This window comes from Notamacropus eugenii, chromosome 6, assembly GCF_028372415.1.
Source record: "Notamacropus eugenii isolate mMacEug1 chromosome 6, mMacEug1.pri_v2, whole genome shotgun sequence".
In the NCBI taxonomy this organism is placed as follows: Eukaryota; Metazoa; Chordata; class Mammalia; order Diprotodontia; family Macropodidae; genus Notamacropus; species Notamacropus eugenii.
Window position 1 is genome coordinate 213,017,628 of NC_092877.1, and position 144,179 is coordinate 213,161,806.

Genomic DNA, 144,179 nt, shown 5'->3' on the forward strand with positions numbered 1-144,179 from the left:
AGTCCCCTCAAAGATGAAATCGAAGGTCCAGACCAAAGAAGGGGAAAAAAACATCAAAACCCATACAACCACCCCAAAAATTAGAAGCAGGAATTCAAAATGAAGTTCAACCTAGGGATGAGGGGGGTTCACTAGCTGCAAGGTGGGTATATGCTTTCCTACGCTCTTGTGAGTGTGTGTACGTGTGGGATGGGGTCTAAGAAGGCAAGGAACGAACCGTTGCTGATACAGTTTCGCTAATGTTGTGTTCTTGCTGGTGCCCGCCCTACCCCTACACTATGGAAACTGTATTTTTCTCTGGCTGCTGTTCCTTCTCATTCTTTTTTCTCCTGTTACATCCAAAACAGATGAATTCAACTTCATGACAATCTGACAAGTTAATAGGTCCTGATGACATCCCGAAGAGAAAATTCGAAAACAGGGATGTTTGTGCGATCAAGTCCCCCTCTTCTCTCATCTTGCCCCCACCCCTTGCCACACACATCCGCCCTCCCCACTCCTCACCCCTACCTCCACCACCATCCCCAAGCATATGTAAAAAAGAAAGGTCTGAAGCCTGGTCTGGGAGAGAGATTTGTGGTTGATTAAAACCAGCCTACGCTGGGGGGGTTTCCATTGAACTTTGCTTTCATCCCAAGACTCATTACTCTTTCCTCTCCGTATTCGGCTTTCCCCCCCCAGTTTTTACGCGGCATACCTCACCCTAAGCAATGATTTTTAACACTCCCTTCCTCCCCTGCTTGTATCTCGGGGGCTGCCCTCTACTTAACAATGAGAATTCTTTTTATCCCCCCCCTCCCCTTCGTCCCCCTTCTTTCCCGTAAAGGGAATGAAGCAGCTATTGAGCTTCATCTCACCGTGTGACTAATTTGGATGTTCGTAAACAAGCGCCAGCCAGGCTCTCTCCAGGGCCACCCTTTACAGAGAAAGGGAAGAGAGAGACAGAATGTAAAAATAAAAGTAAAAATACTGAGAGTGCAACAAAAGTGAGGGCACCCCGACCCCAGAGACCTTCCACCCCTAGAGCCATAAACAAACACGAGCTGCGCCACACGTTCCCCTTTTCACCAAACGGCTAATCGGCAGCATAAACTTCTCAGAAATATTAAAGATCGGCTTGCTTTTCCGGAATTGGGGTCGGGGCCGGGGGAGAGTGCCGAGAAAGAAGTCCAAATTCGTCCACACCTCCTTTCTTCCCAAAGGAAAAGATTCCATGAAGCCAGAGCCGCTGCAAATTTGGAGTGGGGGCGGGGGGAGCGCGTGAGATGCATTGGGGCTTATTCAGGGGATGCTTCCCGCCCCCCTTTCCCAACCTATTAGCTAGCTGTGTCTGCGCTTTGATCTCCAAAGGGTCCCCCCACCGCCTCCCCATACACGCTTTACAGTATTTCCTTTACAGCGGAAGTGTGGGGATAATTTAATATATTCAATAGCAGGAGTGAAAGGTCCGTCTCGCCCCCCCCCCCACACTTCCTCCCCCAGCTCCCCTCTCCCCGCCCCTTCTCCTCTCTCCTTTTTCACGCCCTGGGTGGCATTTCCTTCGCGTGCATCAACAACAAGCCTCTGATTAATGAGGCACTAGAGCTGGCATTTCCCCCATACCCTACGCCCCCCTTCCCAAGTGTCTCCATCTCTTTACCGTGTGTGTGGGGAGGGGAGGGGAGCTCAGAGCGGGGGAGGGGATAGGCGGGAAAAGAAACAGAAGGAGAAAGGAGGAGAGAGAGGAGGAGGGAGGGAAGAGGGAAAGGAGGGGTGCTGAGGGCCCGCCTTCTCTCTCCTCCCTTCTCCCTCCTCCCTCCACCTCTTGCCCCCCCTCCCGCCTTCCTCCCCCCCACTTCCTCTGCGTGGTGCTCAATTGGTGCTCAGGGCCGTCAGTCCCTCGGCGCTGCACCCAATGCGGGGTGCGTGTGGGGGAGGAGTGCGGCTTTCTCGCCCCCTCTTTCCCCCCTCGCCCTGCGCTCGTGTGTGTGCCTGCGTAACGCAGAGTCACATGTTGTTTTGCTCTTTAGTTCAGTCACTCAGTGCGCGATGTGTTACTCACTGTTCAACTGGGACCGAGACAGGCAGGAGTCGCCGTTGGCGGCGGCGGTAGCACCAGCAGCAGGAGCAGAGGCAGCCACCCCGAGCCACGCCGAGGGATTCACGGCTCCCCGGAGTAGCCCGGAGCGCCGAGAGGCAGCGGCGGCCGCGGTGGCGGTGGTGGCAGGGGCTGCAGCCGCGGCGGTGGGGACAAGTGCAGCCGCCTAACCTGGAGCGGCGGCCAGCCTGATCGGTCTGGAGACGGGGTCTGCGGGGTGCCTTTTCGGGCAGCCGGAGACGCTGGAGAGCGAGGAGCCGCGGGAAGTTGGAGAAGGTGGGGGCGGGAGTGGACTGTGATCGATCGGCGCATCCTTCGGCCTGACCCCCGACATAAGCGAGCATCCGAGGGAAGCCGGCTCGGCCCATCTAACGATCGTGGCTTTATTTGATTCTATTTTATTTTTCAACCCTCGGGGAAAGAGACGCTTTCACTTGAGAGAGTGAAGGGAAGCCATCCCCAACCTCCCATCCCCAAATCACTCCCCCTCCCCAAATCACCCCTCCCTTTGCCTTCCCCTCCCCCTCCCCCTGTTGCCTTCGCGACTGGATCGGGGAGGTCCGGACTGCACCCTCCCGGGAGGATGGCCAGCCCGCCACTGCACGGGCTCCTGACCCCGGCGCATTCCTCCGGCGGCGGCGGCGGCGGCGGCGGCACCAACCTCAACAACAACAACAACAACCACCACGGCGTGCGCAAGTGCGGCTACCTGAGGAAGCAGAAGCACGGGCACAAACGTTTCTTCGTGCTGCGGGGCCCCGGCGGCGGCGGCGAGGAGCAGGGCGGCGGGGGCTCCGGGGGGCAGCCAGCCCTGCCCGCCAGGCTGGAGTACTACGAGAATGAGAAGAAGTGGAAGAACAAGTCGGGGGCCCCGAAGAGGGTGATCGCCCTCGACTCCTGCCTCAACATCAACAAGCGGGCGGACGCCAAGCACAAGTACCTGATCGCCCTCTACACCAAGGACGAGTACTTCGCCGTGGCGGCCGAGAACGAGCAGGAGCAGGAGGGCTGGTACCGGGCGCTCACCGACCTGCTCAGCGAGGGCAAAGCTGCCTACGACTCGAGCTCGCTCTACCCTCGCTGCCTCTCGGCCGGCGCCTCGTCGGCCGGCGCCTCGTCCTGCAGCGCCTCCCTGCCCGGCTCGGGCGGCAGCGGCTCCTTCGGGGCAGCGGCCGAGGACCTGCACTACGGGCTCATCACCCCGGCCACTGCCGCCTACCGGGAGGTCTGGCAGGTGAACCTGAAGCCCAAGGGGCTGGGGCAGAGCAAGAACCTGACCGGGGTGTACCGCCTCTGCCTGTCGGCGCGCACCATCGGCTTTGTGAAGCTCAACTGCGAGGTGCCGTCGGTCACTCTGCAGCTCATGAACATCCGCCGCTGCGGCCACTCGGACAGCTTCTTCTTTATCGAAGTAGGGCGCTCGGCGTCCACGGGCCCCGGCGAGCTCTGGATGCAAGCGGATGACTCTGTGGTGGCCCAGAACATCCACGAGACCATCTTGGAGGCCATGAAAGCCCTGAAGGAGCTGTTCGAATTCCGTCCCCGCAGCAAGAGCCAGTCCTCGGGCTCCTCTTCCACCCACCCCATCAGCGTCCCGGGCACCCGGCGCCACCACCACCATCATCTGGTCAACCTGCCCCCCAGCCAGACCGGGCTCCTTCGGCGATCGCGGACCGACAGCCTGGCCGCCACGCCTCCCGCCGCCGGTGCCCCCGTTGCCACCCAGGCCCCCGGAGCCGCGAAGTGCAGCTCTTGCCGGGTACGCACGGCCAGCGAGGGAGACGGTGGCAGCGGGGGTGGAGGAGGGGTGGGCTGCAGGCCGGTTTCAGTGGCCGGCAGCCCGATGAGTCCCGGCCCGGTGAGGACTCCGTTAAGCCGGTCCCATACTCTGAGCAGTAGCTGCAGCGCCTCCCTGCGACCTAACAAGATGATGTTAGCCCCCGCGGGGGGCCCCCTGCAACACAGCCGATCCATGTCTATGCCGGTGTCCCATTCGCCTCCGTCTGCCACCAGCCCTGGCAGCCTCTCCTCCAGCAGCGGGCATGGCTCGGCTTCTTACTCCTTGCCTCAAGGACAGCATCCACATCCACACCACCTTCACCACCACCAGGGTCAGCGGCCCTCTAGTGGCAGTGCTTCTGCTTCTGGCTCCCCCAGTGACCCAGGCTTCATGTCCTTGGACGAATACGGCTCTAGCCCTGGGGACCTTCGGGCCTTTTGCAGTAACCGAAGCAACACTCCCGAGTCTATAGCCGAGACCCCGCCCGCGAGAGATGGCAGTGGGACTGAACTGTATGGATACATGACCATGGAGAGACCCCTGAGCCTGTGTGGACGAACCTACCGAAGGGTGTCCGGAGAGGGGGCCCCAGACTCGGACAAAGGTCACAGAAAGAGGACTTACTCTCTGACCACACCTGCTCGCCAACGTGCAGTGCCCCAAGTGTCCTCCGCCTCCCTTGATGAGTACACTCTGATGCGGGCCAGCTTTGCAGGCAGCTCAAGCCGCCTTTACCCAGCCTCGTCTCCCAAAGTGACCTACAACCCATACCCAGAGGACTATGGGGACATTGAGATTGGCTCCCATCGGAGCTCCAGCAGTAACCTTGGAGCAGATGATGGCTACATGCCCATGACTCCTGGAGTGGCCCCACTGGCAGGGGGCAGCATTGGAAGCTGCAAGAGTGACGACTACATGCCCATGAGTCCCACCAGTGTCTCTGCTCCCAAACAAATACTACAGCCACGGATGGCAGCAGCCTCCCTTGCTGCAGGTGCAGCATCCCAGGCAGCCTCCTCAGCAACAAGTGGTAGAGGCTCTCCACTGAATGGCAGCAGCTACAAGACCAGTTCTCCAGCTGAAAGCTCTCCTGAGGACAGTGGGTACATGCGGATGTGGTGTGGTTCCAAGCTCTCGGTGGAAAGCTCTGAGGGCAAGCTACTTCCCAATGGGGATTACCTTAACATGTCCCCTACTGATGCTGGAGCTTCTCTCACCCCACCTGACTTCTTCTATGACTCGGTCCCATTGCCTGGTGGTGGAGAACCACCTAAGGGAGTCCCAGGCTGCTGTTACAGCTCACTGCCCCGGTCCTACAAAACTCCCTGTCCTCGAAATGGGGATAGTGACCAGTATGTATTCATGAATTCTCCAGTGGGGAGGAGGATTGTGGAAGAGGAGCAAGAGCAGCCAAGGCTGCAGCCACTGCCCACCACAACTACCCCCTGCACCCAGACCACCAGGCCCTTTGTATCTAATGGGGGCAGCCACTCCCAACCTCACCACCTAGTGCCTTCAGCAGTTAGGCAGAGTGGCAGCAGCAGTGGCAACAACAACAACCGACCAGAGAATTTCCTCATTCAGCGTTGCAGAGCAGTTCGGCCAACTCGTCTGTCCCTGGAGGGGCTTAGGACCCTGCCTAGCATGCATGAGTACCCATTGCCACCTGAGCCTAAAAGCCCAGGTGAGTATATCAACATTGACTTTAGTGAGTCTGGAGCCCACCTTTCCCCACCTCCACCTCCCCTGCTGACTTCAGCAGCCTCCTCATCATCACTACTCTCAGCTAGCAGCCCCGCCTCTTCAATGGGTTCAGGTACCCCTGGCACCAGTGGTGACAGTCGGAGGCGCTCTCCCCTCTCTGACTATATGAACCTTGGCTTTGGCTCACCCAAGTCACCCAAATCTGGCACTGAGGGTGGTGGCTCTGTGGGTTCCTTGGATGCCTTGATGTCCCCTGAGGCCTCCTCACCCTGCCCACCACTGCCAACACCACCTGCCTCCTCTACTTCCTCCTCACAGCAGCAACTCCCACCTCCACCACCACCAGGAGAGCTGTACCGCCTGCCTCCAAGTTCTTCTACCTGCCACCCAGCTCCTGTTTCTGCCTCTTCCCCCTCTCGTCCCCCTGAGACAGGGGATAGTGGTGACTACACCGAGATGGCCTTCGGCATAGCTGCCACTCCACCACAGCCCATCGCAGCACCTTCGAAGCCAGAAAGTGCCCGGGTGACCAGCCCTACATCTGGTGTGAAGCGGCTGAGTTTGATGGAGCAGGTGTCTGGTGTAGAAGCCTTCCTGCTGGCCAGCCCACCCCCAGACCCACACCGGGGTGCCAAGGTCATCCGTGCTGACCCCCAGGGTGGCCGCCGACGCCACAGCTCAGAAACCTTTTCCTCGACCACTACTGTGACCCCTGTGTCCCCATCCTTCGCACACAATCCTAAGCGCCACAACTCGGCCTCTGTGGAAAATGTCTCTCTCAGGAAAAGTGGCGAAGGGCCCAGTGGTAGTGGTGTAGAGAGTCTTGGAGGAGGTGAAGAAGAGACATCTACATCTCCTCACCTTCGGCAGCCATCACTCCCTCTGCCACCTCAGCCCCAGCAGCCGAGGTGGACACAGAACCAACCTGGAGCACTAGTTGGTTGCCCTGGGAGCAGTAGCTCTCCTATGTGTAGGGAGACATCGGCAGGCTTCCAGAATGGTCTCAACTACATTGCCATTGATGTTAGAGATGAAGCTGGCCTATTGTTGCAGCAGCAGCAGTCTGGAGACAAGAGTACCTGGGCCCGGACCCGTGGCCTCAGTGGGCTCATCAGTGGTGGAAATGGCAGCAACACAGGTGGCTGCGTGGGACCAGGCTCTGGACCCTTGCCCACAGCAAACACCTATGCTAGCATTGACTTTATGTCCCATCACCTGAAGGAGGCTACAGCTGTGAAAGGTGAGACCATCTTTGCTTTGTAATTGGGTGCAAAGTGGGAGGAGTACTATAAGGTAAGCATAAGGAGCCTATGCTGCCTGAATTCCACTATTCCTTATCTTTAATAACTTGACCTAAATGGCAAAAGCCCTTAATTAAGTTTGATTTGTTTTACTTTGGGCTCCTGTATATGGGCCTTTCTGCCAAAGTAAAGCCCTCCCAAGAACCAGTTGAAAAGGTGAAAGAGGCTTAAAAACAGGGATACTTTCATTTTTCCATCCAGGTCATTTCTTCCCTCCTCCCCCCACTCCTCCATACAGATTGAAAGACCCAATCTGTTAATGAACCTTTCTTTGAATCAAGCCAAAGAAAGGCAGCTTTAAACGGCACTGTTTATCTTTTTAGTTACTAAACCATTATCGGGAAGGTCTAAATAAGTCTTGCTTAGACTTCTTCCTGTTCCCACCTTCCCCCAGGATTGCAGTACTCTAGCCTGGATACCTGTTAATTTTTTTTTTAAGTGTTACTTAAAAGTTTTTTTTTTTCATTTTTTGGTTTTTTGTTTTTGAAAATAAAGTGCAGGGAAAATTCCTTTAGAAAGTTACCAACCATTCCCCTGGGTGACAGGGTGAATAATTAATTAGCCTATCAAATAATTATTAATTGAATGAAACTTTTATACAGAAACTAAATGATACTTTCCACTACTCAAATTATTTTTATCTGTTATGGAGGAATTTCAGTGAATCTGCAAGAAGCACAGAATGTGAAGCAAAAACATGGGTTTTGTCGGTAATAGTTGCATGAGTGTTCTTCATTGTTCTGGGAATTTTCTTCAAAGGCCTGTGAATGGTGATGTGTAACTGCAGCTGGCAGTTCATTCTAAATAGGAAGGCATGGTCATTGGCTTGTATGTTGGAGTAGAGCTGAAATACACAGAGCTGGAAGACAAAATGATTGATTCAAATGTTGGAGATCTGAGGGGTTTCTAATTCCGTAGCTGTTCCTTTGCTGAGGTGCTGGTCTTTTAGCGTTAGTTAGCCCACAGTGAAACTTGAGCAGGCCCAGCTGAATATTGTAATTGATGAGGTTTTTGTTTTGCTTTTTGAGTAAACAACAAGCAAGCGTTGCAGTTGGATAATCATTCAGTTGACTGGCATGGAGATGTATTTGGCTCTTTTTTTCTCTCCATAACGAGCACACATCTAAATCTAGTAGGCATTTTATAATACAGTAGTAGCATTTTAGGAGATTTAACTGTAAACATAAAATACCTCCCCTCCCCCCATGTTAGTTTTCCAGAGGACAAGCTATTTCCTCTTTTGGAAGTGAGACCAAAAGGTGAATGACACAATAATTGAAAAAGAAAAATATCTTTTAGAAACTAATAAAACTCAAATAAAATTGACGTGTTAAACTTTCTCCTCTGTTATCATCCATTCACCGAAGATCATTTTGTGGTACATTGTATCAACCACATATTCTAGGTAGGTCTGTAAACTTTCCTAGGGAGTGAAACAATCAGCTGAAAATGCATAGATTATATCAATAGACCAACAGAGGTAAAGTCTGGGAGTGTCACACAGCAAACTGTAAAAGCAATTTTTGCGCAGATCTGATTCTAGTAAAAAACAAAACAAAACAAAACACAAACATACAAGCTGAGGAACGGATAGCTTTTACTGTTTCCGGCTTGTCCCTGAAGGGGAGGAGCAGGGTTATAAAAACCTGGAATGGATTCAGGTGAGGCCCTGGCTGTTGGTTTCTGCCTTCTATTTACACAAGGTATTAGGGTTGGAGTCTGTTCGTTGAGTGAGCCCACTGAAGGGACAGGGCTTGAGAACTGTCTGGTGAAGCAAATTTAATTCTGAAACATGGTTCATGTATGATACAGTGCCCTCTTAGGGTTAATAAAAATGGTAAACAGCCAGATACTGTGTGTTTGGGGACCAAGCTTAGCCTATTTGGGATAAAGTTTTCCCACCAGAATCTCTCCCTCTCCCTCTCCCTCTCCCTCTCCCTCTCTCCCTCTCTCTTTCCCTCTCCCTCTCCCTCTCTCTCTCCCTATCTCTCTCCCTCCCTCCCTCTCTCCCTCCCTCCCTCTGCCCCCTCCTCCCGTTCCCCCCCCCCCCCCCATGAAGGACTTATTGTTTTCAAGTCCAAATGCTATGTATTTTGTATCCTTCATAACTGAACAGACATGGATAGTTATTTTGGCTGGCAGTTTTCTGAAGTGTGTGTATGTGTCTATTGCATATACCCTGTTTGGAAATAGGTTAGCTGATTTCAAAGTAAATAAAAAAGGAGGTTTTGTATCGAATGAATCTATAGTAAAGTAACTTGTAACACAGGGAATAGTAGATTAGAGATGTATGAGTGTATCATCTTTCATTATTAATCTGTAAGTAGTACTCTATTGAACCAGACAAATTTACATTTACAAATTCACAGAATAATCCTCTGCGTTGTTTAGAATTACATGTGAAAAGTGTTTCTGGTGCTTTTACATAAAAAGCCCATAGCAGCAAAAATGCCTTCTAGGAGTGGGATTTATAGAAATGCAGTTGTAGGATTAGAAAAATAAAAGAAATTGATCTTTTACAGTGAACTAAGAGGAAAGAGTACCCTTGGTTATTTCTGATTTTAGCCTTAATTCTTGGAAGTGTTTAATTTGTGCAGAACAACTGTGCTGGGTATGGGAAAACAATATCGATTGAAGAAAAATACTTTGGTGCTAGTTGTATCCTGTTTACTGTTTGCATAAGTAGTGGCAAAATGGGTGTGTATCAGTGTTTGCTTGTGTTTGTAATGGACTTTTACTAGATCACCAAAGTTCATTGAAAAAAGCTTTAGGTAGGCAGTTTTTTAAAAGTTATATAAATGAAAATAAAATAACTGTGAACATAAAGTAAATGTTTTAAACAAGAAATGAAATAAAAGTCATCCACTTTTTGCATGTGTATGTGTAGGAATACGTTTTCATTCTGTTATCCTTCTGGATTTTTACTGGATCAAAAATTTGTTACTGCTTTGAAAAAAACTGATTTATGTAAACTTGACAATCAAGTGTAGCAAGATTTGTACAGTGGCTTATACTGGCTATTAAGAAAAATTATTATTTTAGCTTTTTTTTCTATTCTTGGAGGGAGTCTCATTCTAAGATTTATTTGGTTATTCTAAAACAAATTTGATGAGAAATACTGCTTGAAACAATATCAGATGTCCCTTTATCAGGTGGATTTGTCTAAAATTTCTTTGATAAAGAGTATATCACATGATAATTTAAAAACTAATGGTTGAGTAACTTCGGTATGAAAGAAATGCTTGCAGGGACACAGTAAAGGCACTACTTTATTTACATTTAAGAGGAAGTTGTACTTACTGAAATATCAAAGCACTTGAACACTTTCAGAAGTATAATGAGCTTAGTTGACAAACCAAATAACCTTTCATTTTTTTTCCCTTGGTTTAGTTGGCTAGCTCTTGTCATAACAAGATAATACTGGTATAGAGTTCCTATCCCATTCCCAGGAGCAGACAAGTAAGGTGCTAATGAAAACACATGCACCCTTTCTTGAATGAAAGTCACATGACTGGTTCTGTTTCCCTTATTGAAAGGGAAGCCTTTACAAAAATAGTACTTCATAGTAGGCACATAATCTGTTTCATAGAACACTGAATTAGGTATCAGGAAGCCAGTTTTCTAGTTCCTGTTCTGTTACTGAATCACTGTGTGACCTTAGGGAAGCTATTTAATCCCTCTTTTTCTCAGTTTCTCCATCTGCAGAATAGGAATAATAACTTCCCTCCCCTTAACTATCTTACAGGCACAGTTGTGAGGGTAAAGCAGATAGAGGAAAGATATCAAGGCACTTTAGAGTTCTTTCAAAGAAAGGTGGGACATCAGTCCGAGAATTCTGTTGCTACTTATTTACACACACACACACACACACACACACACACACACACACACACACACCCATCAAGAATTCACCAATATATGAAGAACTGGTATATATTTTTTTTAATGACCCCAACAATTTCACAAATCTGAAAACTATTTTTAAACCTGTGAAATTAAGTTTGCTCTTTTAAAAAATGTACCAATTTTTGCATAATTATATATATGGGTATGTATATTGTATATATACATATATCTACATATGTGTATAGATAGATAGCTAATCTTTTCAGTTTTGTGTTTAGTTTTTCAGTGGAGAAGATAATTCATATGTGACAAAGCCATTCATTAAGAAATAGGTGTTCTATCTATTTTAAGGCACCAAACCTCCAGACATGAGTGTTTTTTTCATTGTTTTTATTTAACTTGAACGTTTATTTAAAGATACCATTAATGTTAATGCATTAGTGTTCTAAATTGTACTTCAAAATAGATCATTAAGAAAACTCTTTTCCTACTCTTGAAGCTACCTAAAGACTTAATTTTTATTTCAATTACCCTTTATAATTACTTGATATTTAAAGAGGGACTTTCCAGATGAGCATGTATGTTAAATCCTACCTTGTTTTAGTGACAGTTTGTGTTTACGAAAAATATACATTTGTTTTACTAGTGGCAGTCCAAGCTGTTATTATGAGATACATTAGAACAACAATAACCAATTCCTCAGACTTTCCATTGCCTCCATCATTCTTTGTTCACTTTGCTATTTCATTCTTTTGGGCTGATTAAATGAGACTGGTCCCTCTGTGCACCGTGTTTTGACTTGTAATGCTGTGCTCTTTGGTTTTGGAACAATGTAGGAATATATCTACATTTTTGTCATCGTCTTCTATCCACATTCTGTTTTAATTGAAAATTGAGTCTTTAAAAATATTTTATTAACATTAATCCAGACTTTTGTTGTTGTTTTTAAGAAAAACCTAAAACAGGGTCACAATTTTTGAGCTTTACCAAAGCATAATGGTTTTTCTGTTAAAATACCCACTAATGCATTTTCCACAGAAACATAGTTCCAAGAATTAGTTAACTTTTGGTATCAGATTTGGCAGCTAAAGGGAGTTTTTGCCTTTTTTTGTAGCACAGAATCAAGTGTTCCAGTTTCACCTTAAACTTAAGGGAAAATGTAACTTTACTCTTTTATCCACATTACCAAGTAGAGTTTGGAGAAAAAAAAATCATTCAGGGTAAAATAAGCTTTTGTGGGTCCACCCTCCTAGGCAAATTCTCCAGTTAGGTCCTAGTCAGTCCATAAACCAAATTCTCTGTAGAATTTTTGTAGTATAGATGAGACTAAAAAATAATGTGTGCTTCTAATTGAAATTAGTATAAAGTATTTGAAGTTAAAAGTACCATGAATTTTGTATATTGAACTCTTCAAAAGCAAAATTTAGCACAAAATATAAAAGAAGTACAGCATTTTACAGGGGGACAACCCTAAGCATTTTCCATTTTGAGCTTTAATTTACATGTCATTAAAAATTAAACTAATGCCATCTAAAATGCGAAGTGTGGGAGGGGGTGCTGAACATCATTGTTCCTTTTTTCTTTGTATTTTAAGTTGTATTTAGTTTGAATGTCCATTTGAAGACTGTCATGGTAACTCTGAACCACTTAAGATAAATTATTGTAGACAAAGTTGAAGGGTAGGTTTGTTCTAAAGTGAACCCAGCAGAGTCATTGCTCAAGGCAGAGGAAATGGTTAGGTTGATGGTTGCTTCGGATTACTTGATTTCTTTCAAGATAGCTACAGAGAGTAACATTGACTTGGCTCTAAGTGAAATACATATAGGAATGTGTGTTTAAACGGAGAAAAGATTTGGAGCATATTTCATATGCTAGGCTTTCCCTCCTACCATCTATAAGAGAAAATAATGTTCGATAGAGCTTGCCATACTTATTAACTTAGACAATTTCATTACATTAGAATGCTGCAGGAAAATTAGGCTGAAACTAGTGTGTTGTGTGCTTACCCACCTCATGTTCAATTTAGTCATTCTGATTTCTTTTGCATTAATTTGGGGAAATGTTATTTTGTATAATTCAGGTGCTTACTAGGGAAATTAGAATGAGCAATAATTTTTGACCAGTAAACAAATTTTTTTTATTTATTAAGTTTTAGAATACTATGACCAGTGTAACATGTATGCTTTCATGTTTATTTTAGATAATCCTAAACTTTTAAAAGTGAGATACATTTATTTTGCCATTTTGTCAGCTTTAGATAAGTTGGGCAAGGTATAATTCTTCAAAATTAATTTCTCAGACAAGCAATTACTTTTGCAGTCATTTGCAAATATAGAATGTTCTCAAAGTGACCTATATCAATAGAAAGGGATAGGGAAATGACCTATAATTTCTCTTGTATAGAGAACATCCAGGTGAGGAAACTACCACTTACATTACAGTTCGGCATCTACTTTTGAATTTGTAGTCTTAGGGATTGCCAAGAATAGACACATGTGAAATGACTTACCCAGGGTCACACAACAGTTGTGAATCAGAAGGTTGACTTGAACCCAGATCTTTCTGACTTTAAGGCCAGCTCTATTGATTGCATTCATTGCCCCTGAACCACTGCTTCATTTAAGAATTTAAAATTAACCAAATTCCTTATAAATAGTCTAGAAACTGTATTTTTTAGATTTATATTTACATATACCTAGCTTCATTTGAACACACTTGGCTTATATAAATTTAAAAAGAAATCCCACAGGAAGAGAAGTAGTTTTTGCTTTATTTTAAATAGAAATTCAAAGTGATATCTTGATCAAGGACATAAATAAAAATGCTCAAATTGGCATAGATTATTTTCTAAACTTGAGATTTTATTTTATGGCAAATGCATCTCTCATAATAACCTATTTCATTATCTAATTAAGTTATCCCAAAGCTTGTGCAATAATCAATTATATTCCAGAGTTTTATTGCAGAATCCTAAAGTTTATGTATGGGAAAGGATGTTTTCTCTTAATAGTGCATCTGCTGTTCATATCTATCTACAAATATGCCCCCAAATGACAGAGGTTTAAAAAATAATCCAACAACTTCTTGGAGAATCAGTCTTTTGTTTCCTAAGGAGTGGTATTTACCAATTTCTACCCGCAAAACAGCTTTTTCTTTCTTTCTTTTTTTTTTTTTTTTGCAAAAGAACTATTAATGATGTTTCTAAATTTTTTACATTAGTAAGTAACTATTCAGTAGCAGCGCCTTGACAATCGTTAAGGAATTTGGAGTTTTCATAGCCCATCCTACATATATTATCTTGTAGTAAACTCAATAACCTTGATTAGTAAGTATGACAGGTATATATTTTATATAACTAAGGCTCAGGGAGAATGACAAACTAGTAATGGAGATAGAAATGGAATCTCAGTCTTCAAACTTTTAGTCCACTTCTGTCTCTACAGTATCATGCTTCCTCATGAATTATATCCTTTGTGGTCATCTTAGAAGATTTATATTGTATTATAATATCCACATCACAGTTTTCCTGAAGTATGAGTGTGTGTGTGTGTGTGTGTGTGTGTGTGTGTGTGTAACATTGGCCATTTATGCTTGTGTGTGAAGACATAAAAATTCAGGGGAGAAACAGAAGAAAGTTTCTAAAACATTTGGAAGACTGATGTTTCCAAGATTCATCAAGTCATCAAGGAAGGACAAGAGTTTGGACAAGGCATGGAAAGAAAGACATGTCATATAGTGAGTGCAGTTGTACAGAGTAGAAAACTGAGACCCAGAGTTTATGTGTCTTGCCCAATTTAGTAGCAGAAAAATTTGTACATATTAAAGAGAGTTCATTGCACTCTCTTATAATAACTAAAAGTTTCTTGATTTCTTTCAGGACCTTGGAACAAGTCAAGCATTTGTAGAAGCTTCTTTAAGACCCCTCAGTCTACTAGAATAAATTGCTTCTTGGGAGGGATAGAATGCCCCTTCTTTAAGGGACCAGAATTCTTTATTTAATCCAGAGGAGGTCAAGTAATGGGACAAAGTTTTGCTCAGAAAGTATCTGGCTAATTTTGATAGTGTTCACATAATACAAAAATGATTTGTCAAGCATCTAAGTAATTTACTCAATGTAGGCAGTCAATTATTAGGGATAATTCAGTTCTGAGAACCTACCTAGAATAGGACCAGGTAGACATAGCTTAGGTGATAAATGCAATAGCTAACAAACTGTTTAGTATTCAGTTGGATTTCTTGTTTGGAGTTTTTCATGTTCTTCAAGGCTAATTTATTATTTAAAATAAAATACTTTATACCCCCATTATGTCTAACTCCTCTAACAGTTTCCTAAGACATGAGTCATTAACCAGTTCAGTGATGGGTTTTGAAAACTGAGCAATTTAGAATTTGCCTGAGGATGGATAAATAACTTATCAATTTTAATACTATTTTTTCTACTTGTTAGGTGATAATTCTAGCAATCCTTTCATTGTTCTTAAGAAAATAAGAGAAGTTGTTAGTCAAGTTGAATAAATGAATTTCACATGAAAACCAATCTCTAATGTCCATGATAATAAGAACATTCCTTTTAGAAACACATGTTTTTGCCAAAACACCCAAATGAATGAATAAAAGTTTGTGTTGTATCTATAGAGGAAAGTACCTAGAAGTTTCCTATATGGATCCTGGTTATTATAGATGACTCAATGTTTTGTTTACATTAGCTGTCAGTCTCTTCAGCATCCTAGAAGAGAATACTTCCTTCCTAGCAGATGGCAGCCCCAGGGCCATGCACCTGCCATTACAAGCAATACACACTAGTAATCTACCCCAGCATCGCTGTTGACAACAGGCTAATGATTGGAGACTGTCTGTCTCATAGGGTAAACAAAATAGGGGGATTTTTTTTCCTCTTCAGTAAAAGTGATTAAGGTAGTGATAAAACTTTCCCTTTCCTGGAAAAAAAAGGAAATGTCTCCTAGTAGTGGATTTGTTATTTACTTTTGAAGTTGAATATAAGCAAATTAAAGGAAATTAAGATGTACTGTAAATACACGTGCGCCCAGGTCTCTTACCACAGGATGCTTATTTTATTGATGTTCTATCTTGCTATCTCCTGAGTGAGGGATAGGGTTTGTGGAGTTATGTACGATACCCAGTGTTGTCATATAGGGTCATTCTAAAAGAGGGACTGAAATCTATTTCATCATCACAAATCCCCAGCTCTGTTGTTGAAGAATCCTTCAGTAAACCTAGTTCTGAGTTACACTACCATCTGTTACTGCCATGCCAAGGGACCAGCTTATATTAATGTGAGACTCCCGGCTTTTATTTCTTTCAAGTTTTCAAAAGGCACTGATAGATTATATTGGGGGTTAGGGGGATGCATAGCGGTGGGAGAAAAGGTCTTTGAAATAGGCCAGGATGTTCTTGCTAAATTTAAAAACTATCCAAATATTACCCGGAGTTTTTGGAGTATTAAGCAGGATTAGATGACGTGTGGATTAAATGTTGTGTTGAGCAGCTTGTTTTTGTTTAAAGGAGTTAGAAATGGAGACACTAGGGCTCTAGTCTGTTGCCCCAATCACAAAGTTGCTGATACCAGATTTAGCAGAAATTCCCTAGAAAAGCAAACTCCAATAGTCAATTTCCTATACCACAGGCCCCTAGGCATTTTTGATAATAGTATCAGCATTACTAATAAAGTATCATCTGGTAAATGCTCATTGTAGTATTTCTATCTTGTTTTTGTCTTTTTAAGAATTCATCTAGATGTGACCTAAGGTAAATGCAGTACATCAGGAAGCTATTCTAGTGGTTTTCTTACAAATTGGGTTAATCAAAAATTTCTGTACTTATATTAGTTCTTGTGTTGGCCTTCTAGAGAGATTTAAAATAAATACATCATTTCATGTAACACTTATTTAGGTAGTTAATAGAAAAGTAATTTTGCTAAAATGGAAAACAGTTTTCCCCCTTATTTTTTGGGAGTTGAAAGTTGGGGATAGGTAGTCCACAAAAGTACATTTGTACAAGTCTTTATATTCTATGAAAGTCATTTTGCTATTTGCAGCCTCAAAAATCCAGTGATGGCCTTTTTTAAATCAAAAGCTTCAGTTTTTTCTTAATTTCTACAAATTTGTAAAAAGCAGACTTTTTTTTTGAATAAAGCTTGTGTGACTTTCAGAGCTAAGGCCATTTAAAAGTTCTAATCATGTCAAAGGATTATAACATTGATGTTTAAAAAGCCCTATAATGCTTAGATTCACTTTCAGCCTTACTTGTGAAGCACTTAATTTCAAGGAGCTGTCTGTCAAAATTCATTAGAATATTTTTTCATCTTCCTGTCCTTTATTTTTAAATTAATTTATTTTTAACATTCTTTTTTAAAATTTGTTTTTAAATTTTGAGTTCTAAATTCTCTTCCTCCTTTGCGCTCCTGCCCACTCAGAAGGCAAGCAGTATGATAGAGATTATACATGTGAAGTCATACAGTACATATTTCCATATTAGCCATGTTACAAAAAAAAAACCAATATAAAACAAGAATGTAAAGAAAGGGGGAAAAGTGTGCTTCAACTGCATTCACAGTTCATAAGTTTCTCTCTCTTGACGTGGATATCACTTTTCATCTTGGATACTTTGAAATTGTCTTAGATCAATGTCTTGATAAGAGTAACTGCATTTGTCACAGTTGATCATCATTACAATATTACTGTTATTGTGTGCAGTGTTATTCTGGTTCTGCTCACTTCAATTTGCATCAGTTCATATATATCTTCCAAATATTTTCCAGAAACCATCCTGCTTGTGAAAAAAAATGGTATTTCATTACAATCAACAACTTGTTTAGCCATTCTCTAATCGAAAGGCATCCCTTCAGGTTTCAATTCTTTGCCACCATAAGAGCTGTTATAAATATTTTTGTATTTATAGGTCCTTTTCTTTGATCTTTTTGGGATAAAGACCTAATAATGGTATTGCAGAGTCAAAGGGTACTCAGTTTTATAATCCTTTGGACATAGTTCCAAATTGTTCTCCAGAATCATTAGACCAGTTAGCAATTCTACCAGTAGTGCATTAATGTACCCATTTTTCCACATCCCCTCCAGCATTTATTTTTTTCTTTTTATGTCATGTTAGCCAATATGATAGATGTGAGGTAGTACTTTAAAGCAGTATTTCTCCAATCAATAGTGAGTTAGAGCATTTTTTTCTTATGACTATTGATCACTTGGGTTTCTTCTTCTGAAAACTGCCTCTTCATATCTTTTGACCAATTGTCAATTGGGGAATGGCTCGTATTTTTATTTAAGAAATAAGGTATTTATCAGAGAAACTTCTTATAAATTTTTTTCTAGTTTCTTTCTAATTGCGGGTGCATTGGTTTTGTTTGTTCAAAAGCCCTTTAATCTTATGTAATCAAAAGTATCTGTTTTACTTCTCATGATCTTCTCTGTCTCTTGTTTGGTCATCAACTTTTCCATTATTCACAAATCTGATGGGCACATTTTTCCTTTTTCCCTTTATTTATGTTATCACCCTTTATAAAACATTATTTCTTAAAGATAGCATAGTGCAGTGGAAGGAACCCAGAGTAAAAGCTGAGATCTAGGCTTGAGTTCTGACTTTAACATTTACTAAACATTGTAGCTGTGGTCCACCATTTAGCTTCTCTGAGCCTCACTTTCCTGATCTGTAAAATAGAAAAGAATATTTGTATCACCTACCTTACAGGACTGTGGTGGAGAAAATGCTATGTGTGAATTATTATTAACAATGTTATTAGTAGTAGTCGTAATAGAAAACCAGTATCAAATATATAACTTCCCTAGGCCAAAATATGTTAATTCTTGTCATGTTTCTTATTTTATCCAACTCATAAAACACCTATAAAAGTTTGAGGCCCCAAATAGTGGAGGTTTCACCCTAATGAATCCATTTATATTTAATGTAAAGATTATATTTGCAGATGTTGGAAACCATAGACCTTCAGTACAGGTGGGACCTTGCTCATATTAACCTGTTATTTAGTCACTCTGATATTTCATACAGCCATTTATTTTTCAATATTAATAAGGAAATCCTGCAAAATAGTGTAAATGTATATGCATGTAAAATTCTGATCCTTCAGTGATAATAATTACTATGCATAAGTATAGATGGAAAAAGTAACCTTTTACTATATAAATAACAATGTAAAACCAGTTATGTTGTTCAGTCATTTTTCAGTCATGTGACCCCTTTTTGTGTTTTCTTAGCAAAGATACTAGAGGGGTCTGCCCTTTCTTTCTCCAGCTCATTTTGTAAATGAGGAAACTTGAGGCAAACAGGGTTAAGTGGCTTGCCCAGGGCCATACAGCTAGAAAGTGTCAGAATTGAACTCAATAAGATGGGTCCAAGCCCCGTGCTCTACTCACTGTACCTCCTCGCTGCCCAAAACTAGATATAAAGGATGCCTATAGGACAGAACACTTGTTTTTTTCTCTTGTCATCTATTTTTCAGAATCCGTTATCCTATTGTGGAAGGGCATCCCCTCAATTTCCCATTCGTAGCTACCACAAGAGCTACTATAAATATTTTTGTATATGTAGGTCCTTTTCCCCTTTCTTTGATCTCCTTGTGGCCTTTTTGAAATCACAGTTAAATTCATAAAATCACAACTCTGAATTAATACTTTGATCTTAATTAGTAATCGCTCTCCTGTGATACATAAAAGATTTATTTTTCTATTATCTGGTGGTGCTGAGGTATGAATTTGTTCTGTTCTTTTAGCAGACATATGTGTTTATATGTCTGTATCTACACATACATGTATAGAGAAAATACATATACACACACAAAATCCCTCTTTTCATTCTGAGTTCCATGTGACTGTGCATCTATGTAGTCATATATTTTCCTAGACAAATAAAGCAAGAAGGAACTTCAGAGATCAAATTAAGACTCTGTTTTTTAATATAGGGAAACTGAGGTTAAAAGAAGGTACATGATTTTTGCTAGCCAATGAATGAATGACTCCACCTTGTTTGCCCTCTTGCTATTTTCACTTTAGCACTGTGAGATCTTCTCTCAGCTTCATACCTCTTTTCCCTTATTCTTGCTTATCCTCTAACACGTGTGTGTGTGTGTGTGTGCGTGCGTTTTAACAAACATTGGAAATTTTTACCTTTACATTGTTTCATTTTTATTTTTTAAAATATTAATTATTTTTGGTTTTGACTTTCACTTCCATAAGATTTTGAGTTCCAAATTTTTCCTCCTTCCCCTCCCTCTCCCTAAGATGGCCTGTAATCTGATATAGACTGTACATATATATTCATATTAAACATGTTTTCACATTAGTCATGTTGTAAGGAAGAATTAGAACCAATGGGAGGAACCATGAGAAAGAAGAAAAAAACAACAACAAATAGTAGGCTTCGATCTGCATTCAGGACCTGCAGTTCTTTTTCTGGATGTGGATGGCATTTTACATCATGAGTCTTTTGGAGTTATCATAGATCCTTGCGTTGCTACATTGTTTCATTTTTAGCAGTCATGAAAAGGTTTTTTCTTTCATTAGAAGATATATTACCTAGGTAATAAAGGGACCTTGCCCTGGCTACTTCAATGAATGGGCTTTACCTCACCTTAAGTGAGTGCTTGCAAAGACCTTGGCCTGAAGGGGCCAAGGTCTCCTAGTGTATTTTGGGTCACCTCCAGTCATCCTGAGGAATATCTGGTCACTGGATTCAGATAGCTCTGGAGGAGAAATGAGGCTGGTGACCTGCACAGCCCTCCCTCACTCAAAACAAAATCAAGTGCAAGTCATGTCATCATTTCTCTGATGGCATGGTCTTCTTCTGCAACCAAGGACAAACACAGTTCACAGCACTGAGGATGACTGTAAATATGTCAGTGTGGTTCTGAATCACAAAGTACAACAGACTCTCTACACGGAAGACAGAACCAAAACATTTATTCAGACACCAGAAAGCCAGATCCATCAAAGTAACAAAAATCTATACATATTAACAATGCAGAGGACAACACCATCCCCAAGCCATCCCCATGCTAGGGCCTTCCCACAAATACACAAAACTCATGAGCCTAGCTGTCTGCCTCCTCTTTCTCTCTCCCTCAGTTCTGACTGCTCTCTGATCAGATTTCCTCTCAGCTCTGTGCTAGCTTCTCCTTTTCCTGTTTTACCCTTCCTGCTCCACTCATTCAGCAAACTTCTCCCACCACATGTGACTTAGACTTTCATGTGATTTAAGTAGTTCACGTGGGTCTACTAATGAGGGGGAATGATCTTCCCATTTGAATTACCATTACAGAAGGTGATTTTCTTTTCTCTTTTCCATATAACTGTTTCAAGGAACACATATTAGGTCTCAGTTTTAAACTCAGTATTTTAAACTGCTTACAATGATAATAATAATCCCAAGACAACTCTTTTAGTAGTTAGGTGATTTTTATTGTTTAGTCGTTTGAGTCCTGTTCAACTCCTCCTGACTCCAGGACTGGCCTCCTATCCATTGCACCACCTAGTTTCCCTAGTTAGATGTTGAGGTGGTGTTTTTATGTAGGCACTTGAAAAACATCAGTGATGGTGTGGGGGCTTTTTTTTAAAGCATTTATCCCATCCTTTTTACAGACATCTGTGAAATATCCAGGAAAGCCTCCTTTCCTTCATGTGCAAAGGAGGCTATGCTCCCACCATCAGCCCCTACTGCTTATAGCGCTTCCTTCATTGAAAAATCACTGCCATTCACCTCACTTCCTTCAACTACTGTGACAATAGTTGGAGAAGGGAATTCTGATTTGACTGGGCAGCAATCATGAACCCATAGGGGAAACAGCTACAGGTGAGTTTCCTGTCGTTCTTGCCTTTTGTTTTCATTTTTTTAAATAACCATCTGTCACTATTCTTCACAAAAGTAATGACGGGAACTTCTCTTAAAGACTGCCTTGGTAGGGGGAGTGGGAGATGGGAGGGTGTAGAGAGGGCGGAACAATATATAGAACCTCATGCAGCATCAAATTTTGGAGTTGCAAAGGGCCTTAACCAGATGAGGAAGCTGAATCATAGGTTCTGACCTAAGACTACACACCTAGTCTGTGGTAGAGGCAGAATAAGGCTCTTCATCTCCTGATTCAGAACAGCTATGCCAGGGCATCAGAAGTATAAATAGTACCATAACACACTGCCTTCCAACTTCAACCATTCAAAACTCAGTCTTGCCACCAGGAAGTAAAGAGCTCCTCTGAACCAAGATAGAAAATAGTTGTAATAAAGCCCATGCACTTAGGGTGCTTATTTAACAAGCTTGGCTATTTAAGATAAGAAACCTTGAAGGGGGTTACTAGGATTTAACACTATTTGGCAACAATGAAAACTTGGGAAGAATAGTTTTGAAAAGCAGGAAAAACCATAAAAGCTCAGCATTCTGGGGACTTTCAACACAGGACCCAAAAGCCACACATAATTTAAAAGCCTTTGAGAGCACTGCTGTATCAGAACATAGTGCAGTAATCAATTTTTATAGTGATGGCTGCCCTTGAAATAGGTAGATTGTAAGTGCATACTATCCGTAAGGCAAGGAAATGTGGAACATATTTTTGAAAAAGTTCCATTCCAAAATGTTTTCTTTAAGAAGTGTTGGCACTTTTTTAAACATTCATTTTATCATCAGCCACAGGCAAACAACATGATAAGTGTTGGCACTTTTAAAGGAATAAGCCTTTAGGTGTCTGGAGTTCAGATACATGGAATACTTGATTCTATGAGAATGCCAATTAATGGAAACATTACTTTAAACACATTCATTTTTACAGTTAAGTTCTAAGAGGACAATTAAGTGAGGTGTGTGGATACATGTACTGTTTTTTTAAAACCATCTATAAACCTGTGCCTGCATTAACTTAGTATAGTATGCCTCTAGGTGAAAAAGTAAACTGAGTCTGCCACAACTGCATAATTACATTAATGATTCAGAGAGTGGGGAACAGGGAGGAATTTAGAAACAGCATGATAAATTTTATCTTAAAACTTTATTTTTAAGCTTCCTTAGCATCGTATACATGTAGCTTATTACTTATCTTAAAACTAAATTTTAAATTGAAGTATGATTTTCTTGGAGCCTCTTTATCAGAACCTTACATCCACCAATTTTCTTTTAAAATCAAAATAAATGCAGGTAACAATTCATACATTGTCAAAATGGCCTTATCTCCTGAATATCAGTGTTCCTCTAGATTTTTTAAAAGGCATTTTAAAGATATTCAAATACTCCATTTGAAAGAAACTTACAGTTGAGGCATTTTTCAAAGTTTGGAAAGCAGTTTAGTTATTAAATTGTGTAAGAGAGACACAATGAGTTGTCTTTGAGTTTTCCATTCCTAAAACTTTCATTCAATGGGAGAGTATATTTAAGCTTTACTAAAATAAGTTGATTACTCTCATCTACTGTATCAAAGGTAGGCTATTCACAGAAAAGTATGGTAGCTTTGGAGTAATCTGTAAAATCCTTTGACACAGTTGGGTGGTCATGGCTTTTCTCATCCCTTCATTCTGTTCGTGGTGGCCCATGTGATATTCTAGCACACAATGAAGTAAATGTCAACACGTGCATTTCTTTATAAAATATTTTATACACAGTTTTTTAAAAAAATCTTGAGAGGCAGTGTGAAGTAGTATATATAGAGAAAATAAGCCTTGGAATCAGGAAGACCTGAGTTCAGTTTCTGCCCTGGAAATATCCTAGCGAGTATCTTAATCCTGGGCCCGTCCTTTTTAACTTCTCAATGCTCTTGGAGACTCTTGAAAATGGTCAATTTCAGAGAAAGTGCAGACTTGTGTTGGAAAAGGGGGTTTCCTCTCTGGGCACTCTATTTGCCTGTCAAATCACTGTCCTTTAAAAAAATCTTATTGCCTTTTAATAGAATGAAGAGCAGGTCAAGGAACTGGTGGATCCTTTAAAGCAGCAACATCCACAACTCTTCTATATTAGGAGTAGTCATTGAATCATGAACTTTACTGTGTATCTTTTCTGTTGTATTATATTTGCATTACAGTCCTCTCTCCTGTGTTCCACGTCTGAAATTGCCTGAAATGTGAAACTGCCTTAAGTCTTTCAAATGACTAATTATTTAAAGTATATTCGTTGATAAAATGCCTTATATTGTGTTATCCTTTAGAGTACATTTCCCTCTGTATTTGCTTTTCTTTAAGATTTTTTTTAAACTTAAAATCACAAAGCAAAGGTTTTAATTTTTGACTCCATTAATTTGGGAACCAAAATGGTAAAGATATCGTACAGATTTGCAAGGGATTAATAGTATGGAATTGACCTTTGATTTGGTGTAGGGAAGCCCTCTACCAATGCAGGTCAACATTTTTCTGTAACTTATAGTCTTAAAAGAGTTGTTTGGAACACTAAGAGGTGATGTGACCCATCCAGGGGACATGTCATAGTCCAGACTTGAACCCAGATCTTTCAATTTCCAAAGCGGGCTTTTTATCCATTGTCATACTGACTCTCAGTATTTGTAAAGTACTTTAAAATTTGTAAATTGCTTTGGCACTCTTTATCTCACATGATTTTCACAGCAGTCCTGTGCCTTAACTGAACTATCTAAGGAGGAACATAAATATTCAATTGACTTGCCAGAGGTCACACACCTATAAATAGCAGTAACCTAGGTTTTCTCTCTTGGTCTCTTTCTGTTATATACCATACTGCCTCATAGTTACACTGTCTTGCCTCCTACATAGATTAAGAGTCAGTCAGTCTATCATCCCATAAGGAAACAAGGTGGCATCCTGAATAGAAGGCTGGATATGGAGTCAGGTACAGCTAGGGTAAAAATCTTGCCTCTGACATTCCATGGACATGGACAAGCCTCAGGTTTATCTTCTATGAAATAGGGATAATAATGCCTTTATAGACCTTAAATGAGATAATATCAACTACATACCTAATAAGCCTTAAAACACCATATAAGGGTTAGCTGACCTATTCGTGTCCAACCTGTGGGAGAGCATTCTGAACTCATCTTGGTCCTATCAGCTGTGATGTGACATGCTGTACCCTGACCTCAGTGTAGTGATGTCATTTTGGCCCTCTTCAACTATGAAGGACAACAGCCAGGTGTCAGAGTCTTCTATAGACTTTGGACCAATGGAAAGAAAATTTAAAATTAGTGATATAAAAATTTTGAAAACATTAATAAGCTATAATTAAGCATGATTGCCTCCACCCCACCTTTGGCTTATTGGAGACCATGTAGAAACAGTATGGTAAAGTGGGGGGAAAACTGAACTTGGAATAAGGGAGCCTGAATTCAAATCCTGCTCTATTATTTACTACCTCTGTGACTTTCAGCAAATCATTGAAATTCTCGGGGCTTTATAAAATGAGAGTAGTGGACTAGGGGGTTTCTAGGGTTCCTTCTAGCTCTGAATGCTTTGACCTTTCATGTAATTTTAACTTGATCAACTTTGTACAATTATTTACATTTGAGCATATTTTTAAAAACTTTGATAAATGCTTTTATCAACTCTTTTCTTTTAGGATCCAGGCTCAGTTCTACATTTTAGTTTCCCTAGGATAAGAATATCATTATTGACATATAAAGAACCCCTAATAAAGACAATAGTCATATTTTCCAAATTAAAATGAATGAAAATTGAAACATATGATCTGTCAAAGAATACCCTGTTTGCAAAGCCATTACAATATATATAAAAATGCATTTCATCCTGGAAATTTGTACTCTTTTTTGCTATTACAATGTGTGGTTGCTGTACCTGAGGTGAGGGAGGAGAATGATAAAACCCTTTCATTTAATTCTTTGTTGTGTCTGCATAATTAAATATTCCTTCTCAGGCATTTTTGTTGTTTTTTTTTTCCTTTCAAGTCAGAAATACTAAATGAAAATTTTGACTCTCACATGGGTTGTAGAAAACAGCATTATATTTCCAGATCCTTTTGACAGCATCTGTATTCATAAGGTAAATCTTGGAAGATTTCTTTAAAGGGAGTAATGAAAGTGGAAACAGCAGATGAAAGGAAGCAGCTGTTTTTGGCATTGTTGGGAATATAAACAAAGAGATGGTTGTGACAAGCAGTAGTGCATGTGCTGAACCCTGGTGCCCTTTGCAGCAGTTATGAAAAGAGCATGGGAGATTCCTGCTCAATCTCTCTACGGATAATACAGAAAGCCTGATTTTTCAGGAAAAAAATCAACACATATTTATAAATCATTTGATTGGGTTACAGTCTTTAATTTGTTAAAAGTGGTTTATGTTTTGTTAAGAGTTAGCATTTTTGTTTTTATTACACATTCCATTCTTAGTTAATTTTTTTGGATCTCTGTGTCATATCCTACATTTTTGTCACAGAAGTGAGCTTCATTCATTTATGTTTAGTTGAATTCAAAATTGGAAATACTCTTCAGGAAGTAGGAATGAAATACAGTTGTATTTTTAAAATTATATACTTGCTGTTTTTTAAGAGACATGGGTTCTAGTCTCAACTCTGCCACTAACTTTCCAGGTGTACTTGAGTAACCTGAATTTCATTTTTCTCATCTGTAAAATAAAGGATTGGAAGAGGTGATCCCTTCCAGCCCCAACATTTTGTGATTCTGTCAAGGAATAGTTAAGTAATTTCCCATATACATACACACACACACACACACACACACACACACACACACAAGTATGTCTGTTCGGGATATCTGTCTATCATCTATCTAAATACATAATCCTATGGCATATGGATGTCTGTATGTCTGTAGGTATGTACATGTACAAGTATATTTCCATACTTGTGACTTCATTGAAGTAGTGAACCCTCAATGAGGAAACTCCTTTTACAAATGCAGATTGTCAACTTGCAACTTAAAGTCTTAGTTGTCTGGGGGCACTGAGAGATGAAGGGACATACTTAAAGTTACATACCATGTCAGAGGCAGAACTTGAACCAGATATTTTCCTGATTCTAAGGCCAGTTCCCCATCCACTTTATCACATGCTTTTCAGTATCCACTATTAAGCTATATAAAATGGATGTCACCAAATTGTTAACAAAAAACACCAGATTGTACTGATTGATATTTATCTTGGGGGTATATCATCTCCCGTCTTTGGTTGGGCTGCAGGAAAAATAATAATAAAATATAAAAATAATTATGACAAAAAAAAAAAAGGAAAATCTAGACTATCTTATTGTTAGAATATCATAGACAAGGAAGGGGTTCTCCAAAAAGAATCTTAGAAGTCATGTAGTCCAAACTTATCTATCATGCATCTGTTCATTTAGTAGTTTAAATTTTGATTTTCAATAACTAGTAAATCACTTTAAAGGCATTATGTTGCATATGTGGAAAATGTTGATATATTGCTCTGGAAAAAAACTCTTATAATTGAGAACGTATGTATTTACTTACTTCCTTTATCTCCAGTTTCTGTGAATAGAGGCTTTGGATGGTGATTTTGTACTGTAGGCATTTTGGGAACTTTTATGTTTATATAGATAAGAATTTTATTTATAATCCTTCTGTCATTTGGGTGTTTAATGAGGGAAGAGTCACCGGAAAGTTATAGGCATGTGTCATAAATGGCATCATAGCCTGCCAGTCAGAAAGAGGTGAAGTGGCTGTGTCAGTCATTGATCTTGAACTTTGCTTTCTTTTGCCACTTTCCCTAATTCAGAAAAGGAGTTTGTGTTTGTTTGACTTGCAGTTAGGTGTTCTATAAATTGTATCTGACGAAGGGTGCAGGCAGCCTCTCTTAAGAAGACTTTGTTACTCTTTTTAAATAAGCAAGTTGTCTGTAGGATAAAGAAGGCATTTTTGGGAGGTGAGAGCCAGACGTGATGAAATCTTCATAGAAATTTGTTTTTCCTCTCATATACAATGCCTTAAATTGTTAGTGGGTTAGAAGTGATTCTGTTTAGATTTTTGATAAACTACCATCTTATTTATCTACAACTTCATCTTGTGACAGAAAAGAACAACCTGTGCTATGTTGTAAGCAGCTCTGAAGGTTGGAATCAGAAGAAATTATTTTGAAAGCTGGCTTTGCCATTTGCCACCTGAGTGATGTTGGGCAAATTAAATGAGTTCACCTCCCTCAGTTTACTTCTCTGTCAAATGAATGGAGTTAGATTAGACCTGAAGTACATTCTAACTTAATTCTAGCATCCTCTGTTCCTGAGATGTGATTGCAGAAATCCTTACATCCTGAAGCCCACATTTTTCAAAAAGTGTATAAATCTCTATCGAGGACAGCATGCACACACATATATACATGTACATGTGTTTGTTCATACATACATATATATATGTGTGTGTGTGTATGCATGTATATGTGGGTATATCTGAGAAGAAATGTTACATATGGAGACTAAAGAATGCTTGAAGTTTGCGATCATATGGGCAACCCATGTAGCCTATCACCAAATTAAAATGATGGAGACCATTATTCCTCTTTTCCATACGTAACACTCAGGCTTCCTTTTTAAAATGTTCTTCCTTTGAAGACTTCTTTTGAGGTTCAATTTAATAAGGACCGTAAGAGCACACAGAGTGTGACTTAGTGAGGCCTGGATTCACAGCCTTCATCATGATTGTGGGTCTTGTCTTTGTCCCCAGCATGAAGGGCCTAACTCTCTGGTCCCTCTTATGTAAATTAACTGTATAATGATAGTTTGTTACTCGGTATTTGGTCTTTTTCAGTAGAGAAATCTAAATAATGGGTGATTTGAATGTAAATCATTTTTCTTGGTCTGAAGGACTTACATGTAGATCTACCAGTTGGTGCATATTTTTATCAGCTAGAGAAACCCAAATTGTCATTGCTGCAATGGCCTTGACTAGACTCGTATCTAGTTAGTTTATGATGTATTGTCCTTGCTCAGTACATGTGAAATTAAAAAGGATTTTGGCATTCTCTGGCTGTGCAGCTGCCTATCCTATTGGCTGCACCTTCTTTCAAAGTGTTTGCCTGCCATTCACAGTGCATTGAGAGAGCAGCTCTGTCATGCCCTGAGCCCTTTGCAATATTTTGAAGAACTTTAAGCCTTTCAGAGGCCTTTAGCTAGTTCTTGGGAAAAAAATTCCATTCTTATTCGGTTTCTGCACAATTTTAAGCAAATATATTTGTCTTACTTGAAGGGTTATTTATTTAATTGGTTTTAAGTATTAAGCATTTTAAGTAATATTAAGTATTTTCAGGTCTTTGCTGGGTGAAGTATCCTTAGAAAGTGATTTTCATAGCAGCTAGTAGTCATGTTTTTCACAGATGTGATTTGGGATGAGGAAAATCAGTAATGTATTGTTGTATTAAGAGATCATGACTTCATAATTAGCAGGAATAACATGAGACAGGAGTGGTGGTAGGGATTATATCTTTGTTTTTCTGACAACATATTGGGTTCTAAAAATTTTTTTTTGATCTTTTAAAAATTGATGACATTCATGAATTCATTGAGGCCCAAAGATATGATGGGATTTGTCTAGTCTTCCATCAGTAGAAGTTACAGAGCTAAGATTAAAACTTAGATCCTCTAATTCCAAATTTAGTATCTTTTCTGTCATATTGTACACTCACACACACACAAACACACACATCCCTTCTCAGGATGAACCAGTTGTCAATTTGTATTTGTGTTCTTTTACTATCTTTGAAAAAACAAAACTTTGTTTCCTTCTTTGTACTGCAGATCTGTGGAATTCAAATTTACTTGTGTACCATCTAAGTAAAAAGAAGCTGATGTACGTAGATCACCTAATAGTAACCTAAAGTATCTATTATTTAGTGCAGCTTGTATGCTATGGAGGAGAAGTAAAATGAAATGCCCATAAGACAGAGGAGGATATTTCCAAATGCTTCCTGGCTTCATAAATGATTTTATGACTAGCTTCCTCATTTTCAGTTGGCTCTGTAATAGGATAGCATGGTTTTCAGGGGATAGTATTGCATTTCTAAAGTAAGCAAGCTTGCTGGTGATTTTCAAAGGGAGTATCGGTTAGTCTCCAGGTGTAACACACAGATGGAAATGTATTGTGTTATTGTGGCAAAACTGCCCTCCTTTTTTCCTCACTCTTTAACAAAATAAAAGTTGCTATGTGTTTTCCTTGGAGCCATATCATCATAGGTAAACTGTAAAAAGGGATCTTTTCCTACTGTGTTTACAGGTAGCTGCGATGAATAGCCATGTTGGCCATTTTTCCTGTATGTGTGTGTGTGTGTGTGTGTGTGTGTGTGTGTATGTGTGTGTGTGTGTGTATGTGATGCTTTTGAATTCCTTTGGATAAGTAACAATATTCCATTTGGAAAGGAAAAATGTGGAAGGAATGTGAGAAATCATCTGAGAGAGACTTCCAAAGGGATAGTTGTATTATACAATTTTTAATTATGTCATCATCCAAATATTTATTAAGTTCCAGGGTTTCCCCTACATAGAGGCTCCTGACATAGAGCCCTAGGCTCAGGAAGATCTGAATTCAAATTTTTCCTTTTATCATGTCACTGCTGTTTAAACATGGACAAGTCATTTATCTTGTGAGTACTTCAGGCAATTCTAAAAGACCTTAAATTATAGATAGCTTGCTAAATTGTATCAGTGCAGTTTGTGTTTGGGGAATTCCCCCATACTGATTAAATCACTGGTCTAGACCAAAGTAAAATGATCCCTTACATTTAAGTTCTAGGTACCTAAGCAGAAATTTCAGAAAGGTGCTTTGTATCCACTTTATCACTTGTTAAAATAACATACCTGAAGTAGCCATTACTTTGTGATACATGAAGATGGCCAGATAGAGTCAGAAAAGCCTACTTGCAGTCTCTGATCTGCCACCAAGTAGATGTATGATCTTTTAATCTCTCTGGTCCACAGTTTACCTATCTGTAGAGTTAAAGAGCTCAATTAAATTATTTGCTGGGCTCTTTACATTCTGTGATTCTGTAAAGACAGGGCCTCTTTTTTGTGGACTCCCCTGAAATCCGGGCATGGTTGAATTGTATCTTTATGTCAAGTAATTATTTACTTGTCCTTTTATGCTAGATGTTGGTGCAATAATTTTTATGTTAGAGGCCTCCTAGTAACCGTGGTTTTGTGTACAGATGTAGCTGAAAAGATTTAGGGGTTTTTCTATTCCACAGTGATCTGAGATCAGTTGATACCTATCTTTTAATTTGTGACCAAAAAAACCCCCAAAACAAAAAAAAGGCAAAGATAAAGCAAAATGCATAATTACTGAACGTAATGTGCTTGGCACTCACACTAGAGATCAGTATTGGATTTAGCACAGGTTGTTTTGGATTAAATTGTGAACACAGTGATATATTTTGAACTGTACTTTTACTAATAGTGAGTTAGAATGAGTCAGTAGGGACTGGGTTTGAATGGTTTACGTAGTAATTTTTAGTTGGTGGAAAAACAAGAGTTGGTGAAGGGAGGTTAGTCATTTTTGTTTTGTTTTGTTCTTAGCAATAAGGTCCCTATAAAAACTAGATTGTGTCATCCTTGTGGAGTGGCAGTAACATCAAGTTCCAACTTGATTAGAAGCGAATACTTTAATAACAAAGGTTCAGAAAGGAATGATGGTCCAAGTTGTAAGTGGGAGTAATGAGCTAATATAAAAGAAGTTATGAATTCATCTCATGAAAGATTTAGAGATATCCTGAACTGTTTTCTTCAGTCTGAGAAGCTTTTCTTTCCTATAAATTTACTTTAATAGAATAAAAAAATCAAATAAAAAATTTTCCCAGCATTTATTCCCTTGTTTAATTCTCTGCGAAACCCCAACTTACCATTCTGGATATATTCTTGAAATGTCTTGCTTTGATTATAAAAAAGGAATGCATACAGCAATCAGGTTTATTTTCCTAAGAATTTTTGTTGTAACTAAAAGCTAAACTTTCCTTTTTCTTATTTAAAATCAGGAATAAAATTCTATCCTGGAAGTTTGGTAGTAGTGTCAACTGTAATGACTCTGAGCTAGTCATTTTATCTGTCTGGCCCTAAGCTTTCTTGTCTATTCATTGAGGGGGCTGACCTAGAGAGTAAATTGTTTGGGTTTATTAGTAAATAATTTCATGAATCCATGGTGCTAATTATTAAAACTTCTCCATTTTAAAATGTGATTTGCTTTTGCAAGTCAATGTTAAGAATGATCTTAACTCTAAGTTGAAAATGTTAAAAGATGTCTTCCCTCTCCCTAAACTGGCAGAAGCTTTTTTGTACCTTGGCTATCTTCCAACAGCCACTTTCCCACCTTCTTCCATATTGCTTTCTACTGAGAGAAAGAGAATGGGTCAGAGATCTCACTTTTGGGGTATCAGTTCTATATTTTCAGTGACTTCTTATAACATTAGGACAAGGGACAGCAAAGAGAGTGCTGAAGCCACGAGTCCCCTCAGTTACAAGATTCATTAAGGTCCACCAAAAGGATATGGTTTAGAGCTTATTCAGTGTTATTTTGACTCCTCTACCTTGACCTAAATGTTGCATTTTCTTTACTTAATTCTTAGTCTGTTCTTAAGTTCCACTCATATCAATTAATTCCTTTAGCTAGTTCTTAAAGAATCCTAGAAATCATGCATAACTTTATATTTTAAAAATGTAAATGTGAAAATTATGTTGTCTAGGTGATATGGAATATAGAATAACCATCTCATATTTGGAATTTTGAAATAAAGTAGGGAAAAAGTAACTTTTCTTATATTTTCTATTTTGTGTACACCCTCCAAAGGAACATTGTCAGTACATACAACAGCATTTTCTCAAAATGATGTGCCTCCTAATAATTGTGTTCTCTTTTGAAGTTATGCTTAGTGTATGTAATTCAAGTGCCATCCAGCTTAGAACATTTACAAAGTAGAATGAGCATAAAATGAATGTCTTACCCCACCTCCAAAAGAGATTGTTTTTTGACTATTTATTATTAAATAGGAAATAAAATCACTTTTAAACAACAAGGCAACTAACATAAATAATCTAGTTAGAAAATCTTACTAATAGCAAAGTGTTTTTTAAAAATTTGAAAATAAAGGAAAATAAAGGATTGGTTCTGTGAAGAGACATTGTTTGCCATTGTTTTGTTCAATTTTAGTTTTATTAGACTGGGTCACTCTCATTTGAGCTGTAAGTACAGTGGACACTCCTAGTCCAGTTCCACTCCTGACAGTTACAAGCTCTTTTACCTGCTTCATTTCTATGATGCGTGTGGGTTCATCTCTCCAGTGGCTCACCCTATTGGTGCTTGACCTAGGGATACCCATTCGACTGAAGCTTTGCTGTTCCCAAGCTCAAGCAATTCACTCTTCCCAGACATCCCAGTAGCAAGGATTACAGCCATCTGCCACCACACCAGTCCATTTGAACATTTTAAACCAAATCATTGGTGTATTCATATCACCCAGTTCCATAATATGCAGGAACACTTCATTACTCTGGCTTTCTTCTTTCAGTCTTTCTGGGAATGAGGAAGTGACATTCTAGAGTGAGAGCTTGTCAGGTGGGGGATGGTTTCAGTACCCCACAACATCAACCAGAAGCACATCCTCTTCATTTGGTTTTCTTATGTTTAAATGCTGTGTTGCTGAAATGAGAGGATGGTTGCTTGTCTTCCAGGTGTTAATCATTTAAATGGCATGTTTTCTGTGAAGTTTCTACATCCCATTTCTTGTTATTGAGTTGCAGGCCTCTGTCTTTGCTGATCTCAATTCCAGGTCTCCCTAACATGTAGACTTTTAGAAGCACAGCATATTGGAGTTGAAAGGAACTTTGGAAATCTTCTCATTCAGCTTTATATTATAGATCACAAAGCCAAGCCTACAAATGGGAAGTGACTTGCTTGAACTGACTCACAGAGATAAAAAAAGGTGGAATTAAAGAAGTGAGCTTCTATAAATCACCTTTCAAAAATAAATAGTTGAAAGTGAATTCCTAAAACTGGTGCAGTTTTTAAACTTGCATTACCACAGACCCTCCAAAGATTTGCTCCAACCTCTAGGTTCAATATTATCTCATGATACTTCCCATCATGTACTCTGTGTTCATCTCGGTTGGACTACAGACCCCTTTCTAGCTCTTGTCCAATATTCGTGCCTTTGTTCACCAATCCACCATCTTGTCTTGAGTGGACTTGCCTTGCCCCATCTCTATTTGCTGAAGTTCCCTTCTTTTTTCAAGACACAATCTAGTTTCTGCCTTCCCCATAGAAATTTGGTTGTTCTTCCTTTACCCCAAAGTAAAAATAATCTTTCTTTAAAATATATTATAGCACTTGGCTGAGATCTTTCCATTTTACTTTTCTCAGACTTATTTGTGTGTCTGCCAATTTTCTCTTTGGAAAGCAAGCTTAAGAATAAGAGCTAATGTCTTTCTTTATTTCCTAGGGCCTAGCACCATGGCTTAAAATAATTGGAGCTTAATAAATATTTGTTGAATTGAAGTGAGCTCAGAGATTTCAATTGATCATACACTAGAGCATCTTCCATATGGACAATGCCAAATTGAGGGTAGAGAACGTAAAAATAAATAAAATGGCTCCTTAACCCAAAGTGCTTATAATCTCAATTAAAAGATAACGAGTTAAAAAATAATAAATGAGAATAAAGAGGGATACAGATCATTTATGAGAGAGATAAGGAATTAAGGAATTATTTCCACCTGATGGGATCAGGCAAGACTTGTGAAAAGAGGTGACACCTAAATTTGACCTTCTTCAAGGAAGGATTTCAAATCAAGTGATAAAGATCCAGGAAGGAAGGGCTACTTTCCAGGCATAGAGAAAAGGATAACCAAAAGCACGGAGAGATGTGGAAGGAGGGGACATGTTGCTGTATCTCTGGGGTTTGACAAATAAGCTTCTATTCTTCCCAAATCCTCATGTTAGATCTCAGGAAACAAGGGGTCATCTTTATCAGAGCTGAAATCTATCTCTAGACTTTCAATTTCCACCCTTCATCTCTCTCTGTTAACAATTATTGTTTCTGATAGTTAACTCTGCTGAAGTTTTGTGAGTATCACTGAGCATTCTCAAGCTGTCTACTTGTATCAGCAGTGCCATCATAGAGAGGGCTTGCTAAAGTTTGTTTTGGTATCAAGCCAGTAAGAAGCCAGTTTGGTTTGAAGAGGGCAGGACCCACTGACTGGTAGAAAGATAGATTTCTGAAAGAACATGAGGTCTAATAGATTTGAACTCTATCTCCAAAGCAACAGTAGAGTTGGGTGTTTTTTGTCACTTTGTTTTTATTAGTCAGGAAACACAAGTCACATTTCCACTTTGGAGTCTGCTTTACTAGATAAATGAAGTTTTTCAGATGTCTCTTAACCTTTTTCAGTTATATCTGATTCTTTCTGAACCCATTTGGGATTTTCTTGGCAGAGATACTAGAGTGGTTTGCCATTTCATTCTCCAGTTCATTTTCCTGATGAGGAAACTGAGGCAAACAGGATTAAGTGACTTGTCCAGGGTCACACAGCTAGTGTCTGGGGCCAGATTTGAGTGCAGTAAAATGAGTCTTCCTGACTCCACAGCTACTACTCAAAATACTGGGCCACCTAGCTATTTTTCTAAAGTATCTCCTAACTTGGCTCCTTATCTCTAGTTTCTCCCCACTTTATTCTTTGCTACACATATTGCTCAGTTAATCTTTCTTTAATACTGTTTTTACAATGCTGCTCACCTGCACGAAACTCCTCAGTGGCTCCCATTGGCCAACATGATAAATTCCAGACTCATCAGTTTGACTCCTTAGTCAAAGTCTTCCATAATCTGATATCAGCCTGCCCCCTTTCTTTTTCTCCCTATTGTGTCATTAATGTTTGGAACTCCTTGTTTTCCTGAAACTTAAATTTTAATAGCATTACCTAAATTACTGTGAGGTTAAGTGACTTGTCAAGGGTCATGCCTCTTATGTAGAAGTGGAACTTGGAACCTAGTCTTCCTGATTTCAAGACTAACTCTGTCTACTATTTCAGCATGCTTCTGATTTCTGTCTCAAAGATTATTGAAATCAAAACTTTTTAAAAAGTCCACAAAAGGACACACCAAAAAGAAGCAATCAGTTTCTCTGATAAAATCCCTGGCAACATGGTCAATTACTAGCCACTGATGTCTTATTTTCCATTAGGCAGCTGGGTGGCACAATGGATAGAGTACTGGACCAGGAATCAGGAAGGGCCATCTTCCTGAGTTCAAATTTAACGTCAGATATTCACTAGCTATGTGACCCTGGGCAAGTCACTTAACCCTATTTGCCTTAGTTCCATATCTGTAAAATGAACTGGAGAAAGAAATGACAAACCACTCCAGCATCTTTCCCAAGAAGATCCCAAACAGGGTAATGAAGAATTGGACACAAATGAAGATGATTGAACACCAAACCTCCCTTCTGTTTTCTCTTTGAGGCCTGTCCCTAGAAAGTACTGGCTTGATTCTTTTCTGTGTCTCTTCCTCTCTTCCTGTTGCTCCCCTACCTTGGAGCTCTCGTCATCTTCTTGCCTATCGGACCCCTCTCAAATCTCAGATACCCTCTGTAAAACCTTCCTCTGATCACCTCTAGCTGAAGTTATCCCTCTGTCCTCTAAACCACAATAACAATTCTTGTCAGTACAGTTTTGCCCTTCATCATGTACCACCTTGTGACATTCTCCCATTATTGTCTTGAACTGCTATTTAAATCTTTTATTATCATTTCACTTTTCAGGCATTCATATAGGGTCTCCTAGTTGAGTCATTAGCCCCCTCTCTCTTCCCCTATGAAATTTTAATTAATTCTGCTTACTGCTTTTTGTTTTTCCTCCCACTAACTCGCCTTCTCTATACTCTGAAATAAAGGAGTTTTTAATCTGCTAGTTAGTACTGGGAAATTTAAGAGTTTAACTTAGCAAAAGCTAAGGTTACAAAAATTGCTAGGGTGTTAGAAGCCTGAGCTTTTAGGAAGAGGAGTAGGCTTCAGTTTGTCCTAGCAGAAGTGATAAACCTGGCCCACAACGCTCCCATGTACAGCTGAACCAAATTAAAATGTAATTGAAAAATATTTAACAAAAATAAGTAAAAATACAGTAAAATATTGATAATATTACATTTCAAAACAAAGTAAAATGTGGCCCTCAGAGATCCTTTTATGTGCAGATTAGTGCCTTCAGGAAAGGTTCCCAGCTTGTTAACTGCTTTTCCTATTTGGAATTAATGAACTCAGGTTGGACTTCCCACGAAGTTCTGGTTACCAGTTTCTTGTCTAGTCTAATCCTGAGAGAGTTTATTGGCATAGTTGAAGTAGCAAGTTGATCTTTCATTCAGGGAATGAATTTGTCTCTGTCAACCACTTTTGTCAACTTCATAATGTTTTCAAATGAAGGACTCCTCAGACTGTGCACCCTCTAAAAGAATAAGTATTCTAAGATTAGAGTTCATTGTAGGAAAAAAAAAATACTCTGAATATTAAGTGATTAATCACTGACAATTCCTTTCTCACCCCCCAAACAAAGGAAACAGAATCAAGGCTCCACACTTTCTGATTAGATCATAAGCTGCTTGAGGCCAGAAACTTTACTTACATGAATTTTACTTCATTTCCTGGCACAGCTTAAACTTTTAGTTAGATTTTAGTAGAAAAAGGCAGTGAGAAAACTGTTGTAAGCCCAAGGAGTAACACAGCTTGACATCATAGAGGTAGGCCTAAAACTGAAATCAGACTCTATGTGGTCTTGCCTTCCCTATCTCCTCTCTGAGCTCCTCACTCTTGTAGCCTCTTTGGCATGGAAATTTGGGGTTAGCTCTTTACTGGGCTATCTTATCAGGATGGAGGCACTTTTAGGGTTGTGATAACCTCATGACCTATACATAGTCCATCAGGAATTTGGTATTGCCTGAGTGTGTTCAAGGAAGCTTCTTTAAGTTTTATTTTTAAATAAACAGGACTCATACTATCATTTTTGTGATCTAGAGAAGGGATTTCTTGAGAATTTTTAAATGATTGTAATTTGACATTAAAAGGACTGTATGATACACATGGAAAAATTGTGAGGAAGAAGCTTAAGTTATGTGTCCAATTCCATATGAAAAAGCTAGAGGAGGGTATGAAGCCAAAATTTTATTAAGGCCTGGATAGAAAAGACTTGAAAAACCATTAAAGAACTAAGATAAAACAAGTGTGGAAGGGGACAAAACTTAGTGGAAAGAAATTGAATCTTAATTATCTGGATATCTCCACCTAGAAAAGAACAAGAAATAAAGTAAATTTGGAGTTTAGAGAGATATAATGACAAAATATGCAAATGATGGTTACTACCTTTGGGGTGTCTTACAGATTTGTTTTAATGGAAGTTTTTTCTAGTGGTCCTTAGGAATGAAGGCAGTGTAGTATTTAGGGCTAAGAGAGCCAAGCTTGTAGTCAGAAGCTCTGATCTCCAGTCTGGCTTTTGTATTTACCTGTGTGACCATTGGCAAGTCACTTCAACTTTTTTTAGTCACATTTACCAAGGTAGTAGGGATAGTAAATTCTCGTGCTTATCTCACAGGGTTATTGGAAGAAGCCAATGAGGCAACATATCCAAAGCACGTTGCATCAGTTATTTTTTTCTCCATTGAATTTGCTTTTATAAAATATTATAAATTAATTCTTTTATAAAATTGCATAGTTGTTTATAAAATTTAGCCTGTAAATATGTGATATGCGTAGTTGATATTGATAATTACATGAAACTGAATTCCATAAAACCTGACAATATAAGAAAGGTACTTTTTCATCTTTTTTTGTTTCCCATTCCTCCCTTGTCTTATGTTCATAACACTGCAAACTCCTTGAGATCAAACACAGCGTCGGGCACATAGTAGGTTATTTAAGAAATGTTTTTTGACATGACTCTTCTGTGGAGCCATTAAAAATATACCTCTTTTTTTTCCACAGGGTGACCATTACTCACTTTTATTTTTATATTTTTTTCTTTTCAGAGTGAAAAATCTGGCTAGATCACCATGACCTCATACACCGGAGTATAACATTAACAACAGAAGCTGCTCAGCATTTGTCATTTCTTAATCCGAAGCTGCTTATGGTTTACTTTTCTTTTTTTGAGCTGGGCAGTTACTTAACTTTTTGAGATGATAATGGACTACATTAAGACAAGGACTCATCAAAGAAGGAAAATGGCCTGCCTCATTTGTTTCCTGTTTTTGGCATCTATCATCATGCTGCTGCTTGAGAAAGTTAATTGAAGAATCTATTCTACAGAAATCTGGACCTTTTTAGCTGGCCACCTGAAGTGGTGGCCAATGCCTTCATTTCCTTCTCCCCTACCTCCTCTTTTCTTTTCTCCCCTCCCCACCCTTATAAAGACAAACTGTATTTATCCCTTAGCATGCTAGGAGATTCTGTTAACACCCACTAAAGCAGTAAAATCTGGTATTTACTGGTATACTCTCAAAACTACCACAGTCCTACCTCAGTTCAAAGTAAAGCCGGATTTGTATTGTTGGGGTACGGCAGGACCTCCTTTATATCTCAATGCTGAATGTTTCTGAAGAATGGTCATCAGCCTTATTGAACTTATTCAAGTATATAGCAGCTTGCTGGATCTCAGTTCACTAGCTGTAGGGCTTATTTAGAGACAAAGAGCCCAGTGTGGAACTGAACAGCCTCAGTAAATGAAAATTTTATGTTGGACTTCGAAGATGATGCAGAATAGTTATAATGTGTAACTAAAGCAACCTAAGTTAAAAATCATAAAACTCTATAAGGGTTGAAGTGGGGGGTGGGAGTGGGGTGGGGTGGGAAGGGATTTGGGGAGGGGATAAGTATCTCTTTTTACCTTTGACAGACTTGTTTAATCCTCTCTATGTAGATGTTTATGTAGGTACTTCGAATTGCAAAAGCCTTTTATCTTATTTACAAGCTCAAATTTCTCTGCTACCCCTAGTATTGAGCTTGCATTTCTTAGAACCAAAAATCCACATAGGCATGCTAGCAATGCAAGGGTGGTCATGGGTGTTTGGCTGATAAAAATGTTATCTCTAATATAATGCTATCATGCCAGCCAATATGGCTGCTTTATACAAAAAGAAAAATGAGGCATTCCAGCCACAGACGTTAAGGGAAAAAGAAGAAAAAATTGCAGTACTTGTCAGTTGTCTAAAAGTCTTGACAAGGCTACCCATGTTTTATGTTTTCAGTGTTCTGAAAATACCAGTATTGTGGCAAATATCCCAGATGTCACATAGAACTGCTGCCCCAGATCAGCAGAATCTTATGTCATCGTGCTGCTCCTTTGAGAAATTGGACTGGAGAATTCACATGCTTTTTTTCTCCATGGGTACAACCCCAGTGTCTGCCTTCTGATAGTCATGTATGTATTACACTAATTCATTGTGGATGTGAAACGTTTGAAAAGTTTCATGCTATGGGAAAAAAATAAATATACATTATTACATCACTGTAAAATGAGGTTTATTTGAGGAAGACCAAAAATGAAATGTCTTACAAATCCAGTTGATGGCAATGCTAAAAGTCTTCCTGCTTCCATGCTGAACTTTTAGAACAGAGGATTGTATTACAAGACAAAGATGAATGTAAAGTAATCCCCCTGAACATTTTTAAGGTTTTAATTTTCTGGGATTTCACAATGCAGCACTGCATAGGCCATACAATACTAGTTGGAAGGTCAATTTCAGTGTATAATATGCTTTATTAAAAGGGTGTAAAATGTTCTAAAATTTTTATTTAGTTTTGGAAATAAGATGATGGGTGATATTTGCTATATAATTCCCCAACTAAAATAGCACTGAATGTGGAACCTGCTGAACGCAATAGTGTATTGACTTATATTTTGAAGTAGTCCTCTGTACTTACAGTAAAGTCATGCCACTATAGGAAATGGTTCATATTCACTCTGCAACTTAAAAAAAAAACAACAAAAAAAGTGGACAATGTACTAAATTTTCCTCTATCCTGTACATTTCACAAAAGGCATATGCAATATTTACATTTTAATTTAGTTTACAGAATGGAACCAAAATGTATAAATGTTATGTTTGCTAAAACTTCACAATGTATATTGGGTCTTTGTACATTTTGCCTGACTTAACCTTAAATTTAAACTATTTTTTGCTATATAAACTTTAACAGTTATTAAACAGTGTTTTCTTTTTGGGTACGTATCGTTTCTGGATATCAAGATGTTAAATATATTTCTTGCTATTGTGATATGACAAGAGACTTAACTTATCTTGCTCTGTCTTCCAATGTACACGCTGTATATAAGGATAAATGTGATGCTGCTGGAGACAAGAATTAATGGAACTAGAATAGTGCATTGTATTTAGTCTGTATTGATCATGGATGCTCTCCTTAATAGCCATATGCAATAAAATAAAATGTATTATTTATGAAATGAAGTCTTTGAGGACCTGCTTTCTGTAGGGTTTCTGAGTTGTGATATGAAACCACTTTTACTCTTGCTCTTTTTAGGTAAGTGAATAAATATTAACGTTCTGAAAATATTGCATGCTTTTCCTATTTTAATTCTAATGCGAAATTTTAAAAATATTCTTTTCTTAGATGTTTTCTTCAAAATGGCCACAATATCAAATTCAGAAAAAATTCTAAGTGCCCTCCCCAATAAATTAGAAAAGCCAGTTCCAAAAAGTAGTTTTTAACTTCAGGAAACAAACAAACATCAAATAATCATCCCTTTTGACTTATCGGGAGGCATGAAGGAAACTCTTGCTGCCCTGTTAAATAGAGATATTTAGCAATGATTTAGGGAAAACAAAGATCTTTAGATTTTTATCCTTGTCTCATTTTCACTTTAATTAAAATCATGGGATCAGGGCATCTGCAAATCATGAAACCATTGTGGCTGACACTGATTTGTAAAAGGTACAGTAAAATAAGAGAGAGAAAAATCCTTGAAGATGTAAAAGGACGTTCTTTTAAGATTACCAGGGACTGGTCATACGCATATTAAAGCATTTGGGAAATTGGCTAATAGCATCTCTGGGTCACTCAGACATTGTCTACATGCTCATTGATTATGGTAACTGCCCCATGATTGATAATTGTTGGTCAAACTGATCAACTAATCCAATCTGCATTGATTGATTTGACCTCAAGCCACTGCCAGGATTGTTCTTGAAACCTTTCCGTGAGGAAGAATAATCTCGGCTTGGCATTTTTAAGAACTCATAGAGGACAAGGAAGGATCATGTAGCCTTCACCTTTAAGAAAGGACAGAATGACTGGATAGAGAATGAAGGAGTTAACGCAGATACTGGAACTATTCATTTAAAAATCAATTTGCAAATCCTTAGGAGATCTCAGAGTGCTAGATAGTAACTCACATGGATCAGGAAAGGACCAATTCAGTCAGATTATCTATTATATCAGTTTTAATAAGACTTTGATTCTGACCCAGGCTATGGGCTCATCAATCATCTAGGGAGACCAGTCTGGGTTGGGCCACTACCTTTAGGAAGAGGATGATTACACCAAAGAGTATAATAACTCAGAATCAACTTGAGAGCGACCAAGCTAGTGGTCCCCAGAAGGGTCATTCTTAGTTCTAATATTATTTAATATCTTTAGCATTTATGTGGGTGATGGGCTAGGCAGGATACTCATTGATTCCATGAAAAAAACATGAGTTGAACAGGCTTGCTTACAGTATTGTAGTGGAAAAAAATAATTTTTTTAAAATCTGAGACTAGGAGTTCTAGTTCAGAGCTGGGTTCTGGTGCCAGGTCTGCCAGCAAACTACATACCTAGCTGTGTGGTCTTAGTTAAGTCCTTTAGAATGTAAGCTCCTTGAGGGTAAGGATTGTTTTGTTCTTTGTCTCTGTACGCCCAAATCCTAGCACAGTGTCTTGTACCTAGTAGCCACTAAATAAATGTTTGTTGAATTAATGTCACTTCATTGCTGAGCCTGCGTCTTCATCCACGAAAAAGAGAGCTTACTATCAGAGTTTCTCAACTTTGTGTGTGTGTATGTGTGTGTGTGTGTGTGTGTGTGTGTGTGTGTGTGTGTGTGTGTGTGTGTGTGTGTATTGTGGATCTTGGAAATCTGGTGAAGCCTGTGAGCCTCTTCTCAGAATAATGTTTTTCAGTGCATTAAATTAAAATACATAGGACTACAAAGGAAATTAATTACATTGAAATAGTTATCAATTATCTTTTAAGTTGACAGGATCTTAGGTGAAGAACCCTTTCACTGCATGATGATGATCTTAATGAGGTCAAGGGTCATGTGTTTTTCATTTTTGCAAAACCTAGCAGGTGGGGAACCTGTGGCCTCGAGGTCACATGTGACCTTTTAGGTCCTCGGGTGCAGCCTTTTTACGGAGTGCAAGTTTTACAAGACAAATCTTTTTATTAAGAGGATCTGTTCTGTGAAGCTTGGATTCAGTCAAAGGGCTATACTTGAGGACCTAGATGGTCTCAGGTGGCCTTGAGGCCACAGGTTCCCCACCCCTGGAAGCATTAAGCTTGTAGAAGTAAATCCTCATTTACTGAAGAATTAGATTGGTCTGTAAGGTAAAGCCCCTGTCCAGCACTAAAATTGAATGAGCCTTAACAAATATCAGTATTTCAGTGACCTTTGCAAATTGGAGAAATACAGAATAAAATGAAATACAGAAATAAAATACAGAATTCACTCATGATAAGTGCAAGAGAAAAAAGAAAAACTTGCATGCCATGGCAACATTTAGACTTACATAAACTCACTGCACATATTATAAGCAGCCATCTTACATATTACATAGAATGGCTTACGTAGTCATTTACACCATGTTGCTGACCCTTGAGATTTCAGCCCCTTTCTTCTTGGGCATTGGTTTCCCACACATACACATATGTGCATGCACAATGCAAATACATGCATATATATAATATACATATATGTACACGTACATATATATATGTGTGTACTTATATATAAATACAAATATGCATATCATATGCATATATATACTCACTCCAAAGCACTCTTGAATAAGGCACTGAGATAGCAGAGAACTCACAGTGATGAGAAAAGGAGGAAGGAAAAGGTAGATCAAGGCTAAGACCACTAGTCATGGACATGCTAGTAAATATTTAAAAGCTGTTTCCCTGGGGAAAAATGTAAACAGGACAGACTTTTAAGTTTAATCTGCATTATTAACATTTTCATGTCTAGACAATCAACAAGACAATAAATCAAGCCCTGATTTGTAACATTTGCATTTCTGAAGTATAAATGCTCACATTGAAAATTTCACAATCAGTTCAGCTTGCCTTAGCACACCCCTACTTCTGGTCTTCCCTGTCCCCACTGATGCTACCAACGTTTCCATCCTAGCTGCCGTGCTAATTGTATCTTGTTCTTCCTTTGGTAGTATTTCCAACCACAGATCTATTTCCCCATACCCAATGCCACCCCCAGAAGTCCTGTCATTTACAATAGAACTGTCACTTTACTCTGTTTTGCCTAGGTCCTTTGATGAAACGGGTGAGATGCCCTTAGTCTGATTTTCCTCTGAAATATATATATATTCCAAACTAAGATTCTTTTAACTCCTACATACCTTTATCAGTTTTCAGTTAGAATTGGAATAAGAAAAAGTGGATAGAAATAGAAGATAGCATAGCAATTTTTCCATTAAAAAAACAGAGCAATCTGTGAGACCCATGGAAAAGAAAGGAGTCAGTCCTAGAACAAGAAGTATTTAGAGGGATTTACATTTGCAGAAAACTCTGCCCTTACACCTCCTTACCTTCGAGCCTGTATGGCAACCCCACCACCCCAAATCCAATTCCATATCCTGAAGTTCCATTCCTTTCTCAATGCTCACCAGTTCATGCCCTAGGTCACAGATCCACCATGAGTAGCTTGGAGGTGAGAGTCTGCTTCCACCATTAAGATCATTACTTTTGTTTCTTGCATCTCAAGTTGGAGCTCTGAATGAATTTCCCCAGAGAAATTGCCTATGGTGTTTGGGCTCCAGAGTGCTTAGGGAAGGTAAAATAATTGAGTAACAGGACAGCCCCCTTAAGAGGGCGGGTCTGAAAATATGAGCATCTCTTTCAGCAGGTAACATTTCCTACTTGACTGTGAATGCAGTGGAGAGCCACTGGCTGCAATTCTCTTATCTCCCAATTCAAGACCTCAGTTATCTATCCTTATTTCCTTTCCAGTTTTCACTAAGGATAAACACACAAAAAGAATATGTGATAACTCAGAGTTAACCTGAAGAACATAGCTAATGGTCTTCTCTAATGCGGGTAGTGTTAAGCAAGATAATCTTTGATATTATGAGAAGTCCAGAGTAGAGTTATACTGTTGGTACGATACCCCTATCCTACACTGAGTCATACCAGTAGGGTTCTGTGTGATCACAGGCAAATCACTTCCTCAAGCCTCAGTTTCCACATCTGTAAAAACAGAGAGTCAGAGGCAAGGTAAACCCTTTCATTTGAACCTAAGATCCCATACTCTCCTTTCCCCTTCAGTACTATGCTCCATAAATCATCCCCTTCCCCAAATACACCATCTTCAGTCTCTTATTTTCTTCAGACTTATTTCATATTGCATATAGACATGCTCAAGAAGAAGAAAGATTGTTAATGTCTCACCACTCCCCACTCATTCCTAAACGCTATATATTCTGGCTTCTTTCCCTGTCTCTCCAAGGAAATTTTTCTCTCAAATGTCACCATTTGTGAAATTGAGGTTCTGTATCTTTTCATTGGAAAGACTGTTCAATTTGAAGTTAGATAAGTGGGTCCAAAACCTGGTTCTGTCACATACTTGCTGCCTGTTCAATCTTGGGCAAGTCACATTCTCTCTGGGCCTCAGTTTCCAAAATTTTAAAATGAGAAGATTAAACTAGATGTCTCTATAAGGTTTTTCCACATCTGAAAGTCAAGTCAAATCAATAAGCATTTATTCAGCACTTACTTACTATGTGCTGGGCTCTGCCTAAGCCCTGGGAATGCAGGAAGACAATCTGTGCTCTCAAGGTGTTTACATTCTAATGGGGGAAGACAGTATATAAAAGGAAGTTTAAAATGGTGAGAGGGAATGAAAAATTGTTTTTGTTTTTAAAATGGGGGCAATGCTAGAGAAAGATGGGAGAGTCAGGAGTAAAGCTTGGAGACAAATGAAGCCATGGTTGGCATGGGCATTTTTCTTTTAGATGGAGGTTCTGGAAGGAACCAGTCAATCAGAAGAAGAGGACATAGGGGCCCTTTCTCATGCCCCCTTCCCCATACTCCCTCTCTTGACAATTGCACCCATTCCTTTAAGTATCATCTCTGTTGATGATTCCAAAAACCCTTTCTCTAGCCAGACCTTTTGCCTGAATTCCAGACCCAGATGTGCAGCTGCCATAGTTACCTCCTCTCCGGACAACTTCATGTATTCCAAAATGGAACTTGTCATCTTCCTAACAAAACTCTTTCTTCTTTCTAACTTTCGTATTTTTTTTGATGACAGCATTTTCCTCCCAGACTCAATTGTCTTCTTCCTTCTCCTCTCCTGTCTAATTAATTGCCAGTGCTTTGGGATCTACCTCTGGATCTCTTGGTTCTGTTTCCTGCCTTTTTATTTCAAATAACACTAGCCTATTTTAGTCTTGTATTGCTGTTCATTAAAACTATTGAAGTGTCTTTCTGTTTACCTGCCTCCATTCTTTTCCCTTATCTGAAGTATTTTTATACTAATTTCAAAATAATCTTCCTAATGCATAGGTTATTATGGCAGAAAAAAAATTTTCAATTTTTTCCCCCATTACCTATAGGGTAAAATGGAAACTCCTTAGCATGGCATTTGAGAACCCCCCAAATTCAGTCTGCCTTAATTTTTTTCGATCAACAAGCATTTTTTTTTTAAATTCCAGTCCCCTCCTAAGGAACAAACAAATCTTGTCATGAATAAGGCATATACAACACAAATTCCCACAATTAGCCTTGCCCCAAAATGTGTCTCATTCTGGAAATTTACTGTGTCCCCTTTCTGGAAAGAGGTTCCAACCTTTTTTTCCCCCAGCCAATGGCACACTATTCCATTTCATATACTTTATTGCCCACCAAAACTAGACTTCTGTCTGTTCCCCAGTTTTCATTATGCCCTCTCCTGCCTCCATGCATTTATGTCCCCCATCTCTTGAATGGACTTCATGCTACCACCATTACTACCAGCACCTCATCCATATCTAGCATCTCACAAATCTTCATCAAGAATATAACCAACTGAGAAAAAATTAAGGTTAAAGAGATGGACATATCCCCTCCCACACACACACACACACACACACACACACACACACACACACACACACACACATCCCCCAGCCCAGTTTCTACTGGTTTTTGTCTTAGGTGACATGCTGCTTCCACTGTGACAGGGAGAGATTTCTCCCCTAATAACAATCCTCTGGAGCTCAAGAATCATCTCTTTTCCTTGTCAGTATAGTTCCATACAGAAGAAATCACAACCAGAAGTAGCACAATTTAAAAGGAAGAAGAGGAAGTAGAAGAATAATACTAAAAGAAACTAGTCAATGAAGTAATTTTACTAATCAGTGGTGATAAATCATCAAATGTGACTACTTTCTTGTGAAGACATAATCATGAAACTAGTCTGTACATGACCTTATTGCTGACAATGATGCAGATAACCAGAAAAAAAGAGTCCTGGTCATGTAGTAAGAATGAGGGCAAACATATGAACCATAGTACTATGACTCCATAGGAGAATCAGAGGAAGCGTAGTTGAGTAGAATGTGTTAGATCAGATTTACAGGAAAACAAATCAGGAATTATGCAATATGGACAAGACAAGATGGAGTTGAAATCCATCTCAGTGGAGGCAGAAGCAACACCAATGAGAATATGTAAACATGGAAGAGTTCTTTATTATGTCCTCTATCACATCCTCTGTCATGTCCACTAAAACATAATGAACACAGTACATTTAGGAGCAAAATTATAATTATAGGAATATGTTGCAGTCTTGGGGGTATTTATCATGTGTGTTAGAGGCAAATTATTGATTGCTGTTCAGTCATTTCTGTCATGTCCAACTCTTCTTGACCTTGTGGACCTCTCACCATAGGGTTTTTCTTGGCAAATATATTGCAGTGTGATTTTCCATTTCCTTCTCCAGTGACAGAGTTTAAATGACTTGCCAAAGGTGACATGAGTAGGACGTTTCTGAAGCTGGATTTGAATTCAGATCTTCCTAACTCCAAGCCCAGAGCTCTATCCACTGTGCTCTGTGTTAGGCACAGATGGGGACATAAATATAAGTAAGTAAGATAGTCCCTACTTTCAAGAATCTTACATTAGGATGGAAGATGCTGTCGTATGAAGAAGAGCTGGAAAGCAGGATGGGGGTAGAGAATAGGATGCCAAAATGGAGTTACCATAACCAGCTTAGGAAGTCGGTGAATAGAGTGAAACATGGCCAGGGCCCTCCAGGAATGGTGGTCCATCAGCTTGACACCTGTTTAAAATATTAAATGACTTCTGCCAGTTTCACCTTGTCTTATTTCTTCAGTATCTGAAATTTCCAGGTCCTGTGACTTGCTATAGTTTCTTTCTAGTTCAGCCTTTTTCTACTCAGAGATCCAAATTAAACTCTTTCTCTGAGATCTTTATGTCCTTGAAAAATTAAAAGTGTCTTTTTTGTCTGAGGTTTTGAGGTTTTGGTCCAACCCTTTCTGCTTTAAACTCTTACTGTTTTTCAATATTCTAGGCTTTACCAGTAGAATTATCCTCATAAGGTGTTTCCCTCACTACTTCCCAGGTACACTGGATAGCTCCAATGCTGATATTCCTTTCCCAGATTCCTCTAGTTTTCTCCCTTTTCCCATTCAATTCCAAAGTTCTTTTAAAATTTTCTAGTTTTTTCATAACTAGTCTCCCTCCCTCATCATCTCCAGTCCATCTGGGTGGTCCCTTCCAAGACTGCCACATAGCACCATCTCAAAGATGCATATCCCCAGGCCATCATATCCAGGCTATTGTTTATTCTTAGACAATATTAGCATAGAATAATAATACAGCTGAAACTCAGTTACATGCCAAATTTTTGTTTCCAGTTTGGCTAGATGTTTTTTAAAATCCACAATGATTTTTGGAAAGAGGTTATTCTTGACATAGGGTTCTCAAAAAACCACAAAATGAATGTGAATGACCATAGTGTTTAAAATTCCAGGATGAATATGACATGTATTAACAGCAAGTATAATCTTAAATATCCTGAAAGTAATGTGATCACTTTATTCTTATCATTGATATCCTTTCTAATGAAGAAAATTGTAAAAATAACAAAAACAAAAACCCACGAAATCTGTGATTTAAGGAAAATTGACAACTGATTATTTTTTTTAATTAACTTATTTATTTTTAGTCTTCAACATTCATTTCCCTAAGATTTTGAGTTTTAAATTTTCTCCCCATCTCTCCCTTCCCTCCACCCCCAAATGCCGTGCATTCTGATCACCCCTTCTCCCAATCTGCCTTCCCTTCTATCACACCCCTCCCTTCCTTTATCCCCATCTTCTCTCTTTTCTTGTAGGGCAAGGTAGATTTCTATACCCCATTACCTGCATTTCTTATATCCCAGTTGCATGCAAAAACAATTCTCAACATTTGCTCCTAAAATTTTGAGTTCCAACTTCTCTCCTTTCCTTCCTCCCCACCCATCTCCACTGAGAAGGCAAGAAATACAATATAGGCTATATATGTGTAGCTTTGCAAAAGACTTCCATAATAGTCATGTTGTGAAAGACTAACTATAGTTCCCTCCATCCTATCCTGCCCCTCATTTATTCTATTCTCTCTTTTGACCTTGCCCCTCCCCTAAAGTGTTTATTTCTAATTACTCCCTCCTCCTATTTGCCATCCCTTCTATCATCCACCTCCCACTTCTCCTCTTCTCTCCTACTTTCCTGTAGTAGATAGATATTTATACCAATTTGAGTGTGCATGTTATTCCCTCCTTAAGCCAAATAGGATGGAAGATTTATGTTTTTCTTCTCACCTCATCCCTTTCCCCTCCATGGGAAAAGCTTTTTCTTTCCTCTTTTATGAGAGATAATTTGCTCCATTCCATTTCTCCTTTTCTTTTCCCAATATATTCTTCTCTTACCCCTTAATTTTATTTTTTTAGATATCATCCCTTCGCATTCAACTCACCCTGTGCCCTCTGTCTATATGTATGTGTATAATCCCTCTAACTACCAAAATACTGAAAAAAGTTTCAAGAGTTACAAATATTATCTTTCCATGTAGGAATATAAAGAGTTCAACTTTAATAAGTCCCTTATGATTTCTCTTTCCTGTTTATCTTTTCATGCTTCTCTTGATTTTTGTGTTTGAAAGTCACATTTTCTATTCAGCTCTGATCTTTTCATCAAGAATGCTTGAAAGTCCTCTATTTCATTGAATGACCATTTTCGCTCTGAAGTATTATACTCAGTTTTGCTAGGTAGGTGATTCTTGATTTTAGTCCTAGTTCCTTTGACTTCTGGAATATCATATTCCAAATCCTTTGATCCCTTAATGTAGAAGCGGCTCGATCTTGTGTTATTCTGATTGTATTTCCACAATACTCAAATTGTTTCTTTCTGGCTGCTTGCAATATTTTCTCCTTGACCTGGGAACTCTGGAATTTGGCTACAATATTCCTTGGAGTTCTTCTTTTTTGGATCTCTTTCAGGAGGTGATCTGTGGATTCTTTCAATATTTATTTTGCCCTCTGGTTCTGGAATATCAGGGCAGATTTCCTTGAAAATTTCAAGAAAAATGATATCTAGGCTATTTTTTTTATCATAGCTTTCAGGTAGTCCAATAATTGTTAAATTGTCTCTCCTGGATCTATTTTTCAGGTCAGTTGTTTTTCCAATGAGATTTTTCACATTATCTTCTATTTTTTCATTCTTTTGGTTTCATTTTGTAATTTCTTGGTTTCTCATAAAGTCATTAGCTTCCATTTGCTCCATTCTAATTTTTAAAGAACTATTTTATTCACTTAGCTTTTGAACTTCCTTTTCCATTTGGCTAATTCTGCTTTTTAAAGCATTCTTCTCCTCATTGGCTTTTTGTACCTCTTTTGCCATTTGAATTAGTCTATTTTTCAAGGTGTTATTTTCTCCAGCATTTTTCTGGGTCTCCTTTAGCAAGCTATTGATTTGGTTTTCATGATTTTCTTGAATTGCTCTCATTTCTCTTGCCAATTTTTCTTCCACCTCTCTAACTTGATTTTCAAAATCTTTTTTGAGCTCTTCCATGACCCAAGACCATTGCATATTTATTGTGGAGGTTTTGGAGGCAAAAGCCTTGACTTTTAGGTCTTTCTCTGATGGTATGCATTTTTCTTCCTCATCTGAAAGGGTGGAAGAAAATACTTTTTTACCAAGATAGTAACCTTCTATAGTCTTACTTTTTTCCCCTTTTGGGGCATTTTCCCAGCCACTTACTTGACTTTTGAGTCCTTTTTCAAGTGAGGGGTATACTCTAGGGAACTGCAAGTTCTCAGTTCCTCCAAGGTGACACAATCAAGGGAGAGGAGTTTACTTCTCTCCTGGCCTGCACTCTGGTCTGGAAGCAGTCACAAACTTTTCTGCCCAGGATATGCAAGGAGAATTCCCTCTCCAAAGCCTCTACCAGCTCTGCCATACCAGCCAGTGCTCCTCCTTTCCCCAGGACCACCACTTGGAACTGAGACCCAGATCAGCAGCTCAATTCCTCCAGGGTCTTTAGCCTGAGGGCTCCAAAAATGGTTGTTGCCACTGTCTGGGGCTGGGGCCAGACCCTGTTCCCTTCTCATGCAGGTGAAAGAGGTTTCTCACTGACATTTGAAGATATCTTTAGCATTTGTGGGTTAAGGAATCAGGGAACTGCAGCTGCTGCTGGAGATTCCACCCCCTGAGGCCTGCTCTGGTCCTGTTCCTGCCACATTGCATGTCCAAGGCTGGGCTGCACTCTGCAGGCTGTTCTCCACTACATGCCCTGTGCGATAGACCTTTCCTGTCAGCCTTCTTGTCCCTCTTAGGCTAGAAATCTCTTTCACTCTGTCTTTCTGGGGTTTCCACTGCTCCAGAATTTGTTTAGAGTCATTTTTACAGATATTTTATGGCCTGTGGGGGGGAAGGTTCTACACGTCTGTCCTTCTATTCTGCCATCTTGGCTCCACCTCTTGAGAAGTGATTATTAAAGGTTTGGAAAATGGAACTTTGAAAAGAAGGATTAATATTCTTTAGCATGGAAAAGAAAAGGCCAAGGAATGATTTAATGACACCTTTAGTTATACTTTAAGATTCCCTAATTTCATTAGTTTGGTTGCTATTTATAGCCTTGCACATGGTGTAGATCTTCTCCCCCTCACTAGATGGTCTTCCTGACTACTCTAATTGAAAAAAAAGAGAATCATATGGTGGCTATACCACTCAGGTGATAATGCTCTACAACCATGACTAGACTGGTCTTCAGGTGACAGACATATGATTTTTCATAGGAACCATCATCTTTCCAGCTTAGTAGAACTTGATAAGAGCTTTTTCTCTATGGCATAGCCCTTGAAAACATAGTACTCAGCTCCATGCTAGGATATGTCAGTTAATAGATATTCTTTAGGTGCCAAAGTGGCAGAAAGGATAGAGTGCTGGGCCCGGAGTCAGGAAGACTCATTTTCTTCAATTCAAACCTGACCCCAGATGCTTAAAAGTTATGTGACCCTGGGCATGTCACTTAACCCCTTTTGCTTTAGTGTCTCCATCTGTACAATGAGCCAGAGAAGGTAATGATAAACCACTCCAGTATCTTTGCCAAGAAAACCCCAAATGGGGTCATAAAGCATTGGACATGACTGAAAAATGTCTCAGTAACATCAACAAACAACCAAAAATGCCTACTATGTGCCAAGTACTGCAGTACTAAGGATATAAAAAGAGACAAAGAGTTTATAATTGAATGGAGGAGACGACAAGCAAACAAATATATTCAAACCAGTTTCATATAGGATCAATAGAAAATAAAAGAGAAAACATTAGAATTTAAAGGTGCTAGGAAGAGTTTTCTATAGAATCTTGAATTTCAGTTTTAACTTAAACAAAGGCAGGAAAGCCAATAGATGGAGATGATGGAGAGCATTCCAAGCATAAGAGACAGCCAGAGAAAATGCTGAGATAAGAGACAGAGTGTTTTGTTTGTGGAGCAGTAAGGAGGGCTAGTATCTCGGGAGGGAAAAATGAGGGGCAGAAAGTAGAAGAAAGCTAGAAAGGTGGGGAAGAGAGAAGTATAGGTTAGGTTAATAAGGGCCTACGCTACAGTGGTGTCAGTATCAAAGAAGAGAAGAGAGTATATTCAAGAGACATTGAAAGTAAAATCAAAGGTGAAAGTGAAATAGGAGAAATCAATAGGATGAAGATTGGATACAGAGATTGAGAGATAGTGAGGAGTTGAGGATGACCACTGGGTTTCTAGCATCAGGTTGGTGTTGCCTTCTACAATAGGTGTTAAGATACGGGGTGCTGAACTTTAGTTCTGTTTTGGACATGTTTAGTTTAAGATATCTACTGAACATCTAGTTGAAGTTGTCTGAAAGGCCATTAGAGATGTGAAATTGTAGGTCTGCAGACTTGGTGGAGCAGGACAGGTAGGTTTGAGAATTCTCAGCATAGAGCTGGTAATTAAATACACGGGAGCTGATGAAATAACTAAGTGAAATGGACAGAGGAAGAAGAGATGAGGGCTCAGGACAGAAGTAGGAGAAAGTGGTATTCTGAAAACCTAGAGAGGAGAGTTTCAAGGAGGAGAGTGATCAACAGTACGAAATGTTTCAGTTACATATATTCTCCATGATCCCATTTGGGGTTTCCTTGTCAAAGATACTGGAATGGCTTGCCATTTCCTTCTCCAGTTCATTTTAGAAATGAGGAAACTGAGGCCAACAGAAGCTAAGTGACTTGTCCACAGTCACACACCTAGTAAATATCTGATGTGAGATTTGAACTCAGGTCTTCCTGACTCTAGGTCAGGTGCTCTAGATCTACTTTGTCAACTAGTTGCTCCTCAAAGGTTGCAGAGGAGTCAATAAAAATGAGAACTGATATAAGGTCGCTAGATTTAGCAATTTAGAGACGATTAGTAGGTAACTTTGGAGAGAGAAGTTCCAATGGAATGGTGAGGACAGAAGTTGGATTGTAAGGATAAGAAGAGAGTGAGAGGAGAGAAAGTAGAGGCACCTATTGTAGAGAGTTTTTTCAAGGAGTTTAGACCATAAAGGGCAGAAAAGATATTGGATGATATTGGGGATGGAAGGATCAAGCAAGTTTATTTTTTTCTTTGAGAACAGAGGAGACATGAGCATGTTTATAGGCAGTAGGGGGAAGGAGAGATTGAAGATAAATGGGAGAGTAGAGATAGAGCCTGCAATCTGTTGAAGGAGGTGGGATGGGATAGGATTACTTGTGTGGGTAGAGTGATCAGCTTTGAAATGGATTCTCTTTATGTAAGATGAGTGAAGGAGAACATAATGGCAGAAGGCATCTGAATGATACAAGATGAGGATGAGAAGGGAAGAGAGAGCTTAATGAATAGACTGGTTTGTTTGGTTTTTTTCCTCTAAAATATGAAACATGGTACCCAACTGATATGGTGGAGAAGGGGGACCTATGGAAGGTTTGAGGACAGTTGAAAAGGTTTTGAAGAACCATTATGGAGAGTGGGTTAGGGAGTTGATAAGAGAGGATTGCCTACCAGCAGAAAGGGCTCAATTGAGTTTATGTAGTATAAATATTTGTAGTGGACAGTTGCATTATTTTCTCCATGCTTGTTCTGCAGCATATGTAAAGGAGTGAAAAATAGTGGGAAACATCTAAGGCTGAGACTTGGCAGGGCATAATGGATGATATGATAAGAGTGCCAGGGACTCCAAAGAAAGGGCAGTATGGAGTTGGAGTGAGATTTCAATGGAATCCCTTGAGCTATAGTAGACATCATTATAAGACACATAAATATCTCCATAGAAGATAAAGCTGGAGTAAATGCACTGCAACAAGAGAAGTTTAAATTAGCAGTGAAGGAGAATATGATAATAGTAAAAATTGTTAAATATTGGAGTCATCTTCCCTTATCATAGAATCTCTCTTTTTTAATGTGATTTATACTCAGCTTTTAAAAAGGTATATATAGGGGAGTGGTGAAATGGGGTAGGTAATCTCATGAAATTAACTACAGTTCTTTGAAAATCAATTAAAGATGAAAAAAGCAATGTATTCTGCTTAAAGGAGGAATAAAAAGTGATCAAATATTTTGTTTATATTTTATTTGCATTATAATATTGTTGATTATATTTGTCATAGATCTAAATTTTTATGGATAAGTAAGCCAGAGAATATTCCTCTTTGAATTTACAAAAGGAGTTGGTGTTTAATTCAGTTCTGACCTTTAGCATACTTTGTTTAAAAATTCAATTTTATCTTCATCAAAATACCATAGACTGATAGGGCTCCTCTAATTCAATGCCAAAAGTTAGGTTTTCGAGTAATATTGTCTATATTCAAAATGCATTCAACATAAGGGATTTCTCTAGTATGTGCCAAAATATATTTATGGTCTCTATCTAGGAGTATAACATATGATTACATTGAAGAAACTAAGGTCCTGAAAAGCTGATTGATTCACTGAATACTATGTGATAAGTCTTCTAGGAGTATAATTTCTTATTGCACTTTCTATTTTGGACATCTTTATTACAGGAGTACATTTGCAAGTATATCAAAATATATCAAAATGCAAATATATCCAAAGACCCTGCCACTACATATGAAGCACATCATCGTGTGTACATACATACAAAATGAAAGACAATTGAAAAGAAAAAAACAAGCATAAAAGCCTTAATGCTGAATTTCTTCAAATGTCATCCTGATCATTTAGTCGTTTATAGGCACTGGGCTGTTACCTATGTAAGTCTGAATTTTAGTATGAAATTAGGTGTAAAACAAGGAGATACATCCTTGTTACATCTATTTGCTACTGTCATTCAAAAAAGACATCTAGTATGAGTCTAAATCAAAGAGCCCTTGTACATGGAAAAATCTTAACATCGGTCTTGCTGGTTGTTGAAACTGTTCTGGTTACGTCAAGTGTCAGAACACCAGAGAGCCTCCCAACTGGAATGTGCAGTCATTCAAAAGAATTTGGCTTAACTATAGATAAAGAAAAATCAAGTATGAATCATGGATATATACCTATCATGGATAAGTACTACATACGAATAATGACTTTGGCCTAGAATTGAATACAAAGAGAATAATTGAATTTGAGAAACTAACCATTGACTGACTTTTTTTTATGATCAAGTTTTTTCCTAAAGCAAAGATCTCCTTGTTGTTCCTCACATAAGATACTCCATTCTCCTGTTTCTATGCACTTTTGTTGCTTTTCCTCATGCCTGGAATGCTCTTTGTTCTCATTTCTGTCTCTTGGCATCCTTCAAATCTAAGCAAAATTCCATTTTCTGCTAGTTCCTTCCCTGTGAGATTACCTTATTAGTCTGTAAATATCTCAGTTGTATTTAGTTCTTTGCAAATTGTCTCCCCCATTAGATTGTATGCTCCTTGAGGTCAAGAGCTGAGAGAAGATGGTAGAAGTTTAAATATACTGGAGAAGGCGGGATGGAATAACTAAAGTATATAGAGGAGTTTGCCTTGGAAAGAAGAAAGACTGCCTCCTTATATGAGATAGGAGTGAAAGAGATGATGACCTCAGTTTTTTTCAGTGAAATATCAGACAAGGTTCTCACTTGAAAAGACAATGAAAAGTTTGAGGAGGGATAAAAAGGTTTGGAAAAGAAACTCTAGTGGGTGGGATAACATTGGTTAGGGAGATATAAAAACAATTGCCTTGCTGTGGTGAGAGTCCCATTGAAGCTGTGTAACACAAATTTGTGATGAACCCAATCAGCATAGTTTCACTATTTTCTGTAGCTTTATTCAGCAGCAAATGAGCAGTGGTAAAGGCCACTGAAGGTAGGAGTAATACAAGGCTGGGACTTGGCAGGGCAAGATAGGTGGTAAGATAAAGGGTCTAGGGACTCAAGAGAAGAGGGTGGTCTAGAATTGAAGTGGTTCACCAAGATGGAGTCAAGATGGAAAAGAAAAGAGGGTGTGGCTGGTAAAAGGATGATGGTCCAGGATAGAACTGAGGGGTAGAGGGATAGGAGATCAAGGTGAGGATGAAGAAGAGGTTTAGGGTGCAAGGTAAAGGGAGAGATAAAGAAATTTCAGAGTTCATGAATACAGAAGTGGAATATTGGTGGACAATGGATGTTTTTCCTTATATAAAACCTAAATATGTCTTATTGATCCTTCCACTCATGGTCTAGTTTTATTAGGATGGGACAGTGGATCAGATCTAACCCTTCTGCATGTAAGTACTTTGTAACCTACATTACAACTTGAAGTCAATTATCAGGACTGAAAGTGACCTACTCACAAGTTTGATCATGTGCTGAGTTGCAGGTCAACTTATTCTCTTCACCATGTTTCTCCTATATAGAAATTACTAGGGAATAAGAACACTTTAACTTCTAATGGGGTTTTGCCATTCAGATACCCAGGTGCTAGAATCATCTCACAGAGATCCATATGGGGACCCAGTATGTACTTTTGCTCCTAGACAGAAGCTGGGGGCATTGTGCCTTAACTGTTAATTACTCTTATTTTTCCTAAATGGAGTTTCACCCAAACTCTTCAGGATTCCATACCTAAAACTTCAAAACACAGAATCAGATATCTTGGGTATCTATACTCAAGTCTGCCCTCAGAAACACATACTTTTATAATGAATATTCTGTGCTTCCTTATAGAGAAACAGAATAATACTGTTCTCCAGACAAATTCTGATAGATACTTCCATCACAAATGTCCAGTGGCTAACTTTCAGCCATTAATATCTCAGTTTATAAGTTTCAGGTCAATGTGCCCTGGGGCTTTCAATTGGCTTATTCAATTCTAGGCAGTTGTAATAGGTCCTTTTCAGCATGCCAATCAGAAGTCACCTTTTCAAAGTTTGCCATTATCCCTCCTCCTTTACTTCTCTCCTCAATCTTGCCCCAACTGTGGATCAGACTCAAGTGTGATTTCACTGTGAGACCCACCCATTTACATTAGTACAACTTTCCACCCTAAAATGTGTTCCACACCATTCTTCCTACTTATTTCAAGCTTTTCTCTCCCTTTCTCTTCCCGCTTTGGTATAACTCCTGAGACCTTTCCCATACACGGATCCCTAGAAATCTATTCTAAATTTGAAGGTCTTTGGGGGTCAGCAATCAAAAACATTAGCTCACAAGCCCATACCCAGATGTTCATTTCAATAATTCAACCAAATGACACCTAATTTCAAAGCAAAATATGTTTAATCAAGAAGCATGTTGTATTGACTAACAATAATGATCCTCCCATTTCTCTCTCTCTCTCTCTCTCTCTCTCTCTCTCTCTCTCTCTCTCTCTCTCTCTCTGTCTCTCTCTCTCTCTCACACACACACACACACACACACACACACACATTTATGTTATCCCACAGGATACAACTATTGAACACATGTGGAGAGGAGAGTATACATATGAATATTTATGTAATTAGAGCAAATGATGCCTTTGATGTTGCATAGTTGACAGTGTCTTCTACTGTCATCATCATATGCCTCTTTATGTATCAGTATATCTGCTGAGTCACACATATCTTGACTCTGTTGAATCATTTCTACTGGGTGCTTCTGTTAGCTTCAAGGTGCCTGGGATTCAGTTATTCGGTCTCATTGATGCCATCTGCTGCTCTCCATGGTGCTTCTGTTAGCTTCAAGGTGCCTGGGATTCAGTTATTCGGTCTCATTTATGCCATCTACTGCTCTCCATGATAATCAGAAAGGAAGCATTAGCTAGAAAAGGGGGACTAAAAGCCTTCCAGTAAATAGGCTAAGACTAATGAGCCACCACAGTGAACCATGGAACCAGTAAAGAAGCCTTTGTAAGGCTAAGATTAAATCTATTTCTGGTACTGACGCATAGTCCCACTGACCCCAGATCTCCAATTCCAGTTTAAAAAATGCTTTTTAGCTTTGTAAATATTTTATAATGATTTCTTTATATCTTTCAAATTTGGGTACCTTGTAAAGCAAAGTCAATTTCATATATTGTCAGTAAATTGTGACATAAAAGAAAAAAAATTAGAGAGATAATGGACCATTAACATAAAGTTAATGCATGGAACAAGGAGATATAGTCTTTCTAAAGGTATTTTTTCGATTCATGGATAAGATCTACTGGAGAGTTCAAATTAGAGGAAGCTGGTGACTCAGTAGATAGAGCATTGGGCCTGGAGTCAGGAAGATCGGAGCTCAAATCCAATGTCAGACCTTTCTCAGCTGTGTGACCCTGGGCAAGTCACTTAACCTCTGATTGCTTGGCAAAATGACTATTAGAGAAGGAAATGGCAAACCACTCCAGTGTGTTTACCAAGAAAACCCCAAATGTGGTCATGAAGGGTTGGACATGATTGAAGTGACTGAACAACAAAGAGTTCAACTTTACAAACTTTACTGTGATCATTGCATTGAGCTCTGGAACATTGCAGTCCCCTAAAATAAATCTGTAAAACTCAATGGTATCTGGCTTAATCCTCTACGTACGAAAAAACAAATGAATTTAAAATGTGTTTTTGTTCAGACTATGACAAGGAGTTGGATGGACAATCAAAAGCATTTGTCTAATATGTGTCTTGGACAAACACTGAAAGTAGACAATGAATTGGGCTTAAAATTGAATAATATTGTTCATTTAGAATTAGAAAGGATCCTGGAGGTCTACTACTCCAACCCCTTCATTTTATAGATGAGAAAAGTAGCACCCAAAAAGATTGTGACTTGTTCAGAGTCAAACAAGTAGTTCAGTGGTGGAAATGGTATCCAGGTGTTCTCACTCCAAATTTATCAGTGAAGTTATGGCCCATCTTCTTAGTATTAATATTCCTCCTGCAGTGATACATACCTGGAAGTCCTGGAACATTATTGTCTCTAAAGAACTGAAATTGAAGATCACCTAAGGGCAATGGAGAGGCATATGGTAGGTATGAGAAGTCTGCAACAAAATTGCGAGTCAAGAATTGTGCCGGAGAAGCAATGTAAAGAATGTGAAAGAAATAGATAGTTATCCTTTCCAAATCAAGACTTTCCCCATAAGCATTTTTGATATTGCAGGTCAACATAAGAAATTAAAAGGGAATTTGGGAAGTTTTGCAGAAATTGTGGATAACATGCAGAGACCAGCAAATGACACAGAAAAAGTTTAGAATATCAGAAGTGCTTATTTTTATGGCTAGAGTGATGAGCCACCACAGCCAGTCGGAACTACTAAAGAAGTTTTTCTAAGGCTAAGATTAAATCTATTCGTGATACTGACACATAGTGTCATTGACCCCTGCTCTCCAACTCCACTTTAAAAGATACTTTTTTCTTTGTAAATATTTTGCTTTGTAAAAATTTTTTACTTTGTAAATGTTTTACTTTGTAAAAATTTCTTTGTATCTTTCAAACTTGGGTACCTTGTAAGCAAAGTCAACTTCATACACTGTAAGTAGATTGTGATATAAAAGACAGAAAAGCTATATATTTTATGGATGGTATTATATAATATCAAACCCAATTTTACAATAAGGTACTGTAAACACCTCATAAAAGAAAAAGAAAAAAAAATAGACTTCTTCTCTGGCATGGAGAAAGGGCCAAAAACTTTTATGCAGATTTTCCAGATCATGAGGCACCATTCCCCTACCCTCTACAATTGTAATCCTAAAAGGAGATAAACCAGCAGTATGATAAGAAAAGGGATGATTAACTGATTGCCTATGAGCTTCACTGGCATTCTTAGGTTGTCAGGAGGATGTTGAATACCTGCCTTGCTGTTAACTTAATCTGATGGCAAGTAGGAGGGTTGTAATAAGATGGACAAATATGGATGAGTTGTGATTTGAATCACAAGTTGGGAGCACCAGCATCAGTGGAATCATCATTTCAGATCTACTAGATTATAATAGTATTTTGCTGTTAAGGTTTAGTTTTTTCAGTCATGTCTGACTCTTCACAAGCCCTTTTGGGGTATTTTTGGCAAAGATACAGGAATGGTTTGCCATTTCCTTGTCCAGCTCATTTTACAGCTGAAGAAACTGAGGCAAAGAGAGATAAGTGGCTTGCCCAGGGCCACACAGCTAGTGAGTATCAGAGGCCAGATTTGAACTCAGCTCTTCCTGTTTCCATTCTAATCACCGTGCCACCTAGCTGCCATAGAATACATAGAATATATATTTTATAACAGTATAGAACTGTGCAAAAATTGAGGGAATGGTATGAGGAAGTAGTGAATTACTTGTCCCTGAGTGTGTTCAAAAAGAGGCCAAGTAACCATTTGTTGGAGATGCTATAGAAGGTCACAAGCAGGATCTGGACTTGACCTTTTAGATTTTCCTTTATTTCTGATTACTTGAGAATTCCCTCATTTGTTATTCGCAAGCACAGTGCTGCAATAAAAATTCTAATGAATAGTTGAAAGTATAGTTCTTATTGTTTAAAAATGCAAGTTTCTGAAAAAATTAAATTTAAGTCCTGTTAAATATTGTCATATGCATTCCTCAAACCCATTTTTGGAGATTCTATTCAATAAGATTACTGGAAGCTTAGCTGTTCTCCTTGGTCCTTCATTCTCCAAGTGGTCCAGTGATGTCAGGAAGGTGATATCTTGACTTGAAAGTGAATTCAGGATTTAAGTGAGTCAGAGTTGTGCAAAGTCATCAGCCTCATTCCAGAAATTTAGTGAATCTGTAGTGAAAAGTTGCCCCCTTGCTTCCTAACCTCCATATAAGAGTGCCAGGGTCATGATGACAAAGGTCTAGGTCACAGGGGTGGAGAAACTGTGTCTTTAAGACCATATGTGGTCCTCTATGTCCTCAAGTGCAGCCCAGTTTTGATTCTGTCAAAGGTCTGCACTTGAGGACCTAGAGAGAGAGCCATATGTGGCCTCAAGGTCCCAGAACCCCCACTAGAGGCAGCAACGTCACTGACCTCTGTTCCTGTCTCACATTTCTACTTTTAATACATATATGTGCCAACAACCTGCTGCTCCAAGTCTTGCAATTTTCCTTCCATATGAGCCATAGATTTTTTTTACTCAGCCTAAAGTTACTCCTGTTACAGGTTCTGTTGTGAATCTGCTGCATAGTTCCTTAATTTCTTACTCATTAAAGGGTAGAATTTCTAATAACAAGCTTACCTCTCTGACTTCTCTCCTTCCAGGTTTTCATATTCAGAGATATAGCCCACATGATGTCCTTCACTTAAGGCTGCTAGATAACTCTTTCATCACTGTCCTAAAACTTGGTCTTGGGCAGATGGCTTCTAACTCTCAAAGACCTTCAGCTTACCTTGCTTCATTCTTGATGATACAGCGAAATATAGGAAGTTCCTCAGCCTAACTCCTCTCAGTCATATCTGGTGGAAGAACATTGCCTATGTCTTCCACTGAAGCAGGATACACTGCCTATACAAATGTATAAATGCCCTAGCCTTCCATTAAGGAAAGAGGGACTGGGCGAGCTCAGATGACTGTATCCTTGGATTTGGAGACCTAGTCCAGACCTCTCCTGTCTTCTTTCACCATTCTTGTCCTTTCTAGGCAGTCCATCCTACAAAGTACTATCAGGATAGATGATCCAGGGTTTCACAGTGGTAAGAATAGCCATCATGTGTTTCCTAATATCAGTGCAAGAGTGTCTACCCATTGAGGACAGCCTCTTACCTCATGGTTCCAGATCAAGCAGCCTGTCCACATTGTCTGTTATTAACTTCTGCTTTTGACATAACGGAGGAGACCCAATACTTTGTTCTGGGCACATCTGATGTTACACAAGGTCCCAAGTAAAATTTATAACTTTTAAAGGTACTCCCAAATTCTCTAATGTTTGTGTCAGTCCTTATAGTATGACAGGGCAGGGAAACTGGCTCCATGGTCCTGCTGGTAATTTTACATGTACCTATTCATATAAACTCACCTACAAAATTGTAGGTCTACTTCCTCATTCCTTCCCCCAAGAGCTTTCTTTTCCTATGTGGAAAGAACTAGGAGCTAAGAATGGTGTCAACCAGATATTATATATTTGTCAAGACTAATCTATCACAGCTCCCCAAATGCTGAAAGTGCTACGTGGGAATCACCAAATGTTTATTCAATTTCAGGAGATGGGCACAACTGGAGGGGTGCCTATCTTTGCACACTGCATTAATTTTCAATCATAGTCATACTCTATAAAAATGTATGTCTTTCCCAAAATGTGATACCCAGAAATGAACCACAGTACCTAAGATATATATTTTTTTTATCAGGGTAGAGCACTGTGGAACTATCACCATTCTCATACTAAACATTCTGCTTTTTTTTAATATAGCTGAGGGTAATATTAGTTACCACCACTCCTTTTTTTTTGGTTATCTCATTACACTTATGATTTATTCCACTAAAATTTCCAATATTTTCCCCCAACAATCATTGTGTTTTTGTAGGTTACATATCCAATAGATCAGATTTCTATTTATATGTGTGTATACATATATATGTATACATATATGTGTGTATACATGTGTACATATACAGATACACACATACGCATTCGTTAGCTGTACTTGCTCATTGGATCCAATGTGATGTCATTTACTTCATTATGACAATTAGTATGTTAGGTAACAGGCATTAACTGAATATAACCTGTTTATAGAGCACTTTACCAATCATTGTGGGTAGGAAGATGTGATAGCATGGTAATGGAGAACATAGTATCTTTTTTTTTTAGTACTTTTAAAATTATTTATTTTATTTTTAATTTATGGAATACAATAAGCATTTCCATAATCATGGTATACTTTAAAAAAGTGACTGCACATGAAACTGTAAACCTATTATGTAAAATGTGCTATTCCTTTTAAATGTATAATAAACTTATTATGTAAATTTCTTTTTTCTCCTTTTTTTGTTCTATCTTACAATTTAGACACTATATGTGGAATGACTTGAGCTCCATTATGTAATAGAGTAGCAATTTCAAAAAATAATACACTACAAATTTAAATACAAAAGTTATATGATGTCTTCTCCATTTCCTTTTGTAATAGCACAAGGCTACAAGGAGTTTGAATATGAATGCTTTATGTTTTTTCATGTATCTTCATGATAGCCTGCACAACAGAGAGAGAAGATAGCTGAATAAGTAGAAAACTCCTTAATGATTGTGATCTCAAGTCCCAGTTTCTACTCAATAATATGGAAATAAAATCTTCTTTCTAAATAATGTATGGACTGAATTGAGTTTTGAATATGATTCTCTGCTTAATACAAACCATCACTGCTCACTACCTCTCATTCAGAGCATCATAATGCTGGCTCATGTTTCCATGCTTCCGTTCTCCCTTCTCCAATCCATCCTTCCTGCAACTGACACAGTAATCTGCCTGACACACATCTGATGATCTCAATTGCTTCATGCAGAAATGTTTATATACAGGATAAATTACAACTTCTTTTTGCTGGAATTCAAGATCCATATCCAAACTATTTTCATAGCCTTAATTCATACCACTCCCTTTGCCACAATTTACTGGGTATCCTAAAGTCTTAGTATGGTTTTAAACTATTAAAGCCATATCTGGGAGCCACACTGAGTCCAAGATGGCATATGTTCTTTTCTACCAACAGCAGAACAAGGTACAGTAGACTCTGACCTAACCTCACCTAGTCAGAGAAGTCTCCACATCCCCAGTCAGGCCCAGATCCTTGTCCCCAGGCCCAAGCCCATGAACATGAACTGAAGGGAGAGGTGGTCCCTTTTCTCATCCTCTCAAATCACCGGTATCTACTTCCCTGGACCATCTCAGGTACTGCTCCCTGGGGCTTCCCTCTAGCCTTCTTTCCCTGGTCCTGAGAATCTCCAGCTATGGTAGCTGCACACACACACACCCACCACCTCCATGTCCCTAGGCTTACTCCTCCCAGGACAAATACTCAAGTGCCTACCTGCTTCCAGTAAGAGCAATAAGTCATGGTCTCTCTCACCTCCCTTGAGGTACTTCTCTTTCTCTCTCTCTCTCTTTTTCTTTTTTTTTGATTTATGTTTTGCTGCCCACTGGGGGCAACCAGGGCTAGATCCTGAGGTGTGTGTGTGTGTGGGAAGATCTGTCTACACAGTTAGTATAGATTGGATTTTATTACTGATACCATCCCAGCCTCTCATCTGCTGTCAGTGGAAATATCAATAAAATCCCATGTTTCACTTAGAAAAAACAATCCAGAAAACCTGCACTATTAGCCATTTATTTATTTCATCCTTGACTTTTCTATCTGCATTTATGTGTTAAATAGCAGGTTGGATTCTGTGAATTGTTAGGAATCTGGGACATACAGCTGCCAATAAACCAGCATTATGCCCCAACTACCATATTACCATTACTTTCTGGATTCTTACCTAGAATGTGACTCACCTCCCAAATACTTTCCCATGACTCTTCTTTTGCTTTCCCTCCATGTTCATTCATTTATCTCCTTACATGAACTAAAGATCATACTTTGAATACATAGCTTAATTAGATTAGTAAATACCCACTACAAATTAGAAGCATTAATCCCATGTAACTTAAATGACACAATTCACTCGCTGGATCCAACTGTTCCCATAGCCAAAGCACCCTTTAGAGTGGGGTCTATCTTCCTTAATTTTAGTCTTCCAATCAGCACACAAACAGTAAAGATAGCTAATCCAAGTGATCTGTATCTTATTGTAGATCTCCTATCCCCAATTGAAACAAGAATTAATTAATGACCATATTAGAATGCAGTGCATAAACCTCAATGATTCTCATAGTTATAGCAACATGGACAAGTAGGGATATTAAGATCATTTATCCAAGATCTCCAAATCTCTGTATCACTAGGTATTCCAGACCTCTACTCTAGGAACTGTGTAACCCAAATACTCTAGCATGGAAATGGAGTGCATTGAAGATGCTCCAGAAGCTGACTCATATGGGACTTCTTAACTGTTACAAATCAAACTATAAAGTAATTGATTGATTGATACATTTATTACACCTCCTAGTTCCTGCCTTTCACCTTTGAAGCTTGGAAACCTAGTGACAACCATGAATATTACATCTGCCTTCTCCATCCAATGTCCTCATAAGGCCCTTGAGGCCAAAAGAGTGAATGAAGCTCTGGCAAAATACTTGCAAAGGGAGAAGAATCACTTTATTCTATCTGAACATCATTTTGTGACATTTTCTGCATCTTCAGTCTTTGACCTTTCTTTAATATTTGAGATGGTCAATCACTCTTTCCTGTCTGAGTTTTCATTACATTGTTCTTTCTTGGTTTACCTCCTATCTAACTGTTTCTTCTTAGTCTCCTTTGCTGGGCCATCATATAACATGCCTTTGTACTAGTTGTACTCCATGCCTAAAATATATTCTCTCCTCATCTCTATCTCTGCAAAGGAAACCACTTTGAGGTTCAGCTCAGATTCTACCTTCTACATGCAACCTTTCCCAATCCTCCTGCTACTGTCTTCCCCCCAAATCACTTTATATCCATTTTGTATGACTATAGAAACTCATGTCTCTGTCATCTAATCACTTCTGTATTTGTATACCACCTTCCACAGTGGTTAGTCTTTGGTACGTGCTTAAGAAATGCTTGCTGATTTCTACATAATCGATTTTTATATGGTTGTTACATTAAATGGAATTCATGACTTCTCCATATTTTTAATGGCCATGGTATTATTGTATGAGTGATGGCTATGACTGGACAAAATTATAGTACTTTCTTTTGAGATACAATGTTCAGATAGATTGTAAGTTTCTTGAAGGTAGAGATATTGTATTCTATTATATTCTAGCACATTTCTGGTTATTTCCTCTTCAGACATGAAACTAAAAATAGGTTATCCACAAAAGAAGTAAAATAATCCCAAATCCTCATAACAATCTGTTAATATGCCACTCTGATGCCTTAACATGGCACTGAAGTGAGCCTGAATTCTCAAAAGCTAAGTCATCAGCCTACTATGACTTTTGAAATAGGCATTTATGAGAAAGTAGAGAAGGACTTAGAATATGTTGCCAAGAAAATTGTTGTCAGGGAATTTGTTATATATAACCATCATTGCCCAGAGCTCCAATATTATTTGCTTAAGACTTCAAACCCCTTACAGCACAGACTAATATATAAACCTTCCCCCAAGGACACATACAATATGAGGAACTCAAATATAGACACACAGAGGAAGGTTTTAATGCAACCTCCACCATCACCCCCCCTCCCCCCGCAATAACCTCCTTCTCCCATTGGTGAGTTGCTTTCAGGACCCTGGGATCTTTAAAAAGTTTGAGAGACAATTTCTGAATAATTAATCATTTTATTAGTAAGGCTAGAATGTTATTGATAAAAGAGGTCAGAGGTACTCTTGAATGCCAAAGATATGGTGGTCAACTCATGGTTTTTATGAACTTGGAAAAGTGAGTGTTCCAGAGGGTGACAATCAACTTTGATTGATTAACTTATCAATGAAAGAATTAATATTACAATGAGGGATTGGACCTCTTCTAGGGAACTCTAATTATGTAATTAACTTCTAAATTGCCCAGCTTTGGACAATCTATTCAAAGAATATATCCCCACCCAAACCTGAGTAGAGCAGAATGGGCTTCCCTACCTAGGTGGGGTCTGAACAAGATTGTTAAGAAAGTGAAACCAATCTCATTATCAACAGTGTCCTTTAGAGGCTGAACTTCTGAAATGAGTTTAGAAAAGGGAGAAACTCTGGACCTCCCCAAATCATTGGTTATTCATAATCATTTCTCTAAGTCTCTATCATTCTCCCTTCCCTTCCAGGCTGTGCGTCTAACCTCTGGACCTCAGCACCATGACTCTACCCTGGTACCTTCTTCCCATTCTCCCGCTGATGCTTGGTTTCCAGTTCCATTCTGTGTGTTCTCTTTCTCGACTAGAATGTAAGATCCTTGAGATCGGGTATGACTTTTCTATTTTATTTGTATTTTTAACCCCCTCCCCCAAACCCTCCACTCCCAAGCCTCCACTTGCACAGGGATGGGCACACACCCACAGACACACACATACACAAACACACAGCACATAGTAATTACTTTTTAAAGGCAGTGAGACTCCCCAGAAGCACACTGCTCTTCCAGGAAAAGGTCTCATTTATTTCACTTTCTTTCTCTCCTTCTAACATTATCAACTCTACAAGCATAGTAGAAAGGTCAGGAGAGGAACAGCAGCATAGAAGCCTAGTGTTTTGTTGGCTTTACACACTGCCTATTGGCAGTCACATAGAGTGAGAATGAGGCTAATGCCTTCATTAGGGCTATTAGCACCAGCTGCCTTTTGCTCCCATAACTCAACTGCCCTGCCTTCATAACAGTGGTAATACGTGCCACTTGTCAGAATTTGGAATGTCAGCAAAAGGGGAACAGCTGTGCACTCAGGGCACACATCCCCCTGTAGCTGTCATTAATTTCCAAGGTATATTTTAAGAGAGTCAAGACATTGCCTTCATGCAATGGTTGGGAGAAACTACTCCCTGAGCGTAAGAATTAATAAAGGAGTGTGAATGAGAGGGAGAGACCATAGAGCAGTATAGATGAAAAATGTTTAAAGTATGGGAGGAGTATGGGTAAGTATGAGTAAATGGAATAGGTAGGAGAGGGAAATTCATATGAAGGGAATATCCTCTTTCCCCATCCTTGTTCTAATAATAATAACAGCATTTATGTAACACTTTAAGGTTTGCGAAGCACTTTATATATGTTAAATGACAGATAGATAGATACATACATACATACATAGATGATAGAGATAGATAGTGCTGTTATTATCCCCATTTTGGAGGTAAGGAAACTAGGCTAGGAGAGGTTAATTAACTTACCCAAGACCATAGAGATAGTAGAGTGTCAGGAAGTAGGATTTGAATTTGTCTTCTTGACTCAAGGTCCAGTATTCTATTATCTCTGCCATCTAGTTGCTTTAATACACTTATGATCCTATACTAGCATTTACCATGCTATATACTATGTATTTACCCCTATAATTGCTTTTCTATGGCCCAGTAGAAAATTGTCAATTTTTTTGTATTGATAATTGCCATTTAGTAGTCATATTTCCAAATAGCTATTCTAATTTTTAATCATTAAAGTAGCCAAAATAAATAGACTAAGTATTTTTTTCCCCTCTCATTTGTGGTCCTCTAACTCTGTCCCATCTCTAGTGGTATAACCATAGGCAAAGTTACTTCAGCCTCAGGTAATTTTCTAAGACTTATCTATAGAGTTATAGATGAGTCACAGTATAGTTCAGTGGAGGAAATTTCTAATAGTTCAATATATAATTAGGTATAGTAATGTGCCAGCCGAAGCAGTGTGCTAGGTATTGGAGCAACAGAGACAAAAACAAACTAGTTCCTTCCCTCAAGGGTTCTTGCACATAAGGTACACTGGATCCAAGTGTAATACATAGATGCCTATGAATATGTCACCTGGAAACTTCTAAGGTTTTTCATTATTTCTTATATATTCTATATTTCCAGTACCTAGCACAGTGTTGCCTTGATACTTAGCACTTGTACACACACACACACACACACACACACACACACACACGATTTTGCCATTGGATAAGATTTTTACCATGCATTAAACACTTTAGGCAGCTAATTAGAGTGGTAAATTATACTCTGGACTGGAGTCAAGAAGGCCTGCATTCAAATTTGCCTCAGATGCTGGCTATGCAATGCTAAGCAAGTAATTTAAGCTCATGGCCCTCAGTTTCCTCATCTGTAAAGTAAGGGAGTTGGATCCAATGCTTTCTAAGGTCCATTCAAGCTCTGAATCTATGACCTCATAATCTTGTGATCATCAGTAAAATGTCAGTTAGCCATACTATACTGATATAGCTAATTTTTTGGCATTCTAACATGACTCTCAGTCTCTTATTGGCTAGAATGGTAAGGTTTTGGACTGAGAAAAGAGTTGGAACCAATGCAGTTCAGAAGATCTAGGTCCTTTCCCTTCAACTGGGGATGCTTGACCACAGGGGTGGATCATTACTGTGGTTTGTTATTATTATTCAGTCATGTTCAACTTTTCATGATTGTATTTGGGATTTTCTTGGCAAAGATACTGAAGTGGTTTGCTATTTCCTTCTCTAGCTCATTTTACAGATGAGGAAATAAGGCAAACAGGGTTAAGTGACTTGGCCTGGATCACACATTTAGTAAGAGTCTCAGGCCAGATTTGAAATCAGGAAGATGAGTTTTCCTGACTTCAGGTCTAGCACTCTACCCATTTTGCTACCTAACCCCCTTATTGCAGTTAGAGGTATAGATTCTCAGACTTTACCACAATCCCCAGAATGATGGTTTGGGAAAGTATAGTCACCAGGCAAAGTGGCATACACACGCCCTTAAACTCAAATATGAGAAATGACTATTAAAGTAATGATTTGGATTTTGTGCAAAAGTATAAAAGTTTATGCTTCCACATAAGCATTGTTCATAAAACAATCCCCTTAGGGGACTATACAGCTATTGAAATAATATTATTTCAAATTATTTTTACCATTCATCTACTGGAACTACTTTTAGAGACATTTTCTGAGACATACAGAGTTTTGTTACTTTATAATATATTATTTTTGACTCAGTCATCCACTTTATCTACCTTGGTATTTGCAATCATCAAACCAATGAGAGCCAAAAAAAAAAAATTGTCCCCATTGAGGGTCTTCCAAAAAATGTTAATCCCAAGCTTTGAAGAAAATTTCAAAAGAAGAATTCAGAATAGAATTTTTTTTTAGACTCCTTTGGAAGACTACTTTGAGAAGGAACAACACTTATCAGATCATTTACATTCTGTTAAAAAAAATGGTTTCACCATATATTCCAGGGTGAAGTAGAAAATTTGGAGGGTACATTTTGTTCCCCAAGGAGAGAACTACAACCTATAAGTGAACTGAAAGAAATGGAATATGAGCTCATCAAAAATCATCTTTAGTATAGATCACCAAAGTTTGCGCAATACAATGTATTTAATTGTTTAATCTTTTCTCTTTCGGTCTTCTAAATGCTAGATTTTTCACATCTGTATACTGTGTCCTATTCTTTAAGAAGCCTTCTCGTGAAGACTTTTATTTAAGAAATAAATTAATTTTTATTAATTAATTAATTAATGCCTTCTGGTAAAGAATTGCAGTCTACATTTTCCTTTATTCTCCTTTGGAACTTTGCATATATGTTGTTTGGTGGAGAGAAAAGATTTCTACAAGGAGGAAATAGGTCACATTCCAAAACAAACAAGATTCAAGGACTGGACACAGACAGAATGATCAGTACTCTGGGGATGAGTTAGTGTGTACAATAAAGTTTGTGTATGGCTGCACCCATGTCCTTGTGCATAATGGCAGAAGTATAGCTTTAGGGAGGCCCTTACAAGGTCAGCTAGTCCAATGAACAAAACACTTACAAAATGATCAACAAGGATTTATTAGATCTCTGATGGAAAGTCCCCAGCGACAAGTTAGATCCTGTAACTTGGGTAGAATACAAATGGAAATGCTGTGCTCAACTTTGAGTAAGTATATTATATGGGGAGTCTTGATTAGATGGAGAGCATCCTAAGGAAAATAATAGAAATATTGAAGGACTTCAAGTTCATGGCATATGAGGAAAAGTTGAAGGAACTAAGGCTATTTAATCAAGAGAAGACAAAACTTAAGGAGAATACGATAGTTCTCTTTCTATATTTATCGGCAATGATCGTTAACATTTATATAGCACTTTATGATTTACCAAGCACTTTACATATGTTATTCATTTTGATCTTCTCTGAGGTAGGTGCTATTATTATCCCCATTTTACAGAGGAGGAAACTGTGGCTGAGAGAGATTAAGAGAAGAACCCAGACTCATATAAGTGGTAAGGGTTGGGGTGAGGTTAGAATTCTGGTCTTTCTGACTCCCAGTCCAGTAATCTATCAATTTCTAAAGTACCAGAGTCAGGTTATCCCACCAAAAAAACTCTTGAAAGAATTTATAGCCATGTGAAAAAATGTTCTAAATCATTATTGATTAGAGAAAAACTGAATTAAAACAATCTTGAGATATCATTTTATACCTACCAGATTGGCTAGAATGGTTGAAGGGGAAACAATGTTGAAGGGGATGTGGAAAGATTGGGACACTAATTCATTGTTGGTAGAATTGTGAACTGATCCAACCATTCTGGAGAGTAACCTGAAATAATGCCCCAAGAGTTATTAAACTACCTATCGCCTTTGACCCAGCAATACCACTACTAGGTCTATTTCCAAAGATGATTAGAGAAAAAGTAAAAGAATCTGTATGTTCTAAATATGTTCTAAAATGTTTATAGTAGCTCTCTTTGTGGTGGCAAAGAACTGGAAATTACAGTCATGTTCATCAATTGGGCAATAGCTGAATAAATTGTGTTATGTGATTATGATAAATACAGCTGTGCTTTAAAAAATGATGAGCTCAATAAAATCAGAAAATCTTGGAAAAACTTCCTTGAAATGATGAAGAACTAGACAAGTAGAACCAAGAGGTCATTGTGTATAGTAGCAGCAATATTTTCAAGAATGACTGAGCCATTTTGACCATGATAAATACCCAAGTTAACTGTAAAGAATATATGAAGAAAGATGCTATCTGCATCCAGAGAAAGAAATAATGAATAGAATTACACATAGAATAATGTTACATATATAGGTATATGTATGTGTATACACATGCACATATACACACATATATCTATTTATGTCTAATGGTAGCTGTTTCTAGGTGGAGTGAGGGGAGGGTAGAAAAATAAGAGAAAAACAATTTACATGATAATTTTGTTGTATATTTGAAAGGGATAGCAAGGTGTGCATAGTAGATTTGCAGTTTCATATACAAATCATCTTTTTTATTGTATATGTTAAGGAAATGCTTGTTTTATTCCATAAATATGTATTAATATAATTTTTTTTAAAAGAGAAAAAATCCTTTCACTTTGTAACTGGACCCTCGTAGATTAATGAGTTCAAGTTACAGACTTTTTCAAGTTCTGCTTTTTCCAGAATCATCACTGAGTAATATTACAGTGGATGCTAAAAGCAAATGGCCAAACTGGTGAATCCTTTGTAGCTGACCAAGTAATTTATTCTCCTCATCTCTAGGAGGAGAAAGGATGGCAGAGCACTGGATCAGAAGTCAAGAGGAGCTGAATTCAAATCTAGCCTCAGATACTTGCTAGCTGTGACACCTTGGACAAATCACTTAACCTTTTTCTGCTTCCATTTCTGCATCTGTAAAAAGGAGAGTGAGGAGTCTAGGATGATCTGGGTTCCTAGCCCAGGTAATTGGGAGGGTGGTGGGATTTGAATGGAGGTTTTTTGGACCCCAAGCTCAGTATCTTATGCATTACCAAATGGTGCCTCATAGTCTGCATACAGTAGGCATTTAATGATTGTTCAGTTTGAATAATGAAACTGAATACTTATTGCAATGCCATTCCCATAATTCTGAGATCTGTCATTGGTCCTTTGTTTTTGAGGAAGACTGATGACATCATAGTTGATGTCTTGACTCATGAGTGAATTGGATTTAGGTGAGACAGAGTTGCACAAAGTCCTCAGACTCACTCTCTCTTCCAGAGTCATTGAAGTCCAATGGCAAAAAATAAAAAATAAATTGGATGACCTTGGCATCTAACTCTAATTGTTCCAGCTTCCTTCATAGCCATTAACAAATTCTCATTCCACTGAGAGATATCTTCACGTGCTTGAGGTGTACATCTACTTAACTCACCAATGGGTCTATCTGAGATTTAGAGTTGAAAGGAACTTTAGAGATCACCTTGTCCAACTAACTCAATTTGCATATGAGGAAACTGAGGCCCAGAGAAGAAAAATGACTTGCCAGGGATCATTTAGTTCTAGGTAGTAAGTGGCAGAGCTAAGATTTGAACTCAGGTTTGCCATTCTACGCCCAGTACTCTTTCTATTTCATTATTTCTACTTCATTAATGAGAAGATTAAGTTGTATATCTTATTAAAATTGAGTAAGAAATTTTAAAATTTAAATAAGCTGTTTCCATATAACATAATTATTGGACATCATCAATGAATACAATCCATGGTAGCTAACTTCTTCATAATACTTTAAGATTTGCAGAGCATTTTATATGTGTTACTTCATTTGAATTTCACAACAAGCCCAAGAGCTAAGTTCTAGAGGCAAGGGTGTTCTAAAGGCAGCTTAAAGCAGCTTGGGAGAGTCGTTTGTTATTGGTACAACTACATATATATATAAGTACTTGTGTATATATACCTGGGAAATTGGCAAAAGCTATGAATCAGGGCTTGATTTATTCATTTGTTTATTTGTTTACAGTTAAGCAGGTGATGGAGAAAGCACTAATAATGTACATGCTACTTAGAACTATATCATTGTGTGTATATTTGAGGGGGAGAGATGTTATTGTTAAATATTTACCAGCATTACTCTGACTGTATCTATCATTGTCCTCATTTTACAGATGAGAAAACTGAGGTTCAGAGAGGTTAAATAAGCCCGTGATCATATTGCTGGTAAGTGTCAGGGATAAGATCTGGACATGTCTCTTTTGATCCAATCTTTTCACTATATCACATTGGCTCAATGGAAACTAAATGCATATATCTATGAATTCACAAAACTATTCTATTAATGAATTTATAAAAGTAGTTGTGCTAGTGAGATGTCAGTGTCATCATCCTGACACCTTGTATAAATCAGCTAATTTGCAAAGGCACAGAAAAATTAACAATTGAAGAAAATCCTGTCTACAACTCTGGTTATTGATTTTTAGAAATTTTCACATGCCTTTTAACAAGCAGAGAAAATATATCCTCCCTCCCTGTGTGCGCGCACACACACACACACACACACACACACACACACACACACACACACACACCACCCACCCAGGTAAGAACATAGAAACATAATGGCATTCACAAGTATAAGAAGCTACTCCTGTAGCCCTCACTTGGGTGGTTTTAGCAGTCTAATATAAACAAACCCTAGACTTTTGTGGCCACCAGGACTTAAGAGCTAATGGGATGCATCATTTGTTTGTTTCATCCCTGAGCCTGTGACTCTCAAATGAGCTGTGTTTAGAAGAGTTTGTCAGAAAACATCAAACTCAACCTAGACTTATCCTTTCCACCATTATTCTTGGCCCATTGAAGGCATAAGAAAAAGATCCTTGAGGCATTTTAGTGCATTCCTCAAAGGATGCTCCCTGAGTAAATCAGCCATTTACAGTTGGACTGGAGCTGAGAAAAAAGGCAGGCTAAGCGCTGAGATGCTCCTGCTGCGTCTAGCTGCAAGGCGGGTCACTTGCTGCTCATGTGTGTAGCACAGCAATCATTCAGATCATGTCTGCCTCATTTAAAGCACGAAAGAGGCTTTATCAGCCAGTTTGCTGTGCTTTCCAGGATCTTCTGTCTGATTTCAGTGTACTCCTCTATGGCAAGCAGCCAATATTTTGTTTACTGCTCTAAATGCAAACTTTGGCTACTTCCTTCCATCTAGTCTATTATTATTTTTATTATTAAATTTGCTGTTGTTTTGAATAACTATATCTTCTTGGTTTAATGAGCTTTGTTAATTCCCATGCCCCATCAGGCCTGGCCTACTCCATTGACTGGTCCAGGCAAACTCCAACATCTCCCACAAACGTGAAAGGGATTGTAGAATATTGAAGGGTCAGAGTTGGAAGGAAACTTAGAGGTTTCTAGCCTAATCTGTTCATTTGACAGAAGGGGAAACTAAGAGTAGGTTAAGAGTAGGAGTCACTGGAATTCATTAGTCATTAGGCGCTTTCTCTCTAATATCTAAAAGGAAAAGAACAACAGGTAATACTAACTTACATGCAGGACTATCTTTTTGTTTGTTAAAGTTATCCAATGTTATTTTCTCTTATTGAAAAGTATCAATTTGTTTCCCAATATAGGTACAGCAGTAATTATAATGACTAAATTTGACCTCAGAGAAGATAAAAGGAATCTCACATCTTTTCAGATATGGGGGACTAGGAGCATGAAATGTTGGGCATACCTTCGGGCATTTAGGTCTGGAAGATATTTAGAGAGCATTAACCCCAATTTATTATTTTACAGATGAAGGAATTGAGGCCAGGGAAGTATGCTGACTGGCCCAAGGTCATAAAGGTAGTACATGACAGAACAGGGCTTTGAACTGAGGTCATCTGAGTAAAAATCCAGCAGTCTTTCTCACCATACCAAAATGTCTCACTCTTACACAGTTGCAAAGTGCCCGGGGTAGGATTTGAACATAGGTTTCCCCAGCGTCTTGTCGACCATGGCACATTGTTGTTCTGTCAGTTAGTTTTGCTGATCTATTTTCCTCCCTCTTTCTTTTTGTTATTCTGGGAAGAGGAGAAAAATATAATTGGAAATGAAGGTCATGTGTAAACACATCTCAAGATTTTCTCTTTGTTTGCTTGTTTGTTTTAAAGAAAGGAAAGTAGTTCAGTTGGTTTTCCAAGAATACATGGTACAGGGAGAACGTGTCATTTACGCCACACACATCAAGTTAGAACATCATCACAAGTATGTTATTTGATGCCTCGCGTATAGTTCTATCCACCATCATCACCATCTCCATCACCATCATTACAACTCCACCTTGTTTTTATGTCACATTTGCAGCTGATAATCCCCAGGCTTGCCCTCCAGTGTTCTTAATTCTTGGAGTCTCTCTGGTAATTGAGTCTCCCTTTGGCAACCTCTAGAAGGCTAATTAAAGACAGGGAGGAGTTGTGGAAAGTCTTTTAGGATCTTTACCTTCTTCCAGTGCTATCCTCTTTTGCCAGGCGGGGTTACACTGCTGGTGTTCTGAAACGATAACATAAAAGATATTCACACGTGGATCTTTCCACCTCTAATATTTTTTGGTAGATTATCCATATACACGATGGCATGCTTGAAAAAGTGTCCATCCACAGAAATAAGCTTTTACCTGAGGGATAGTGGGTAGCTGAGCAAAACAGCATGTGCAGGATAGAACACATTTATAAGAACCGGTAGTTATTTGTGTGGTGAGTCAATAAGGATTTAAGAGCCAGATGGTAAGCATATTGTAGAATCTTACAGTAGCTTTCATTTGATTGTTTAAGGAGAAGTTCACACGCAAAAAGAGGTTTCACACATGTTATTCCCTTCTGTACATTCTAATGTTTACCTTAAGTTGCCCTATCAGCTATCAACTTGTGGGGAGGGGAGAAGTTATTTTTTAAACTTATTTTTGTATTGTTTTTAAGATTAAATTGGGGGAAACTAGGAAGTGCAACACTGGACCTGGAATCAGGAGAACTTGAGCTAAAATCCAACCGTAGACACTTATTAGCTGTGTGGTCCTGGGCAAGTCACCTAATCCTGATTGCCTCCAAAAAATACAAAGAAAATAATGGAAGGAAGGAAGGAAGGAAGGAAGGAAGGAAGGAAGGAAGGAAGGAAGGAAGGAAGGAAGGAAGGAAGGAAGGAAAACACAGAGAGAAAGAAAGAAAGGAAGAAAGGAAGGAAAAAGCTCAGACTGGGACTTGACCTCTTAAGAACACTATTTTATACAATATAGTGCGGTAGATGGAGGGCCTGCCGTGGAGTTAGGAAGACTTGAATTCTAGTCCTGTCTCTGATGTATGCTAACTGTAACACAATGGAAAGTCACTTAGGCTCTCAGATCCCCAGGGAACATTCTAAGACTCCAGGCTTGGGGATGAGTTACTGATCCAGACATCACTGGAGGGAATTTCTGAATGTCGGTATTTTCTATATCTAAAAAATCACTAGTATGGATAAAAAAATCTTATTAAGAGGTAAAATTATTGAGAAATATATTTAAATTCAATATTTTCTAAAAGTGATTGCTTTGTTGATGAATACAAAGACAAGATTCCAAAAATCTTTTTCTGTTTTAACCTATTAAAGCAAATAAAATTTATTTTATAAGATCATTTCTCTTCTTTTCTTTTTTAAAGAAATAGTCAGGGTTTCCCAAAAGTCTTAGTGCAATTTTTAATTGATTAAAGCTTAAAACTGCAGTAAGACTTTTAGGACACTATCTATTTCTAAAAACATTTCAACTTCTAAACTTTCATCTAAAAAATTATTTTGTATCAGCACTATGAAAATACCAAATATTTTTTTGAAATACCACATCTTAAACCCTGCCTCAGTACCCTCTTCTGCCACTCCCTAAGTTCTGACCTTCATCACATCTCATCTGGACTATTACAATTAGCTCCTAACTGGTCTCCTGGCCTTCAGTGTCTGTCTCCTGCAAGTCATCCTCCATACAGCTTGTCAAAGTGCTTTTCCTAAAAGGAAGATCTGATCATTTTACTTCTCTACTCAATAAACTTCAGTGGTTCTATATTACCTTTAAGATCAATTATAAATTTCTCTGACTCTTAAAGTTCTTGAAAATGGGGTTAATCTACTTGTGCATTTATTTCTCCCTTTCTGAACTCTAGATTAACCCAAACTGACTTTTCTGCTGTTTCTTATAACACATGACTCTTCATCGTGTGTCTCTTTGTTTTTGCATTGGGTGGTTCCTCTCCTAGAACCCTTCTCCTAGAACAAACCCTCATACGTGTCTCTTAAAAATATATTTGCTTCAGAACTGAGCCCGAGAATAATTTTCTTCACAAAGTCTTTCCTGGTGCTTTTTCAACTTCCACTAATGTCCCATCTCCCAGATACTCCATGTTTATTTAATACAGCCTATACATGTGCATGTTGTCTCTGATAGAATGTAAACTTGTCAAATCCAGGGACTGTTTAATTTTTATCTTTCTGTATTCCAGCCAATACCTGGCATAGAGCTGGTGCCAAATAAATGTTTATTTGATTGATGAGTACTCCCAAAACAAGCACATCAAAATATAACAGATTGACCATGATTGGCCATGAACAATCCATCACCTATATCTATATCTATATCTATATGTATGCATATATCTATATATCTATATATTTTAGTGAAAGGCTTGCAATAAGATGACTAGGAACAAATTGGACCCACTCCTTCTATGCTTTACATTATTTTTATTGCAAATAGACATGTGAGTTCTTTATAACAGAGGATGAGTAATATAATTATCTTATTTAATTAACTCTTGAAATGACAAAGCATGCTGAAGTCTCATTTATGATTTTGTAATCCAGTTCTTGTTCCTCAACTTTCCCAGACTATGGAGTTAAAGACGTAATCTCAGGATGAAAAACTAACAGAGAAAATTAAAGTCTCCTTCAGTGTAGTCCATTGATTCTCAAAAATAGTAATACAATTAATTTCCTCACCATGTCTGGGGATGTTGCCCATAGAAGAATGGAAAGAAAATGTCATAGATAACACAACTATGACCATGTTCCCACCTGTCAGTTAGGCTATGGATAGCTCCTCTGAGATTCCACAAAAGCACCGTAGGCAAGAAGAGAACTTGAACAAGTCGAGTTCAGTTATCAGTAACCTTGCTTTTGCATCCAAGGGAGCATATAGCCATGACCCACTTGATTTGAAGGTGCAAATTCCCCACAAAGGACAAGATGAAGAAAGCATTACTAAAGGGTTACTTGCTGATAAGAATCTGATCTGCCTTCTCCCTGAAGGGTAAGCTCCAATGACTAATATTGTTTTGGAGTTCCATTTAGGTCACTCCTTAGGCACAGGATAACATAAAGAGTCTTTTTTCTGAACCTTTGAAGGAAAAGAAATACAAGTCACATAGGACACCATGGCATAAGCATAACAAATGAAGGGCAAGCAGAACTTATCCTTAGGAGCATGAGATGGGGTCATGCTTGCATGGAAAACTGATTTAGTTCTTTTGGGGTACAGGCTACAATTTCGCCAGAGTAATACTTTCAAGGACTCACCAACTCTCTCCCAGATCTACTTCCCTTCTTATGTGCTTTTGGGGTGAGGGATTATGGGAGACTGACTGCCTTCTGTTGTAACTGTACCTTTTTCTTGTTTTCTGAGTCACTGAACCTGCCCCAGCAGATTGTCATCCAAACTATCACATACCCCTGTTCCTGGAGGACTGCCCTCTGTGGTATCCATCCTGCTCCCCACCAATTATATACAATAAAATTTCCCCAGCTGTACTTTTGTCAATAGCTTTTCTGCACCATGGTGCCAATTTTTCCCATTTATTAATGCTAATTGATGTTCTCTTTCATTGTATCTTTCAAATAAGTTTCCTTCCCTGTTCCTTAATCATTTTAGGCCTTTTTTTTTTTTGCCTTTTTTTCTCACCTTCAGTGCTATAACCTACCCTGCCATCCTTTTTGTGAGTACTTGAGTTGTCCAAAAGGGCTTGTATTTTATTCTGGTTTGTAATATTTTCCTAACTTAGAAACAGTATGGTACAATACAATAAGGAGCAATTTTAGGTTAGAGGATATGAATTCAAATCTCACCTCTGGCACAACTTGTATGACTTTAGGCAAATTACTTCATCTCCCTTGACCTTGGTTTCCTTATATGAAAAATGAAATGATTCCATCCTGTGGCTTCTGAGGTCCTTCTACCAAAGCAAGGGAGCACTTTCTCTGCAACTCATTTGTCTTAGAGGATTGCCTAGAGCATTGAGAGGGTAAATGATTTGCCCAGGGTCACAGCTGCTATTGTCAGAGGCTGGCTTTGAATGGTAGCCCTGGCTTCAGTGTTAGCTTTCTATCCAGTACATCATACTACCTCTAGTATGTTCTTAAGAACATCACTTCACTTTATGATAGCTAAGACAATTCTGCTGTGGAAAACCTCTTCACCCTTAAGTTTTACTGACATAAATTTACTGAATCTGGGGTAAAATAATCATGGTGTCATACTGGCCCATTTGGAGATAATGTAGAACACACACAAAAAAAACCAGTTCTCAGAAATAAGTTTTCCTGTTATCCTAAAAGTAAGCTATTATATTGAATTGACTTTGCCCCAAATAATACTACGTTATTTCAACAAATACAGAGGAAAGTCCTAAAATAGTTATATCTTTATTTTATCTAAGGAACACCTTAGATAACAGGAGAGAACAGGAAAGAGTCTTCCCCCTCTGCCTCTTACCCCCAGACTTAACTATTGACATGTATTCAGTAGATTTACACAACTGGGTGTAACCATGGGATTGAGAATGATAGATACTGCAGGACAAACGATCCTGAAACATAAATATGCAAGGAACTTTCCCTCATGGCAAGCCTTACAAGCAAGTCTCTGAGTATTGTCCAGTTGGTTTTGGGAATACTGTGCACTGAAAGGAAGGTGGAGTTTCAAATTGAAGATCTGTAGTATGCTTAAGAAGTCAAAAAAAGCAAGACAGTGGCAGGGCTAGTTGTCTATGACATTTAACATCTCTGAGCATCAATGTGCCTGTCTTCAAAACTGATGGACATTGTTTGTTCTCTAAAGTCTCTTCTAGCTCAAAAGTCCATGATTTTATGATTCTAAATTCTTTGGGAGATCAATATTGGAGGCAATTCTCCCCCTTTGTATTCAAGGAACTCTTCCATCGTTTGAATGAAAATAGAGTTTTCCATGACTATCAGCATTAGATGTTATCTTTACCGCATTAAAGCAGGAATAATAAAGCACTTCTAGGGGAACATAGCCTGTGAATAAACATGTAGGTAGAAGAATTGCTAGCCAAAGGTTCTACCCTGGAACATCTCTCTCCCCCCAACCTCTTTCATTTTAAGACAATTAAACATGCTGGGCATATAATCCTAGCTGGCCAAAAAAAAGTTCCCACGCATACCAAAATATTCAAAGCAGTACGTTTTTTTTTTTTGTAATGGAATAAAACAAAAACAAATCTACAAACAAAATAGTTATCCATTGATTATGAAAAGGTTGAACAAATTGTGGTATAGGAATGTCATGGTGCACTATTATGTCATAAGAAATGAAGAATGTGAGGAATTCAGAGAAACATGAGGAATTTTGTATGAACTGATGAAGAATACTTAGCTGCAGTTGGGGGGGGGGGGCAGAGCCCCACAATGACCATAACAATGTAAATAAAGTGAATGTTCAAAAACAAAGTCCAATACTCTGTAATTATAATGCCCAAAGAGAAGAAGTAAGGAAAGATGAGATGAGATGAGGAAATGAACCTCCTTATTTTGCTTGGGGAAGTGGGGGACTACAGAGGCAGAATGGTATATATGCTGCCAGATATGGTCATTGTGTTGGCTACCATGATTTTGCTGAGAGAAGGCTTACCAGTTGGGTCGTGATGTGTGATGTCTGAAAACAACTCTAACGTGTGAACAAAAGGCTTCATAACACATTAATTTAAAACAAACAAGAAAACAATGAGACAGTAGGAAAGATGGAGTCCATCAAGACAACTCACCAGCAAAGTAGCATTTGTTGCTCATGGAAAATTATATAATGGCATCCAGGGTACAATTATGCACTTCAAAACCAGTGACTCTCCTTCTACTTCCTTTACACCTCCCCCCAAACCATAGGGGTGGGTGGGAAGGCTGGTATTCGGTAAGATAGGTGTGTTCTTTACAGTTCATAGGAAGCACACAATGTACAGTAAGGCTTTGTCTACTTGGACCACTCAGTGAGACCAAATTGGAGACTTCAGTCATGATTGCTTTAATGCATTGACTGCTTTGTGCCCATCTAAACAATACTCAAGAAAAAAGAAAGGAACACATGGCTAGCTTTGTGAGTGGGAACTGGCCATACCCTGAAAATAACTTGTAGGAGTCCTGCCTCCACAACTTTTCATAAACACATAGTACTGTGTGCTGTTGATTAAGATGGGCCCCACAACTGTAACTCTAAGGTTAGCTGGCAAGGTTCCTCTCCTTAGGGACCAGGCCTGAGTTGGATTGACAGCAAGCCAGATGCACCTGTCAATCAGCTCCAGCCCTAAGTCAGTTAGGCAGGATTCACAGAAAGAAAAATAGTCAAGCTGTCTTTGCTATCTTAAGTAAAAGTTAGCAAGCAAAAAATCTTATGGTTTCAGTGGGGTGGAGTTGAGGGGAGGAAGAAGGAAGGCAGTGGTATCAGTGGGTGCAGCCGAAACTAAAATGAAGCATTTGGAGTATTTAATCAATAATTGCTTTTTTAAAGAGTTGTTCAGTGGGTATAAATATCAATGGAGCTAAAAATATTTCTAGTGTATTTAGAATAACCAATAACTAATGGGTATCACCAGGCTTTTATATTTATAGTAAGAAGGGGCATTAGGGATCATTTAATTCAGCACCCTCATCTTACAGATTAACACCCTCAAGCCCAGAAAAGGCAAGGACTTTCCCCAGGTTATACAGATAGTAGGTCACAGAAGAAGGATTTGAACTCAAAGCTCTGCCTTCAGGTCCAGTACTCATGCCCCAGTATTGAGCTTCCTTCTTTTAGAGCTCATCTCTTTACATAATCCAAACCTTGAAGTGTTAGATAGCTGCATATCATTATTTTCCTCTTTTATACAGTGTATATGTATTTATCACTTCCCTTTAATTCAACTTAAAGTCAATAAGCATAATTACTACAATGAAATAGATATTCTTCCTTCCTTTCCCCCATTCCTTCAGGTCTTTTTTCCTATTAGTATGGTAAGGATAAACTAATTCATTGTTATATGAAAATAATGCAAGATCCCTCCATTTAAAACCTTACTGAATGAATGTGTCAATGAGGAAAATAGTCTCTGCTTTGTTTGTTATATTTTCCTTTATACCCTAAATATCTATAGGCCCCAATTTAGCTCACTTTCCTGTCACTTATAGATCACTCATGCCTGTGCCTACAGATGTTTCCTAAACTAATCTCCCTTCTGACTGTTACTTTCCACGGTCTGTGAACATGCTAGGCCTTTGTCTTTTAGCCACTTCCTTTCTCCTTGACTATCGTCCTTACCCACCATTCTTCTGTGGCCTACAGTTATCCCGGAGCTTCTCATGCAATTTGGGCTGGAATCACCAGTTCTTTTTTTCTCCAAAGGAAAATAATGCAAAGCTGATTGGAAAGAAAAAAACAAATTAAAAAAAGAAAAAAAAAATGGGAGAAACAGCTTTTGAGTCCCCTTCAAGAGTAGAGCACAAAATTTAAACTATGGATACTAGTAACAACAAACATTTCTATGACTTCTTCCTGAAGTCTCTAAAGTGATTTATATACACTGTCATCTATTTGATACCAGATCTGGTATTTTAGCCACTATGCCGTATTGCTTCTGTAACAATGCAATAGGCAGGTGATGGAGGAGACCATGGGTTGAAACTTGGTTTGAGTAGTGGGACAAGGGGCAAGAGATTCAAAGGTGAATATATAGTTAAACCAGTTAACTCTAAGGTTAGGACCATGAAGAAAAGAAAATGAGAACAGAGCAAGAGTTCATGGATTAGCCAGGGGTTGGGGAATCTGCGGCCTTAATAAAAGGATTTGTTCTATAAAACTTGAACTCAAAAGCCAGAAAATGAAACAACATCAAAAAAGCATCACCCAAGGACCTAGAAGGCCACATGTGACCTCACAGCCACAGGTTCCCCATTCCTGAATTAAGCAATAGAGAAGGAAAGAGGAAAAGGATAATGTAAAGAGAAGTGAGGGAGAAGGACTGATGGATGGATAGGATTAGAAAAGGAAATGTCAGAGATTGAGATGATGGAGGTGGTTCTTTTATAAGCAATAGGTATGACCCTCCTGAGGGTGGCCAAAGTGGTTTAGGAGGTTAATGAATTGAAACTGCAGAAAGAGTTTAGCTCTGGACAACTTCAGTAGAAAAAAAGTGGAGATTATGATAAATAGCACCTCTATACAGCATGTTTAAGATTGACAAAGTATTCTCCTCACAACATGCCTCTGAAGTAGACAATTACTATCCCCATTCCATAGATCAAAAAATTGAGTTCTGTCCTCAGTCTGATAGTCTGAGTCAAGGACTCTTCATCTCACTAGCTGTCTCTCTCCAACCGTGCAGACAGAGATGGAGAGAAAGAGACACAAAGACAGATCGATAGAGACAGAGAAAGAATGACACACAGATAGATAAACAGATAGACACAGAAATAGAGAAATAGACAGTGGATGACACAGAGATATAGGCTGAGTGATTGAGAAAGATAGAGAGGGACAGAAGGATAAAGAGACAGAGGCAGAGACAGACTCAGAATCGGAGAAAGTGTAGCAGCCAATTACATTAAATAGTTGTCAAATTGCCCAATCATTTTTTTTTTGTTTTTGTAATAATTCTTCTTCAAGACATGTTGAATCTTAGAATAACCACAGACATAGAGTGATTTTGTAAAAGAGAATTCATCATTTATGCATGTAGCATATGAATGTCAAACTTACCTTTGATGTGGTTACTTTTTGTTTTATTGTCAGAAGAAACTAGTCAATCAAGGACATAAGCCACCTTGAGGGATGACGTAGTATAGGACTAAGGCATTGGAGTAACGAGTAAGAAGTTTATATTCTGTAAAGGGGGAGAAAATGTACAACTCACAATCTTAGAGAAGCTAATGTTGACAACATTTATATGTATGTATATACATACATAAACATGTGTGCAAACATGTGTGTATGTATGTGCGTGTATGTGTATGTGTGTATATATATGTATATGTATATGAGAGAGAGAGCGAGAGAGCCAGTTGGCATTGGACAATCAGAGCTATAGCTTTAGTAACTTGAATGGGGACCTTGTCTTAGGACACTAATATCCATCTGTTTGGAAAAACAGGAGGCTGTACTCCCTCCCTGGAAGGGTGTGTTTTCTTCCTACAGTAACCTCTGTCTTTATGACTCACCTCTAAACCTATCAAGACCAGGATCTTGCCCTGGTTGATGACTTCATTTTCCAAAGCCTAACTTTTACACCTACTTCTTGCAGAATGAAAACCACATTTTGGTGGCTGAGCTGTTGCCCCTCCCAACACTATGCGCCTGTCCTCCACGCAGATGCTATCCCCGTCCCCCAACTGTTTTTGCCCTAAGTGAAAGAATTTCCCATTTGAGAACTGCTCTGTGACCAAACCATTTAACCATCTTAGACAATTTCCTCATCTGTAAAATGAGTGCGTCTGGCTAGATGACCTCTAAATCCCCTTTCAAATACAACATTCTGTAATTCTTAATCAAGAAAAAGAGAATATACACTATATGTTTTAGATGGCAAAGTCATAGTAAATCTTGAAGATCCTTTTCCTAATTGCCTAATTCATATTTTATGACGCAGATTAAATAAGCAGGTAATTTCTATTTCACAATGTACTGAGTATAATACAGTATGTGCTTGATCAATGTTTGTTGAATGAATACGATGATTCTAGGATCATAGGACTTAGTCATGAAGGGACTGTAGATATCAGGTAGTTCATATTCTGGCTTGACCTTTGACTACCTCTCTAAACCTCAGTACCTTTTATGTAAAATAAAGATTGCACCAGGAGACCTCAAAAAACATTTCCAGCTTTAAATGTGGCAAATACAGCTGCAACCCTTACTTTACAGATGTGGAAACTGAGGCACAGAAGGTGAAGTAATGCTTTATTTTTAGTAATATTCTTTAGAACATGTAATAAAAGGTAGAATGGCACTGTGGGTAGAACACTGCTCTAGAAGCCGCGTCTATTCTTCAGAGCCTACCTCTGACATGTACTGGATGATCATGGGCAAATCACTTAACCTGTCAGTGCTCTAGGCAATCTTTAAGAACAATAAGTTGCAGAGAAGATTTGAGCTTGAGTTGGTAAAGGGAATTTCCACATGGAGGTGTTTCCTTTCTCAATGAAATTGCATGCCAAAAAAAAAATAAAAAATGGACATATTAGAAAAAAGCAGACCTGAGATTTGAAGCCAGCTCCTCTAACTCAGGTGAAAGGAAAGATAATTATAATTATGAAAAAAAAATCCTACAAAATGCAATTTAAAGGTAAATAAATCATTGGTATCTCCTAGGGAACTGTAGCAGGGTTCTTTGAACTTATACATTCCCCTCACGTAGTTGAAGTTAATTCCATTTCTGATTGCTTTCATACCAACAAAGTAAAACTGTTAAAAAATGAGGGCTTCAAGGTCTTCTCCCTTACTAGTGGAATCATGAGGAGTTATGAAAAGTCAGCTCCTCAAGGGACCATGTTTGTATTTTGACAAATGACTTTAGTAGCCAGCTTGGGTAACCCTGCCATGCTCTTCCCCACTGTTGGCAGGTCTGTTTGTGTTGCCCCAGCTGTGTTCTTGAAAGATATGATTATATGTCACTCAGACAAATATGCCCTAAGTATTGTGTAGTGTCCTCGTTTTGTCTCTAAAGTTTGGATAAGCCTATTCATGACAGATTTCCTAGATATCTTTAGATCTAATCAAGTGATATTAATATTAAGAAAAATCCTCAAGCTGAATTCACTGAAGAATGAGTTAGAACTGGTGATACCAAAACTTGCTGTTGTTTCTGATTTTTTGCATTTCTAAGGACAACAAAAAGAAAGTTTAATTTTGAAGAAATCTAGGTGTTTACTTGCCTATATCTTGATACTACAGGACTAAGTCTTCCCGGAGAACTGTTTCTCATTAGCCAATAAACTGGTAAGAAAAATTTTCATTCTGGTTTCAGTGTAGAGGCTGGTTATTTCCTATTATTCCTACTATTTTTAGGTTAACAGTGGTGAGTGCATTGGTTCAACATAATATTATTTATTAAGAGCTTACTAAGTGCAAGCATTAAGCCAGAAGCTATTAGGGATAGACAAGTTAGCAATTTACCAATAATTTATCTTTGCAGAGTGGACTGGGCCATTGAAAGATTCACCTACCCAAGATCATACAACCAATATTTGTCAGGTTGTTGCTGTGTCATTTTCAAATGTGTCCTACTCTCTTCCAAACCTATTTGGTGTTTTCTTGGCAAAGATCCTGAAGTGGTTTTCTATTTCCTTCTCTAGCTTATTTTGTAGATGAGGAAATGGTGGCAGAGTGTTAAGTGACTTGCCCAGGGTCACATAGCTCATAAGAGTCTGAAGTCACATTTGAACTCAGTTCCTCCTGGCTAGATAGAGCCATCACTCTATTGACTGAACCACCTCACTGCCCATATCTGTCAGGGGCAGGTTTTTTGGGTGTTTTTTATCATGAAACTAGCTGATTATATTGTGCTTCCTTTCAAGCAGGGAAATAGGAGAATCAATCACAAAATCAGAAATTTGTAACTTAGAATCGACCTTAGAAATCAATCCTCTGTTTGGATAGATGACGAAGCCATAACTTAGAAGAGGGGTTAACTGAATATCTCAATTTTACACAGTGGTTTCTTTCCATTTTAAATGGCATCAGTTGGATTATTTTATACTGGTGAACACTACCGGATAGAAAATATATTTAACAGTCAACATGGTTCCTTTGTTAGTTTATAAAGTTACCTTGCATGTCAGTGATTACCTGATGTCATTAAAATTTGCAATTAGGATCTGACTTCTTAGTACCAGAGGAAGCATACTCACAAAACTCTTTCCACACGGTGCAAAATAAAGGGAAAAAAATGACATGATTGTGTAGGATTGAGTTGCCTTACTTCTAAGGAAACCATGTCTAATCTTTATTGTCTTTGGGCACAGTTACATTCCACATATGAATCTAATTTAACATATTTCTGGGGAAACAGTTATTGATATCTCTTAAGACATAGATATCATTCATCTCTTCAGGGCTTTCATGATACATTTGCAGACTCACACAATTGAAGCAGACATAGATTCTCAAAACTAGAGTTCTTATAAGACCACTAAGAATTTAATTCACCAAATGTAAATACTGCTATTTCATTTACTGGTATTTAGACTTGAAAGAGCTGACTGGGCCTAAGTCCAGTGTTTTTGTTTTTAAAATGTTAACGGAGGTCCAGAGAGATGGAATACTTTGTTTGAAGTTATACAGTTAATTGTCATGGTTATGATTTAAATCCAGCTCTTCTGAAATCAATTCCAGGGCTCTTTCCCATGCATTATGCTGTCACAACTTTACCTCCATTAAAATTAAAATTTGTTATCTAAAGGCATTGTGGTACTATGGAAATACTGCTGGATCAGACGTTTGCAGAGGATATGTCTCTGCTCAAACTACCTGTGGGAAGTTGGACAAGTCACTTAACTCCTTTAGTTCAAAGATTCTCATACCCACAATGAATAGGGTGGATTAGATGACCTCTATCTGTCTCTAAATCTAGGAACTTAAGATTCTCATATGGACCACAAAATACAAAATAATATTTGCTGATATCCAAGTAGAGACTAGGTTATCATCTGTCAGGGATGTTGCGGAAGAGATTCCTGCCCTGGGTGGGAAACTGAACTAAATAACCTTAAAGGTCATCTAGATTTGCCAATTCCAAGAGTCTGGCTTTCTAGATAAATAAAAAAATTATTTTCAAAACATGAACTATTTGCAATAAATATTTTGTGCCCTTGTTCATATATTTTCTTGATATTGCTGACAAAATCATTTTGTGAATGAGGTAACTACATTAGAAGGAGGATACTTGGCCAGCATCCTTAATTGGAGTATGTTTAATATGAGCTAAGGCCCCCTAATGAATTACACAAGCTTTCTTTGGGAGAGGGAGAAAGCTATTAATTTTACTTTGTTTTAAAGGGAGAATTCTATAGTATGCATTGTAACATGTGTCCTATAAAATGATGTTAGTTAAGGCAAGAGAGTGCATCAGGAAAGCTTTGGAAAAGTTTAGCCATTGAACTCTACACAACTGTAGGAGTAATGAGAAGCCATGGGGAAATGGTGCTTTTGTAGAACCAAGTTCCCCTCCAGGCATTCCTGATCCCAGGAAAACACTTTAATTAATATGTAAAACAGCAGTGGGAAGAGAAAGTAAAGGTTAATTTCCAAACCACATCACTACTGGCAGTATTCTGGTCCAGGGAAACCTTGGGAAACTCTAGGTGTTCCTCTTTAAAGATATAGAGGTGCTTTTGTATGTGAACTGCCTCGGAGGTACTCAAAAGACCTTTTATCTCCACACAGTGGCATTACTCTTTCTGTGTTTGAAAACATCGCCTTTGACTGGCAGGCTGTTGTTTTTAATTTGCAGTGCATCCTCCATTTTATGAAACCACTACGGAATTCTGAGTGACTGGAAGGCAATTGTTTGGGAAAAACCTCAAAGTAACATTTGTCGGAGGGAAAGAGAGTTCCTTTGCTTTCTCCTTTCTTGTCCTCTCTCTGTTGCTCATTGCTGGCCACCTTGGGTACCTTTAGAATTTGTGATAAAGGTCTCTCTTCTTCCATCTGCTGCTTGGAAAACCAGTACTGTGGTTGCCTGAGTTGAGAGTTCACATCTTGGTGTGATGGAAAGCAAGCTGGCTTGAGGGTCAGAGACTGGGTGAACCCCGTCCTGTCTCTGACACTCTAACATCTGTGTGTTTGGACAAGTCACTTTGCATCTTTGAGTCCTCATTTGTAAAATAAGGAGGTTGAACTAGATAACCTTTCTTCCAACTTTAATTAAACCTATGAACCTGCTTCCTGGTGTAGATTCTGAAAAATCCAACCACAGTAGTAAGTTCTTAATGAATCAAGGACCAAAATTTAAATCTTCTCTTTCTCCCCTTGACAAGGTATAAGAATGTGTATAAATGAACTCTTTTAGACAATATTTGTTTTGTTTTTTTCTGGTGTGTTGAAAGAATACTGACAAGCTGGACAGCCTCCAGAGGATGGCATCCAGAATTGTGAAGGGCTTGGAGACAATATTAAACTGGGGATGTTCAGCATGGAGAAAAGATGATTTAGAGTAAAGACACCTTAACTACCTGTAAGCATCTGAAGCATTCTGTAGAAGTGGGATTATGTCTGCTCTGCACAGTTTTAAAGGGCAGAACGAAGAGCAGTGAGTGAAAGGTATAGAGAGCTATGTTTAGGTTTGATGTAAGGAAAAACCATTTTAATTCAGTTCAATAAGCATTTATTATGAAACTACTATTTTCAAGACACTCTACTGGGTACTTGGGATATAAAGAAAAAAAAATACTCCTTACCTTTAGGGAACTTACCTTCTAATAATTAGAAGTACCCCAAAATTCAAGAGACAGACTTAGAAGACAGTGAGGGCTCCATGGCTGACCATTCTTTGTCCCATTCAGCCATTTAGAAGGTCATTGCAGCAGTCACCTTGCTATTTACTTTCCATCACTAGCTATGAACAATGTCCTTTCCATCCGTAACCATTCCCAAATTTCACCTCTTGCTCAGGAAACAATTAAATCACTGCTCCCATTGCTCAGAGAAAGGATGGGACAATCTACTATCCCTATGACTTTACTCAAAATCCCTTTATCTTTACAAAGCTCCATTCTCTGGCCACTGCAACCCATGTGAGTTCTATCTGCCTAAAAGAATGTAAGATGGAGGATTGTCTCATTCTTATATTTGTTTTTATCTCCAAAGCTAGTGTGGTGCCTGGCATATGGTAGACATTTTATAAATACTGATATTTATATATAATAAATAGTCTTCAAACTAAGGTCTGATAATTGCTTGTTGTGAAAGAGGAGTTGTCTATATAGTTACAGGGTTCTGGAATTTTGCAATTGTAAAGGCTGATTAAATGGCACACTGAGACAGAATGAATGAAGGAAAATCATTTCTTCAGGCCATTCATTAAATTGAAATAAAGCAATATAAGAAAGTAAGTGTAGTCTCACATGGAAAAATCTACAATAGTATGTATCTGGAATTTGTTGGGGGCAAGGGAAAGAATGGGTGCAGAGATTTAATTATTCACCTTTGATCCAGTCAGTAGTCACCTCCCTAGAGCTACTCTGAAAGGATGAAGGGAGTTGTGTTTTTGTGAGTTATTCCATTTAACAGAACTAGTAAAAGATAATCTTGTCCTTCTTACCCCAGGAGAATTAAATCTCCTCTTTTCTCCTGCAGGTGAGAAAAGACAAACAATATAGGTGATCCAAGCAATATAGATATGCATTATGAAATGCACAGAGTGAAAGCCAGGGTGGGTTTATTGAAAGAATGCTGGAGCAAGGATCAGAAAACCCGAGTTCTAAATGTGGAAATGACCTTACTTAACTACATGGACTTGAACTAAGTACAAACGTTTAGGGTCTTGGGTCCATAAAGTCTATAAAGTCATAGGGATTAGTCTTTTCAGTGATTAAATAATAAAGAGCTCTGAAAAGGTTAAAATGCTTCAAGTACAAATTGAACTCAACAAATATTAGATAGCTACTCCATGCAAACGTTGTCAGTTGTTTCAGTCATGTCCAACTCTTTGTGACTCCACTTAGGGTTCTTTTGGCAGAGATGTTGGAGTGTTTTGCCATTTCTTTCTCCAGCTCATATTATAGAGGTGAAAACTGAGATGAACAAGGCTGATTTGCCCAGGGTCACCCACCTAGTAAGTGTCTCTGACTGGATTTGAACTCAGGTCTTACTGCACTTAACCTAGCACTCTATCCACTGAGCCACCTATGAAAAATGCTAGGGGTATAAAGATGAAAAAATAACACAATCCTTGCCCTCAGGTAGCTTACAATTTAGCAAGACATTGAGATATCATAGGATCATTGTCTTGATGAATAGATCACAAAAAATTTCAAAGAAGAGGTAGCAGCATCAACTCTAGGTCTTGGAGGAGAGAAATATTAGAGAGATATAAAAATAGGTATATGTATGTATATATATTCAATGAATATATACATACATAATACAATGTATACATGTTTATTATTGACAAAAGAATAGGTAGATAATATATACATAGATGACAGCTAGATATATATATAGAAGGCTCATGTGCAAATACATATGATATACATACGTATGTATATATACATGCATAAACATGCATGTATATATGTTGAAATATACATAACTTGATGGATGATATATAGATAGATGACATTGTCTTACATTTGAACATCTAGATGAAAAATCACAGACTTAGAGCCAGAAAAGGTGTTATGGATAATCTTAGCCAAAGGTCCTCATTTTATAGCTTAGGAAACTAAGGGCAAGGCAGAATTTGTAAGAGTGACAGAACTGGGATGTACACTCAGTTCCTCTGTTTCAAAATCTGATGGTCTCTCTATTGTACAACAGACTTAAATTAACAGTGTGACCATGTTCAGGTCATAGAGTCTTTGAGTCTCAGATTCCCAATCTACAAATTGGGAGACATTAGCATTTTTTTCTGACTACTTCTAATGCTTGTAAGGAGGATAAAATCATGAAGTATTTTGAAATTTTTATAGTGCCATGCAAATTAAACTCGATTAACATTAAGTACTGCTATGTGTAAAGTTATGGAAGTATGAAGATAAAAAAATAGCACAATTCTTACTGTTACGTAACATTATTTAGTTTGAGATGACATTAGAACATAGTTCATAGATTTAGAACTGGAAGGGACTTTAGGAATCATCTACACCAATCTCCTTCATTTTATTTACTTATTTTTATTAAATTACTTTATTTGTTTCCAGTGTTCTACAATCCCTTCCATATATCTTGGATTTTTCCCCTCCCTCCCCCCTTCATTTTAAATATGGGGGAAATGAGGCATACAGATTTTTTTATATGATTTGTCTAATGTCATGTAGGTGTTAAGTATTGAACTTGATTTAACAAATGATCTCTAAAGGAATGATTTTATCTTAGTTTTATTTTTTGATAATATCAAAGTAAGTTAAATTTCAAACTTTATGAAAAAAACTTGATGACTTCTGTCTTGGTGTTACAAAATTATAAATAATTATAATAATAAATTATAGAAATAATAAAAATAAACCTTTAGTTAAAAGAAATCCTCCCTTTGGTTAAGCAAAATACAATTTCATTTCAAAAGCCTAAGGCATCATGTTTGTAGTTTTCAAGGACTGAGACATTTACATTGCCAAGGCTGTCATTAAATATATGGATTATGAAATGACAGGGACTTGACCTGTGATTTCATTGTGAATTCTCAGTGAAGAAATTCCCTCTAGCAATGCAAGTTGACATCTTTGGCACTTTCTCAGCATCTTATACTCTTAGATGCCTAGAACCTTGAAAAACAAGTGAATTTCCTAAAGTCCTCATTCACTATGCATCAGAAATGTGAATTTAGCGTGGATCTTCCTGGTTCCAGAATGAAAGAAATGATTATTAACAACTAATGATTTGGGGAGATTAAAGTTCCTCCTTTTTCTGTTCTCATTCTAAGACCTCAGTCTTTGAAGGCTGAGCTTCCCTATCACCCTACCCACCTAACCTTACAAGGAATCTCTAGTCTAAGGTGAATTCCATTCAATCAAGCTTGGGCTGAGCCAGACCCTTTTGCATAAATTGCTTAAGGCTGGAGCTTTTTGGGGTATAGAGATGATCTCTCTGTCCAAGGGTGGCATGATGTCACCCTCAGCGCCTCATTGTAATATTCATTCACTCATTAATTGTTGACCAATCAAAGTTGATTACCATCCTTTCGAATACTCTTCTTCCAAAAGGCCATAAAAACCCTGAACCTGCTGCCATGACTGTTTTTTGGTCTGAGAGAGGACCAAATGACCATCCTTTTATTAAAATGCTGGTATTATTAATAAAATGATTACATTACCTAGAAATTATGTCTCTTAAACCTTTTTGAATGCCACAAGGGCCAGCACTCTATCCATTAAGCTCTGCTTTGTTTCAATATTTTGGGAGTATTTATTGATAGTTGACTCTGTGGTACTATATAGCTTACAAACTGTATTCCATACAATTTCCCTGTGAGATAGTTAGAAGATTATCGCCATGTCCTGAGGAAGAAACTGCTCCTGAGAGGTTGCTAACTCTCCCATAGTTGCATGGTGATGGGCTAGAGAAGTCAGAATGCAAACACAGGTCTTCTGATTGCAAACCTAATGCTCTAGCCTCAGCATTTACAGTAAAACTTCAATTTATCAGAATATTCAGGGAATGGGTGTGGAGGTTTGTGTGCTGATTAATTCAATTTTATAGCTAGTCACTGCTAGAAAAGCCCTGTTGTTCCAACATTTGCGGCTTTTTTTAAGGTTCTAAAATAAATTTCTTGAATTTCCTGCCTTGCTAAGTAAAGTACACTAAAGATAATTTAATATTACATAGATGAATCTGGAAGAATAGTTATCATTGTACAGAATTGTGGCCACAGCATAGGAGATTGAGCTGAAAAGGCGGTGACCTCAGGACATTCCTTAGTTTAGGTTTATGGAGTATTTGTTTTTGTTTGGAGGTGGTTCAGTATGGCTGAAAGAGGAGATAGAGAACCTGGCTTTGAATATAGCTTCTGCTACTTATTATATATGTGACCTTGGGCAATTTGCTTACTACTTCTATATCTCAGTTTCCTCATCTGTATAAAGAGAGGGTTTGACTACATGACTTCTAAGATTTCTGCTCACTCTACGTCTATGATGCTATCATCCCATGATTTTAATAAGTTCCCAGTGGGAGTTTTTAATTCCTTCTCATTGTGCCTTTTCTCTTAGACTTGGGGTGCAGAGAGAAAATTCTGATTAGTTAGGTCTCTACTTGGTTAACATTTTCCCTATGTTCCCTATAAAAGTAATAAGTCATCAAAGAAGGACATTAACATATCTTTTCACTAAAATATGAAATCAGGTTAGTTCCAAGGTATGTGAAATAGTCTAATTTCTGATTATAGTCGAACAAGGGTGATGTCAACCTGGAAAGAGTTCTTTAGTCAACTACCCTAGGAGTAATTCTTTGGCTTGGTCCTGTTAGACATTTTTACCAATAACTTGGCCTAAGTAAAAATGATAACTATTCTTCAGATTCATCTATGTAATATTAATGCATGAATGTAAGAATTGGAATAATTGTAAATTAGATTGGAACTAGGGTTGGGAACCAGATTACTTAAGGACTTCAATGCTTCTGTATTTTGTCTTGGAGGCAAAGGAGACCCATTGAAGGTTTGTGTATACAAGGTACGCAATCATATCCGTTCACCTTTTGAAAGTGGCAGGAAGGGTTACAATGTTCTGATAAAAAATAGTAGTGAGTTAAGGTTTGGTACGGATTGGCACAAATATAATACAAATATAACTCGTGTCATGGACACCCTTAGCATGAAGAGTACTTTCATTGATCTTTGTTGTTCAAAGTTTTCTTCAAGTCATTGCATACCCATGGCTTTCCTTGGACACTCTGGACATTCTAGATACTAAAAAGAGGGAGGCTGCAAGTCCCCTTCCTGATTAAAACTGTGATTATAGCTCTTGAACAAAGTCTCTGTTCTTGGATAGACAGTACAAATGGACAATGAGTAGAGCCCAGAATTAAACAGGGGAAAAAATGAGTTGGATTGCAAAAGCTCCCTTAATTACCCTAAACTTTCTCATTGAAACAAAGGTCCAAGATTTAATACCTAGATTTTACCAGTACTATTACATAGCAAGAAGTCATAAAATACTGCACTGAAAATCTCTGAAGAACTAAAATTTAGTATTATTCAGACAGCAGTGGAGTGGTGCATGATGGGTGGGAAGGGGGTGAAATACTTTACCAGTATTGAACTATCCAGAAAAATTGAAATAAAAGATGTCATTAAAGAAATGTAATATTGAAAAAGAAGATGGGCTGCTTATGCACCAAGAGGGAGAATTGACTACTAGATAAACTGTGTGCTCCACTCTTAAAATATTACAAGAAAACAAGGATCCCTCCCTCCACCCACTACACACTGGATGGATCCTCTATGATGAACCACGTAGAATGCCATGGACATGAAATACACAGGATAGACTGGCATGGATGGATTGTGATCTGTAAATGAAAGATACAAGCTGAAGAGATCACAGATTCATTTTCGTATAAATGCCAATTATTATTGTATTTTCTTTTCAGGGCTTCACACATAGTAAACATGCCTGTTGAATTATTGAGTTAATTTGAATTGAATTGAATATTATGGAAGATTAAATTATTTGGCCATAGACTTTAGAGCCTGTATTGAGGAAAGGCCTTGCAGTCACTACCCTGTTCTCTCCTGGAGGTTTGTGTTTGCTGTGAATGTTAATAATAATATTAACAGTAACAGTAGAATGTGTTGTTTCTTCCTACAAAATATAAGCTTTTGTGGTTAAATACCATAGTTGTGCCTTCCCTTTAACTGTGCCACTACCTACTACATGGTCCTGAGCAAAGTGGCCATTTAATAAAAATTTAATGATGATGATGATGATGATAAATATGCAATATAGCATTTCTATTCTGGGCCAGTTAGTTCCCCTTAATGATTTGGGGTTAACCAAAAAGACTTTATACAATGCTGAGCATAGCCAAAAATTACAAACTTTGTTTCACCAAAACCACATCGAAACATCCATGAGTGTGTAAAGCCTAAATGGAACTGAAATATTCCTTTTTGAAGGAGATTTTGATCATTGGTGTAAGGGTCTAGTGTTATACCTGTTTGCTCTGTAGAGGACATTTATTTCTGTCTTGAATCTGGAAATCATCCTGATTGGGTGGTCACATCTGAGGTAAAATCCCTACCAGAAATTTACGAAGCTTCCTCTGGGAGCACAAGGTCGGGATATGCTGGGTGATCCACATCCATTTATCTGGCCGCATTTCTATCATTTTTGTTTTTTAGGTGTCCAAATGTTTTTCTGTGAAGAAACCACATCATTTTTTTGATGGGGGAATGAATCTAAGGAAGCCTGGAGGGGAAGAAATGAAAACCTTATGATTGAATTTTGTCTATTAATGAAAGTTCAAATAAATCAAAGCGCACACAGCTCCCTTTTATATGAATAAAATATTCTACCTGGAGGCAAGAGGATGTTATATGTTATACTATCTTCATTAATCTGCAAGTTAGGACATTTGCTGCTCAAGACCGAGACTAAAGATCACTTTGGAAAAGAGAAGCTGAAATATTCATTTCCTTACATTTTACTGCTTTCTCTGTGCATTAAACAGTTCTGTGATAGGGTCGTGTTTGTCCAGAAATCACTTTGATTATACAGATCATTTCTCTGAGCAAGTATTTGGTTTCAGCCCTTCTCACTTTTTTTAAGATCTAGAAATGACTACAGAAATCATGTGTTAAAGTGGACAGAGTACTGGATTTACAATCAGGAAAATTTGGATTCAAATTTCATTTCTGATACTTGCTGACTATATGAACCTGGATGAGATATATAACTTTTCTAAGCCTCTGTTTCCTCATCTGTCATACAAGGAGGTTGGAATAGATGACTGCTAAAGTCCCTTCTAGCTCTTAATCTATGACCTTATAAATATGCCAATGTCTGGTAGAACTGGGAGTACTATCTAACACTTATTAAGCACTTACTATGTGCCAGGCACTGTGATAAACATTATAGATACAAAGAAAGGTAAAAAAAAAAATAGTTCTTACTACTACAACATGCAAACAACTATGGACAAACAAATTCTATTCTGGATAAATTGCGAGTAGTTTTAGATGGAAGAGATTAAGATTAAGGGGGACTGAGAAATGCTTTGTGCAGAAAGTATGACTTTAGGTGAGGTTTGAAGGAAGTCAAGAAAGTTAGGAAGCAGAGATGGGAAGGGAAGAAATTATAGTGCTGTGGGATAGCCAGGAGATGAAGTGCAGTGTGTGACAAATAGCAACGAGAGTGGAGTCACTGGATTGTAAATGTTTTTGTTGTTATGGGAGACATGGGCATGTTTGCAGACACTGGCGAATGAACCAGTAGATGAGGAGAAATTGGAGATAAATGAGAGTGGGGATGACAGAGAGAGTGATCTGGTAGAGGGGACAGGTTGCAATGGGATATAAAATAGTTTCTAAGCCTGGATGGCAAGGAGAATGGTGGTACTCCTGAAAGCAACAGGGAAATTAGGAAGTGGGGAGAGCTCTGGGGGGAAAGATTATGAATTGGGTTTTGAGCATGTTGATTTATTATAGAATGTTCATGGGATAGTTGGACATGTCTAATAAGCAGGTGGAGATGTGTGACTGGATTTCAGGAGAGAGGTTAAAGCTGGAGATGAGAGTTGTTTGTACAGAGATGATAGTTGAATCCATGGGAGCTGATGAAATGATCAAGTGAAATAGTAGAGGGGGAGAAGAGAAGTGGGCTCAGGATGGTGCCTTTTGAGCTGTTTATCTTTTCAAAAGAGATATCGACTAGGAAATGTACTATTGAAAAGGGAGTTGGGCTTATGTGTAGCAAAAGTGAGGAATAACAGATGGTCATAGCCTAAGTATTACACTAGGTCACAAGAAATATTAAAAAAGCTATAGAAATTCTGTTGTCTTTTTTTTCCTTTTTTTCTTAAACAAACCTTTTAAAATAAAAGATAGATCTTTGTAACAAGGCAGGGAAGGATGTAAGGGAAAATCTGGGTGATATAAGACAAAATGTAACAATTTAAGCTTTAAAAATTTGAAGAAGAGAAAGAAGAAAGAAAAAAGGAGGAGAAGAAAAAGGAGAAGGAGAAGAAGAAGGAGAAAAAGAAGAAGAAAGATGAGGAGGAGAAAGAGGAGGAAGACAAGGAGAAAAAAGAAAAGGAGAAAGAGAAGAAAAAGAGGAGGAGGAATAGCATGTATTGTAGAATGAGCAACTGAATTATAAATATGTAGATTTGGTCACAGAGAGACCTAGAGTAAGGTTAGTTCAAGCTCAGTGAAAAGTCTATTTTGATTTTTCAGAATTATTCTAATTAATTAGTTTTAAATATTGAACTCAAAGAATTCCACGTGTTGTTGAGAAAAGATATTTTAAAAAGGAGCTCTATATGCTTACATTTGGTTCAAACTATTTCAGTGCTTTTTAGGTTTTTTGGAAATGTGTGTGTGCATTAAAATTGATGTTTAGTTTGTTGCAGTTACTTTTTAAAATGAGGTTGATTTCATTTAGAATTCAACGACTTTGTGTAGTTTGTTCAGGTTTAAGGCTGAAGTTCCATTTGGTTCGAGTTCCTGGTATCGATTTCATGTTCATGAATAGAGCTCACTTTGTCTGGCCATATCAGTAACAGTTAAAGCTGGATTGGCAGCTTGCCTCCAAAATTGCCCCCAGAACATTTGAACTCACATCCACCTTGTTGTACAAAGATCTGCATTTGTACTCAAATTTGGGAGACTAACTTCCCTATTTGGAATTTTCAGTTACTCTCTGAGTGTGTAGAGTGAGAATGGGGAGAGATAGAAAGGCAGGACAGGTAATACGCTGATTTAGGAGTCAATAGGTCTGAATTCTGATTTGTTAGATTTCTAGAAAACCTGTAGATGACATGTAGGCATTCACTTGTCTGTGCCTTTGTTTCCCCATTTATTCAAACAAAGATGATCAGTGGCATTTGCCCAACTACTGCACCAGGCTGTTGAGTTCTGCAGAAAATTTTCTATTCACAAAAATAACTTTGAAAATCACCTGCAAATCAAATTATTTTATAATAGAATATTATTAGGACATGGCTCATGATGTGTTGGGAGTCAAATCATGTTGCCTGAAATAAATGAGCAACATAAACCAATCTGTTATTTTCCTGGCATTTGCTCCTGTTTTGTTCTTGAAGACTTATTTGTCTTTTAAAGTTTAATCAGTGCTTTTAATTTGTATACCATTTTTATTTCCTGGTATACCCCACTATTGAACCTTCTCACTAACAAAGAAAGAGTTACATGTAGTCAATCAACAAACCAGAAGAAATTTACACAAATCTGTTGAATTCTATGTGTATAAAGTTATGTTCCTTCCCCATAGTCTTCTATGTGTTTTCTGATACATGGAGGGCACCATTGATGAGAACATTAGTAGGATAAAAGCAGGCTCTCGAAAACAATATCTAACCAATTTATCATATTCTTACTATTTTGCAGTTAAAAATAAGACTGAGACCATAAAATTTTATCTCATTTATTGTTTGCTAAACATGAAATAACATTTGATTCACTGGAACAAAAGACTTTTCCCACAACAAGGTGACTTCCATTATACATTACAATTGATTTAGATTCCTTAAAAAAATATCAGAAATAATTCTATTCAGCAATTCCTTTCAACATAAACATTAGACAAAGCATTAAAGAGAGTTGTATTCTATAAAGGTGTCTGCTATTATGATGAGGGACACTCAATATGAAATCAAGGCTGAAGGTTTCTCTGTGGATAGTATAATGCTCCAGATGCTTCTGATTGTAGATAACAGTGCTCTGATTGCAGCAAATCCTGAGACATTGTAGACTGTCATGGAAGAGACAGATAATCCCACTCAAGACAGGTTAGTCTGGCAAAGAATGAAGAATGCCTATTGGATGAAAAATACGTATTGACTAGATCATGATGCACAATGTAAAGAAAGACTATAGAGCCTTTATATGTGTAAATATTAACAATAGATAGTACGAAGAGTAATAAATTGAGCTTGGAGCTGAGAAGGAGGAACAAGGTGAGCTGGGTTATATTCAGGAAATCACAAAGTTCCTTTAACGCTTCCAAGCTTCCTCGGTGAGGGGAGGTCCATATTTTCAATACAAGCATTCTATACAGTATTGTTTTATGGAAATGAGACATGAAATAAAAAGTCTCCTAGGCATTAAAAAATAATTTCCCACTCAAGGAAATAAAGAGGCACATAGAGGATGTGAACAGGTGGTGCAGTAGACAGAGCACTGGTCCTGAAGTCAGAAGGACCTGAGTTCAAATCCCACATCAGACACATGACACTTGCTAGCTGGGTGACCTGGGCAAGTCACTTAATCCCAGTTGCCTAACAAAAAAAAAGAAGTTATAAAAAGTTATGATATGAAGAGAAAACCAAAAATCTCAGTTCATGGGATTCTATTTGGAAAGCCAGAGTACTCTGTCAGGAGAAAGCAAGGACAATGTTGAACTATCAGTAAGGTATGAACAGAATTATAAAGAATAAGAGATTGTCTGCAATCTGTATCATTGGAAGAAAATTCCAAATGGAATATATTGCAATATCCAAATATTTGGTTTTAGATGTATACTTTTGATTCTATTAAAGAAGGTTCCTTCCATGCCTATGCTTTATGGGATTCTTTACGTAAGTAAATGCTAAATTTTGTCAAAAGTTGCTTTTCTAGTCTGTTGGTATAATTGTGGGTTTTGGTTGTTGATATGAGTAATTATGGCAATTATTTTCTTAATATTGAACCATCTTTGCACTGGTGGTATAAATTCAACTTGATCAGAGGGTTACAGGTCTGGTGTTAGGAATAGCTGAATTCATATCCGACCTCAGACACATAGTAGTTGTGTGACCCTGGTAGAGTCACTTAGCCCTGTTTGCCTCGGTTTCCTCATCTGTAAAAAATGAGCTGGAGAAGGACACGGCAAACTCCTCTACTCTCTTTGCCAAGAAAACCCCAGCTGGGGCCACAAAGAGTCAGACATTTCTGAAAAAAACTAAAAAACAGCAAGATATAATTCTATATAATTTCTTTGCTAATATTTTGCTTGTTAAGTTTCATGCTGAACCTCTTCACTTACAATGATCAGTGATTCTGTGCTTTTTGCTTAATCCTGTCCTGGTTTGAGTTCTAGACCATATTTGTCTCATTAGAGTTAGTCTAGTAAAACACCTCTTTACTTAATTGTTAAAAAAATAAAAACCAATAACCAAAAATTTTGTAACGTACCAGGATTCATCCTTAAATAAGCAAATCAATAGTTATTGTGTATATTGTTTGCCATCCCTATGGACTGTGACTTTATTTTTCCCATTGACATCTCACTGACTTTTTAAATTTCTTTTTTCTGATAATCAGATTTCTTGTTTTATTGGTATGAGGGGAGATATGGGAGAAAAGATATTTGTGCAGGATAGTAGTGGCAAAATCTATAGACTCAGAGGCACAGTCCAGAGGAGAATGAAAGTGACTAGACTGATTCTTTCCCCAAAGTGGAATTTCCTAGGAGCTGGCAGCAGTTCCAGGGTTAGAAGTATGCTGAGTCATGGTAGGAAAATACTGAGAAAGTCAGAAGCGCAGGTGGGAGGGGAAATCTAGGGTCATCTCTCTTGACACTGTGGCTTTATGAAAATGAAATCATGGATGCAGTTCTTGATTTTTGGAATCACCTAATGCGGAGTAAATTTTGGGCTCGATTTTCCTTTTTCTTTTTTATATTTTTTGCATGCAAAAAATTGTAGAGTTTTTTTTCCTTATTCAATCAGCCATTCCCTTTCATTTGGGGAAAGGGATTGGTGCTTAATCTAGGGTTATAAATTTTATTATTGTCTTTTCCTCTATATAATTACTATGTATTGTTTTCCTGCTCCTCTTTAAAGTCAGGTCTTGGTTCCATGTTATTTCACAAATGGCATCCCTTCCATAAATTCACTTCTAATCACCCATGTTTCCTGGCCTATCTCAACTTACTTGGGGGTACTTAAATTGTTATTCTCTACTTGTTTCTTTCCATCTTGGCTATGAGAATCAATCAACAAACATTTATTAAGCGCCTACTATTTGCTAAGCTCTATGCTAAATGCTAGGGAATTTATGCAAGACATATGAGGCAAGAGACAGCTCCTGCCCTAAAGAGGCTTATCACCTAATGGACTACTTGATTTGGATTTAATATTAAATTTTAGAGCTGTTTTCTTGTTTTTAGCTCCCAATAAGTAATGGGAGAGAGAGAAACAAAGGAAATTCTTGATATTTTGGTTGGGAAATACATGCAAATCTTTGACTGAAATTTAAACACTTTTGGACTTTTTATTTAGTTTGGTATTATATAGATACAGACTGGTTATGCATTGTAATTCATTTCCTTACTTTAACAAGTATTTGCTGTCGTCATTGTTCAGTCATTCAGTTGTGTCCAACCCTTTCATGACCCCATGGACCATAGTACACCAGGCCCTTCTGTCCTCCACTATCTCCTGAAATCTGTCCAAGCTCATGTTCATTGCTTCCAGAACACTATCTATTCAACATATCCTGTGCCATCCCTTTTTCCTTTTGCCTCCAATCTTTTTTAACATCAAGTTCTTTTCCAATGAGACATGGCTTCTCATTATGTGGCCAAACTATATATTTTTTTAGCAAATATACTTTATCTAGTAAGGTGCCAAGATGTATAGAAGGAGAACATAGAAATGATTTTAATGAACAGTGGTAACTTTAATTTAATGATAATGTATATTATCTGATATTTTTGTTGATACATAAATTATTTACTTATATATCTTTGTATATATCTCCTTTTCATTTGATTTGGATCTGTCAACTCAAGCAGAAAATTTGAATAAGAGCTGGCTATGAAAAAAGAGGGGGAGAAAGAAAATGTAGTACTTGGATTCATACCTACAACATCTGTGACTGTTCATTCTAATCCCAAATGATTACAAAATGCTGATTACCTTAGTGATTTCAGGTGTTGTTTATTTGGGGGAAAAGATTTTTTATCTTATCTGTTTTCTGTATTTTTTCAGTCTGTAATCTTGAAAAATATTATTAAGGCTCTTCCTCAAATCTTCAGCTCATTAACATATCAAACCCATCTTTCTTTGTTGTGTCCAAACAACGATGACCAAAGTGACCCTTTGATTGAACATGACAGTCCTTTTGAACTAGGCAAACTGACCTTTTGAAATAAACAGTAGTTCTGGTGCAATGCAGTTAGCAAGACTGAACAAAATGAACTCACAGCTAAATGAATAGTGATTGGTTGGCCAGAGGTACACCTGTCACGGCAATGCTAATGCTGCCAGTGCAGAATCATGTTCATATATTTTTTCTAAATGGCTGTTACAGAAAATGTGGAGGCTGTATATGCATCTGTAAATAGCAATGATCTGATATTTAGAGAGGCATCTTTCTCCCCAAAGTCACCCCCCCAAATAGAGCATCAAGAGACCAGGGTTTACATATTAAAAATGAGAAACCAGATCAAACAGTAGCTTATTCTTTAAAGTAAACAGAGCAAAGGCTATCTGTGGCAGATGTAACTGAACTGGTCCTATGCTCACAAAGAGATTAGGAAGAAAATATTCTCTACCACTGAAATAATTACATCAACTTACTCTTTTAGGAAATGGTGTTGTTTTGAGCATATGTGTGTTTGTTTACCTACTAATTTTCTTTTAGTTAAAGAAAAATCTAAATTGTGTTTATATAATTTCAAAATCCATAGGAAAAGGGGAAAATATATCAACTGAGTATTGATCTGAAATGTGTTCATTTCTCCTTTCTATCTAAATTCTAACCATCCTTTAAGCATCTTTACAAAATCTTCATTAACTCGACTAGAGACATACTTACTGTACTTTAGAACTGAAAAGGATCTTAGAGACCATATAGTTCAACCTCCTCTTTTTGACCTTTCTTATTTCTGAATTCTTACAACATTTCTGCATTCAACAACAGTCATTAAGCACCTGCTCTGTATCAAACATTAAGCTAGGTTCTGGGAATTCAAAGACAGAAGTTAAACATAATCTTCTATTCTCAAGGAGATTGCATTTTATTGGGCAAAAATAGCATGCACACAGAGAATTATGTATAAAATATGTAAAAGTAAATAAAGAGTAATTTGGGATTGGTGGAGCCACAGCACCTCACAACTAGGACGGATTTATAAGCAATCAATTACTAAGCATTCCTTAAACACCTACTAAGTGCCAGGCACTGTGCTAAGTGATGGTGATACAAAAAGCAGCAAAAGATATTGCCTGCCCTCAAGGACTTTATAATATAATCAGGGAGACAATATGCAAGGAAATATATACAAAGGAAGCTACATACAGGATGAATCAGAAATAATTAACAGAGGGAAGGCACTGAAATTAACAGGAATTGGGAAAAAGCTTCCTTTAGAAGGTGGGATTTAAGTTGTGACTTAAAGGAAGTCAGGGAGGTGAAGGAGGGAAATGTTTCAGGAATGAGGACAGCTAGAGAGAATGGTCAGAGCCAAGGGAGGGGGTGTCTTGTTCCTGGAAAAGGGAGGAGGCCAGTGTCTCTGGATCAAAAGTACATGTTGGGAAGTTAGGTCTAAGAAGACTGGAAAGGTAGAAAGGGCTAAGTTATGAATGACTTTGAATGTCATACAGAATATCTTGTATTTGCTCCTGGAGACAATAGGAAGCTGCTGGAGTTTATTCAGTGGAGAGGTGACATAATCAGACCTGCCCTTCAGGGAAGTCATTTTAGTGCCCAATGGAGAGATGGTAGAGCTCATGGAATGACATGATGAGGGACTGCATGAAAGGTGTGGCAATGTTAGTGGAGAAAAGGGGCAATGTTGGAAAGATGTTGCAAAGGTGAAATAGATAGACACTGGTGACAGATTGGCTATGAGGAGGTAAGAGAGAATGAGGAAACCAGGATGATTCCAAAGTTGCAAGCCTGAGGGACTTGAAGGATGTTATTGCTGTCTGTGGTACTAGGGAAAAAGAAGGGGAGAATGGAATGTAGGGTTTAGGGGTAAAGATGATGAATCTCTTTTGGACAGATTTACTTCAAGATTTCTACTAAACATCAATTCAAGAGGGCAGTTGGAGGAATGAGATTGGAGGTCACCAGAGAGAATGGGGTAGGATAGAGAGATTTGAGAATCATCAGCATAGGGGTGTTAATTAATCTGAAGAGAGCTATTGAGATTGCCAAGAGAAGTAGTACAGAGGGAGAAAAGAATGACAGAACCCCTAGGGACAATCTAGCAAAGGAAACATAGAAGGAGTGGTTAGAGAGGTAGGAGAAAAACCAGGAGAGAAGGGTGTCTGGAAACCTAGAGAAAAGAGAGTATGAAGGAAAAGAGAGGGATCAAAAATGTCAAAGGCTAGAGAGACATCATGGAGAATCAGAATTGAGAAAAGGCTATGGGATTTGGCAATTTTCAGCCTGTGCCATATAACATAACCCTTAATCAAGGACTTTCTTCTCTGTAGGTCTTACCCCCACAGATTATAAGCTATTTGAGGATGGGGACAATAGCTTCTTTTTTCTATTTCTCTGCACCTATTCCTACAATATCTAACACAAAGTTGCATACATAGTCGGTACTCAATAGATACTTACCAGTTGATTAATTTTGAAATGTATCTAGATGCAATAATTTTAAAAGGTTTTATTCCATTATCTGTATTTTTATAAATACTAGGACAAGGAATTTCTCCGTACTGTTAGTCTTCAGTATCTAATAGGCAGAGATTTCTGGTGCTTCTTTTGAATGTGGAAAACTGTGATGTGTAGTATAGTTTTTTGTTTATGAGTCCAAGATTGAGACATCTTTCATCAAGTTGTGAGCCCAAATAAAACAGTTAAACACAGTGACAAAATTTTGCCATGACAGCATAATGTTTCATGCTAAAACGACTTAAACATTTGAAAAAAATGAATTGAGATTGATATACGAATAATCAGAAAGCCTTCAAGTTATTAAAGATATTTCTATAACATTAGTCATCTGTAGTCTCTACCTGAAAACATATCCTGGTACTGAATATAAAACTTTTGTTTAGCAATATTGGAGTTTATTTGCATTTTTCCTCAATGCTTTGTAAATACTTAGTAAGTACTTGGTAAATGTTGAATTAAATTGGTTTATTCATTCACATAAGCACTTTGAAATCTTGTATTAAGCACCTAATATAAACCATGCTAAAGTCTAGAGGGAAGTATTTTTTGTATCTTTCTCCTTAAGACCTAATAAATCCCTGTCTTCATGGAACTTACATTCTCAGATGTTGCTACGTATTTTCATCTTTAGGAAACTGATCAAATAGAGTTTTTGAATGCTTCTTTTGAATGGTAAATTTTAAAAAATCTGTTTTCCATTGAACACCAACAGATGTACATAATTTTATCCACAGCTATGAGGAGATCTAGCTATGTGGAATTCTGATTAGAATGCCAAGGTCTGATCTCAGTGTAGAAGCAGCCACTTGGCCTTGGTAATTTACACTGTGGCAATGGTATTATCTATCTAAATGTTTTCTACACAGGTACGTCACTGTATTAATAAGCCATAGATTTATCATCCATATTTAATAAATCTATATTTAATCCATACTAAAGAAATTCAGCCCTTTGGGATTCCTGTCCTGTTTGTTAATGGAATACATTTTTCATCACTGTAAATATACTAGCTTAGCAAAGAGAGTGCTTCAAATGTTTAGATTGTCAATGTAAAAATAATTGGCCCTGTGCATCCTAATTTCCCTTGAAAGAAAAAAAAAGAAGATGATGTTTGCTCAGCTTTTACAATGACTTTTCCTTTCTTCCAGGCCTAAAAACTGTGCTTAAAGCATTTTTTCTCTCTGTGGCTAGATCTTCATCCTTTTGCCCTTTCCCATAACTCACTATCAACCCTGAATCAGGTTCCAAGAACAATTGGGGCTGCTTTACGGAATCAATAGAGGAGTTTTACTGCTTGTTATTTCATCCAGAGCTCCATACTTTCTTGTTTCCCACCACACTGCTGCTCTAAGATCATTATTATTAGCTGACTAGGGACAGTTATAAGTGATCTGTTTACTTGCATTTGCCTTTTCTCCAAAGGAATTTCAAAATACTCTACTTTTTAAAAAAGAAACATATCTTATGATAGGAAACTTCTCTCATCTTTGAAGAGGAAAAGTTGATTCAAAGGAGTCATTCCTGTGCTTTCTCTACCAATATTTTTGTTCATTCCTTTAGAGCTATTATAACGATTGATATTGGCATGATAGTTCAAAGTTTGCAAATTTCTCTCTGTCTCTTTTTCTGTATACACATATGTGTGCGTGTGTGTGTATATATATATATGACACACAGATATACACAACATATATTTGTATGTGTATGTGTAGATACAGACATACAACCCCCAGTAGCTCTGTGAGATAGGTACCACAAGTATGACAATGTATAGGAAAGAATACTGGCCTTGGAGTCAGAAAGGGTCTGAGTTCAAATCTCCCCTTGTATAAAAGATAAATGACCCAGAGCATGTCATTTAAACTCTCCTCACAGAGTTGTTATGAGATCATGTATATAAAACGTTTTGTAAACCTTTAAACTTTGTATAAATATTAGCCATTATTAGTCCCATTTGGCATATAAATAGACGGATGCTCAGAGATTGATCTGCTTAAGGTAACATATGGGGTTTTCAGAGACAAAAGTAGATTGAAAAGTCTTCCTGACTGCAGGTCCAGTACACTACCCTGCCTCTTAAATTTATTCACTCTGTTCTTAATACATTTTTACTGATGGATCAACTGAAGTTGCACTTTGGTCAATCAGTCCTCCCCAAAAAGCTATATTAAACATTTATTATGTACCAGAGAGACAGGGTAATATAGTGAACAGAATGCTGAACTTAATGTCAAGATGATCTGTATTCAAATTTTACCTCATGTTCGTTAGCTATGGTATGTAGCAAATCATTCACTTGATGTCTCTGAATCTCAAGTAACTGTAACATTACCTACCTAAGTTATAGAATGGTTGTCATCTATAGTTGTGCTGCCTAAGAACAATCAGAATAATATGTTCCCCGATTATTTCTGTTTCCTGTTGCTTAGAGAAAAAACAACTTTGTTCTCCAAGATATCATCAATTATTTCTAAAAAAAAAAAAAGATTATTTCAAGATTATTTCTGCCTTTTCTAGTACAGAAACTACAGTTCCTTGTTTCTGCCCACATCCCATGATCAATATGGTTGCAAATTAATGTAATTCCTCAGTAGGACTGTTACTGTTCCTTCTGTGACTTGGAGGGTGATTCTAGGCTTGGTGGAAATGAATGACCTCAGCTGCCTGCAGGGTCATTCTATGCTATATTTGGATTCTAAATGCCACAGCTGCTTTTAGTACTACTAAAGTGCAGAGCTTCAGTGTTCTAAGGTCATACATGAGGGGCATACCTATGTTGATACTGGGCATGGTTGGGATTAATCTGACAGGCCCCAGGATTTGGCTGTGTCTCGTAAATATGATTCTTTCAGATTTTCTTCCCTGCCCTAAAATAATGCAAAAGCAGAAAGAATAAAGTGAAAGATATGTGTATGTTGCCCATGCTGGCTATATGTATATCCACACTGGTTCATCTAAAAGTGGTTTTCAGGTAATGCCCATCCTTCTCCAAAGGAGACTTTGTCTCTTGACTGGAAGGGAGCAGGAAAAGGGGCCATGAGGCGAGCTGCTCTGCTCTCCTGACAGAAAGGAGTACTGGATTAGAATTATATCTATTTACCTTCCTAAATATTTCTAGGGTAAGAGAAATGATTTTATTCTTATTTTTAATTTTTAAAAAATTTATTTCATTTTTAATTTATGGAATAAAACAAGCATTTCCATAACTGTGCCATAAAAAAGATAATTGCACATGAAACTGCAACTTTATTATGTACAATTTGCTATTTCTTTCAAATATACAGCACAATTATCATAATATTTTTTTCCTTTTTCTCCTTCTTCTCTCTCCTCCTGCCCTAAACATGGCCACCATTAGACACAAATAGTGTAAGCAGATACAGTAAGGAGAATTGGTACAAAATCAGTTTTTCTTAGAGTATGGGATATAAATATAAGCAGAATCCAGGTCAGACTTTGGCTCAAGCTCAGAGGGCACACTCAGCTAAAAGACTTACACAGATCCCCCCTTTTCCTCCACACTCAACCCCCACCCTAAATCAGAGCCTTATCATCTCTGCCCCGGAACATAGCAATAGCCTTGTAACTCCTCTCCATTACTCAAGGCTCTCTTATACTCCGTTACAAACTATCCAAGGAATTTTCCTAAAATGTTGGTCTGACATGTCACCCTGTTGCTGAAATGATTCCAGGTCTCCCAACTACCTCCAGGATTAAATATAAACTTCTTTATCACTCAGAGTTTCTCAGCCTGGTCCCTTCCTTCCTTTAGAGTCTGCTTGCGTTTTACTCTCTCCTACCCACTCCATGTTCTGACAGATTGGCATACTCATGATTCCTCATCTATCCCATTCCATTTTCTATCTTTGCACCTTTGCATTGACTCTCTCACAAACCTGGATGCTCCACCTCCTCAGCTTTACGTCTTGAATTGTTCGACTTCCTTCAAAATTCAGCTTAAATCCCACCTTCTTCAGGAAGTCTTGCTTAGTTCTGATGGCTCATGTCATTCCCTCTCAAATTGTCTCCCATCTGATCTGTATACATATCTTATATGGATCTGTTTGTTTACTTGTTGTCTCCTGTGATACAATGTAGGCTCACTGAAGGCATACTGACTGACTCAACTTGGCTTTTGGCCCGTTTTTTTGCATCTACCTATAGACGTTTGGGGCCATTGCTACTATTGGTTCCTTTCTTGGATTTCATCTTCTGTGAAATTCTGTCTCTCATAACTGTTATTCTTCTTCCTTCATTGTAGCTATTTTATAGTGTCTAACTTTGTAATTATATGTGAGTGATTTCTCACTCCTCATCACTTTTCTTTAAAGACCATTTGATTAGATTTGCAAGACACCAGAAGAAGATAATATTCTTAACCATAGTATTCTAAGTTCGTGGGCCTAATTTTTTAAAAGTGACCAGGCTCTTCCACAATTCCCCAGAGTTTAGCAGCTAATGCTCTCTAAATAAACCATTACATGCTAATTGATATTCTTGTAGCACTAAAAGTCAAAAAACAAAACTCAACTTGCAACTCATATATTCCTGTGAGTTTATTAAAGGACAAGAGTTTCTGCAATAAATGAATTGCAGCCAGGCTGATCTCAAATACAGAGCGCTCAGCTTGTATATAATGCTCAATTTTCCTCAGACACTTCTAGGTGAAGGACATGCTCCTCTTGCTCAATATAGCTTCTTCTGAAATTTTGGTCAGGCTTTTCCATGCCAATATAAATATGTTAATTCACGTAATGGTGACGAGATATCTCTAGTCACAGATTTGAGATTGACTTAATCTCGCTAATGTAGAGAAAAAAGTGCTTCTAATGTCTATCCTTATCAGTAAAGCCCCTAGTTCTTCATCTGTTCAAGATGGGTACGCGTAAGCTTGTGTACACGCTTTTCAAATTGTTCATTAGCCAAATATACATGCCTAGCTAATGGAGGGTTCTTTTCATTCATGATTGGTTTCTAACCCTCAGCAGAGTCATATATACACACTTATTGTCTTTTAGAAAACTTACAATGTATTCATTCCTTTAATTGAGCTAAAGATAGGCAGTGACATCAAATGGTGACTGTCCATTTGGCTTAGATGCTAATGAATATTCTTTTGAGAGTTGATTTTGATAGGAGCTACTATTATCTTTTGAGGTAAGTGGGAGAGGACACCTTTTGCAAAAGTTAGAAGAAAAAAGTTTGCTCTTTTGACAAGCAGGTTTATTACTGTACAAGCCACTACACTTTAAAGAAAACTATCAACTCAGCATAGATACAAACATGATTATTAAATAAATGTTAAAGCAGAAGTTCTCCTACTTAGGAAAGGATTTTCCCAAATGAGAATTGTAGCTTCAGTTACAGTAGATAAAGGTTGTATTAACAGTTATGAGAGTAATAACAGTGCAAGCATGATCCATCACTTAGTTTCACTTTGACAGGAAGAAATTCATATATTAGTAGTGGCACTCTGAACGGTGAGATGATCATAGCTATAAACGTAAGGCACTGATTGATGGGAAAAAGGACACTTAGCACACTTGGTGCACTCCATCCCTGGTCAAGAACCTGTCATTCTTGTATTTTTAAGTGAAGTCCGGAAATACACATCCCTTTTTCAGAAATAAACTTCTTAGCTTGCTCTTCACTTCCCAAACGATCTTTTCTCCATCTCTTATTTTCAGCGAGTGGCACAGCGGATAGAGCAGTAGATCTGGATTCAGGAAGACCTTTCTAGAAAGGAGAGTAGTATGCATTGTGAACAGTGACCACAGTCATTTGGCTATTGCAAAAATGCAAATGTAGCACAATGAATGCTTTCATTCACAGTTCATTCACATTCAGCCATAGCAAAATGATCATTAGTCTCCATACTGACTTGGGTCCTAAACCTGGTTTTTAAGCCATCTGCGGATGTTTACAATTTGCCTTCTAAGCCCTTATTTAAGACCTTTGCAAAGCATTTTATTACCATTCAACATTTTAATAGCCACACCCAACGTTTTCCTTTCTCTCTACAACTTGACCATCACACCCAACTTCCTTTCTCCCTTGTCAACTTCTTATATTACCACTTTTTTAATTATCAATTTACCAATCATTTTATTCAACCAATTTGTATGAATTATGGCTTTGTTTTTTACTTGTATTTTCCTTTCCTTACATTCTCTTTCAGTCTTCTTCAGGTCGTTTCTCCTGAAACCTTTTCTTCCTTCACATTGGATACCTTTAGCTCCAGTTGTTCTTCAGATTTTTAGCACCTCCTCCCAAATTTCTCCTCCTGAATTTAATCTCTGACCCCTGTTACAAGCCCTGAGTTCCCTGATCACTGGCATATTTTCTTTTTCCTTTTTATTGGTCTTGAGTCCCCTCTCTTTTTTTCCTTTTCCCCCAACCTTCTCCCTTAAAGTCAGAATAGTGCTTGAAAATCACAAACAAATGCTTAACTTGTTATAAACTCAGAGTTCTGATTTTATGAAAAGATACATGTAGAAACTTTTCACTTGGAAGATTTAAATCCCTGCCCCCTTACCCCCACCTAAACCTTCCATCCTACTGCTTGTCTCTGTCCCCCAGCCCCTAACAACAAAGGACTGGGGTTTTTTTTCCCCCACCCTCTCAACTCCAGGGAGAGTGAGTCTTGTTCTGGTCAGAGAAAAGAAATCAGACAGGTTTTAAAATTTTTGATGTAGACAATAAGTATAAATTTTAGAACACAAATGAAGCTGAAACAGTATCAGAAGATTTCTTCTCTTGAACAAATCACTTTTTTGATTGTTTTCAATAAGTTGGTTTCTCACAATTACTCAATACTTCAACCACCTGTAATTTCAGATGTTTCATCACAGAAACAGATTTCTGCTCCTCTAAGGCTTAGTAGAAAGTCTTTGAGAGTGGATGTGACTGAAAAACTCATCCCTGCAACCATACTGGTGATTAGCATTGCTAAATGTAGTCAGCCTGGGATTCCTCCAGTGGATAAAGTCTGTCCTCAGATCATTTATAGATTTGGTAGGATGCAATAAGATTCATATGTTGCTGGCAAATCTTTTGACAACTGAGACTCACTTGCACACCATCATGAAGTATTAACCTAGAACTTTAGCTTATCTTTTATAATGAGTTGTGTATACCAATTAAATCACAATTTTCATGTACCAGGTAGGTAGTATGGCATATTGCACAGGGGCCAAATAGGCAGCCCATGGAGCCATGCGTGGCCTATGAGCTCCCAAGTGCAACCCAAAAAAGGCTAAAATGTAAGTAGGACCTATTTAACAAAATAAATAAAAATACAGTAAAGCATAGATCGAGTTACAGTGTGTTTTCCTAAGTCAATATGCAACCCACGGGGGATCCCTGTGTACAGTTTAATGACTCCACTTCTATTTGAGTTTGATATGATTGGTATAGTGGATAGAAAGCTAGCTGGCTTTGGAGTAAGAAGATTGAGTTCAAATTCTGCCTTTGATACATATTGTTTGGTTCACCCTGGAAAAGTCATTTAAAATCTTACCCTTTAAACTCTTTAAAACTATATATCGCAAAGAAAGTGCCAACTTACGTTGACAGATGGACTTTCTTCATTCTGAATTTCTCCATAACAATGATGCTGCAAATCTAGTTCTTATCTTTTGTCTATCTTTCTTATCTATCAGTCTCTATCATCCTCACATATGTGTGTATATATGTGTATGTGTGTATATATACATGCATATATGTATGTGTATATACATATGTTCATATGTATATATATGTATGTATAAAATACATTTATATATGCACATAGGTATTCGCATATAAATATGCATATATTCAATCTTTTGAACTTGTGATTGAAGAAACATCTAATTTTGGGCTCCCAACCATTAGAGTTTTGAATGACCAAAGAGGTCACTGTAGTCTAGTCCTCTCATTTTGCAGATGAGTATGTTGAGACCCAAAGAAACTAAATGATTTGCTGAAGATCTCTCAGTTCTAAAATCATGGAACTTTTCAGCTGGAAGACATTTCAACATAACCTGGTCCAACAATCATCCCTCTACCACAAATCCCACTTGGAGAAATTGCCCTCTAGCATCTTTATCAAATGACCATCCTGAAACTGACAAAATCCAGGGTGAGGGACTAAAGAGAAGGACCACATTGCATTATTCTATGGTGTTTTTGTTAGACTACATTTAGGAATTTGCTTTGTTTGTGTGTGTGTATTTAGTAGAGCAGAATGACATGACATGACATTTCTCAATTAAGATAAGAACTTAGGGGGCAACTAGTCACATAGAATTAAATTAACTCCTATTAAGAATTATATTTATCTTTAGTTTTGATGCCACCAAGTGAATAGTGGTATCTTTTGCAAGACTTGCATAGGCTCCAAAGATAAAGAAATACAATATTTCCCTGATTGGAGTACAATGGAAGGAATGATGGATTTGGAGTAAGGAGAAATGGTTCATTCCAAGTTCTGTTACTTATAGTTAGTGTAACCTTGGTTAAATCTCTTAATCTTTCTGGACTTCAGTTTCTTAATTTGCAAAGTGTGTGATTTAGAGAAAATAATCTCTAATGTCTTTTCCAGTTTAAAAAGTCCATCGAATTTTTGGAGAACTCCAATGGTTAGGAATTTTCCTTTTATACTGAGTCTCCAACTAAATCAGCACAGCTTCCATCTGTTGCTCTTACTTCTGTCTTCTGAATCCAAGAAGAACATGTCAAATCCTTCTTAAGCATGATCTGATTCAGGTAATTGATGAATTCTATCATGTACCCTCTAGATTTTTCTCTTCTGTAGACCAAATATCTCAGGTTCTTTCAATCTATCCTCATGGTCCCCAGTCTCCTCACTCTCCTAGTTCCCCTTTAGTAGCTTTCCAACTTGTCAGTGCCTTCCTAAAATATGGCACCCCAAAATGAATACAAAACTCCAAATGTGATCTGACCAGGGAAATATACAAGAGGATTTCTAACTCACTCTAAACAGCATTCCTCTTTCCATGCAACTCAAGACTTGTGATGATGTTACACTTGTGATCAACTAAAAACTTCATATGTCTTTCAGATTAATAACTATCTCTATATAATTTTTCTGTTCTATATTTAGATGAGGTGGAATCTTTGAACCCAAATGCTGTATAGAACTTCTCTTTTAGTTCTTTTAAATTTGACTTTCCTTAATAGATGAATCATTGTTCTAGTCAATTGACATTGGGGGACGGGATAAGTAATTGATTTTTTCATCCAACTTGTTAGCTTTCTCTCCTAGTTTTGTGTTGCAAATTTGGTAAACACTACTTTGTCTAAGCCACTGATAAAAATGTTGAACAGTATAGGGCCAAACATAGATCCAGAGAGACCTCCTTCCATATTGGCATCAACCAATTAATAACTATGTTTTGAATATGGTCATTCAAGTAGATTTGAATACTCACCGTTACCTAGCCTACACCTCTCCTTATAGACTCTAAGGACCAATGTTTGCCAAATGGATTGCTGAATTCTAGGCCAATGAGATTAATGGCTTTCTCTTGTTAGTAACTCTTTTTTAAAAATTAATTTTGTCTGGCATGGACTATTCCTGGTGAAGCCATGATGGGTTTTTTTTATTTTTTAAGTAATATTCACTTCCTTTTCTAGGTGTTTCTCACTTATTTCTTTAACTATAGGTTCTGGAATTTTGCTTGGAGTTGAAGTTAAACTTTCAGACCTTGAGTTTTTAGACTCCACACCTTTCCCTTATTTCAAAATTGGGAAAATATATGCCATTCTCTAGCCTGGCACCCTCTCGTTTTCTTTCCAAGATAACTAACAATGACTCAAGGACATCTGGCAACCTTTTCAGTACCCTGGTTCATCCTATTCTGATGATTTGAACATACCACAGGCAGCTAGGTGTTCTTGTGTTATTTCCTTACTTATCTTGAGTTTCAACTTGCTATTTGTTATTTTTTGTCATGTTTTTTCAGTCTAAATATTTTCTTATTGGTCAAGAAAATAGAAGCAAAGCAGAGTTGGGCATTTCTGCTTTCTGTCTTTTTTTTTTTTATTACCCCATCCACCCGAGTAGTGGGTCTATTCCTTCTTTGAGATTTCTTATTTACCAAAATAGTACAAGGTGAACTACATAATCTTTGAGGTCCCTTTTAATTTTGAGATTCTCTGATTTTGTCTGGTCTAACTTTTCCCTCCCCCACTCATTTTATAGATGAGACACTTGAAACAGCAATAATTTCACCAATGTTGTCAAAATTACACCACTACTTAGAAGCACAACCTATGTCTGCTGATGCCTTGTCCAATGGTCTTTTAAAACACATTGTGAACATATTGCAAGCTATTCCATTAATTAGACAAAGTGAAAACTTAAAGGAAACTATGAATTTTATTCCCCATGGTGTCAAATTTCAATTTTTACATAGCATTTGTTTTCTAATGAAACTGGACAGGCGGACATATCAGTTAGGATCTGCCAGTGGGTACCTGTGTGCTTTGGTTCCACTTACTGAATTAGTCCCACCTGAAATTTAATCTTGTTATACTATTAGGATTCATTCTTTTTATCACTGAAGTTTCTTGTTCAATATAATTCTATTGAACTATGTAAACTTTTTTCCCCTTTAGAACTTATTTCAGATACTACCTATAGGAATAGATATCTATTAATATCTAATAATATCTATTAGAGATCTGACCCATCTCTTGTGTTTTTGTTTTCATAGCTACCTCTCTAAGAAAGGCTCAAAGAAAGATTCTTTATTACAGACTGAAATAGGAGATGGTGAGAGGGTGGGCAGTTAACATACACCAGAAGTGAAATTCTGCCATTTTATCTCAGAAACCATCCAGGAGATAGTCTGAATACAATTCTGATGGACAGAATATACAGAAATCAGAAATGCAGTCCTACATTCAGAGGTATATGAAAAGTGGCACAGCTCGTAGAACAGTTGGCCTCTCTGAACCTGTTCTGTCTCTGACACATACTGATTGAGTGACTTTAGGCAAGTCACTTAACTGCTCAGGCACGTCACCAAGACAACAATTTGCAGATCTGCATTGGTAAGGGATGTTTAGTCACAAAAAAATTGCCTTCACCAATGAATTCACCAATGGAGTCTCCTCACTACCCACGAAAAGATTTTAAAGCATAGTGCTTATTTCCAGCCTGTATTATGGGTTCTATTAATTTTTGAGCTGTTTCACCATTCTTAGCTGCTGTACTCAATCCTGAAATATTTCATAGGTAATTATACAGTTTGCTTTGCTTCTTTTTCCTCCTCTTCATCTTCCTCTTCTCATATTTTTCAGTCTTCTGAGTATGCATTGGCTTCTATACCAGATTAAGCAGCACAAGAAAGGAGCTAAAATCAAATCTATTTTGTTACTCATTATATGTTTAAAATGTTTAGTGATGTACAGCAGGTCTAAATCAATAGGAAAATGGGGTTTGGAAACCATTGATAGGTTTAATTTATCAACGTTTTGTTTCTCATGACTATAAATGAAGAATCAATCTTAATATTTTCCAAATGAAAATCCAGAACATACAGTACAATTACAGTCACTGCTAAATACCAACTTCATCTATAAAAGTAGGCAGAGAAAAAAACTGGTGGCAGTAAGGGGGGAGAGGTCTAGGTCAATGATTTGTTAGTGTGGGAAACTGTTAACATACAAAGGCCCTCCACTAATGTTGAGTGGCAAATCTCCTTCATTTAAGATTTTAGAGAGTTCCCTGGCACACTGAGAGATTCAATGACTTGTCTGACATCCCACAGTTAGTATATAATAGAAGTTACATTTGAATCCAAATCTTTCTTACTCCATGACAAGCTCTCTGTCCACTATTCTGTGCTTTCTGTCAGATAGTATCTGGAACAAATCTCAGAGATCTTCTAATCATAGCTACACATAAAGCACGTATTCCTATTCAGGGCATCCCTGTCAAGTAGTCATCTAGATACTGATTAAAGATTTTGAATTGATCAAAACCTTCCAATTTTGAACAAATCTAATCAGTAGTTATTCCATGCCAGGATCTGTCTGACTTCTATCTATATATTTAGCCAAGGAACACAAGTTTAATTCCTCTTCTGCCTTTTATAAGAAAAATGTCATCATTTTGAGTTCCTTAAATATTCTGCTCACCTTTCAATACTGTAAGACAACAGTGGTATGGTTTGAGTGCCCTCAAGCATACTGGTCTTTGGATGTAGGCTGGAATTTGGCAACATCATCCCTCTTCCTTTCAGTTTCTCTGTCTCTGTCTCTGTCTGTCTCTGTCTTTCTCTCTCTCCCTTGCTTCTACCCTCCCTCAAATCGTTCAAAGCACCTAAAACTACACTATATATTTTCTTCAGGATAATATTTCAAATTTGTTTTTCTCAAAGATCTCTATTATAAAAGTACCATTCTATTTTTTCTATTCCCTTGACATTTGTAACTTTGTTGCACTGTTTTCTCCAGATAACCTGGGTCATTTACAATGTTGCTATTTGTTTTTCTGTATCTATTTATTTACAGCTGTTTTCAGTGGAATTACTACTTCCTATTGACCATTCTCTGAAGTAACTATTGCCATGAAAACAATGAAGGTGGTAGTGGGAGGGGTTTGAAAGAAAGAAAGAAAGAAAGAAGAAGAAAGAAAGAAAGAAGGGAAGGAAGGAAGGAAGAAAGGGAGGAAGGAAGGAAAAGAAAGAAAGAAAAGGAAAGAACTAAGGAGGAAAGAGGGAGGAAGGAAGGGAGGAAGGGAAGAAGAAAGGAGGGAAACAAACAAGGAAGAAAGAAAGGGATAACAGTTGTCTAGAACCAGAAATCAGATTTTATGTTCCTTTTAATGCTGAGCTTGTCTTCCCCTCAGGTTACCTTTCTTCTGTGGCTGTTCAGTCATATTCAGCTCTTTGTAATGGCATTTGGAGTTTTCTTGGCAAAGATATTGGAGCACTTTGCCGTTTTCTTCTCCAACTCATTTTAGAGATGAGGGAACTGAGGCAAACAGGGTTAAATGACTCACACAGAGTCAGACAGGTAGTTAGCGTCTGAGGCAAGATTTGAACTCAGGAAGATGAGTTTTCCTGATTCCAGGCCTGGCGCTCCATCCACTGTGCCATCTAGCTGCTCATACCTTTTTTCCATTTTATGGGTATTTAGTATGTATGTACCCATTTATTTTCATGTTGCCTCCTTCATTTAAGTCCCATAAAGGTTGAGAATGTTTCATTGTATCTCCAGCCAGGCAATCATACATATTACAAGGACTTAATCTGGGTCCTTTGAACAATTTAGATTCATCCAAGTCATTAATAAAAGTGCTGAACAGAACAGGCCCTAGACCAAAACTTCTACTACACTCTCTTTCACTCAATAATTGCTATATTAACTAACACTGATGCATTCATGAACATTCTTTGGGTCTAGTTGTTGAACCATTTATAAATCCTCCTAACTCATTTATTCAGCCTTCCTATTTCCATTTTGTACAGAGGAAGCTTCATAATCAGTGTTTTTCTATTGACCTGCAGGCAGGAGAGTACTAGATTTAACTCTTGACTGTGACACTAGCAGTCAGTTAACTTCTTTCACTCTCAATTTCTTCATCTGTAAAAGAATGCCCATGGAAAAAGACTGTGTAGAGCTGGAGTCAGAGGTCTTACTCTCCAACCATCTCCAATCCATTAGAGAATTGAAGTCCATCTCTGCAACTCCACTCCTTTAATTTCTCTTGCTGGGACCCTGGCCTCCTTAGCACTTTCCTGCAGTTTCCTCAACATGGCCCTACTTTCTGACCAACTGTGTTCCCACAGTCCAATAGGCAATCTCCTTACCATGTCCCCTCTTGCCCTTCTGGTCCCTTTTATCTTCTCTTGCCAACTCTTTTTTATGAGTAGTCTTACCATGTTTGAATGTAAGGTCTTTGAGGGATAGCTGGGTGGAACAGGGGATAGCACAGTGGACCTGGAGTCAGGAAAACTTGAATACAAATCCAGCTTTAGACATTGGTAGCTGTTTGACCCTGCACAATTTATTTAACCCCTGTTTACCTCAGTTTCCTTGCCTGTAAAAGGGGGATAATAATAGCACGTACCTTGCAGGGTTGTTATAAGGATGAAATAAGATAATAGTGAAGTGCTTAATGCAGAGCCTGGGACATAATAAGTGCTATGCTAGCTATCATCATCGCAATTATTGATTGATAGTTATCATCGTCCCCATCATCATTATTGAGAGAAGGAACTGTCCAACTTGTTTGTATTTGTGTCTTCAGTGCTTAGATAGATACTATGTATCTATATGTGTATGTGTATGTGTATCAATATCTATCAACTCTCTTCCACATGCTACATTGAATCAAGTGGCTCATGCTTACAGACACAGTTATGAATCTGACATGTTGAATTTTTATTTTGAAATCCCAGTAAAAATGTTTTTTTTAAAGTTTTCTCATGCAATTAGGCAGAATTAAATACAAAAGTCCCCCAAAATATTAGTGACTTTTGGGAACTAAATCTTTTTTTTTTTGAGATAGTCTATCTTTGCAAGTTAGTTGGCCAATAAGCATTTATTAAGTATATACTATATGCCAGGCACTGTGCTGACCACTAGATATACAAAGAAAAAGCAAAACAAGCAAAAAACCCTACGTCCCTGACCTCAAGGAGTTCGTATTCTAATAGAGGAGACAAACGTGTAAATAGCTATGTACTCACAAGATCTATATATTTATATCTATCTATCATCTATCTATCTGTCTGTCTGTTTATCTATCTATCTATCAATCTATCTATCTATCTATCTATCTATCTATCTATCTATCTCTAACTCTACATATTACAGTTATCCCTTCACAGCATGACTTTTCCCATCACAGTTTTGATGTATTGTGGGTTGGCATAAGAAATTAAATAGGAACTCTTGGGGAGTTTTGCAGACTCACAGATGACATGCAAAGGCCAGCAAATGACAGAGAAAAAGTGTAGAAATTCAGAAATGCATAAAATATATTTATGCACAGTGTGTGTATAAAAATGTAAGACTGTATAATATCAACATATTCTATCTCTTGATACCTCAATAATTTAGACTTCTTCTCTGGTACAAGTGAATTGTCCAGATTGTGGAGGTACCACACCCCTAACCACAGTGATGCAGAAAAGATAACTGTATAAACAAAAGTCAATTTTAGAGTGAATGGATTAGAACTTGGGAGGAAGGATGGTTGCCCAAGGCAGGTTTGAGCCAAGTCTTGAAAGAAACCAAGGGTCTCATATGAGGCAACTAAGTGGCACAGTGTATAGAGCCCTGGGCCTATAGACTAGAAAACCTGAATTTAAATACTGTGTCAGACACTTCCTAGTGACCAAGTTACTTAACCTCTAGTTGCTCAGTTTCCTCAACTGTGAAATGGGGATAATAAAAGCACCCACCTTCCAGGATTGTTCTGAGGATCAAATGAGGTAATACTTGTAAAGTACTGTAGTGCCAATGTGATATTCACAGCACCTACTGTGATCATGAGTATCCTGGCATAGTTCTGAATCACGAAATACCAAAGACTCTCCACATGGAAGGTAGAACCAAAACATTTATACAGACACCAGAAAGCCAAATCCATCACAGCAACAAAAATCTGTACACAATAACAATGCAGAGAACAACACCATCCCCAAGTCTTCCCCTGCTAGGCTTCCCACAAACCAGCTCTGTTAAACAAAATCACAAACTCTTTCCTTCGCACTAGCCAGCTACCTGCTTGACAGCATCCTTCCTACCTCTGACTGCTCTCGACTAAATTTCCTCTCAGCTCTGCTCTAGCTCTGCCTCTTCCTGTTCCACTCATTCAGCAAACTCCTTCCACCAAAGGCTCCATGTGACTCAGACTGTCACGTAACCCATGTCACATGGACCTATTAATAAATGGTAAAGATCTTTCCATTTAAATTACCATTAGAAGTACTTAGCACATAGTAGGCACTATACAATTTCTATTCTATTTCCATCCTGGAGGTTATAGGAAGCCATGGGGGTTTATTGAAGTGTATTTGTTCCACTTTAGGAAGATCCATTAAACAGTTGAGTGAAGAACAAATTGGAATAGGGAGAGACTTGAGGTGCAGAGAATGACTCAAAAGCTATTGCAATAAACCAGGAGAATGGTGATAAGGATTATTAGGATGTGAGTGGAGAGAAGAGGGCATATTCAAGAGATATCAAGCATAAATGAGCACCACATTAACGTTTTATTCCATTAAGATAGTTATACATTAACAACATACCCACTCTCTTTGGATAAACTGTTAGGTTAAGTGTAAGTTTCCAACCTCTAGCCTTCATTTGTTTCCTATAAAAATAACAGATGTTAAAATGATGGTGTCCAGCTGTGCTCACAATTTGGGGGTAACATGCTCCTAGTCCTAAGTTTAATTGGATGCTGTTGTTATACTCCTCCAGGTTATAACTATCTACCTATACTTTGGAGATGGAAAATTCACTGTTTTCAATCTTGAATGTACTTTGCATATTAATTTCACATTTACCAATTTGAAGTTGTCATTAGAGAAGATGGTAAGTATTTTACCCAGGAAAGGACATGCTAATAAGTGATATACAATGCATATTATTCATGTAAATATATAAATGCATATATATGTATATATAACCACCCTCCTGAATTGTACCAGGAGTAAGGGAGTTTAGAACAGTCAGCTATTTTCCAATCTGTTCCTACTAATTGGTTGCAATAATATGTACCCATGTGTAAAGACCTATTTCTGTGTACCAGCAAAAAACAAAATAGGCAATTTTGATTTGTAAAAATGACTGCTTCATCGTAATTTAGTTTTCAGATGTCTTTAAGCCTCCATACATTTTTTCCTGCCCTTTCCCAAACAACAATGCTGCTCTTTATGTCAGAGTTTAGAAAAACAACCCGCTTTCTCACTGTGACAATTAAGCTTGTCGATCTGCTGCAAGTTATGCAATCGGAGGGAAGACGTTGCACAGACTGTTTTTCCCTTCCCCAGAGGGGTAATAACCTTCCCTTTCACCCAGGACAGCAACCTCCTACTCCTGCCTTGAGAAAGTCACAGCCACCTGATGGCGATAATCAGGATCTCCAGAGTCCTATAACTGGTCACAAATAGTGTCTGTTGTAATAAAGATACATTCCTTTCTTGGACCATCACCTCCACCTCCTCCCCATTGGTCACCCAGACTCTAGCCCTGAATCCCTCAGCTCTCAGAGATCAGTTTTTGCCTTATGATGGGTGGGAGCAGTGAATAGGCCTCTTCCAGTACCCATTGATTTTCAGTTCCTTGATTTTTCTTCCCCCATTAGAAAGTAAGCTCCTTGAGGATAAGGACTGTCTTATTTGCTTGTATTTTTATTCTCGGCTAGCACAATGTTTGGTACACAGTGAACACTTAATAAATTCTTACTCTATTAATAATCCATCTTTTTATCTCTATCAATCAGTCATCATCATAGAAGTGGATAGAATCTCAGCAGGCATCTGGTTCAATCAGTTTCTGAATAAATATCCCCACTCTGACATTCTAAATATGTGGCCATCCAGGCTTTGTCTGAAGACCTACAAGCAGGGAGATTTGAACACTCAGCTGAGGCAGCCCATTCTAATTTGGGTTGGCTTTAAATCTTGGGAAATTTTTCTTTATGTGGAGCCCCTGTTTGACTTTCTGCATTTCCCACCCATTGCTCACAGGTCCAGCTTCTAAGGCCAAGCAGATTAAATTTATTTTCTCTTCTGCTTGACAGCTTTTTAAATACTCCAGGATAGTCCTCTCTCAGTGTTCTTGGCTTGGGCCTGGATGTCCACACTTCCTTCACCTGATCCTCTTTTGGCATAGTACTCCAAGGCAGACTACAGCTTTCTGTTTTTTGATACCACACTGTATGATTTAGCTCAAGATCATTTCAGTTTTCCTGGCTGTTGATTCACTGGGCTTGCAGTCCACTAAGACTCCAAGATTTTTTTTTTTTTTTGAGCTGCTGTTTAGTTATCCTTCCCTATTCTATAATTGAAAAGTTGATTTAAATTCCTACCAGTATATGACTTTTAAATTAATTTTTTTATACTTAACAGGCAGGTATGCGGCAGAATGAAAAAACCCTGGGCCTGGGGTCAAGAAGATCTAAGTTCCAATTTTGCCTCAGATAGACCTTAGCCAAGTCACTTAAAAGTTTGCCTCAGTTTCTTCATCTGTAAAATGAAGATGATAACAGCACCCACTACCTTCAAGGGTTCTTGTGAGGATCAAGTGGGATAACTTTTGTAAAACACTTTGTGGTCATGAAATGGCTATAGAAATTATTATTAAGTAATATCCTACATAGAAATCTTTTGAGATCCTGATGAAGCTATCCAACACATTGAATTCCCAACAGATACTTATCAATCCTAGGTTGGCCATTGTCTTTTAATTTCTTCTGTTGGAAAATTCCAAGGGCTTCTAAGTCCCCCACCTGCACCCCCTACTATCTGCACTTATTCTTTTGTCTTAGGGACCTCAAAAACATATCTTCTGTAATGGAAGATATATGAAGTTTTATAACTTCTATGTCAAAACCAACACAGTTTGCTTAGGTTTTCCGGGAATTTTACCACTATTAAGCAAAGGGAATAATAACTTACACTAGGTGGTAAAGTGGATAAGAGTCATCAGTTGGAAGACAGGAAGACCTGAGGCTCAAATCTGCCCTTGGACATACTTATCAGATGTGAGGCTTTAAGCAATTCACTTTAAAAAAACTGCCTCAGTTTCCCCATCTATAAAATGGGAATAATAATAGCACCTACTTCTCAGTGTTGTTGTAAGGGCCAAATAAGATAATATGTATAAAAGGCTTTCCATACCTTAAAGCACTCTATAAATGCTATAATAATATTAATAACTATACCATTATAATAATATTTGATAATCAATCATAATAATATGATAATCAATATGTAATATGTAATTAACAAGCATTGTTAATTGATATAATTGGCATCGTCATACAATACGTTACTATTATTATTATTGTTAACCCAGGCAAACAGCTACATGCCTAATCTTATTTCAGAGTCAAAATGACCTAAGTATCTGAAGCAGCAGATCAGTGTAAATGGTGAATAATTTAGATAACTCAGAAAAATAAATAGGGCAAAATATAGATGCAGTATTAACTTATGAAGTTGATCCTGAAGAAGCGCTAAACTGCTTTTCCCTTCTGATACTGGCCCACGGTGCTTTCCCAGTTAGTATCTTTGTTATTTATCCTGGTGGTTTCTTTTACAGGATAGGGAATCCGGGGGGCTGTCACCATGGACTTCAGTGAGGTTCCAGGAAGGCATTCTCTTTTCCCTATGCACAAGCTGTGCACGGCAAGGTGCTGCTATGCTCATGTTCCATTGCCCTGGCCAAGGAAGCCCCAGTGGGCTTAGAGGCAGAGAATGCTAATGTCACCCAGGATTCTCCTAAGTTTCCCTAGGTACCAAAAAAAAAAAAAAAACCCTACACAAAACAAAAACCAAACCAAACCAGAAAAACCCCAAACATAACACAAGGTATATGGTAACAGCAATATTATTTTAGAAACAACTTTAAGTGATTTTGTCATTCTCACTGTTATAAATACCCAGATTAACTACAAATGACCTATGAAGGAAAACACTGTCTGCATCTAGAGAAAGAACTGATAAAAAGAAATATTTATAGAATTATATATATAATATATATTTTTATATATGTGTGTATACTTATGTACACAAATATATTTTATATATATGTGTGTGTTATACATGTATACATAAGTATGTATATATATGCATGTGTGTATACATATACATGTGTATACATATCTGTGTCTAATGCTAGCCAACTCTAGGGCACTTGGGGTGGGAAAAGGGAAAAAAAAGAAAATTATGTGATAATTTCATTATATATTTGAAAGGACTAGCAAGTTTTACATAATAGATTTGTAGTTTTATGTGCAATTGGTTTTTTAATTCTACTGTTATGGAAATTCTTATTTTATTTCATAATTTAAAAATTAAATAAAAAATTGAAAACCATTAAACAAAAAAAACATTGTTTACAAGAGTCTGGCTTTATTCCTTCTGCTTAATGTACCTTTCATGAATGTATCCACCAGGGTAGTTTCCATCTCTTGTGCACTATAACAAAAAAGGGAAAAAAGGGAAAAAAAGGGAAGTATTTTGCTCTCTCACTCATACATTTCTTAAGTAGACACTCTTTAGTAAAGCAGAAATACAATTCACCTTTTATTTGTACCCATCATTTTTATTTCTCTTTAAACATATAATTTAGATATCTTCTTTCTTTTCCATGCATTTTCTATGCATTTTCCTAGTTTATCTTTATTTGAATATTCTGTAAAAATTTCTGTTCTTTTTCTTCTGTTGACCCCCCCTTTACCCTGCTTCTGTCCCTCACTCAGTTATTTTTCACTCTTCTCTTTAATAATTGAATCTTTATTTTTCTTCAGAAACATAATGTGTTTCCATGAACTTCCCCCAGAGACTCTCCACCTTATCCTGCAACTGTTCCTTGTCCCAGGTATCTCTTGGGAATTCTCACAGCAGCTGAAGAAATACTCCCCTGTCTTTTTAAACCTCTCATGTGACATGATGTGTATCACTTTTGCATCAGGTTGCATCATGTGATGTCAGAAGGCTTAAAGAAAACAAAATATTTTCTCTAGGGAGAAATGCATATATAACATACAGGAAAATTTTCAGTTAAAGGAGAAATCCTTTATTAAGGTTAGAGAGTTCCTGTAGCTGGCCCGTTTTCTAAACTTCAGATTCTACTTTTATTTGGGCTTAAGAAATTATAATTGTTTCATATGTATTTCATGAGACTTTGCTAATTGTTTGGTAAAACTTAGGTAATTTTTAAGAAAAACTCAGAAGTTTACTGTAGCATTTCATACTTAACCCTATCAAAATGGGCATTTGAATTCAATGGAACCATAATTTCACAGATATGGGTACTACTACCAACAAAACACATTACAACCAGTCCTCATTTCCTCATTTTCTCCTTCTTGTCTATGTCCTCCCTCGTGCCTGGACTATTGCAATAACCTGTCTACTTCTGGTCTCTCCCCACTCTAATTCATCCTCCATTCAGACCCCAAAGTGACTTTCCTAAAGCACAGTCCTGACCATGTCAACTCCTACTCAATAAATTCCAGTGGCTGCCTATCACCTCCAAGAACAAACTCAAAATCCTCTGTTTGACATTCAAAGACCTTAATAACTTGACTCCACCTATCTTTCCAGTCTTCTTATATCCTAATATTTACCATAAATTCTTCAATTCAGTGACATTGTCATCCTGGTAGTTCCATAAACAAGACACTACATCCTTCTGCTCCAGGCATTTTCTATGGCTATCCTTCATGCTTGTAATGTTCTCCTTTCTCAACTCTGTCTGCCAACTTCTCTGGCTTCCTTTAAGTTCAGCCTAAAACCCAACCTTCTACAGAAAGTTTTTTCCCAATCCTCCTGAATTCTAGTGTCTTTCCTCTGTTAATTATTTCTTATTTATCCTGTACACATGTTGTTTATATATGTTTGCTCACAAGTTGTCTCTTCCATTAGTTTTTGAGCACCTTGAGGGAAGAGATTATTTTTTTTGCCTCCTTTCATATCCCTAACACTTAGCAAAGTGCCTGGCAAGTAGTTGGTGCTTAATAAATGTTTATCTATTGACTGAAAAATCTTGACAAAGAGTCAACTCAACATATCAGAGGATATCATGGCATTGTTCAGTAGAGCATAAGGTCCTTCTGTCTGTTATGCTTCATGCATTCATTCATTCCATAAAAACCATTAAATGTTATGTTAATCAGTTTTTTTGGCATACCTATCTCTCACTATCTTTCCGGTGGGTTTTCTTGAACCCTTGTTCTATTATAAACAAACTGCCCTTCATATTAGACATGTGCTTTCCACATAGCCCCCCAAATTCATTTGTGTATATTTTGTTGAATTACAGCTATGTTTATGGCACTTTGCTAGATGTTGGTATACAAAAACAAAAGCACTCTGATTGAAAGACAGAGCGAAGAGCTCCAATCAAAGCCTACAGTGAAATAGGGCATCTAGGACAAGGCATTTTCCTTTCCCACTTGGCTAAATGTCTTTGGGCTTCTACATCATATGCGCACACCTCCATGTCTTTTTTTCTCCTTGCCCTTCCCCCACTTTTCAGCTTCCTTTTCTGTGCTACCATCTCCCATTTGATTGTAAGCTTTTTCCTTCCTTCCTTTTCCTTCCTTCCTTCCTTCTTCCTTCCTTCCTTCCTTGCTTGCTTCCTTCCCTCATTCCTTCCTTTGTATTTGTTACAGATAGCACAAGGTAGGTAATTAATAAATTGTTATTGTCTGATTCATTGACATCTCCAATGGTTTTTGAGTGACCCTCAACTTTAATCCTTCAGAGACTTTAATTCTCAGGACTCTCAGTCATACAACATCATTGGCAGCAAGTTGGTATTAAAAGGGTAAGACTTGGTATCATTAAAAACAGTATGTAATCTTCCTGTGTGTTTCCTGTTCAATTCTGGGTCAAATTTATTGTCCTAAATATATACTGCTCCCAGATATATGCTTTGATGGAGTAGTTCTCTGGTTTTCCCATCTAATTGCATATCATAGACTACATGATAGTTACTCTTCATCCATTTGATTTTTCCCACATGGATAGTTATATAAAATTCTTTAGAGTTATTATGGTTCTCATTTGAGAGAGGAAATATTCTGCAACTGGATGAATCAACAAAATATCCTCCACAAATAGGAACATGAGGAAGATTTGACAATCTATAATAAAACCATTGTCTTTTTGGACTCCTTTCAGGGTATCCTCCCTGACAATAGCAAAAATGTTTATCAAACATATTTCTCCTTGTTTGAAATTAATATTATTAGTATTATTAAATAGTTATTTTTATTGCTGCATCTTTCAATGAATCTTTTGTGATTTTGCTTACACATGGGAGATATCCTGTTGGATGATTCTTTTAGGTGCAATTTGTTCTACTTCATCCAATGCTATTTTTACAGTCAACAAACACAAGGAGAATTTGTATTCTTTTTTACTTTTTAGTCAATTATCCTGATCATAAATTTAGAGAAAGAAGGGACTTTTGATATTATTGAATCTAATCCTCACATTTTATGGATATGTGATTGTAAAGATGTGATCTACTGTTGAATAATAATTTTGAAAGACTTACTTGTTCCCATCTCAATTTTTTTATCAAAGATTACCTTGGCAAGTGCATAATAGATTATTCTCATGAAGATTTTGTAGAAACAAGAAAGAAAGCACATAAGTTGGTAGCTGCATAGATTTTCTTTTTTTAGGTCTAAGAATAAGGTCTATGGCTTTCTCCAAGGTTTTGGTGTCCTCTCTTCTTTCAGATATTTTAACAAATAATCTCCAAGGGGTGGAGCTAAGATGGCAGAGAAAAAGGTGGAAATTGCCCAAATTCTTCCAAATTCCCCTCTAAACAACTTAAATAATGCCTCAAAATGAATTCTGGAGCAATAGAACCCACAAAAGAATGGAGTCAAGAAATTTTCCAACCCAAGACAACTTAGAAGTTCAGCAGGAATTACTGTGCAGGAAACATTCAGCAAGCTAGCAGTAGGCCTTGGGGGCAACTGAATTGGCAACAGTGGTTTACAGAGCTCTCAGTCCATAGAAAGGAAGGGGGTCAGACAACTGATATTATAGGGATCTCTTTGCTGGCACTTGGTGCAGCACTTTGTAGCATTGCCCATATATGGATCCACGACATAGTCCTGGGTTGCAGTCCCAGAGTAAAAAGGAGCTTGCTGTAGCAGGTGAGAAGGGACTCTGGTCACAATTCCAAAGCAGACAAAAGTGCTTGTAGTTACCTAGAGATCAGAGGACTGACCAGGAAAGCAGTAAATACATCTCTCCTTAGATTCTACCACTTGAAAAGAACCCAAAACTTACAAATCCTCAGGACTCCAGAACTAGCTCTGAAAACAAAAGCACAAAAACGCTGAAGCTTTAGACAGTGCTTCCTCCTCACCCCAAAAGAGCCCAACTTTAACATAAAGTTAAAAGTCAAGAAAGAGGCTGAAAAAGTGAGTAAACAACAAAAGAACCTGGCATAAAAGTTACCATGGTGCCAGGGAAGAGCAAAACACAAACTCAGAAAACAATAAAGTCAAAACTGATAAATCCAAAGCCTTAAAGAAGAGTGTGAATTGGTCTCAGGTCAAAAAAAGAAAAAAATAATTCCTTAAAGAGCTCAAAAAGGATTTAAAAAATCAAATAAGAGAGGTAGAGGAAACATTGGAGAAATAAATGACAGTGATGTAAAAAAAAATGAAAAAAGTCAATAGCTTAGTAAAAGAAGCACAAAAAACACTGGAGAAAATATCACCTGAAATACAGAATAAGTCAAAGGACACAAGAGGTAGACTGAAGAAAAGAACTTAAAAAGTAGAAATGACCAAATGAAAAGGGAAGTACACAAGCTCAACGAAGAAAATAACTCCTTAGAAATTAGAATTGGGCAAGTGGAAGCTAATGACTTCATAAGACATCAAGAAACAAACACACAAAATCAAAAGATTGAAAAAAAAACAGAAAAAAATATGTGAAACATCTCATTGGAAAAAAAAGACTGACATGGAAAATACATCAAGCAGAGATAGTTTTAAAAATTAATGAAGCCTAGACATTACATTTCAAAAGTTACCAAGGAAAACTGCTCTGGTATTTTAGAACAAAAGGGTAAAGTAGAAACTGAAAAAATACACTTCTAAGGTCAAGAAGAAAATATTGCAAGTAGCCAGAAAGAAACCATTGAGATATCATGGAGCACAGAAAAGATAACAAAAAATTTAATTGCTTCTATATCAAAGAATCAGAAGGCTTAAGAATGTAACATTTTAGAGGGCAAAGGAGCTAGGATTACAACTAAGAATCACCTGCCCATGAAAACTGAGTATAGTTCTTTGGCAGAAAAATGGATGTTTAATGAAATAGAGGACTTTCAAGCATTCCTGATGGAAAGACCAGAGGTGACTAGAAAAATTTGGCTTTCAAATATAAGACTCAAGAGAAGCATAAAAAGGTAAAAGAAAAAGAGAAATCAAAAGGCACTTAATGTGGTTAAACTGTTTATATTCCTACACAGGAAGATGATACTTGTGATTTCTAAGAACTTTCTCATTATAAGAGCAATTATAAGGAGTATACACAGACAAAAGGAATGGGGAGTGGAATGGGGAGTTGTTGAGTATGATGGCATAATATAGAAAAAAATAAAAATAAGGGGTAAGAAAGAGAAATATCCCAAGACAAGGAGTGAAAAAGAGGTAGAACAGGGTAAATTATCTCACATAAAAGAGGCATGAAAAATTTTTTACAATGGAAAGGAAGATGGGAGGGGTTGGAAGGGGGATCAATCGAACTTTATTCCCACAAGAATTGGGTCAAAGAAGGAACAACATATATACTCAGTTGGGTATAGAAATCTGTCTTACCATACAGGAAAATAGGAGGAGAAGAGGATAAGTGAAAGGGGGGTAGGGCTTTATGGAAGAGAGGACAGATTGGGGGAGGTGGTAGTCAGAAGCAAAACACTTTTGAGGATGGACAGGGTAAAAGAGAATAAGATAAATTGGGGGGAAATAGCATGAAGGAAAATACATAATAATCATAACTGCAAAAAAATTTTACTGCAAGTTTCTCTGATAAGAGCTTCATTTCTTGAATGTATAGACAATTGAGTTAAATTTATAAAAATAAGAACCATTCCCCAATTGATAAATGGTTAAAGGATATGAAAAGGCAGTTTTCAGACAAAGTAATTAAAGTTATCTATACTCATATGAAAAGTGTTCTAAATCACTATTGATAAACAAATCTATATTAAAACAACTCTGAGGTACCATCCCACACTGACTAATTCTACAGAAAAAGAAATGACAAATATTGGAGGAAATGTGGGAAAATTGGGACGCTAATACACAATAGGTCTAGTTGTGGAGTGATTCAACCATATAGAGAGAAATATAGAACTATGCCCAAAAGGCTATAGTACCATGTATACCCTTTGATTCAGCAATATCACTATTAGATCTGTATTTCAAAGAGATAAAAAACAAAAAGGAAAAGGACAAATATATACAAAAATATTTATAGTAACTCTTTTTGTGGTATCTAGAGAATTGTAAATTGAGGAGATGATCATTTGGGGAATGGCTGAACAAGTTCCAGTATATGATCATAATAGAATACTATTGTGACACAAGAAATGACAGGCAGGATGCTCTCAGAAACCTTGGAAAGGCTTACATGAATTGATGCAAAATGAAATAAGCAGAAGCAGAACATTGTACAAAGTAACACCAACATTGCATGATGACCAACTGTGAATGACTTAGCTATTCTCAACACATCTAAGACAATTCCAAAGGACTTATGATGAAAATGTTATCCATCTCTAGAGAAAGAACTGATGAAGTCTGAAAACAGGCCAAAGCTTACTTTTAAAAAATTTTCTTCATTTTTCTTGGTTGGGGTTTTGGTATATATTTTCTTTCACAACACGACCATTATGGAAATATGTTTTGCATGACTCCACAAGTATGGCAGATATCAAATTGCTTGCCTTCCCAATGAGGCAAGAGGGAAGGGAGGGAAAGAGTATTTAGAACTCACCATTTTAAAAAAACAATATTAAAATTGTTTTACACGTACTTGAGAAAAAATAAAATGTTACAAAATGTATATTTTAAACAAGAACCAATCTCTCTCAAGACTTTCAAGGATGAGTCCACTCCAATCCGTAAAGTTTAGCTGCTCCTTTCATCTTGCCTTCCACCATGCCATCTCTATTTTTTCATGAAACATAACCTCTCACATAAAAGCCTCTATTTTGTGTTTGTTGTCATTGACAGAGAACAGAATTTGCTGTAGATATCTTGACAGATAGTTTCCATTTTTCATCCTTGTCCTTTTTCCAGTTTTATTCTTAAATGGTCAGGAGATGATTTGGCTTAGTTGGGTCTCTTATCAAGCCTCTATTAAATTATTTTCTCTTCTACCATTTCTTGCAGGGTTATCATGCAGTGCTGGCCAAAATTTTCTGCAACCCTACTTGGTAAGATATCATAAATTAATATATATTCTAAATATTCTATGTTGCCCTTGGCTATCATATCTCTCTGTTTGCCAGGAAGATTAAGTGATTGCTGACTAAGGTAATGTCCAAGCTTTTTTGGTTTCTTTCTTGTGGTGAATGATTTGTATTAAATTAATTTTTTTCTTAGTCTAACAGTTTGAACATGGTTAGGTTTTCAAAACTCTATCTCAGATGGTCCTCACTTTTACCAGTCAGATACACTCTTTTTTTCCCCTAACTCCTCATACTTGCTGGCCTCAGGAACATAACTTCTTTTTAATCAAAACCTCTACTCAACACCTCTCTCAGGAGCAGGACTAGTCAGTGTACAAGAAGGGGTGAAAACTTTCCTGAAGTGTCCCCCTACTTTCCAAGCCTCTTTTCTCTAACACCATTGTGCCCAGGGCTGAGTTATGAGGCCTCAGTTTATTTATTATACCACTTGTGGAGTTTCTCAGAATACTAAGGTTCTCTCTTGTATAGGTCCTTGTTGTTGCATCTGTCCTTCATTCTTGAAAAGGACTATGACATCAAGATGAGGACATGACTTGCAGTTGATGTTGATTTGAGTGAGGGAGGGCTGTTCAAAGTCACCAACCTCACCTTCTTCTCCTGAGCCATCTGAGTCCCGTGGCATGATGTTCATCAGGACAACTGGAGATGGCCCAGGATGCACTGTGAGACCCTGGCCCTTTTAAGGCTTAGGTCTTATCACAGTCTTACTTTGAGTGAGATAGACCCATTCAATGAGTAGGCTTCTTTAAGTTGCTCAACAGATGGCCCCTTTAATAAAAAAAAAAATCAAACTGGGAGGGAAAGTCAGGGTTCCTGAGTAAAAGAGAAAGAATTACTATTAAGTTATTACATCCACTCTGTGCTAGGTGAGTGGAGACTTGTTGCCCAAGAGCTCCAGAATGAATTGGGTTTAAGGCTTGATCTTTGAGCAAGAAATGGAGAGGAGAGGAGAGGACAGGAGAGGAGATGAAGGGAGGGAAGGGGAGAGGAGGAGAGGGGAGGGCAGAAGCTGCTATTCACTCACAGTTTGTATTTGTCCTACATCCTTGAAGAGGGCCATGACATCAAGATGATGACATGACTTGCAGTTGACTTTGATTTGAGTGAGATCCTGAGCCCCTATTGAATTGCTAATCATTAAGACAGAGTATCTAACCCTCTATCCCTTTCACTTCCATCTAAATATCTCAAAATCACAGACCCTCCCTCTTCTCTGTCTTCTTCAAAACAATGAAGAACCCATATTAAAAAGTTATGATTGATCATATTTTAACTAGTTGGCATTGAAACTAACAAAAAAGAATTTATAGAGGAGAACTTTGAATTTAACATCTGCTTTCTTTATCAGAAAAAGACTGCTGAAGGGCTGCAGGAACTTCACTACCTGCATGATTTTTCTGTTTGGGAAGTTCAGTACCACAACCTCAGATTGTCATATTTGGCTGCAGTGGGCAGTCAGTGGCATCAATGGTTGAGTCTTGTCAGCTCCAAACAATGGCCACACTGGTCCCCTTCCCCCATCCAATCCCATGTTTCCTATGTCTGTCCATTCTCCATTCTGCCTCACTCATCTCCTTATCTCCATGTCCATATATCTTCTTCCTCATTAGATTTCTGCCCTCCTCCTGCTCCTTCTGTAGAGGAAGGGAAGAACAACTGCCTTTTGCTGTGACAGCCTGGCTGTTTATAGAGATTTTTGTAGACAGACACTGAGGACTTTATGCCCACAGGAAACTGAACTTCAATACCAAATACATTAAGAAATGGTGATCTTCTATTTCTATGTCTGCTTTTGTCCATTTTCAGTTTTCAACAGCAACATCTTGATTAAACAAGTGATGGCAAAGATATCTTGGTTGGGCATTATGTCTTAATCTTTTTATTCTTTCATCTGATTTGATATTGATTTTGATCTTTGGTGTGACAAGTTGGTAATTTGATTATATACAGAAGAGATGATTTGGAAATCATTCTCCTATCAGTAACTCAGCTTTTCCAGACTTCAGTAAAATGTGTATATATACATATAAACACATACGTATATACATATACACACATATAACTATATGTATGTATGTGTGTGTTACATAGATATAGACATATAGTTATGTAGTGCTTGTTATCCTTGGAGACAAGTCCAGCACATAGTGATTCTCTCCTTGACTAAAGTAATCAAGATATTTAGGACCAAATCTTCGTCACAAAATCCTAGTTTAACAGGTAAAATATTACTAATAATATATTGTGCCTTAGGCTTTTAATCTGTTGATTAGCCTACTGATGCTAACGGCTAATTTTATTTATCATCAAAGACATGTTTTGATTTTACACCACATTTGTGACATCAAAACATTTCTGGAAATTTTTGAAAAAAGGAAAGCCATGAAGTATATTTGAGGAACTTTACAACACACTTTTATTAGTAGTCTTGGCTTGTATTTCAGGGGAAAAAAATGTTCTTTTTTGTTAATACTTTCAATATCCTTTTTTTCTCCCTAGTCTCAAATACTTCCTTAAGATTTTTCAGGGGCTAGTACTATCCAATTTCACTAGTGAAGATATCATCTAAAGTGGATTTGATACTGTCTCTCAAATAAATTGAAAAGACTAATATAGTGCTACCTTCTCAGATATGGAAGTCTAGGATAACACCAGGCATATTGATGTGCCGGACAGGTGGGCAGGTGCTGCCAGTCACTGACTCAACGCAGAGTTGTGGAACAATCACTTCTACTTTCCTAAGGCTTGGTTTCCCACTTTAGAAGACCAAGTAGGTAATAAATCATGCTTGACCCCTCACAGTAATATAAAGAGAATCCATGAGGTAGAATTAGCCTGATTTCTCTCTCCTTTCAATTACTTCCATCAATGGTAGGAAAAATGAGGTGTCACAACTGGTGAGATGTGAGACACGTATGAGACACGCTGTCAGTCAGTCAGCTGACCAATAAGCACTTATTAGGTACCTGCTATGTACAAGTGACTGTGCTAAGTTCTGAACACATGAAGAAAGGCAAACAACACAAAACAGTCCTTGCTTTCAAGGAGGTCACAATCCAATGAGACAACATGTAAGAATCTATAAACATGTCACATATGTGTGTATATATACACATATGTGTATATGTGCATACACATATATGTGTGTGTAAGATAAATCAGAGATAATTGACAGAGGAAAGGCATTAGCATAAAGGGACATCAGGAAAAACTTGTAGAGGATGGGATTTTAGCTGAAACTTGAAGGATATCAATATGTTGAGATGAAGAGAGAGAATTCTAGGGATGGGAGGACAGTGATTTAAAGGACCTGAAGTTGGGAGATGGTATATTTTGTGTAAATAACAGCAAACAGGCCAGTGTCAGTGTCAGTGGATTGAAGATTATGTGAGAATGAGTAAAGTCTAAAAAACCCAGAAGGATCAAGGTTTGGAGCAACTCAAGGGGAAGAAAGATCAGGGAGAAATGGGATCAAAAGTGGGACACAGGCAATTCTCCTTTAATATTTTATATTTTTTATCATATATATAATTTATTTATTTTATTTATATTTTCTGTCATTAAGGGATTACAGAAATTAAAGCAATTATGGTCACCCATTATTTTTTAATCATGTGACTGACTAGCTAAAAAAAGCACTCATTTCTAACATGTATGTATGTTCACTTAGTTATACATTGTATACGCTTATTACTACACTAATAATTTTATATATTATAAAATTTACACAAAATATAAATTTAAAAAGGAAGAGATAAGATAAAATAATACTTAAGCTTAGAGCAGAGAGCTCTCCCAATCTTAGAAGAGGGAGCTACTGAAGTTTATTGAGTAAGGGGTCTATATGATTAGACCTGGAATAAGCTTGAGGAAAATGACTCTGGTAGCTACGAGGAGGATAGATTATTGAAGGGAGAGATTTGAGGGAGGGAGAACAACTAGGTGACTATTCTAACAGGTGAGAGGTAATGAAAGTCTGAAATAAGGCAGTGGCCTTACAAGTGGAGAGAAAGGGATGGAGACAAGAGATGTTGTAAAAGTAGAATTGATAAAACTTGGCAACTGATTAGATATATGTTGAGGATTGGAGAAGTTGAGGATTAGTGCGTAACTGCAAACTTGGTTGAATGGAAGGATGATTGTGCCTTTGCTGAAATTGGAAAGTTTGGACAGGGGCAAGTGTTAACTCCTACTCTGAGTGTAGCCAGTGAGAAAATTCTTCCTGATTCCTACTTTGAAGAAGGATGTATTAGCCTATGTGGCTTTTGGTAGACCAGTTTCACAATAAAACTTGATGTGACTTTTGGTGAACTTGTGAATTAAGGAAATTCATCTGGAAATCTATTTGGAGTTATGTGAGGCAATGACTAAATTGTTCATGCTCTTTGAACTGGTGATCCCTCTACTGAGCATACAGTCCCAAGAAGGTCAAAAACAAATAAGATATAAAGACTCATAGGTGCCAGAATATTTATAGTAACCTTTTTATTTTGTAGTAACAAAAGGGAGTGAGTGTGTATTGACTGAGGAATGATTGAACAGATTATGATATATGAATGGAATGGAATGCTATTTTGCTCTAAGAAATAATGGATATGAGAAATTAATGGAAATATGGTAAAAGTTGTAGGATTTAATGTACAGTCAACTAAGTAGAACAAAGAAAATAATGTAACCAATGACTGCAACAATGGAAATGAAAAAACGAAAAAAGGAACTCTGATTAATTGTAGTGATCAATCGTGGTCTCAGAAAACAGATAATGAAAAGCCCTTCTTGCCTCTCAGTGTATACATAAGGAGACCATTGGTGTGGAATGTTGGATATACTGCAGGGACAATCACTTTCCTTATTGCTTTTGATTAACTACTTTTCTTTATATGCAAGAATTGTGGGGTATGACTGGGTGATCTTATTTTAGGCTATGACTCTTCTGTAAAAACAAAAGCCATCAGTAAAACCTAATAATACAGCTTTAAACCTGATGTGATGCTAATGCACAGAGAAGCAGAATTTGTGGTTTTCACATTGCTGTGACCTTTGAGTGAGCAACTAAAGTAAAATGAAATCCAAAAGAGACTCAACAGGACTGATGATTTTGGGTCATTTAAAAAATTTTACTACTGAACCCTGAATTATATGTAGACTCCCATCTTGGAAAATACCATATAAGTAAGGCATTATGTCTATGACAAATTCAGAGATGGAATTGTGACCATGATTTGATAATGCTATTTCATTAAAGGGATTTGAAACACAAACTATTATAATCAAGTGAATGCCTTTATTAGGGTTTTAATGCACAAATTATAGTGAAGTGTGCCAAGAAATGGAGTAGGAGTGTAGAAAATGAAGGAAGAGGCTTGCCAAAGATAAAATGAAATAACTTCTCGATTGTATCTAGGGTTAGCACTCCTCTCCCTTCCTCCCAGAGATGATAATATTAACAGTAATCCATTTCTCCATCTTGCAAATGATAAGCAAAAGCGACAATAGTCATGTCGTTTAACCTAGAAAGCCTTCTATTTACAAGATACGTTGTGGCAAGAGGAGTGGATCTGGATTTTACACATGCTTTCATAGAATTTTGGAGTTGATAAGAACCTCAGAGATCATCTATACTAGCGCTTCAAAATGTTTTTTGTTCCATCTGTCCTTTTCAACAGCAACAACTGTATACATACACATACCCATACACACACACACATACACACACACACACATACACACACACATATATGTATTATATGCTTATGTATGTGTATGTAGGTGTATATAGTTTATCTCCAGGGTGACTGATATGTGAATCATAGGATTCTTTATTATTATTTACTGTTCAAGGCACCATTAAAGCATTAGCACAAACTCCTTGGATAACCACCAGGAACCCAAGATGTTCATGATTCCCTAAGGGAGAACTACTGATCTACACCAACCTCTTTCCTTCAAGAACAACCTTGAGACATATTGATCACCCTCCATTTGAACGATTCCAGTTGTAGGGGAACTCATACAGGGAAATTACCTATTAGGTAGTTATTCCCCTTTCATATAACTTCTTTATATTTTGATAAAACCCACTTTCTTCTACTAGAGTGGAATCTTTACTAAGAAAACCCTAAGTGAGCTCACAAAGAGTCAGATACAACTGAAATGACTAAACAACAGCAGCCAGAGCATAATTGAAAAAGCTTGGGCCCAGAGGAAATAGGGGAGAGGAGGCACTAGGAGGTCATCCATGATCTGCTAATTACTTTCTATAAGCTTTTGAACTTTGCATCTTTTGACACTACTGACTAGTTAAACATTCTTTTCCCTCTCCATTTCAGAGACATCATAGGTCCTACTTCTGCTTTCCTATCTGCTCATTTTTGGTCCCTTTCTGGATTTTACCAACTCCTAAATGTGACTGTTCCTTATGGGTCTGTCCTTTCCTCTGCTTGCCTTCCCTCCCCTCTCCTCTCTCTCCTCTTCCCTTTTCTCTTCTCTCCCCTCTTCTCCTCTCCTCTTATCTTCTCTCCTTTCTTTAACTCTCCTCTCTTCTCTTTTCCTCTCTTCTCTTCTTCTGCCCCCCCTTCTTTCCCACCAATCAACCCGCATTGCTTCTGACGACTTCTACCACCACCTCCTTGTGCAGTGCATAGAACACTTTGTTCAGTTGTTCAGTCATGTCTGACTCTTCGTGATCCCATGAACTATAGCATGCCAGGTGCTTCTACCCTCCACTATCTCCTAAAATCTGTTCAAGCTCATATTTGCTGTTCCTTGACAATATCTATCCATCTCATCCTCTGCCATCCCCTTTTCCTTTTGCCTTCACTCTTTCCCAAAGTCAGGGTCTTTTCTAATGAGAATTGTCTTCTCATTATGTTGGCAAAGTATTGAAGATTTATCTTTAGTATTTGCCCTTCCATTGAATCGCATGAATTAATTTGTTTAAGGGTTAGCATATTTGACCTCCTTGCTGTCCAAAGGACTATCAAAAGTCTTCTACAACAATACAGTTCAAAAGCATTGATTCTGTGGTGCGTCAAATAGTTTTCCTTATAGTCCAATTCTCATAACCACATACTGCCACTGGAAAAACCATAGCTTTGACTTCATTGACTTTTGTCAGCAAGGTGATGTAATTCTAACCTCAAAATAGCTCTGTGCTGATGGGCAAGGTATTTAACTTTTCTCAGTCTCAGTGGTTTCATCTGTGAAATGGAGATAATAATAGCTTAAATTGATATCATCTTTAAGATTTTCAAAGTATTTTACATATGTTAACTCATTCGACCTCAGCAACTCTAGTGGGTAGGTATTATTATCAAATAACCTAGTATGTGTTAGAGATGGGACTTGTACTCATGTTTTCCTGACTCCAAGGCCTTCTATCTTTGTTGTACTGCCTCTCAAAATCTGTATTTCAAGACCTTACCTCTATCCTGAGTTCTATAGCCACATCTTCAACTGTCTTTCTGTTGATAGTGGGATGTTAATGCCATCTAGACAAGTAGTGTCAAAGTCCAATAGAAGTGGGGTCTTGAGTGACATGTTGAGTTCAAAACTAAATAGTTTTGAAATGTAATGTTATCTATTTTTGTATTTGTATTTATTTTGTTAAATATTTCCCAATTACATTTTAATCTGGGTTAGACCACACTTGAGAGTGTAGTAGGACACAGGGAAACTAGCCATGCGTTTTGACCCCTCTGATCTAGTGTAACCTCTACAGACGAGGAAAATCAAGATCAAAAGAAAATATGAAGCAACTTGCTGTGATGGTAATTTAAATGAGAAGATCTTTCCCATTCATTAACAGACCCATGTGACCTGCTTAAATCACATGGAAGGGAGGAGCTTGCTGAACAGGTGGAACAGGAGGAGGAAGCAGAGCTGGGAGGAAGTTGGTCAGGCTAATCAGAGCTGGGAAAGACATAGGTTAGCAGACAGCTAGGCTCCTGAGTGTTTGCTTGTTTGTGGGAAGGGTTGGGGGTGGTGGTAGTAGGAAGACTTGGAAATGCCTTTGTCCCCTGCAGTGATTATGTGTAGTGACTTCTTGTTTACTATAACTAATGTGGTTTTCTGGTACCTGAATAAATGTTTTTCTTCTGCCTTCTATATGGAAAATCTGTTGTACTTTGCAGCTGAGAACCATGCTGGCATATTTATGGTCATCACCAGTGCTGTGCCTTGGCAATACACTTGCCCAAAGCTAGGCAGTTGATTTGTGAAAGAAGTGAGATTAGAATTCAGAGCTCCCATCTGGTCATTGTCTTTCCAAACCCCTTAACTGTATGATAAGTGTGGTAGCTAACATTAACATAGTGCTTATTATATGTATATAGTAGATAGTAAGCGCATTGCAATTACTGTCTCATTTTATTCTTGGAACAACCCTGGGAGGTAGGTGTTATTATTATACCCAATGCACAGATGAGGAAAGTGAGGCAAACAGGAGTTAAAGAGAGTTGGCCAGTGTCATATAGCTAGTAAGTGTCTGAGATCAAATTTGAATTCAGGCCTTCTTCCCTCTCTCCACTGTACCAACTAGATGCCCTGTGCTAAATTGCTTTCTAGCTCCTGTGGTTTGTTTTGTTTTGTTTAGGTATTCTTTTTCTTTTTTAACCTAGAACTTATTTTCTACTCAGATCAATGCATTTATCTACCTTATTAGCTAGGGAAACAGTTTTGGTACAGTGGTAAGGATATTGTGTTTCTGTCTGCCCTAGGTTTGAGTTCCAGAATTAACATTAACTGGCTGGGTAAATTTGGCAAAATTATAATACCTATCAAGCGTCAGTTTCCTCCATTATGAAATTGGAATTAAAATGAGCTGGATCAATTACCACATAGCAATACTGGAAGTATCAAATGAAATAATGCAGGTAAAAATGCTTTATGAAGCATACAAGCGCTAACAAATAAAATCTGTTTTATAATTACTTACCTGTGTCCCAGCATTTCATTCTTCTTATTGCCTATCAGATGCTATACTCTATCCCTTGGGTGTTGTAGTAAACCAAACACCTGCAAAATACGTATTTCTTCTCATTTTCATTGACAAAATTGTCTGTTTTCAAGTATGAAAATAATAAAATATACAGACATATAAGATCTTTTATAGCAATATTTGTATCAGTTCTATAGAAATTAAAAGATTCCTGATGTGTTTTTGTAGCCATTTAATTTGAGGTTTGCATCCAGATGTTTTGAATTCATGTAGACACAGTATATGTGATATGTAATGATGCCAGAAGTGAGAGAGAATCATGTTCTCAGTTCCACAATTATAGATCCCCATCCTTACAAAGTAATAATGAAAACAATCAGCAGTTACTATTCTAAATATGTCAGACAAAGTGCAGGAGAGAAACAGAGCCTATACTGATGCAAGCTTTGAACTCTGAGGTTGAGACAACATATGTTTGTCAATGTTACACTCGTGGTTATCTCTTAGTGTTAACATCAAATTGCTGCAAACATACATTTAAAAAGCCCCTTTGTACGAGCAAATCAGAATCATGTCAGCTAAATTTATTTTAAAAGGCACTTAGGTTTCAAAATGAAGGAAAACCAAACACCTTCATCTAGTTATTTGGCTAAATCCTATGCCCCTTGATATTATATCATATTAAGAATGTTATTTGTAGATGCCTCAGCATGTTGCTTTTTTTGCAAGTATACTCATAAACAACCAGGGATGTGGTGCAAAGTTAGTGTTTTTTTATTATTTATACATTGTTGAGATGAAGGCCAACAGCAACACCAATTTTAAATGTAAATTTGTTTGTAAAATCTTGTGGAGAAGGATAATGGAATATCACGAACAAGACCAGCTCTTAGGAGAGAGGTGCAAAGAAGGGTAAAAGTCAGTTTAGAGAAACATTGAGACATCTCTAAGAAAAATCATCTCTAAGTCACTTAAAGATAAAAATGGAAGGGAAACAGCAAACAGAAGAAAAGTGAAGAAGATCTACAAATATTTTATA

At 37.8% G+C, this 144,179-nt stretch overlaps 1 protein-coding gene across 2 annotated transcripts; it reads left to right on the top strand.

Moving 5' to 3' along the window:
- The first annotated feature begins 2,024 nt into the window (after positions 1-2,024).
- Positions 2,025-39,448, top strand: IRS2 (insulin receptor substrate 2). 2 transcript variants are annotated; one of them, XM_072621985.1, is made up of 3 exons: positions 2,025-6,801; positions 21,331-21,541; positions 38,652-39,448. In XM_072621985.1, exons 1-2 carry the CDS (start codon positions 2,661-2,663, stop codon positions 21,516-21,518), a joined length of 4,329 nt encoding a protein of 1,442 aa, XP_072478086.1. In that variant the 5' UTR covers positions 2,025-2,660; the 3' UTR covers positions 21,519-21,541; positions 38,652-39,448. The 2 variants fall into 2 exon arrangements, with proteins under 2 accessions (XP_072478086.1, XP_072478087.1); XM_072621986.1 differs by lacking the exon at positions 21,331-21,541 and having other exon boundaries at positions 2,026-6,801.
- The last annotated feature ends 104,731 nt before the right edge of the window (positions 39,449-144,179 follow it).

Bases quoted from the DNA above. Each gene is read 5' to 3' on its own strand.
- IRS2 (XM_072621985.1), top strand. From the start codon at position 2,661: ATGGCCAGCCCGCCACTGCACGGGCTCCTGACCCCGGCGCATTCCTCC. The intron at 6,802-21,330 runs GTGAGACCATCT...TCCTTTTTACAG, and splicing joins GGAGGCTACAGCTGTGAAAG to ACATCTGTGAAATATCCAGG.